General features: G+C 44.7%; 1 protein-coding gene across 1 annotated transcript; it reads left to right on the top strand.

Annotated features, from left to right (window-relative positions):
* The first annotated feature begins 58,618 nt into the window (after positions 1-58,618).
* Positions 58,619-97,653, top strand: LOC140728145 (dermatan-sulfate epimerase-like protein). The gene is made up of 3 exons (XM_073046387.1): positions 58,619-59,891; positions 64,309-64,757; positions 89,710-97,653. The coding sequence occupies exons 1-3, from the start codon at positions 59,382-59,384 to the stop codon at positions 92,288-92,290; spliced, it is 3,540 nt and encodes a 1,179-aa protein (XP_072902488.1). The 5' UTR covers positions 58,619-59,381; the 3' UTR covers positions 92,291-97,653.
* Positions 97,654-144,179: the final 46,526 nt, after the last annotated feature.

Consider the following 144,179-nt stretch of genomic DNA (forward strand, 5'->3'; position numbering starts at 1 on the left):
TTAGATGCATATCATATTTTTACTGAGTTAAGTATTGTATATAATTAGTTTTGCTACAATAAGTGTATGGGACATTGGAAAAATGTTGAATTTCCCCATGGGGATGAATAAAGTATCTATCTATCTATCTATCTATCTATCTATCTATCTATCTATCTATCTATCTATCTATCTATCTATCTATCTATCTATCTATCATGATAGGAGAAGATGGGGGAGGGGGAGGGATGAAGCTAAGAGCTGGGAAGTTGATTGGCAAAAGGGATATAAGACTGGAGAAGGGGGAGTATCATAGGACTGAGGGCCTTGGAAGAAAGAAAGGAGGAGGGGAGCACCAGAGGAAGATGGAGACCAGGCAAGGAGTTATTGTGAGAGGGAAAGAGAGAGAAAAAAATTAAAAATTAAAAACTAAAAATTAGGGATGGGGTAAGAAGGGGAGGAGGGGCATTAACGGAAGTTAGAGAAATCAATGTTCATGCCATTAGGTTGGAGGCTACCCAGCCGGTATATAAGGTGTTGTTCCTCCAACCCGAGTGTGGCTTCATCTTGACAGTAGAGGAGGCCATGGATTGACATATCAGAATGGGAATGGGACGTGGTATTAAAATGTGTTGCCACTGGGAAATCCTGCTTCCTCTGGCAGACAGAGCATTGGTGTTCAGTGAAACAGTCTCCCAGTCTGCCTTCTTACCCCATCTCTAATTTTTAATTTTTAATTAATTTTTTTTCTCTTTTCCTCTCACAGTAACTCCTTTCCTGTTTTCCACCTTCCTCTGGTGCTCCCCTCTCCCTGTTTTTCTTCCAAGGCCTTCTGTCCTATGATACTCACCCTTCTCCAGCTTTGTATCCCTTTTGCCAATCAACATTCCAGCTCTTAGCTTCATCCCTCCCCCCTCCTGTCTTCTCCTATCATTTCAGGTTCCCCCCCTCCCCCTCCCATTTTCAAATTTCTTACTATCCCTTTTTTCCTTTAGTCCTGACGAAGAGTCTCGGCCCAAAATGTCGACAGTGCTTCTTCCTATAGATGTTGCCTGGCCTGCTGTGTTCCACTAGCATTTTGTGTGTATTGCAACTGTAAAACATCCTTTGGTCTTCAGGCATCCATTAATACTTCAATTCGCTCAGCACACTTGTGCAATCTTTGTGCATCAATAGGATTACCACATTGTGATGCCTGGTTTAAGGAATTCACACTTGTTGCATCATGCTCTGAGCCTATAATCTTTAAACTTTTTAGCACTGTCTTGAAATTTTGGAGATGTTCCTTATCATCCTTACTGGCAACAATGATGCCATCCAGATACACTGAATGCCTGGACAGCCTTATAGCACCTGGTCCATAGCTTTCCACCAGAGTGCAGGTGTAGATGCTTCTCCAAAAATAATAATAATAAAGCCCTTTCTGAGTGTTATGGTGAGAAACACTTCAGACTCTCCTTCCATCTCTATCTGTGGGTCCACTTTGCTGAACTGTTTGCTGAACATCACCCAGTACCTTTCTTAATTCACTTTCAGTTGACTCTATAGCAGGGGATGTGGAATGCAAATTCTGAATGGATCTCCAAACGAATTGCTGTTGTCTCAGCCACTCATGCCCCCACAATACTGGCCTCTTGTTTTTTAGAACACACAAGCTTGTTGGTTGCTGTATTTCACTGTAACAAATGTCATTCCCACAGGAGATATCTTCTCTCCAGTATAAGTTCTTAATTGGATAGCTGGTGGCTTCAGTTCAGTATATATTTGAAATGCCATTCAAACTCATTTTATGGAATAACTGAAACAGCTGAGCCTATGTCCAATTCTATTTTAATTAATTTTCTGTTTACTTCTGGTGTAACCTGTCTCAGGTTAGCTTTCACACAGTAAATCTCAATGGTACTCAGCCCTGTGTCACTCACATCTTTATCAGTTTTTACATCAATGGCATGCAGATTAGTGCTCTTTCTGAAACTGCAACTTGACTTTTATCTTTACCTCTTCCCTTTGTAGTCCATTTATTTTTATCTGCCCAACATGATCTTTGTATGTGTCCTACTCTGTTGCATTTTCTGCAAGCTTCTGCCTTAAAACTGCATTGCTCAGGTGCATGTGAGCTGCTGCCACAATGTAACACAATTTGTTTGGAAAGGTTGGTTCTGCAATCAACAATGTTTTAAATGGTCTGAACGTTCCTGCTTTAGGTTCACAATTCAGCAAAGCTCAGTCTGGCTGGTTTGATTGCAACAGTTAAATTTCTAAGCAAACTGCATTCACCTATTGCACTCAACAAAATCGGCACATCCATTTTATTTGTTTGCAGATACTGCTCACTTCACCCAGTATACATCAACCAGTTATCTTTTGTGCAATTGAACATGTCTATCTTTCTGATGCAGCCAAATATTTCTGCATTTAAAAAATAAAGATTATTATCACCTGATGATAATGAACCTATGAATTTTGTCTGTTTTCTGCCTTTCTTATAACTTGACTGCCTCTTCTCTTCTGAGGAACACATACTTTAATTTTTTTAAACTTGATCATCTCTCTTCCCCTTTCCCCCGCAAACTGCTGCTCTTCAACAGGTAGGTAGTCATCTTGAATTAATTTTTTGGAGATTTATTCATTGCCACTGTTATGTTTTATGACTCCAAAAATTAATCAAAAGAAAAACACTGAGCCAGTCTTGTTTTGTGTTTTTTTACTTCTAGAGAGACGCACACTTATGATGTGGTGGCTAATGATGCACACACATGATGTTGTGGCATAAAGATGTATGCCGTTTACTTACTTTTACAAATAACACTTAATGAACTATTTAAACAGCAAAGAATGCTTTATTTACAACATTACTCAAATATTAAATACACAACAGGTCTGAGGACAATAATCTTATTTTATTCACTCATGCAATGCAGGAGATAATTGCAAAGCCAACAATTTATTTTTCTTGTAGCTTTAAGAGCAGTTGAGAGTCAACCATAGTGTTGCATACCTACAGTCACATACAGGCCAATCAGAGTAAGGATGGCACATTTCCATTCATGAAGGGCTTGAAGGAATAAGAAGATTTATTTACAATAGTCCAATTGTTTCATGGTCATCATTCTGGCCATTAATTTTTTATTAATTCAGATTATTTTTTACCCTGAGGGATTTAATAAGAATTCAGATAATGTCTGACCTTAAATTTCTCACTGCCATGGAAACAGATATAACCTGAATGCTTTTAAAAACCTTATATTTCAGAAGTATTTTCAAGCTCCTCTGTAGAATGAATAGAATAAAGGCGTTGGAGGCAAGGCCGGTATTTGTTGCCCATCTAGAGTGCTCTTGACAAAGTGCTTTGCTTCTTTAGCAACAGAGTGATGAACTACTTGGAGGCACGAGGGACTTCAGGTGCTGGAATCTGGAACAAAAAGAAGTCATCAGAATCAGAAGAAAAGAATAACAATGAGAGATGCTGGAGGAACTCAGCAGATGAGGCAGTGCCTGTCAAGGGAATTGGAAAGTCGACATTTCAGGTCAAGGCCCTTCATCTGGACTGAAAGAGTAGAGGGGGAGATAGCCATTATAAAGAGGAGTATACAAGTAAATTGGTTTATTATTTTTATAGGTACTGAGTAGTGAAATTTTTAGTTTTGTTGCCATCCATACAAATCATTTTATCAAATCAGTACATTGGAAAAGCAATAATAGAATACAGAATTAATTGTTACAGTTACAGAGAAAATGCAGCACAGGCAGACTTGGATGTTTTCTATGATGCACCGATATAAATTGGTGAGGGACGGGGGGGAGGGGCGTGCTGGCAAGCAATAAATTGATCAAGGTGAAGAGAGGTTGACTGACAGGTGAGTCAGGTGGGGAGGGAAGGGTGAAGTTCGTGACCGAGGGTGTGAAGTGATAGGTGATGACAACAATGGACTGAAGATGATGGAATCTGATAAGAAAGTGAAGAGGAATGAAATAGAAAGAAAGGTATGTGTGAGAGGACTTGGGCAGATCAGAATTCAACTTCAAAGTTGAATTTGTCGTCATATGCACAAGTACATGTATGCACTGATGCAGTAATTTACTTACCACATACAATACTAGCATCACCATCACAGGCACATATCATCATATAAGCAGCATTCATATGAGAAAATAAACATAAATTAGACACAATTTTTACAAGAAAGAACACAAAAAGGAGGGTCATAGATTACTGATTGTAGAGTAGGTTTATATAGGCCAGTAGAAGATCGTACGTTGAGGAACTACTGTGCTATGATCTATGTTCTATATAAACAATCGCATTCATTTTTAGTGTTCAGAAGGACGTGGTGTTGCTATACTGAGATAATGATTAGGGCTTGGCCAGTTGTTTCAAGAACTAAATGGTTGGAGGGAAGTCGCTGTTCTTGAACCTATTCAAATGGGACTTACACTGCCATAATTGTATACTCTTCCATTAGGTCTTTTCTCGGCCTCCTTTGTTCCAAGGAAAACAAACCCAGTGTATCCAGTTTTACCATCCCGGACAACATCCCAGCGAAAATCATCTGTCCACTCTCCAAAAAATGGAGATTTAGTTACTTATATATCTACACTTCTTACTGACTCTGGAAAGCAGCCAACATAATTAAGGACATGCCCCACCAGAGGCATTTTCCCTTCTATCTCTTTTCATTAACAGAAGATACAAAACAAGCATCATGATGCTCAAGGACAGCTTCCATCTCACTGTTATAAGACACTTGAATAGACCTCTTGTACAATCAAGATAAAATCTTGAATTTCCAGACTACCTCATTGTGGCCCTAACACTTTACTGCATGTGTCTGCCTGCACTGCACTTTCTCTGTAACTAATACTGCATTATGTATTGTTACGTATCCCGTAACTGGATCACTTACCAGCAAAGATAGAGAGGTCCGCTGAAGTCTGATGGTACCATTTTTAAACGTTTTTATTTATAAAGGGGCACAAAAGGAAGGTTAATACAAACATTTTGATAACATACGTCGTCAATACTCAATCTAAAGTGCAGGTATAGTAATGATCAATCAGAAATAAGCTCTATCATTGTCTAGGGGATAATATCTTGTCCATTTGGAAATAGAACAGTCATTCAAAAGTCGGCAGGCTTCAGCCTTTTGGGAACCACTGGGTTTCCCGTGTTGGAGGGAGAGAGAGAGATTGGTGAGAAAAGGAACACTTGCCCGGGTCCTTACGAAGCAAAGCCGTGGAATCAGGGGAGCAGGCTTTCCTGTTGTTAGTTAAAAGCGATTTTCCGTGATTCCAGCCACAGACTCCCGATTCGGAATCTAACGCACGTGGCTTCCTTCAAAATGGCTTCCCGCTACGACGGGATCGCTATCGTGTCTCCTTGGTGCATCTGGAGGGGTCGTCCCCCCCAGACCCTCCTTTATACTTCCTCACGGGATCGCAGGTGTCAATCTCTCTCTCAACCAGCCCACTTTGCCCGAGGGCTTTACACGTGGTCTTCATGAGACAATAGTCAAGGTCGCTTTATTCTGCATCCCGGTGGAACGTGGTCTTCAGCACGTCTCTCTCTCTCTCCCATTTCCTGTGTCTATTCAGCACGTCTCTCTCTCTCCCATTTCCTGTGTCTATTCAGCACGTCTCTCTCTCTCCCATTTCCTGTGTCTATTCAGCACGTCTCTCTCTCTCTTGGGTCATTGACCCCCCCCCCCCCCCTTCACTAGGGCTCTTGCGATTCTCACAAAGGAGGGGGCTGGTATCATAACAGTATTCTGTAATTATGTTTCGCTTTGACTTATGCTGATGCACCAATAGTACGGATTGATATATCTGGACGACTTACAAAACAAAACTTTTCATGTATGGTGGGTGAATGATAAGTTCATGGCCTAAGGTAGAACGAGTCAATTTTAGAAAACCTAGCACATTTATTTTTCCTGCATTTACACACTTAGTCCAGCAGTCATGGAGCATACGGAACCCTTCTTTGTACAAGCATCTTGGATCTACAGAAGTGGTCCACAGCATGGGGTGGTTGATAAGTTCGTGGCCTAAGGTAGAAGGAGATGAGTTATTAACTTCAAACTTTCTACATTTTCACTCAAAGGGTTGAACTGCACATGCATTTAACGAGAGCTGTAATACTCATTTCCTTCCAATTTAGGCCACAAACTTATCAATCACCCCTGCTGTGGACCACCTGGAGGTCCAGGACGCTCTCGTTACATGCACGTTCGGTTCAACTCTTTGAGTGATAATACAGAGAGTTTGAAGTTAATAACTCATCTCCTTCTACCTTAGGCCACAAACCTATCAATCACCCCTCATATCTCTGAACATACATGTGAAAATAATAAACTTATTTAACATTAGACTACACAGTAAATTTGGGAATTTCCTGTTACTCTGGAGATTGATAGTTTTGTTGTCAATCTTGGTAAATAAACATAATTTAACACGCAGATGCTTATCTGATGTGACTTCCGTTCTGTGCTTTACCACATATACTGGGTGTTTTACTACTGCACTGTTCGGTAAGGTAAGTGCGATATAATGTGGAAAGGGAGAAAATAAAAAAAATAGGATCAGAATAACTTCTGAGCCTTCTATGTTGTACTGCGGTATGTGCGGTTGGGAGACTGTAGGTCTGACACGGTGGTCAGCAGCACAGGAGCGCCGCAGGGGACCGTGCTCTCTCCGGTCCTGTTCACCCTGTACACATCAGACTTCCAATATAACTCGGAGTCCTGCCATGTGCAGAAGTACGCTGATGACACGGCCATAGTGGGGTGTGTCAGGAATGGACAGGAGGAGGAGTATAGGAAACTGATACAGGACTTTGTGATATGGTGCAACTCAAACTACCTGCGTCTCAATATCACCAAGATCAAGGAGATGGTGGTGGACTTTAGGAGATCTAGGCCTCATATGGAGCCAGTGATCATTAATGGAGAATGTGTGGAGCAGGTTAAGACCTACAAGTATCTGGGAGTACAGTTAGACGAGAAGCTAGACTGGACTGCCAACACAGATGCCTTGTGCAGGAAGGCACAGAGTCGACTGTACTTCCTTAGAAGGTTGGCGTCATTCAATGTCTGTAGTGAGATGCTGAAGATGTTCTATAGGTCAGTTGTGGAGAGCGCCCTCTTCTTTGTGGTGGCGTGTTGGGGAGGAAGCATTAAGAAGAGGGACGCCTCACGTCTTAATAAGCTGGTAAGGAAGGCGGGCTCTGTCGTGGGCAAAGTACTGGAGAGTTTAACATCGGTAGCTGAGCGAAGGGCACTGAGTAGGCTACGGTCAATTATGGAAAACTCTGAACATCCTCTACATAGCACCATCCAGAGACAGAGAAGCAGTTTCAGCGACAAGTTACTATCGATGCAATGCTCCTCAGACAGGATGAAGAGGTCAATACTCCCCAATGCCATTAGGCTTTACAATTCAACCGCCAGGACTTAAGAACTTTTTAAAAGCTATTATTAATGCTTTTTGAAATAGTGATTTAGATGCATATCATATTTTTACTGAGTTAAGTATTGTATGTAATTAGTTTTGCTACAACAAGTGTATGGGACATTGGAAAAAAAAGTTGAATTTCCCCATGGGGATGAATAAAGTATCTATCTATATATCTATCTATCTATCTATCTATTAACCAAATGATTTCAGATCAATAGCAATTAAAAAAGCATTTATACCTTCAGGCACTGAAGGGTATCTTCTCTTAGGTGTTTAGTGCTCTGTTTGACTATGGGATGTAATTTTCTGCCAAGTTCATCAATTAGGCAATAATTGAGCAGGTCAAAACAATTACAAATTTAATGATGTTTATGGACCTTGTCCTCAGTGCCTTTAAAAATTATGGTAAATCCACACGAAACTGAATGCCTACCCATAATGTGGAAGATCAGAGAGGCGTTTTCCAGCTCTTGAAGGATGGATATTGGTTGTCAATATATCAGAACAAAGCCGTGCATCAGGACTGAGTGTGGAGAGAGTTGGCCAGTATAAAGAGAACGGGGGAGTGGTGCTCTTCAATCATAATGAAGAGATCACTTCTGTTGTCATCTGTCCTCCCTCTTCCCTCTCAGTTCTGATGCAGGGTTTTCACCTAAAGAGTTGACAGCTCCTCTGTCCAATAGATGCTGCTTGATCCATTGTGTTCCTCCAACAGATTGTTGTTCCACCCATTACTGGAATCAGAACACCAGTTTTCAGAGGCATATCTCAGCAATAACTCCACAAACTCTGTACCAGTTGTCACTTTCGCTAGGCAACAATAAAACATAAAAAGTTGCTGTTGGGCTACGTTTGTAAGAAAACATTTGCAAATCTAATTGGCTGACTTTCAAAGAGCTAACCCAATCACAGAGATCTAAATCATTAAATATATTCATGGAGTTAAATATTATTATTAGGCAATGAGGATCAACGGATGTGGGGAAAAGCTGGAAGAGGGGGTTGAATTTTGATGATCAGCCAGGGTCATGATGACTGGGTAGGGCTAGGCTTGAAGGGCTGAATGGCCTAGTCCTGCTCTTATTATCTCTGACTGAAGAGTGAAACACTGTTGATCCTGGAATCAGAATCAAGTTTAATATCACCAGTGTATGTCATGCAATTTATTAACATAGCAGCAATAGTACACTCCAGTATCTGATAAGTACAGAAAAAAAACTGAATTACAGTAAGTATATATATGTATACTAAACAGTTAAATTAAATAAATAGTGCAAAAATAGAAATAAAAAGTAGTGAGGTAGGGTTCAATGTCCATTCAGAAATCGTATGGTAGAGGGGAAGAAGCTGTTCTTGAATCACTGATTGTGTGCCTTCAGGCTTCTGTACCTCCTTCCAGATGGCAATAATGAGAAGAGGGCATGTCCTGGGTGATGGGGGTGTCAATGATGGACGCCGCATTCCTGAGGCACCGCTTCTTGAAGATGTCTTGGATACTATGGAGGCTAGTACCCATGACGGAGCTAACTAATTTACAACCTTCTTCAAATTACTTCAATCTTGTGCAGTTGCACCCACTTCCCCCCCGCCCACATACCAGCCAGAGATGTAGCTAGTCAGAATGTTCTCCACAGTATGCCTATAGAAGTTTTCGAGTGTTTTAGATGACAATCCAAATCTGCTCAGACTCCTAATGAAATATAGCCACAGTCTTGCCTTATTTGTAGCTGTATCAATATCCTGTGACTAGGTTAGAACCTCAGAGATCTTGAAATCTGAAGTACAAAAAGAAACTATGAAGTTTCCTGTCCATTGGGTCTTAGAGTGATCAAGTTCAGAAGCAGGACATAACCTCTCCTCACTACTACCATCAAGGAGGAGGTACAGGAGCCCAAGGATGCACACTGACCAGTTTAACAACAGCTTCTTCCTCACCATCATTAAATTTCTGAATGGTCTATGTTCCAGGAACAATTCCTTCCCATATTGCTCTATTATTGCAAAATTTTTAATGTATTCTTATTGTAACTTATTTCAATTTTTAATGAATTACACTGCACAGCTGCTGCAAAACAAATTTCACAACATACATATGTCAGTGACAATAAACCTGATTCTAATTCTGAAAGAGACCATTTAATCCACCGAATGTGCCAGCCATCATTCACCTGTTTAAACTAGCCCTACATCAATCCCAATGTTTATTTCTACTTAATTCTCTTCAACTCTCTCCAGATTCAACCACTGAGGAAATTTATAACAGTCAATTAATCCAACAACACCCATGTTAATGTGACATGGGGAAAAAACTGGAGCAACTGAAGGAAGCCCCATGTGGACACAGGAATGTTCAAGCTCCATATGGAGAGCACCTGCTATCGGCATCGAACCAGAATGTCTGGCTCTGTGAAGGTGGGGCTCTTCTGGGCACTGTAGAGCCACCCATGCATTGTTACTGTATGGTTAATGATTCAAATGGTCTCAGAGGAGAGGAGGAACATGAGTTGTTATTTTAAGTGTGTGAGGTCTGTTCAAGAACTCTAAAATGTCATTGTTTGTCCTTTCTCCTTTGAGTTGACCATTGGCTTGTTGTCCACAATAACTCTTGGTTGAAACTTGGTTGTTGGGTGAAACCTGGAGGGGGAGAGATGAAGTAAAGATCTGGGAGGCTGATTGGTGAAAGAGACAGAAGACCATGGAAGAAAAGGGGGAGGAGCACTAGAGGGAGGTGATGGGCCGGTAAGGAGATAAGCTGAGAGAAGAAAAAGGGGATGGGACATGGTGAGTGTTCGCTGAGTGACCAACAGTGAGTGACCTGCCCTAAAGAGGCACAACAAGCCCCTTCCAGAGGTGCTATCTCTCCTTGGACACCCCATAAAAGGCCAGCATACGCCAGATGAATCTTTCCGCCAATAACTATTAGGAACTAATGCACAGTTAAAGCACTGAAGTAACATTGATAGTGTTATAATTTGTTCTGTATTACACTTAAATACATAACTTTTTACTTAGTTAAATAGTAGATTTTTTAATATACCTTTTTAACTCGTTCCAGGAATCTTCAGTTAATTGGGCAGCTACAAATTGGGCCAAAATGTACTGGTCCTGACATGACCCAACTAACCAGAATCCACTGTTTTGATGTTTATACAACAGTTCCAGTCTACATTAATTTATAAAATTTACTATCTTAAATATGACATTTATAACATCACTGGGTTATGCAGCACAGAAACAGGCCCTTAGGCTCAACTCATCCATGCCCATCAAGACGTCTATCTAAGCTAGTTGCATGCATTTGGTCCATAATGTCTCCTGGTCTTCTCTATCTAAGTTGCTATCTATTTATTTTGTATCCCACAGCCACCATCACAGCAAAGTATAAATGCAACAATTCTACCACTTCATGTGACCTTTTGAGTACAATCTCACTCAGTCTACAGATGCTGTGTGGGCTTCTTAAGGTAGTTCAGATGTTTCATCCGTATTAATCATAAATCAAAAGATTGCATTCCTCTGACATTTTGATTAAGCCTCATTTGGCACATTTGTTATTCACCATTCATTAATTTCATGACCTAACAATAATGTAATTCCACACCAACATCAAGGGCACTGTGAGTAGCTTAGTGAGAGCTCTTTCACTAAGCACTGAGAGCTGTGTGTCTGGCACTCATTCTCTCCAAGGACAAGGACAGTCTTATTACTGTGACCCAGATTCTGTGACAGCAGTGACAGAAACTACTACTTTTCTCTGTCATCACTCTGTGGATCTGGCAGCAACTTTTAGACTTCTGTACACTATTATTTAAAAGTTCATATCATGCTGCTAATGCTAAAATCATATCCTAAACAGGAGCATGAGGCTATTTGGCCTCTTCTGGCTGCTCTGCCATTCAGGGATGTCTTGACTCATCCTGGCTCCATTTACCTGCACTAACACCATTATCTGTTCAAAGCCTAAATGTCTGAAATTCTGCTGGCCTCTGTTTTGAATATACTCCTTGGCTGAGCTTGCATAGTTCTCTTGGGTAGAAAGTTCCAAAAACCCACTGCTTCTTGGGTGAATAAGTCTCATCTCTGTTCTTATGTGGCCACCCCCTAATTTTGCAATGGTGACCACTGGTTTGGCATTGGAATTGGAATCTGGTTTTCTCTGCAGCTGTTGGACTTCATTGTTTTAGCTTGTTCTGCATCAATGACCTGATCTGTATGAATGAGATCATCAGCAAGACAAGCTTTTCAGCGTATCTTGATACATGTGACACTAACAAACCTATAACAATACCATTGATTCCATAGCCAGTGGAAACATTGTCCCTGTATCTTCTCTGTCTGGAAGTTTCTAAGATAAGTCACACAAGAGACTGCAGAAGCTGGAATTGAAAAAAAAAACAAGATGGCGGGACTCTGGAGGTCAGTTATCATCTCTGAATGGAGATGCACAGTTGATGTTTCAGTAGCAACACAAACAAAATGCCGGAGGAACTCAGCACGTCACGCAGCATCTATCAAGGGAAATGAACAGTTGACATTTCAGGCTGAGATCCTTCATCAGGATGAAAGAATGTCACTCCTGCTGGAGGGTCTCAAAAAATTAACTGTTTATTTCCCTCCACCGATGTTGCCTGACCGACAGAATTCCTCAAGCTCCTTTGGGTGCTGTTCCAGAGTTCCAGTGTCTGTAGTCTCTCTTGACTCAATGTTTCAGGTTGAGATTTGAGACCCTTCCTTTGGACTGGCCTTTCAAAGTTCACACTGTGCACTCTTGTTGTGGAAAGACAGTGAGGAAGGCTTGCACAGCAACAACAGGCTCAATGGGGATCTTTGCTTAGTATGGTCAATCTTCCTATGTTATTAATGATTCGGAGGTTAGCAGTGAAATGTTACACCCTCCAGTATTGTATCTAATATCAGAGAGCATGCATTAAAGGTGAGAAGGGGGAAGTTCAAGGAAGGTGTCAGGGTCACATTTCTTACACAGCGTATGGTGTGTGCCTGGAACGCACTGTCAGGGCTGGTAGTAGAGGTAAATGCCACAGAGGCATTTGAGAAACTCTTCGATGAGCACATGACTGTGCAGAGAATGGAGGGTAACAGATATTGTGGTCGCAGAGTGATTAGTTAGGCTTTTAATTACCTATTTAATTAGTTTGTCACAAAATTGTGGGCCAAAGGGCCTGTTTATGTGCTGCTTTGTTCCATGTTCTACATTCAAACATGTGCAAGCACAAAGCATTGTCTGTGTATGACAGCGTATTGACCAAAGCTGAAGTCGTTCTGGTGGGAGGATGGGGTGTAGATCCACCACAGATAAGTGTGAGGTTTTGTCCCAATGAACCATTCAGTACTCAGAACTGCAGCCATAAATCAAGTCCCCAGGAGCCAGAAGATGTCTGCCGCCCCATAGCAGCTTGAAAATCTCTTCCATCAACCTCTCATACTCTCAGCCATTTGCATGGCCTGAACATAAATGTTCCTGACAAGGGGAGGATCTGCAGACCAATCTTTCTCCTTTGGTCCAGTAATTAGAGCCAGAGAGTCAAGGATTCATGCAGCTTGGAAAAAGGCCCTTCAGCCCAACTCATCCATGCCTGCTAAGATGGATTTCCTGTTGGAATACAGGAAGGGGACAGAGAGCTTAGTGACATGGTGTCATGACAATAACCTTTCTCTCAATGTCAACAAAACTGAAGAGCTGGTCATTGATTTCAGAAAGAGGGGTCGGTGCACATGTTCCTGTCTGCATCAATGGTGTTGAGGTTAATATGTTTGAGAGCTTCAAGTTCCTAGGTATGAACATCACCAATAGCCTGTTCTGGTGCACCATGTTGATGTTATGGCCAAGAAAGCTCATCAATTGCTTTACTTCCTTAAGAGTCTAAAGAAATTTGGGTATCCTCGAGGATGTGTTCAATTTTAGAAAGAGTTAACTGGAAAGAGTACAGAGATGATTTATGAGGACATTGCCACGATTGAATGGACTGAATTATGTAAAGAGGTTAAGAAATTTGGGACTTGTCCATTAGATGTAGGAGAATGAAGATTGATCTTATAGGGTCATGAGGAGCATACAGTAGATAGGCTGAATGTGCATTTTCTTTTACCATAGGGTTGAGGAATCAAGTACTTCTCACATACATTGAAGGTAAGAGGACAAGGTTTAATAAGGAACTGAGGGGCAACTTTTCCCACCCAGAAAGGAGTCAGTATATGGAATTAGATGGCAGAAGAAGCAAAAGGGACAGGTACACGTATAGGAAACCTTTAGAGAGATCTGAGTTAAAGGCAGACAAACGCAACTAGCTTAGACATTCATCTTGGTTGGCATGGACCACTTGGGCTGAATGGCCTGTTTCCATATTGTGACTGAACTTTAAACTATGCCCTCTTGTTGTTGATTCCCCAACCCCACGAAACCTTGGCCGAATCTAAGGTAGTGACAAATCAGCATACAGGAGGGAGATTGAAAATCTGGTTAGTGGTGTCATAACAACATCCTCTCACTTAATGTCAGCAAGACCAAGGAACTGAATGTTGACTTCAGGAAAAGGAAACCAGAGGTCGTCTTCATTGGAAGATCAGAAGTAGAGAGGGTTAGCAACTTTAAATTCCTAGGTGTTATTATTTCAGAGGACCTGTCCTGGGCTCAGTACGTAAATGCAATTATGAGGAAAGCACTCGACACCTCTACTTTCTGACGAGTTTGCAAAGATTCGACATGACATCAAAACTTTGACAAACTTCTATAGATGTGTAGTGGAGAGTATACATTCTGGTTGCATCACAGCCTGGTATGGAAACAGCAATACTCTTGAATGGAAACTTCTACAAAAAGTAGTGGATACTGCACGGTCCTCCACGGGTAAAGCCCTCCCAACCATGAAGCACATCTACATGAAATGCTGTTGCAGCAAAGCAGCATCCATTATCAGAGACCCCCACCACCCAGGACATACTTTCCTCACTGCAGCCATCAGAAAAAAGGTACAAGACCCTTAGGACTCACACCACTAGGTTTAAGAATAGTTATTACCTCTCAACTATCAGACTCTTGAACAAAGGGGATAGCTTCACTCAACTTCACTTGTCCCATCATTGAAATGTTCTCTCTGTTAGAGTGTTTTTGGGGTTAGGATGTAAAGCCAATATTGACTTCACTGTCCAACCTTCATGTCTGAATATGCATTGATGATTAAATCTAAAATGCAATTTTAACAATAGGTAGGCAATGCTGATTTAAGTTTGTTATTTGAGTGTATTTGGGTGCCTGTAGAATGGGTGTGAAGGAGGGAGGTGTGAAAGTGGTGTGTAGTTTAAAGAGGGCATCGTATTTGTTTGAATTCTCCTGAATTTTCTTTGATCTTTAGCATATAAAACATCAGGTAGTGTTGGGCCAGCCAGACCTTTGCATTGAAATGGTCTCAATATGATGCCTGCTGTGGTGGGTCGTGATGAAGAATTAGGTTCAGGGGCATTGCCTGGGGGTTGCTCAGCTCAGCTGGTGGAACTGCTGGCCCTGATAGAGGCACTGCACTACAGTAAAGGCAGACAAGCAAACATATATATAGACAGCCGGTATGCCTTCAGGGTGTGCATGATTATCTGATGACATGGGAACTGCGTGGATTTGTAACTTCACCGGGTGCAGGTATTCAGCACAGGTGCCTATTACAACAACTGCTGGAAGAGTGAGTTTGCCAGCAGAGGAGACCGTAACTAAAGTAAAAGCTCTCCGGAAAGGGGAGAGTGAGGAGCAGAAAGGAAATGAGTGGACAGCCATCACTGTGAAGAAGGCAGCAGAGGCACAAGAGGCAATTAAAATTGAAAGTCTGTACAGGAAGAAACAACGGAAAGTCAGTTTAGTAGAATTATATGAAGGGGTGGAGGCAGAAGAGATGGGGGAAGGGAGCAAATGAGAGACCAGCTAGGAGCTGGACCCACGGGGAGGAAGGAGACGTGGTGGCCCCACCATGTATTAGGCAGATTCTACTGAAGTTGTATCATGGGGTGATGCATCAGGGAAGGCAAAGCGTGATCATGATCGTCTGGCAGGACTGGTGGTGGCCAGGGATGGGTGGAGATGTTGAGAAATTCTGTCCCCATGTATCATTTGTGCTCAGCATAAGCCTGGTAAGGGCATAAAGCTACAGCTGGCAAACCAGCCATGACTGAGGGGACCCTGGGAAAACGTTCAGATGGACTTCACGGGGCCCCTGCCCAAAAGCAGGGGGAGAAGCTATTGTCTAGTAATTATGGATCACTTCACCCAGTGTGTAGTGGCTTTCCCAACAAGGGACTGTACCACCAGCACCACTGGACGGATTCTAGTTCAGGGAACCCCAGTCCAGGTGGACTCGGATCAGGAACACATTTCACAGGGAGAGTGATGAAGGAAATGTGCTGACTGTTAGGGATTCGACAATGTTTCCATGTACCTTACTACCCTCAGAGCTCAGGATGAACCAAACAATCGAGAATACCTCGACCCAAGCTGTAGCTGAGAGGGGAAAGACATGGGTTGATGTATTTCTTGGAATCCTGATGAGATTGCAAGCAACCCCAAACTGCACTCTGGATCTCAGCCCATTATTGAAGGGGCGAGCAATGTGACCCCCTTATGGGGTAATTATGGGTTGTGGTGAACCTGGGACTTACAGGGATAGAATGACACAGAGTGTGAGAGACTTTGTAACCAACATAAAGTGCTGAAGGACCGAGCAAAACAACAGCAGCACATTGGAGATCAGAGAGAGCCAGAGGGAAAGGAGATAGTCCTCCCACAGCCTGGTGACCAGGTCATGGTGAGGGTGACACCTGAAAGGGCCACAGATGGTACTTTTAACCGGTGACACTTGTGTCCGTATGCAGACTCGGTGAGGAAGCCAGCGGAAACACTGGAATAGGGCTAAACTGTATGACTCACCTTCTTGTTGCCCCCACAGAGAGAGCGGGGGATCAAGTGTACCCAGTAACCGTGTTATTACAGAGAATCTAAGAGATGAACACCAACCAGCCACACCAGACCTGACCACAGTTGATAGAAAAACACCCACAGCAAAAGCGAAGGCAGAGGACACTGAGATCATGACAGAAACCTATGCTAAAGTGTGATGGTAATGGTACTCTGTAATGAAGGCTGGTTGCTGAAGGTGGGTGATTAGTTGAACAGCAAAGAGTAGAAAAGGTATTGGGGAAATAGATGGGGAGGAATTTAAGTTAAAGCAGACAGCAGGTTCCACAACTTCAATGGCAAGGTAGACTGAGAAAGATTGCACAGGGTATCAGAAGGCAGGCACCCCCATGTGGAATGAATACAAATGAGCTGGGCCCATCCAGCAGTCGGGCCAGTGATCGACTGGGACAGTTTGCAAGGGGGTGCCACCTGGGGAAAGGTGCTTGCAGTCGGTCAAGTAGAGACTACCCAACCCCTTCCCATACATTGATGAGAGGGCATGTGAGCCTGAAACATTTACCGTGCTGCTACTGTTGGAAAGAGAGAACTTCAGCAACCAGAGAATGAAGTGGTGAAGACAATGAATGTGATCAAACTGCAATCGGCCAGCAGGGGAAGAGCCAACAGGCATTTGAATGAAGCTGCATTTCTAAAGACTGTTGTTCAAATTTCTGGACAAACTCTCTGATTAGCATTTTGTAGATAGCAGTTAGGGATGATTATTTTTATTAACAAAATATACATTATTCAACAATAAAATTATGTATAATAAACCATTCAATGATTCTCAATCCTTTACAGATGTTTCCACTATATTCTATACATTTCCACACTTTTTGCCACTCATGTGGCACTCTGTTATTTCATCTTTACACACCCTTGTTGAGGGGTTATACTCCCCACCACCCGACCCCTCCCACTCCAGCAGGAGAAGAACCCTAAACCGTGGTCCTTCTCCACCGGGCTCTTGCGGTGGATGCAGCAAGTTTGAGTGCGTCCCTCAGCACGTACTCCTGCAGCCGAGAATGTGCCAGTCTGCAACATTCCCCCCACGGACATCTCTATGTGCTGGTAGACCATCAAGTTTCGGGTCGACCGAAGAGAGCTAGGGATAATAGGGTAGATGTAGATGCACATAGAATAATTGTGAGGGTTCCGAAGCAGGGCATTTCTGCTGCTCTATTTGAGTAGATCCTTCTTAAGGTTGCCCTTTCCTGGCAGAAGTTTATTCTCTCGATGAAGACAATGAGGAGGGACAGTTAGGGCATTTTTGTGGTTAGGACATAAAGCGAATATTGACTTGCATGACCAACCTTCACATATGAATGTGGATTGAAGATTAAATCTAAAATGCAACACTGAACAAGGGGTAGGCAATGCTGATTTAAGTTCATTAGTGTGTATTTGGGTGTCTGTAGTATGGGTGTGAAGGAGGGAGGTGTGAAAGGGGTGTGTAGTTCAAAGAGGACATTGTATGTATGGATTTGTTTGAATTGTCCTGAATTTTCTCTGATCTTTAGCATATAAAATGTTGATAGTGTTGGGCCAGCCAGACTTTTCCACTGAAGGGGTCTCAATATGGTGCCTACTGTATCTTGATTTGTCAAATTAAGAGGCTGCTTCTTATCTACCAATACTTTTCTCTGGTGACATTATTCATGCAACAACACCCACAACCAATAGATTCACTTTCAAGGACATTTTATCTCACGATCTTGATATTTACTGCTTACTTATTTATATTATCATTTCTTCTTTTTGCATTTGCACAGTTGTCTTCTGCCCTCTGGTTGAACACCCTAGTTGGGCGGTCGTTCATTGATTCTGAAATAGTTACTATTCTATAGGTTAGTTGAGTATGCCCATCAGAAAATTAATCTCAGGGTTGTATATGGTGACATATCTGTACTTTGATAATAAAATTTACTTTGAACTTTGAAAAAGGCCCAGTGCATTCATTCCACCTAAACCCCAGATGATTTTATACACCCCTACAGGGTCACCTCTCAGCCTCCTAGTTTGCGCACATTGAAAAGACTGTTGCAGAATGCAGTGAAAATGTCTGAGATTACAGTTTCAGGGCAACAATGCAGCTGCCAGTCTGCACGGTGAATGGATCTTCTGTTAATGGCATGCACACCAACGCATCACAGGTCAAATATCTGAGAGATACAAATTATTCAAGAATTTTTCATAGTCCCTGTTATTTTATTAAGTACACGAAGACAGGTTTTCAAGACTACACGCCAGTAGTTTCATAGTTACAATCACTGAAATTATCTTCATTTTAGTTTCAGATTGATATATTTATCGGGATATTAACTCTCCAGTCGTAGTAAATGGGATCTGAATTCCTATGTCTGATACAGAAACTTTGGCTGCTGGCCTAATGATTTATCCAGCAGACTATCATGCCCATTTTATTAAACACAAAGTACACTGCAGATGCTGTGGTCAAAGCAACACATACAGCACGCTGGAGGAACTCAGCAGGTCGGACAGCATCCGTGGAAATGAGCAGTCAATGTTTCGGGCCACTGAAGAGGGAGGGGGCAGGGACCTTATAAAGAAGGTGGGGGGAGGGTGGGAAGAAGACTGGTGGGTGTCAGGTTAAAAACCAATCAAAGGAAAGATCAAGAGGTGGGGGTGGGTAAGCAGGGAGGGGATAGGCAGGAAAGGTGAAGAAGGAATGTAAGGGGAAAGCACTATGGGTAGTAGAAGAAGGCAGAATCATGAGAGAGGTGATAGGCAGCTGGAAGAGGAGGCAGAGTGAAACTGGGATGGGGGAAGGGAGAGGGAGGGAATTACCGGAAGTTGGAGAATTCAATATTCATGCCAAGGGGCTGGGGACTACCCAGACGGTATATGAGGTGCTGCTCCTCCAACCTGAGTTTGGCCTCATCATGGAGGTACCCGGGATCCTCGCTGGGCCCGAACTGGGAGGCCTGGAACCAGAGCTGGAATCCCTGTGGTATGAGATGGTGGCGGAGACACGTTCCCAAAAACGAGACGTGGCTGTGGTACCATATCTGGGTCAGAACATGATCGAAAAGTCGGAGAGAGGCAGAGACACAGAGGGCGAGCAGTGAGAAAGGGTCTCACTGAACTCATGTCGAAGAGGAGATTTAAATTTCTTCAGGGTAGGCATACCTCGAAGAGACTTTGCAGCGGAGTAACAAATAGTAAACACAAAGTACACAAATGCCCATCTCATTTTCTGGCTTTAAAAGGGAAGAGGGGTGGTTGGGACAGGCTAAGGCTGTAAAATACAACAGAAATGCTCCAAGCTACAAAGTTCCTACATAATGCATGCAGGCAACTCCATCAAAAACATTTGTTTTAACAGGAAACAGATCTCAAATGCCTAATCATTCCAGTGCAGTAATTTCTCAGCTTGCGGTCAGTCTCAACCCAACTACGGTTAACATTCCAGGGATGGTGACAGAAGTCCTGACACAAGGTTTTTACCCGAAACACCTGCACTCCTTTCCTCTCACAGGTGCTGCTGACCTGCTGAGTTCCTCTAGTAGATTACTGTAGATTACTGTAGTTGTTGCCTTCATGTCACCATTTAGATTTAGGCAACTTATTTTTATGATTAACTTAGCAAGAAACTTTATATAAAAGTTTTTAAAAATGCAAACATGGGGACATCTGCAAATGTTGGAAATTCAAGCAACACACACAAAATGCTGGTGGAACGCAGCAGGCCAGGCAGCATCTATAGGAAGAAGTACAGTCGATGTTTTGGGCCGAGACCCTTTGTCAGGATAAAAGTTTTCATCAACCTACACAATCCAATGGCAATAATTTATTCTCAATTTCTTACAGGACCTTGTGCTGTTCCTTTAAATGAATTGAGAATATGTTGTTGCAAGTAGACTTGTAGGTGAAATATTGAATCTAGAGGAGTTGCCTGCATCAAAAAATGAAATGTTTTGTGCAGACTTTATCAAAGACTGGATTGGGGCCATGTTTTCCACTTCCATTTAAGTGAAAATTATCATGTTAGGTATTGAGAAAAAGCGAAGTACCCCCGCTACCTACAGTATGTACATATGTTAAAACGACAATATAACAAAGAGCGTGCATTATGCTCTGGTTCAAACTGTCTCTAGTGAATTCAACAGAACTGAATATTGAATGAGTTCCCTTTACTACATTCTCTAATTAGGCATCAGGAACAGCTATCCCACTGGTCCCACACCCAACATTGTCTCTGCAGTCCTCATTTAATCCCTTTTCCCTCTGCAAAACTGATTGTTCTACCACCCTCATGTTTTTCCCTCATTTTGGTCTTTCTGGTCTTTCAGTTGAAAATTTTTTAATCATTACTCTCTCTGAAATAGAAAACAGAAATTGATTTCAATCTGTCAGGTTATACTTTGAAGGGTTTCATTCATATTTCAAGTCAAGTCAAATTGCTTTTATTGTCATTTCAACCATAACTGCTATGTACAGTACATAGTAAAAATGAGACAACGTTTTTCAGGACCATGGCGTTACATGACACAGTACAAAAACTAGACTGAACTATGTAAAAGTAGTTCTATGTAAAACTTCTAAAAGGATAACATCAGTTTCAAAATGTCTCCTTGTACTTATGGATAGGGGAATCAAGGGATATGGGGACAAGGCAGGAACCGGGTATTGATAGTAGATGATCAGCCATGATCTCAAAATGGCGGTGCAGGCTCAAAGGGCCAAATGGTCTACTTCTGCACCAATTGTCTATTGTCTGTTGTCTACTTGTTCAGGCGAAATGTGTTTTATTTTGATGCTGCTGTAACAGCTAATAAACAAGTTCAAATTTCAAAGTTCAAGATAAGTTTTTTATCAAAGTACCATTAGACAAGAATTAGGCCATTCAGCCCATTGATTCTGCTCCACCATTCCATCATGGTTGATCCTGGATCCCATTCAACCCCATACATCTGCCTTCTCACCATATCCTTTGATGCCCTGACTGATCAGTAAATGAACAACTTTTGCCTTAAGTATATCCATGGACTTGGCCTCCACCGCAGTCTGTGGCAGAGCATTCCACAGATTGACTGCTCACTGAATAAAAGAATTCCTCAGTAGGTACTCTGTATGTCGCCATGAGTAGTGTGAATGCCCGCACCCTGAGTAGGCATTCACAGTAGAACATAACAGATTTGATGAAAAACTACACACAGAGAATGACAAACACCAAAGTAAAAGATGACAAACTGTGCAAATACAAAAAAAACCAAGAAGTCAGGATTGAACCTGGGTGTCTGGCACTGTGAGGCAGTGGTTCCTCCAGCTGTACCACCGTACTGCCCACTGAAGCATTCAACTTCAACTGTCAGACCAAATTATACATTCACACCTTTAGACTGGGTTTTAAATTCACCAGCTTTAGAGTGTATGGCGAGCACCAGCACTGAACCATGGTTGGCACCTTCCAAATAGTCAATTTATCAAGCTCTTTGGGGAAATAGCATTACCATTTTCTTTCCAGAGGCACAGATGATTTTTAAGCACGCTTGTTTGCAAATTCCAAAGACAGCAAACCAGCATACTGGGAATCTGAAATAAGAGAGAATGGTGAAACTACTCAGCAGGCCAGGCAGCACCTGTGGAGAAACATCTCAAATCATTGACAGTTCATCAAAATGACTAGAGAAAGGTCACCAGCCTGAATGACCTGTTGAGTATTTCCCTCTCCGTGCCATTGCCTGACCGGCTGATAATCTTCAGCATTCATGCTTGTTTTCGTTTGCATAACTCATTGTCTTTGCTGTGCCTAATCTGATTGCTGGCCAGACCTGAACAGAACATCAATGAAGATGGTAAATTAATTAAGAAGCATTTTTGTTACTTTAAGATATTTCTACAAAGTCTACTCTTGGCTGGTGCTGGGCATGTGGTCAAAACACTAATTTGCCCCATGAATGTTTGGCTGTATCTGACGTAGGGAGCCTAGCAACATGGCACCATGACAACAACCTTACCCTGAATGTCTGCGAGACAAAACAGCTGGTCATTGATTTCAGAAAGGGGGTCGGTACATATGCTCCTGTTTACATCAACAACACTGAGCTCCATAGGGTTGAACATCACACATAGCCACTCTTGGTCCAGCCATGTAGGAGCAAAGGCCAAGAAAGATCATCAGGACTGCTACTCCTTAGGGGGCTAACTAAATTTGGCAAGTCACCCATTTTTGTCAGTGGACTACTGGAAGCGTCCTATTCAGATGTATCAATAGCTTGATGTGGCAAATGCACTGCCCTGCATTCTGACATTGCTTCTCTTTGTAGTACCTCAATACAATGATGATATGAATGGAAGGCATGCAAAACAACATTTTTTCATGTACCATGGTACATGTGAAAATAAACTGATTTAAGTTACCCATTTATAAACAAAGCACGATGAAGGAGGACACTGACTTTAGTAAAAAACTGCAGAGTGGTCAGTGTCATTTGTGACGTGAGTGGCTTCAATTTTCCTGCAAGGCTCAGTATTGTTCTTTGATTTGTATTTCACATTGACAGCTTGAATCCTTTGGCAATGGTCCTCAACTGTTAGATATCTGTGAACGTAACTTTAAACCGTGATAGCAAAAAGCTATCTAAAAGTGATTTTCAAAGTCAGGAAGCGTTCTGATAGAATTAAGAGGGATAACCTGCTAGTTTCCAAAGGGATAAAAATGCAAGATATTTCAAAGAAGGACCAGAGAGGTGATGAGGAGAATAACCAGAGAATCTGAAAACTGTTCTCCTTAGTATGTTCTGTGCATCCAATAGCATTTTAGTAATCTTGCAATAAGAATCAACTGACTCCATTATGCTTTTCCTTATTTATCTTACCACTAATTATTTATTGTGTATTGGTAACATAGAGCAACACAGCACAGAAACAGGCCCTTCTACCCAACTTGTCTATGCCAACCGAAATGCCCAATGGGAACGATTCCGAAGATCAAAGCCTGAAGGTCGATCAGAAGTCCGGAAGTCAAGGCCCAACGAAGTCACTTAGAGCCCCGGGTCTGTGAATCTCTCTAGTTCCATAGGAGTAACAGTGCTTGCTTTGCCGTTGCTGTTTTGTCAGGTGTTGTGCTCTGTGTTCTGCTGAGCATGGTGGGCATGCCAGCTTGGCACTGGAATATGTGGGAACACCCAGCACCTCAGGAAGGTCACCTCTCTCCTCGGTTGTAAGAAATAAAGTCCTAACCTGCCCAACATTTCCCCATAACTCAGGTCATTGAGTGCTGGCAATATTGTAAATCTTATTTGCACACTTTCCAAATTATTAACATCTTTCCTATAACAGGGTGACCACAACTGTATACAATATTCCCGGTGTGGACTTACCTACACTTAGTCAGTGTCCCATCAAGTGCCTATGTAGTTTTCTTTCCCAAGCCTTGACCAATTCTATCTCTACTATAATGTGATATCCATGAATAAAAAAGGTTTGTTGCATTTCCCTTGTAATTTGCTCTGCAAAATGTTAAATATATCCCTTTTCTGTGGAAAGGGACAGCATTAAACCTGTCCAAATAATAATAATCCTGCATACTATTATCAAGTCTCTTGTTAGCTCCAATCAGAACAATGAAAACTGAGGTATTGTGTTAAAATAATCCGCAGAAAACAAGACAAAAAGAAACTGGGTTTAATTGTAACTACCAAATATATTGAACACCTCATTTCCTGGTCCCCTTTTCAGAGCCTACTTAAAATCCACCAGTGATGAAGTATCCTGCAGAGATCACTCAGAATCTATTGCTGTCAGCTTTCGCCTCGGAGAGAGGACTCAAAGAAATGAAAGCTTCTGATGCAAAGTCAAGAAAGAAGAAACAAGGCAACAGATAGATAAAATGTAAATGATTTTTCCTTACATAGACAGGGATATATTTGCCTTGCACGCTGACTCACAGACTCCTGGCATAAAAGAAATGCCGATTAAAGCTGTTTCCAGCAGTATCTTCGGCTGCACATTACAGGTACCCACCAGGCTCTGTGCAAATAAAACCTCTCACCACGCCCCCCCAACCCCGACATCTCCATGTGACCACATTCCAGGTACCCACCACGCTCTGTGTAAATAAAACCCCTCACCACTCCCCCTACAGACATCTACATCTGACCACATTCCAGGTACCCACCATACTCTATGTAAATAAAACCTCTCACCACTCCCCCCCACCCTCGACATCTCCATAAAACCACATTCCTGGTACCCACCATGCTCTGAGTAAACAAACCCTCTCACCACTCCCCCACCGACATGTCCATATCACCACATTCCAGGCACAGACCACGTTCTGTGTAAATAAAACCTCTCACCACTCCCCACCCCCAACATCTCCATATGTCCACATTCCAGGTACACACCACGCTCTGTGTAAATATAACCTCTCACCACTCTCCCCCACCCCCAACATCTCCATATGTCCACATTCCAGGTACCCACCACGTTCTGCGTAAATAAAACCTCTCACCACTCCCCCTACAGACATCTCCATATGACCACATACCAGGTTCCCACCACGCTCAGTGTAAATAAAACCTCTCACCACTCCCCCCCCCCCGACTTCTCCATATGACCACATTCCAGGTACCCACCACGTTCTGCGTAAATAAAACCTCTCACCACTCCCCCTACAGACATCTCCATATGACCACATACCAGGTACCCACCACGCTCTGTGTAAATAAAACCACTCACCACTCCCTGCCACCCTCGACATCTCCATATGACCACATTCCAGATACCAATCACGCTCTGTGTAAATAAACCATCTCATCACTCCCCCCACCGACATCGCCATATGACCACATTCTAGTTACCCACCACGCTCTGTGTAAATAAAACCTCTCACCACTCCCTGCCACCCTCGACATCTCCATATGACCACATTCCAGGTACTGACCACGCTCTGTGTAAATAAAACACCTCCACCCAGCCCCCTACATCTCCATATGACCAATTTCCAGGTACCCACCACACTCTGTGTAAATAAACCCTGTCACCACCCTCCCCCCGACATGTCCATATGACCACATTCCAGGTACCCACCACGCTCTGTGTAAATAAAACCTCTCACCACTCCCCCCCCCCCCACCCTGTCGTCTCCATATGACCACATTCCAGGTACCCACCACGCTCGGTGTAAATAAAACCTCTCCCCCTAACCCCCCGACATCTCAATATGACCAATTTCCAGGTACCCACCACGCTCTGTGTAAATAAAACCTCTCCCCCCATCCCCCCGACATCTCAATATGACCAATTTCCAGGTACCCACCACGCTCTGTGTAAATAAAACCTCTCCCCCCATCCCCCTCGACATCTCCATATGACCACATTCCAGGTACCCACAACGTTCTATGTAAATAAAGCCTCTCACCACTCCCCCCCACCCTCGACATCTCCATATGACCACATTCCATGTACCCACCACGCTCAGTGTAAATAAAACACCTCCACCCACCCCTCCTACATCTCCATATGACCAATTTCCAGGTACCCACCACGCTCTGTGTAAATAAACCATCTCATCACTCCCACCCCCCCCCCCCCGACATCTCTATATGACCATATTCCATTTACCGACCACGCTCTGGGTAATAAAACTTCTCCCCCAACCCCCCCTCGACATCTCCATATGACCACATTCCAGGTACCCACCATGCTCTGTGTAAATAAACCCTGTCACCACTCCCCCCCCACCCAGTCATCTCCATATGACCACATTCCAGATACCAATCACGCTCTGTGTAAATAAACCATCTCATCAACCCCCCCGACAACTCCATATGACCACATTCTAGTTACCCACCACGCTCTGTGTAAATAAAACCTCTCACCACTCCCCCCCCCTCGACATCTCCATATGACCACATTCCAGGTACCCACCACGCTCTGTGTAAATAAAACCTCTCACCACTCCCCCCCCACCCAGTCATCTCCATATGACCACATTCCAGATACCAATCACGCTCTGTGTAAATAAACCATCTCATCACTCCCCACCCCCGACATCGCCATATGACCACATTCTAGTTACCCACCACGCTCTGTGTAAATAAAACCTCTCACCATTCTCCCCCTTGACATCTCCATATGACCACATTCCTGGAACGCACCACGCTCTGTGTAAATAAAACCTCTCCCCTCCACCCCCCCGACATCTCCAGATGATCACATTCCAGGTACACACCACGCTCTATGTAAATAAAACCCCTCACCACTCCCCACCACCCTCGACATCTCCAGATGATCACATTCCAGGTACCCACCACGCTCTATGTAAATAAAACCCCTCACCACTCACCGCCACCCTCGACATCTCCATATGACCACATATCTGGTACCCACCACGCTCTGTGTAAATAAAGCCTCTCACCACTCCCCCCCACCCTCGACATCTCCATATAACCACATTCCAGGTACCCACCACACTCTGTGTAAATAAAACCTCTCCACTCCCCCCGACCCCGACATCTCCATATGACCACATTCCAGATACCAATCACGCTCTGTGTAATTAAAACCTCTCACCGCACCCCCCGACATCTCCATATGACCACATTCCAGGTACCCACAACGTTCTATGTAAATAAAGCCTCTCACCACTCCCCCCCACCCTCGACATCTCCATATGACCACATTCCAGGTACCCACCATGCTCTGTGTAAATAAACCCTGTCACCACCCTCCCCCCGACATGTCCATATGACCACATTCCAGGTACCCACCACGCTCTATGTAAATAAAGCCTCTCACCACTCCCCCCCACCCTCGACATCTCCATATGACCACATTCCAGGTACCCACCAAGCTCTGTGTAAATAAACCCTGTCACCACCCTCCCCCCGACATCTCCATATGACCACATTCCAGGTACCCACCACGCTCTGTGCAAATAAAACCTCTCCCCCCCACCCCCCCGACATCTCCATATGACCACATTCCAGGTACCCACCACGCTCTGTGTAAATAAAACCTCTCACCGGCTCCCGACATCTCCATATGATCAATTTCCAGGTACCCACCACGCTTTGTGTAAATATAACCTCTCACCACTCTCCCCTACCCTCGACATCTCCATATGACCACGTTCCGTGTACCCACCACGCTCTGTGTAAATAAAACCTCTCACCGCACCCCCCAACATCTCCATATGACCACATTCCAGGTACCCACCACGCTTTATGTAAATAAAACCCCTCACCACTCCCCGCCACCCTCGACATCTCCATATGATCACATTCCAGGTACACACCATGTTATGTGTAAATAAAACCTCTCACCACTCCCGCTGACCCCGACATCTCCATATGACCACATTCCAGGTACCCACCATGCTCTGTGTAAATAAACCCTGTCACCACCCTCCCCCCGACATGTCCATATGACCACATTCCAGGTACCAACACGCTCTGTGTAAATAAAATGTCTCACCACACCCCCCCCACACAGTCGTTTCCATATGACCACATTCCAGATACCAATCACGCTCTGTGTAAATAAACCATCTCATCACTCCCCTCCCGACATCGCCATATGACCACATTCTAGTTACCCACCACGCTCTGTGTAAATAAAACCTCTCACCACTCCCCCCCCCACCCAGTCATCTCCATATGACCACATTCCAGATACCAATCACGCTCTGTGTAAATAAACCATCTCATCACTCCCCCCCCCCCGACATCGCCATATGACCACATTCTAGTTACCCACCACGCTCTGTGTAAATAAAACCTCTCACCATTCTCCCCCTTGACATCTCCATATGACCACATTCCAGGTACCCACCACGCTCTGTGTAAATAAAACCTCTCAACACACCCCCCCCCACCCTCGACATCTCCATATGACCACATATCTGGTACCCACCACGCTCTGTGTAAATAAAGCCTCTCACCACTCCCCCCTACCCTCGACATCTCCATATGACCACATTCCAGGTACCCACCACGCTCTGTGCAAATAAAACCTCTCCCCCCCACCCCCCCGACATCTCCATATGACCACATTCCAGGTACCCACCACGCTCTGTGTAAATAAAACCTCTCACCGGCTCCCGACATCTCCATATGATCAATTTCCAGGTACCCACCACGCTTTGTGTAAATATAACCTCTCACCACTCTCCCCTACCCTCGACATCTCCATATGACCACGTTCCGTGTACCCACCACGCTCTGTGTAAATAAAACCCCTCACCACTCCCGCTGACCCCGACATCTCCATATGACCACATTCCAGGTACCCACCACGCTCTGTGTAAATAAAATGTCTCACCACACCCCCCCCACACAGTCGTTTCCATATGACCACATTCCAGATACCAATCACGCTCTGTGTAAATAAACCATCTCATCACTCCCCCCCCCCCGACATCGCCATATGACCACATTCTAGTTACCCACCACGCTCTGTGTAAATAAAACCTCTCACCATTCTCCCCCTTGACATCTCCATATGACCACATTCCAGGTACCCACCACGCTCTGTGTAAATAAAACCTCTCACCGGCTCCCGACATCTCCATATGATCAATTTCCAGGTACCCACCACGCTTTGTGTAAATATAACCTCTCACCACTCTCCCCTACCCTCGACATCTCCATATGACCACGTTCCGTGTACCCACCACGCTCTGTGTAAATAAAACCCCTCACCACTCCCGCTGACCCCCGACATCTCCATATGACCACATTCCAGGTACCCACCACGCTCTGTGTAAATAAAATGTCTCACCACACCCCCCCCACACAGTCGTTTCCATATGACCACATTCCAGATACCAATCACGCTCTGTGTAAATAAACCATCTCATCACTCCCCCCCCCCCCGACATCGCCATATGACCACATTCTAGTTACCCACCACGCTCTGTGTAAATAAAACCTCTCACCATTCTCCCCCTTGACATCTCCATATGACCACATTCCAGGTACCCACCACGCTCTGTGTAAATAAAACCTCTCACCACACCCCCCCCCCCACCCTCGACATCTCCATATGACCACATTCCCCGTACCAACCACGCTCTTTGTAAATAAAACCTCACACCACACCACTCCCCCACCTCGACATCTCCATATGACCACATTCCAGGTACCCACCACGCTCTGTGTAAATAAAACCTCTCACCACTCGCCCCCCCCCCACCCTCGACATCTCCATATGACCACATTCCAGGTACCAACCACGCTGTTTGTAAATAAAACCTCACACCACTCCAGCCCCTCGACATCTCCATATGACCACATTCCAGATAACAATCACGCTCTGTGTAAATAATCCATCTCATCAACCCCCCCGACAACTCCATATGACCACATTCTAGTTACCCACCACGCTCTGTGTAAATAAAACCTCTCACCACTCCCCCCCCTCGACATCTCCATATGACCACATTCCAGATAACAATCACGCTCTGTGTAAATAATCCATCTCATCAACCCCCCCGACAACTCCATATGACCACATTCCAGGTACCCACCATGCTCTGTGTAAATAAAACCTCTCCTCCCACCCCCCCGACATCTCCAATTGACCAATTTCAAGGTACCCAACACGCTCTGTGTAAATAAAACCTCTCACCACTCCCCCCCACCCTCGACATCTCCATATGACCACATTCCAGGTACCCACCACGCTCTGTGTAAATATAACCTCTCACCACTCTCCCCTACCCACGACATCTCCATATGACCACATTCCATGTACTGACCACGCTCTGTGTAAATAAAACCCCTCCACCCAGCCCCCTACATATCCATATGACCAATTTCCAGGTACCCACCACGCTCTGTGTAAATAAAACCTGTCACCACCCTCCCCCCGACATGTCCATATGACCACATTCCTGGTACCCACCCCGCTCTGTGTAAATAAAACCTCTCACCGGCCCCCGACATCTCCATATGACCACATTCCAGGTACCCACCACGCTCTGTGTAAATATAACCTCTCACCACTCTCCCCTACCCTCGACATCTCCATATGACCACGTTTCATGTACCCACCACGCTCGGTGTATATAAAACCCCTCCACCCACCCCTCCTACATCTCCATATGACCAATTTCAAGGTACCCACCACGCTCTGTGTAAATAAACCCAGTCACCACCCTCCCCCGGACATGCCCATATGGCCACATTCCAGGTACCCACCACGCTCTGTGTAAATAAAACCACTCACCACTCCCTGCCACCCTCGACATCTCCATATGACCACATTCCAGGAACCCACCAAGCTCTGTGTAAATAAAACCTCTCACCACTCCCCCCCTCGACATCTCGATATGACAACATTCCAGTTACGCACCACGCTCTGTGTAAATAAAACCTCTCAGCACTCTCCCCCATCCTCGACATCTCCATATGACCACATTCCAGATACCAATCACGCTCTGTGAAAATAAACCATCTCATCACTCCCCCCCCGACATCGCCATATGACCACATTCTAGTTACCCACCACGCTCTGTGTAAATAAAACCTCTCACCATTCTCCCCCTTGACATCTCCATATGACCACATTCCTGGAACGCACCACGCTCTGTGTAAATAAAACCTCTCAACACACCACCCCCCCCCACCCTCGACATCTCCATATGACCACATTCCCCGTACCAACCACGCTCTTTGTAAATAAAACCTCACACCACTCCACCCCGTCGACATCTCCATATGAGCACAATCCAGGTACCCACCACGCTCCGTGTAAATAAAACCTCTCACCACTCTACCCTACCCTTGACATCTCCATATGACCACATTCCAGGTACCCACCACGCTCTGTGCAAATAAAACCTCTCCCCCCCACCCCCCCCGACATCTCCATATGACCACATTCCAGGTACCCACCACGCTCTGTGTAAATAAAACCTCTCACCGGCTCCCGACATCTCCATATGACCATATTCCAGGTACCCACAACGCTTTAAATAAAACCTCTCACCACTCTACCCTACCCTTGATATCTCCATATGACCACATTCCAGGTACCCACCACGCTCTGTGTAAATATAACCTCTCACCACTCTCCCCTACCCACGACATCTCCATATGACCACATTCCATGTACTGACCACGCTCTGTGTAAATAAAACCCCTCCACCCAGCCCCCTACATATCCATATGACCAATTTCCAGGTACCCACCACGCTCTGTGTAAATAAAACCTGTCACCACCCTCCCCCCGACATGTCCATATGACCACATTCCTGGTACCCACCCCGCTCTGTGTAAATAAAACCTCTCACCGGCCCCCGACATCTCCATATGACCACATTCCAGGTACCCACCACGCTCTGTGTAAATATAACCTCTCACCACTCTCCCCTACCCTCGACATCTCCATATGACCACGTTTCATGTACCCACCACGCTCGGTGTATATAAAACCCCTCCACCCACCCCTCCTACATCTCCATATGACCAATTTCAAGGTACCCACCACGCTCTGTGTAAATAAACCCAGTCACCACCCTCCCCCGGACATGCCCATATGGCCACATTCCAGGTACCCACCACGCTCTGTGTAAATAAAACCACTCACCACTCCCTGCCACCCTCGACATCTCCATATGACCACATTCCAGGAACCCACCAAGCTCTGTGTAAATAAAACCTCTCACCACTCCCCCCCTCGACATCTCGATATGACAACATTCCAGTTACGCACCACGCTCTGTGTAAATAAAACCTCTCAGCACTCTCCCCCATCCTCGACATCTCCATATGACCACATTCCAGATACCAATCACGCTCTGTGAAAATAAACCATCTCATCACTCCCCCCCCGACATCGCCATATGACCACATTCTAGTTACCCACCACGCTCTGTGTAAATAAAACCTCTCACCATTCTCCCCCTTGACATCTCCATATGACCACATTCCTGGAACGCACCACGCTCTGTGTAAATAAAACCTCTCAACACACCACCCCCCCCCACCCTCGACATCTCCATATGACCACATTCCCCGTACCAACCACGCTCTTTGTAAATAAAACCTCACACCACTCCACCCCGTCGACATCTCCATATGAGCACAATCCAGGTACCCACCACGCTCCGTGTAAATAAAACCTCTCACCACTCTACCCTACCCTTGACATCTCCATATGACCACATTCCAGGTACCCACCACGCTCTGTGCAAATAAAACCTCTCCCCCCCACCCCCCCCGACATCTCCATATGACCACATTCCAGGTACCCACCACGCTCTGTGTAAATAAAACCTCTCACCGGCTCCCGACATCTCCATATGACCATATTCCAGGTACCCACAACGCTTTAAATAAAACCTCTCACCACTCTACCCTACCCTTGATATCTCCATATGACCACATTCGAGGTACCCACCACGCTCTGTGCAAATAAAACCTCTCCCCCCCACCACCCCCGACATCTCCATATGACAAATTTCAAGGTACCCATCACGCTCTGTGTAAATAAACCCTCTCACCGGCCCCCGACATCTCCATATGACCACGTTTCATGTACCCACCACGCTCTGTGTAAATAAACCCCTCCACCCACCCCTCCTACATCTCCATATGACCAATTTCCAGTTACCCACCACGCTCTGTGTAAATAAACCCTGTCACCACCCTCCCCCCGACATCCACATATGACCACATTCCAGATACCCACCAAGCTCTGTGTAAATAAAACCTCTCACCACTCCAACCCCGACATCCCCATATGACCACATTCCGGGTACCCACAACACTCTAAATAAAACCTCTCCATCCACCCCCGCGACATCTCCATATGACCACATTCCGGGTACCCACAACGCTCTAAATAAAACCTCTCACCACTCTACCCTACCCTTGACATCTCCATATGACCACATTCCAGGTACCCACCAAGCTCTGTGTAAATAAACCCTCTCACCACCCTCCCCCCGACATCTCCATATGCCCACATCTAGGTACACACCATGTTCTGTGTAAATAAAACCTCTCACCACTCCCCCTCACCCTTGACATCTCCATATGACCACATTCAAGGTACTCACCACGTTCTGTGTAAATAAAACCTCTCACCACTCCCCCCCTCAACATCTCGATATGACAACATTCCAGTTACCCACAATGCTCTGTGTAAATAAAACCTCGCAGCACTCTCCCCCACCCTCGACATCTCCATATGACCACATTCCAGGTACCCACCATGCTCTGTGTAAATAAAACCTCTTACCACTCCCCCCGACCCCGACATCTCCATATGACCACATTCCAGGTACCCATAACGCTCTCTGTAAATATAACCTCTCACCACTCTCTGCTAGCCTCGACATCTCCATATGACCACATTCCAGGTACCCAACACGCTCTGTGTAAATAAAACCTCTACCCCCACTCCCCCGACATCTCCATATGACCAATTTCAAGGTACCCACCAAGCTCTGTGTAAATATAACCACTCACCACTCTCCCCTACCCTCAACATCTCCATATGACCACATTCCATGTATCCACAACGCTCTGTGTAAATAAAACACCTCCACCCACCCCTCCTACATCTCCATATGACCAATTTCCAGGTACCCACCACGCTCTGTGCAAATAAACCCTGTCACCACCCTCCCCCCGACATCCCCATATGACCACATTCCTGGTACCCACCACGCTCTGTGTAAATAAAACCTCTCACCGGCCCCCGACATCTCCATATGACCACGTTTCATGTACCCACCACGCTCTGTGTAAATAAAACCCCTCCACCCACCCCTCCTACATCTCCATATGACCAATTTCCAGTTACCCACCACGCTCTGTGTAAATAAACCCTGTCACCACCCTCCCCCCGACATCCCCATATGACCACATTCCAGGTACCCACCACGCTCTGTGTAAATAAAACCTCTCACCACTCTACCCTACCCTTGACATCTCCATATGACCACATTCTAGGTACCCACAATGCTCTAAATAAAACCTCTCACCACACCCCCCGTGACATCTCCATATGACCACATTCCAGGTACCCCACAACGCTCTAAATAAAACCTCTCCATCCACCCCCCGCGACATCTCCATATGACCACATTCCGGGTACCCACAACGCTCTAAATAAAACCCTCTCCATCCACCCCCGCGACATCTCCATATGACCACATTCCGGGTACCCACAACGCTCTAAATAAAACCTCTCCACCCATCCCCGCGACATCTCCATATGACCACATTCCGGGTACCCACAACGCTCTAAATAAAACCTCTCCACCCATCCCCGCGACATCTCCATATGACCACATTCCGGGTACCCACAACACTCTAAATAAAACCTCTCCATCCACCCCCCGCGACATCTCCATATGACCACATTCCGGGTACCCACAACGCTCTAAATAAAACCTCTCACCACTCTACCCTACCCTTGACATCTCCATATGACCACATTCGAGGTACCCCACCACGCTCTGTGCAAATAAAACCTCTCCCCCCCACCACCCCCGACATCTCCATATGACAAATTTCAGGTACCCACCACGCTCTGTGTAAATAAACCCTCTCACCGGCCCCCGACATCCCCATATGACCACATTCCGGGTACCCCCACAACACTCTAAATAAAACCTCTCCATCCACCCCCGCGACATCTCCATATGACCACATTCCGGGTACCCACAACGCTCTAAATAAAACCTCTCACCACTCTACCCTACCCTTGACATCTCCATATGACCACATTCCAGGTACCCACCAAGCTCTGTGTAAATAAACCCCTCTCACCACCCTCCCCCCGACATCTCCATATGCCCACATCTAGGTACACACCATGTCTGTGTAAATAAAACCTCTCACCACTCCCCTCACCCTTGACATCTCCATATGACCACATTCAAGGTACTCACCACGTTCTGTGTAAATAAAACCTCTCACCACTCCCCCCTCAACATCTCGATATGACAACATTCCAGTTACCCACAACGCTCTGTGTAAATAAAACCTCGCAGCACTCCTCCCCCACCCTCGACATCTCCATATGACCACATTCCAGGTACCCACCATGCTCTGTGTAAATAAAACCTCTTACCACTCCCCCCGACCCCGACATCTCCATATGACCACATTCCAGGTACCCATAACGCTCTCTGTAAATATAACCTCTCACCACTCTCTGCTAGCCTCGACATCTCCATATGACCACATTCCAGGTACTCCCCACCTTCTGTGTAAATAAAACCTCTCCCCCCCACCCCCCAGAAATCTCCATATGACCAATTTCAAGGTACCCACCAAGCTCTGTGTAAATATAACCACTCACCACCCTCCCCCTACCCTCAACATCTCCATATGACCACATTCCATGTATCCACAACGCTCTGTGTAAATAAAACACCTCCACCCACCCCTCCTACATCTCCATATGGACCAATTTCCAGGTACCCACCACGCTCTGTGCAAATAAACCCTGTCACCACCCTCCCCCCGACATCCCCATATGACCACATTCCTGGTACCCACCACGCTCTGTGTAAATAAAACCTCTCACCGGCCCCCGACATCTCCATATGACCACGTTTCATGTACCCACCACGCTCTGTGTAAATAAAACCACTCACCACTCCCTGCCACCCCTCGACATCTCCATATGACCACATTCCAGGAACCCACCAAGCTCTGTGTAAATAAAACCTCTCACCACTCCCCCCCTCGACATCTCGATATGACAACATTCCAGTTACGCACCACGCTCTGTGTAAATAAAACCTCTCAGCACTCTCCCCCATCCTCGACATCTCCATATGACCACATTGATACCAATCACGCTCTGTGAAAATAAACCATCTCATCACTCCCCCCCCGACATCGCCATATGACCACATTCTAGTTACCCACCACGCTCTGTGTAAATAAAACCTCTCACCATTCTCCCCCTTGACATCTCCATATGACCACATTCCTGGAACGCACCACGCTCTGTGTAAATAAAACCTCTCAACACACCACCCCCCCCACCCTCGACATCTCCATATGACCACATTCCCCGTACCAACCACGCTCTTTGTAAATAAAACCTCACACCACTCCACCCCGTCGACATCTCCATATGAGCACAATCCAGGTACCCACCACGCTCCGTGTAAATAAAACCTCTCACCACTCTACCCTACCCTTGACATCTCCATATGACCACATTCCAGGTACCCACCACGCTCTGTGCAAATAAAACCTCTCCCCCCCACCCCCCCCGACATCTCCATATGACCACATTCCAGGTACCCACCACGCTCTGTGTAAATAAAACCTCTCACCGGCTCCCGACATCTCCATATGACCATATTCCAGGTACCCACAACGCTTTAAATAAAACCTCTCACCACTCTACCCTACCCTTGATATCTCCATATGACCACATTCCAGGTACCCACCACGCTCTGTGTAAATATAACCTCTCACCACTCTCCCCTACCCACGACATCTCCATATGACCACATTCCATGTACTGACCACGCTCTGTGTAAATAAAACCCCTCCACCCAGCCCCCTACATATCCATATGACCAATTTCCAGGTACCCACCACGCTCTGTGTAAATAAAACCTGTCACCACCCTCCCCCCGACATGTCCATATGACCACATTCCTGGTACCCACCCCGCTCTGTGTAAATAAAACCTCTCACCGGCCCCCGACATCTCCATATGACCACATTCCAGGTACCCACCACGCTCTGTGTAAATATAACCTCTCACCACTCTCCCCTACCCTCGACATCTCCATATGACCACGTTTCATGTACCCACCACGCTCGGTGTATATAAAACCCCTCCACCCACCCCTCCTACATCTCCATATGACCAATTTCAAGGTACCCACCACGCTCTGTGTAAATAAACCCAGTCACCACCCTCCCCCGGACATGCCCATATGGCCACATTCCAGGTACCCACCACGCTCTGTGTAAATAAAACCACTCACCACTCCCTGCCACCCTCGACATCTCCATATGACCACATTCCAGGAACCCACCAAGCTCTGTGTAAATAAAACCTCTCACCACTCCCCCCCTCGACATCTCGATATGACAACATTCCAGTTACGCACCACGCTCTGTGTAAATAAAACCTCTCAGCACTCTCCCCCATCCTCGACATCTCCATATGACCACATTCCAGATACCAATCACGCTCTGTGAAAATAAACCATCTCATCACTCCCCCCCCGACATCGCCATATGACCACATTCTAGTTACCCACCACGCTCTGTGTAAATAAAACCTCTCACCATTCTCCCCCTTGACATCTCCATATGACCACATTCCTGGAACGCACCACGCTCTGTGTAAATAAAACCTCTCAACACACCACCCCCCCCACCCTCGACATCTCCATATGACCACATTCCCCGTACCAACCACGCTCTTTGTAAATAAAACCTCACACCACTCCACCCCGTCGACATCTCCATATGAGCACAATCCAGGTACCCACCACGCTCCGTGTAAATAAAACCTCTCACCACTCTACCCTACCCTTGACATCTCCATATGACCACATTCCAGGTACCCACCACGCTCTGTGCAAATAAAACCTCTCCCCCCCACCCCCCCCGACATCTCCATATGACCACATTCCAGGTACCCACCACGCTCTGTGTAAATAAAACCTCTCACCGGCTCCCGACATCTCCATATGACCATATTCCAGGTACCCACAACGCTTTAAATAAAACCTCTCACCACTCTACCCTACCCTTGATATCTCCATATGACCACATTCCAGGTACCCACCACGCTCTGTGTAAATATAACCTCTCACCACTCTCCCCTACCCACGACATCTCCATATGACCACATTCCATGTACTGACCACGCTCTGTGTAAATAAAACCCCTCCACCCAGCCCCCTACATATCCATATGACCAATTTCCAGGTACCCACCACGCTCTGTGTAAATAAAACCTGTCACCACCCTCCCCCCGACATGTCCATATGACCACATTCCTGGTACCCACCCCGCTCTGTGTAAATAAAACCTCTCACCGGCCCCCGACATCTCCATATGACCACATTCCAGGTACCCACCACGCTCTGTGTAAATATAACCTCTCACCACTCTCCCCTACCCTCGACATCTCCATATGACCACGTTTCATGTACCCACCACGCTCGGTGTATATAAAACCCCTCCACCCACCCCTCCTACATCTCCATATGACCAATTTCAAGGTACCCACCACGCTCTGTGTAAATAAACCCAGTCACCACCCTCCCCCGGACATGCCCATATGGCCACATTCCAGGTACCCACCACGCTCTGTGTAAATAAAACCACTCACCACTCCCTGCCACCCTCGACATCTCCATATGACCACATTCCAGGAACCCACCAAGCTCTGTGTAAATAAAACCTCTCACCACTCCCCCCCTCGACATCTCGATATGACAACATTCCAGTTACGCACCACGCTCTGTGTAAATAAAACCTCTCAGCACTCTCCCCCATCCTCGACATCTCCATATGACCACATTCCAGATACCAATCACGCTCTGTGAAAATAAACCATCTCATCACTCCCCCCCCGACATCGCCATATGACCACATTCTAGTTACCCACCACGCTCTGTGTAAATAAAACCTCTCACCATTCTCCCCCTTGACATCTCCATATGACCACATTCCTGGAACGCACCACGCTCTGTGTAAATAAAACCTCTCAACACACCACCCCCCCCACCCTCGACATCTCCATATGACCACATTCCCCGTACCAACCACGCTCTTTGTAAATAAAACCTCACACCACTCCACCCCGTCGACATCTCCATATGAGCACAATCCAGGTACCCACCACGCTCCGTGTAAATAAAACCTCTCACCACTCTACCCTACCCTTGACATCTCCATATGACCACATTCCAGGTACCCACCACGCTCTGTGCAAATAAAACCTCTCCCCCCCACCCCCCCCGACATCTCCATATGACCACATTCCAGGTACCCACCACGCTCTGTGTAAATAAAACCTCTCACCGGCTCCCGACATCTCCATATGACCATATTCCAGGTACCCACAACGCTTTAAATAAAACCTCTCACCACTCTACCCTACCCTTGATATCTCCATATGACCACATTCGAGGTACCCACCACGCTCTGTGCAAATAAAACCTCTCCCCCCCACCACCCCCGACATCTCCATATGACAAATTTCAAGGTACCCATCACGCTCTGTGTAAATAAACCCTCTCACCGGCCCCCGACATCTCCATATGACCACGTTTCATGTACCCACCACGCTCTGTGTAAATAAACCCCTCCACCCACCCCTCCTACATCTCCATATGACCAATTTCCAGTTACCCACCACGCTCTGTGTAAATAAACCCTGTCACCACCCTCCCCCCGACATCCCCATATGACCACATTCCAGATACCCACCAAGCTCTGTGTAAATAAAACCTCTCACCACTCCAACCCCGACATCCCCATATGACCACATTCCGGGTACCCACAACACTCTAAATAAAACCTCTCCATCCACCCCCGCGACATCTCCATATGACCACATTCCGGGTACCCACAACGCTCTAAATAAAACCTCTCACCACTCTACCCTACCCTTGACATCTCCATATGACCACATTCCAGGTACCCACCAAGCTCTGTGTAAATAAACCCTCTCACCACCCTCCCCCCGACATCTCCATATGCCCACATCTAGGTACACACCATGTTCTGTGTAAATAAAACCTCTCACCACTCCCCCTCACCCTTGACATCTCCATATGACCACATTCAAGGTACTCACCACGTTCTGTGTAAATAAAACCTCTCACCACTCCCCCCCTCAACATCTCGATATGACAACATTCCAGTTACCCACAATGCTCTGTGTAAATAAAACCTCGCAGCACTCTCCCCCACCCTCGACATCTCCATATGACCACATTCCAGGTACCCACCATGCTCTGTGTAAATAAAACCTCTTACCACTCCCCCCGACCCCGACATCTCCATATGACCACATTCCAGGTACCCATAACGCTCTCTGTAAATATAACCTCTCACCACTCTCTGCTAGCCTCGACATCTCCATATGACCACATTCCAGGTACCCAACACGCTCTGTGTAAATAAAACCTCTACCCCCACTCCCCCGACATCTCCATATGACCAATTTCAAGGTACCCACCAAGCTCTGTGTAAATATAACCACTCACCACTCTCCCCTACCCTCAACATCTCCATATGACCACATTCCATGTATCCACAACGCTCTGTGTAAATAAAACACCTCCACCCACCCCTCCTACATCTCCATATGACCAATTTCCAGGTACCCACCACGCTCTGTGCAAATAAACCCTGTCACCACCCTCCCCCCGACATCCCCATATGACCACATTCCTGGTACCCACCACGCTCTGTGTAAATAAAACCTCTCACCGGCCCCCGACATCTCCATATGACCACGTTTCATGTACCCACCACGCTCTGTGTAAATAAAACCCCTCCACCCACCCCTCCTACATCTCCATATGACCAATTTCCAGTTACCCACCACGCTCTGTGTAAATAAACCCTGTCACCACCCTCCCCCCGACATCCCCATATGACCACATTCCAGGTACCCACCACGCTCTGTGTAAATAAAACCTCTCACCACTCTACCCTACCCTTGACATCTCCATATGACCACATTCTAGGTACCCACAATGCTCTAAATAAAACCTCTCACCACACCCCCGTGACATCTCCATATGACCACATTCCAGGTACCCACAACGCTCTAAATAAAACCTCTCCATCCACCCCCGCGACATCTCCATATGACCACATTCCGGGTACCCACAACGCTCTAAATAAAACCTCTCCATCCACCCCCGCGACATCTCCATATGACCACATTCCGGGTACCCACAACGCTCTAAATAAAACCTCTCCACCCATCCCCGCGACATCTCCATATGACCACATTCCGGGTACCCACAACGCTCTAAATAAAACCTCTCCACCCATCCCCGCGACATCTCCATATGACCACATTCCGGGTACCCACAACACTCTAAATAAAACCTCTCCATCCACCCCCGCGACATCTCCATATGACCACATTCCGGGTACCCACAACGCTCTAAATAAAACCTCTCACCACTCTACCCTACCCTTGACATCTCCATATGACCACATTCGAGGTACCCACCACGCTCTGTGCAAATAAAACCTCTCCCCCCCACCACCCCCGACATCTCCATATGACAAATTTCAAGGTACCCACCACGCTCTGTGTAAATAAACCCTCTCACCGGCCCCCGACATCTCCATATGACCACGTTTCATGTACCCACCACGCTCTGTGTAAATAAAACCCCTCCACCCACCCCTCCTACATCTCCATATGACCAATTTCCAGTTACCCACCACGCTCTGTGTAAATAAACCCTGTCACCACCCTCCCCCCGACATCTCCATATGCCCACATCTAGGTACACACCACGTTCTGTGTAAATAAAACCTCTCACCACTCCCCCCCTCAACATCTCGATATGACAACATTCCAGTTACCCACCACGCTCTGTGTAAATAAAACCTCTCACCGGCTCCCGACATCTCCATATGACCATATTCCAGGTACCCACAACGCTTTAAATAAAACCTCTCACCACTCTACCCTACCCTTGATATCTCCATATGACCACATTCCAGGTACCCACCACGCTCTGTGTAAATATAACCTCTCACCACTCTCCCCTACCCACGACATCTCCATATGACCACATTCCATGTACTGACCACGCTCTGTGTAAATAAAACCCCTCCACCCAGCCCCCTACATATCCATATGACCAATTTCCAGGTACCCACCACGCTCTGTGTAAATAAAACCTGTCACCACCCTCCCCCCGACATGTCCATATGACCACATTCCTGGTACCCACCCCGCTCTGTGTAAATAAAACCTCTCACCGGCCCCCGACATCTCCATATGACCACATTCCAGGTACCCACCACGCTCTGTGTAAATATAACCTCTCACCACTCTCCCCTACCCTCGACATCTCCATATGACCACGTTTCATGTACCCACCACGCTCGGTGTATATAAAACCCCTCCACCCACCCCTCCTACATCTCCATATGACCAATTTCAAGGTACCCACCACGCTCTGTGTAAATAAACCCAGTCACCACCCTCCCCCGGACATGCCCATATGGCCACATTCCAGGTACCCACCACGCTCTGTGTAAATAAAACCACTCACCACTCCCTGCCACCCTCGACATCTCCATATGACCACATTCCAGGAACCCACCAAGCTCTGTGTAAATAAAACCTCTCACCACTCCCCCCCTCGACATCTCGATATGACAACATTCCAGTTACGCACCACGCTCTGTGTAAATAAAACCTCTCAGCACTCTCCCCCATCCTCGACATCTCCATATGACCACATTCCAGATACCAATCACGCTCTGTGAAAATAAACCATCTCATCACTCCCCCCCCGACATCGCCATATGACCACATTCTAGTTACCCACCACGCTCTGTGTAAATAAAACCTCTCACCATTCTCCCCCTTGACATCTCCATATGACCACATTCCTGGAACGCACCACGCTCTGTGTAAATAAAACCTCTCAACACACCACCCCCCCCCACCCTCGACATCTCCATATGACCACATTCCCCGTACCAACCACGCTCTTTGTAAATAAAACCTCACACCACTCCACCCCGTCGACATCTCCATATGAGCACAATCCAGGTACCCACCACGCTCCGTGTAAATAAAACCTCTCACCACTCTACCCTACCCTTGACATCTCCATATGACCACATTCGAGGTACCCACCACGCTCTGTGCAAATAAAACCTCTCCCCCCCACCACCCCCGACATCTCCATATGACAAATTTCAAGGTACCCACCACGCTCTGTGTAAATAAACCCTCTCACCGGCCCCCGACATCTCCATATGACCACGTTTCATGTACCCACCACGCTCTGTGTAAATAAAACCCCTCCACCCACCCCTCCTACATCTCCATATGACCAATTTCCAGTTACCCACCACGCTCTGTGTAAATAAACCCTGTCACCACCCTCCCCCCGACATCTCCATATGCCCACATCTAGGTACACACCACGTTCTGTGTAAATAAAACCTCTCACCACTCCCCCCCTCAACATCTCGATATGACAACATTCCAGTTACCCACCACGCTCTGTGTAAATAAAACCTCTCACCGGCTCCCGACATCTCCATATGACCATATTCCAGGTACCCACAACGCTTTAAATAAAACCTCTCACCACTCTACCCTACCCTTGATATCTCCATATGACCACATTCCAGGTACCCACCACGCTCTGTGTAAATATAACCTCTCACCACTCTCCCCTACCCACGACATCTCCATATGACCACATTCCATGTACTGACCACGCTCTGTGTAAATAAAACCCCTCCACCCAGCCCCCTACATATCCATATGACCAATTTCCAGGTACCCACCACGCTCTGTGTAAATAAAACCTGTCACCACCCTCCCCCCGACATGTCCATATGACCACATTCCTGGTACCCACCCCGCTCTGTGTAAATAAAACCTCTCACCGGCCCCCGACATCTCCATATGACCACATTCCAGGTACCCACCACGCTCTGTGTAAATATAACCTCTCACCACTCTCCCCTACCCTCGACATCTCCATATGACCACGTTTCATGTACCCACCACGCTCGGTGTATATAAAACCCCTCCACCCACCCCTCCTACATCTCCATATGACCAATTTCAAGGTACCCACCACGCTCTGTGTAAATAAACCCAGTCACCACCCTCCCCCGGACATGCCCATATGGCCACATTCCAGGTACCCACCACGCTCTGTGTAAATAAAACCACTCACCACTCCCTGCCACCCTCGACATCTCCATATGACCACATTCCAGGAACCCACCAAGCTCTGTGTAAATAAAACCTCTCACCACTCCCCCCCTCGACATCTCGATATGACAACATTCCAGTTACGCACCACGCTCTGTGTAAATAAAACCTCTCAGCACTCTCCCCCATCCTCGACATCTCCATATGACCACATTCCAGATACCAATCACGCTCTGTGAAAATAAACCATCTCATCACTCCCCCCCCGACATCGCCATATGACCACATTCTAGTTACCCACCACGCTCTGTGTAAATAAAACCTCTCACCATTCTCCCCCTTGACATCTCCATATGACCACATTCCTGGAACGCACCACGCTCTGTGTAAATAAAACCTCTCAACACACCACCCCCCCCCACCCTCGACATCTCCATATGACCACATTCCCCGTACCAACCACGCTCTTTGTAAATAAAACCTCACACCACTCCACCCCGTCGACATCTCCATATGAGCACAATCCAGGTACCCACCACGCTCCGTGTAAATAAAACCTCTCACCACTCTACCCTACCCTTGACATCTCCATATGACCACATTCCAGGTACCCACCACGCTCTGTGCAAATAAAACCTCTCCCCCCCACCCCCCCCGACATCTCCATATGACCACATTCCAGGTACCCACCACGCTCTGTGTAAATAAAACCTCTCACCGGCTCCCGACATCTCCATATGACCATATTCCAGGTACCCACAACGCTTTAAATAAAACCTCTCACCACTCTACCCTACCCTTGATATCTCCATATGACCACATTCGAGGTACCCACCACGCTCTGTGCAAATAAAACCTCTCCCCCCCACCACCCCCGACATCTCCATATGACAAATTTCAAGGTACCCATCACGCTCTGTGTAAATAAACCCTCTCACCGGCCCCCGACATCTCCATATGACCACGTTTCATGTACCCACCACGCTCTGTGTAAATAAACCCCTCCACCCACCCCTCCTACATCTCCATATGACCAATTTCCAGTTACCCACCACGCTCTGTGTAAATAAACCCTGTCACCACCCTCCCCCCGACATCCCCATATGACCACATTCCAGATACCCACCAAGCTCTGTGTAAATAAAACCTCTCACCACTCCAACCCCGACATCCCCATATGACCACATTCCGGGTACCCACAACACTCTAAATAAAACCTCTCCATCCACCCCCGCGACATCTCCATATGACCACATTCCGGGTACCCACAACGCTCTAAATAAAACCTCTCACCACTCTACCCTACCCTTGACATCTCCATATGACCACATTCCAGGTACCCACCAAGCTCTGTGTAAATAAACCCTCTCACCACCCTCCCCCCGACATCTCCATATGCCCACATCTAGGTACACACCATGTTCTGTGTAAATAAAACCTCTCACCACTCCCCCTCACCCTTGACATCTCCATATGACCACATTCAAGGTACTCACCACGTTCTGTGTAAATAAAACCTCTCACCACTCCCCCCCTCAACATCTCGATATGACAACATTCCAGTTACCCACAACGCTCTGTGTAAATAAAACCTCGCAGCACTCTCCCCCACCCTCGACATCTCCATATGACCACATTCCAGGTACCCACCATGCTCTGTGTAAATAAAACCTCTTACCACTCCCCCCGACCCCGACATCTCCATATGACCACATTCCAGGTACCCATAACGCTCTCTGTAAATATAACCTCTCACCACTCTCTGCTAGCCTCGACATCTCCATATGACCACATTCCAGGTACCCAACACGCTCTGTGTAAATAAAACCTCTACCCCCACTCCCCCGACATCTCCATATGACCAATTTCAAGGTACCCACCAAGCTCTGTGTAAATATAACCACTCACCACTCTCCCCTACCCTCAACATCTCCATATGACCACATTCCATGTATCCACAACGCTCTGTGTAAATAAAACACCTCCACCCACCCCTCCTACATCTCCATATGACCAATTTCCAGGTACCCACCACGCTCTGTGCAAATAAACCCTGTCACCACCCTCCCCCCGACATCCCCATATGACCACATTCCTGGTACCCACCACGCTCTGTGTAAATAAAACCTCTCACCGGCCCCCGACATCTCCATATGACCACGTTTCATGTACCCACCACGCTCTGTGTAAATAAAACCCCTCCACCCACCCCTCCTACATCTCCATATGACCAATTTCCAGTTACCCACCACGCTCTGTGTAAATAAACCCTGTCACCACCCTCCCCCCGACATCCCCATATGACCACATTCCAGGTACCCACCACGCTCTGTGTAAATAAAACCTCTCACCACTCTACCCTACCCTTGACATCTCCATATGACCACATTCTAGGTACCCACAATGCTCTAAATAAAACCTCTCACCACACCCCCGTGACATCTCCATATGACCACATTCCAGGTACCCACAACGCTCTAAATAAAACCTCTCCATCCACCCCCGCGACATCTCCATATGACCACATTCCGGGTACCCACAACGCTCTAAATAAAACCTCTCCATCCACCCCCGCGACATCTCCATATGACCACATTCCGGGTACCCACAACGCTCTAAATAAAACCTCTCCACCCATCCCCGCGACATCTCCATATGACCACATTCCGGGTACCCACAACGCTCTAAATAAAACCTCTCCACCCATCCCCCCGACATCTCCATATGACCACATTCCGGGTACCCACAACGCTCTAAATAAAACCTCTCCACCCATCCCCGCGACATCTCCATATGACCACATTCCGGGTACCCACAACGCTCTAAATAAAACCTCTCCACCCATCCCCGCGACATCTCCATATGACCACATTCCGGGTACCCACAACACTCTAAATAAAACCTCTCCATCCACCCCCGCGACATCTCCATATGACCACATTCCGGGTACCCACAACGCTCTAAATAAAACCTCTCACCACTCTACCCTACCCTTGACATCTCCATATGACCACATTCGAGGTACCCACCACGCTCTGTGCAAATAAAACCTCTCCCCCCCACCACCCCCGACATCTCCATATGACAAATTTCAAGGTACCCACCACGCTCTGTGTAAATAAACCCTCTCACCGGCCCCCGACATCTCCATATGACCACGTTTCATGTACCCACCACGCTCTGTGTAAATAAAACCCCTCCACCCACCCCTCCTACATCTCCATATGACCAATTTCCAGTTACCCACCACGCTCTGTGTAAATAAACCCTGTCACCACCCTCCCCCCGACATCTCCATATGCCCACATCTAGGTACACACCACGTTCTGTGTAAATAAAACCTCTCACCACTCCCCCCCTCAACATCTCGATATGACAACATTCCAGTTACCCACAACGCTCTGTGTAAATAAAAGCTCTCAGCACTCACCCCCACCCTCGACATCTCCATATGACCACATTCCAGGTACCCACCATGCTCTGTGTAAATAAACCCTGTCACCACCCTCCCCCCGACATCCCCATATGACCACATTCCAGGTACCCACCAAGCTCTGTGTAAATAAAACCACTCACCACTCCCTGCCACCCTCGACATCTCCATATGCCCACATCTAGGTACACACCACGTTCTGTGTAAATAAAACCTCTCACCACTCCCCCCCTCAACATCTCGATATGACAACATTCCAGTTACCCACAACGCTCTGTGTAAATAAAAGCTCTCAGCACTCACCCCCACCCTCGACATCTCCATATGACCACATTCCAGGTACCCACCATGCTCTGTGTAAATAAACCCTGTCACCACCCTCCCCCCGACATCCCCATATGACCACATTCCAGGTATCCACCAAGCTCTGTGTAAATAAAACCACTCACCACTCCCTGCCACCCTCGACATCTCCATATGCCCACATCTAGGTACACACCACGTTCTGTGTAAATAAAACCTCTCACCACTCCCCCCCTCAACATCTCGATATGACAACATTCCAGTTACCCACAACGCTCTGTGTAAATAAAAGCTCTCAGCACTCACCCCCACCCTCGACATCTCCATATGACCACATTCCAGGTACCCACCATGCTCTGTGTAAATAAAACCTCTTACCACTCCCCCCGACCCCGACATCTCCATATGACCACATTCCAGGTACCCATAACGCTCTCTGTAAATAAAACCTCTCACCACTCCCACTCACCCTTGACATCTCCATATGACCACATTCCAGGTACTCCCCACCTTCTGTGTAAATAAAACCTCTCCCCCCACCCCCCAGAAATCTCCATATGACCAATTTCAAGGTACCCACCACGCTCTGTGTAAATAAAACCTCTCACCGCCCCCCCCCCTGACATCTCAATATGACCACATTCCAGGTGTCCACCACGCTCTGTGTAAATAAAACCTCTCACCACTCCCCCTCACCCTTGACATCTCCATATGACCACATTCCGGGTACCCACAACGCTCTAAATAAAACTTCTCCATCCACCCCCGCGACATCTCCATATGACCACATTCCGGGTACCCACAACGCTCTAAATAAAACCTCTCCACCCATCCCCGCGACATCTCCATATGACCAATCTCAAGGTACCCACCACGCTCTGTGTAAATAAACCCTGTCACCACACTCCCCCCGACATGTCCATATGACCACATTCCTGGTACCCACCACGTTCTGTGTAAATAAAACCTCTCACCACTCCCCCCCCCACCCAGTCATCTTCATATGACCACATTCCAGATACCAATCACGCTCTGTGTAAATAAACCATCTCATCACTCCCCTCCCGACATCGCCATATGACCACATTCTAGTTACCCACCACGCTCTGTGTAAATAAAACCTCTCACCACACCCCCCCCCCCACCCTCGACATCTCCATATGACCACATTTCAGGTACCCACCAAGCTCTGTGTAAATAAAACCTCTCACCACTCCCACCCCGACATCTCCATATGCCCACATTCCAGGTACCCACCACGCTCTGTGTAAATAAAACCTCTCAGCACTCTCCCCCATCCTCGACATCTCCATATGACCACATTCCAGGTACCCATAACGCTCTCTGTAAATAAAACCTCTCACCACTCCCACTCACCCTTGACATCTCCATATGACCACATTCCAGGTACTCCCCACCTTCTGTGTAAATAAAACCTCTCCCCCCACCCCCCAGAAATCTCCATATGACCAATTTCAAGGTACCCACCACGCTCTGTGTAAATAAAACCTCTCACCGCCCCCCCCCCCTGACATCTCAATATGACCACATTCCAGGTGTCCACCACGCTCTGTGTAAATAAAACCTCTCACCACTCCCCCTCACCCTTGACATCTCCATATGACCACATTCCGGGTACCCACAACGCTCTAAATAAAACTTCTCCATCCACCCCCGCGACATCTCCATATGACCACATTCCGGGTACCCACAACGCTCTAAATAAAACCTCTCCACCCATCCCCGCGACATCTCCATATGACCAATCTCAAGGTACCCACCACGCTCTGTGTAAATAAACCCTGTCACCACACTCCCCCCGACATGTCCATATGACCACATTCCTGGTACCCACCACGTTCTGTGTAAATAAACCCTGTCACCACACTCCCCCCGACATGTCCATATGACCACATTCCTGGTACCCACCACGTTCTGTGTAAATAAAACCTCTCACCACTCCCCCCCCCACCCAGTCATCTCCATATGACCACATTCCAGATACCAATCACGCTCTGTGTAAATAAACCATCTCATCACTCCCCTCCCGACATCGCCATATGACCATATTCTAGTTACCCACCACGCTCTGTGTAAATAAAACCTCTCACCACACCCCCCCCCCCCCACCCTCGACATCTCCATATGACCACATTTCAGGTACCCACCAAGCTCTGTGTAAATAAAACCTCTCACCACTCCCACCCCGACATCTCCATATGCCCACATTCCAGGTACCCACCACGCTCCGTGTAAATAAAACCTCTCACCACTCTCCCCCTCGTCATCTCGATATGACAACATTCCAGTTACCCACCACGCTCTGTGTAAATAAAACCTCTCAGCACTCTCCCCCACCCCCGACATCTCCATATGACCAATTTCAAGGTACCCACCACGCTCTGTGTAAATAAACCCTCTCACCACTCCCCCCCACCCTCAACATCTCCATATGACCACATTCCAGGTACCCACCACGCTCTGTGTAAATATAACCTCTCACCACTCTCCCCTACCCTCGACATCTCCATGACCACATTCCATGTACCCACCACGCTCTGTGTAAATAAAACCCCTCCACCCAGCCCCCTACATCTCCATATGACCAATTTCCAGGTACCCACCACGCTCTGTGTAAATAAACCCTGTCACCACCCTCCCCCCGACATCTCCATATGACCACATTCCTGGTACCCACCACGCTCTGTGTAAATAAAACCTCTCCCCACTCCCCCCCCACACCCAGTCGGTTCGATATGACCACATTCCAGGTACCCACCACGCTCTGTGTAAATAAAACCTCTCCCCCCACCCCCCCGACATCTCCATATGACCACATTCCAGGTACACACCATGTTCTGTGTAAATAAAACCTCTCACCACTCCCCCTGACCCCGACATCTCCATATGACCACATTCCTGGTACCCACCATGCTCTATGTAAATAATACCTCTCACCACTCCCCCCTACCCTCGACATCTCCATATGACCACATTCCAGGTACCCACCACGCTCTATGTAAATAAAACCCCTCACCACTCCCCGCCACCCTCGACATCTCCATATGACCACATTCCAGGTACCCACCACGCACTGTGTAAATAAAACCTCTCACCACTCCCCCCCACCCTCGACATCTCCATATGACTATAAGACATAGGAGCAGTATTTAGGCCACTTGGCCCATCGAGTCTACTCCACCATTTGATCATGGCTCATTTATTTTCCCCTCAACTCCATTCTCCTGCCTTCCCACTGTAACCTTTGACACCCTTAATAACCAAAAACCTTTCAACCTTCACTTATTCGTTCCCTCTCCCCCACTTTCTGCTTTCTGCAGGGATTGCGCCCGACGTGGCTCCCTTGTCCATTCACCCCTCCCCACTGATCTCCCTCCTGGCACTTTTCCTTGCAAGCAGGACAAGTGCTACACCTGCTCCGTCACTACCATTCAGGGCCTCAAACAGTCCTTCCTGGTGAGGTGACTCTTCACTTGTGAGTCTGTTGGGGTCATTTACTGCATCCGGTGCTCCCGGTGACCTCCTATATATTGGTGAGACCCAATAGAGACTGGGCGACCCATTCATCAAACACCCATTCCTTTATGTCTATCCATAACCTCCTCCACTGTTGTGATGAGGCCACAGTCAGGTTGGAGGAACAATACCTTATATTCTGTTTGGGTAGCCTCCAACCTGATGGCAAGAACATTGATTTCTCAAACTTCTGGTGATGCCCTCTCCCCACCCCCCACTATTCCCCATCCCCTTTTCCCTCTCTCACCTTATCTCCTTGCTCGTCCATTGCCTCCCTCTGGTGCTCCTCCCCTTTTTCTTTCTTCCATGGCCTTTCTGCCCTCTTCTATCAGATTACCCCTTCTCCAGCCCCGTATCTTTTTCACAGTGTTAGCACGTGGCCAAGTGGTTAAGGCTTTGGGCTAGTGATCTGACGGTCATTAGTTTGAGCCTCAGCCGAGGTAGCGTATGTGTCTTTGAGCAAGGCACTTAACCACACACTGCTCCTGCACGTTTATAGCCCAGTGGCGGCAGTTGGTGCAGTATGGACAAGTCAACTTCCCAGCTTTTTACTTCATCCCTCCCCTTTCAGGTTTCACCTATCACCTTGTGTTTCTCTCTCCCCTCCCCACCTTTTAAATCTACTCCTCAGCTTTTTTCTCCAGTCCTGCTGAAGGGTCTGGGCCAAAAATGTCGACTGTACTCTTTTCCAAAGATGCTGCCCGGCCTGCTGAATTCCTCCAGCATTTTGCGTGTGTTGCTTTAAATATACCTAATGACTTGGCCCTCTACAGCTGTTTGTGGCAATATATTCCATTAATTTACCACTCACCCTCTGGCTAAAGAAATTCTTTCTGATCTTTGTTTCAAAAAGGTGTCCTTATATTCTGAGGCTGTGTCCTCTAGTCCTAGACTCTCCCACTATTGGAAACATCATTTCCACATCTACCTTACCCAGGCCTTTCTCCTTCGAACTTAACTCAGTTACATTAAATGCATGCCCTCTCATAAACTTTTATCAGGTCTCCCCTCTGCCTCTGCCACTTTTATCCAGGCACCATTCTGATAAACTTCTTCTGTTGTCTCTTCAAAGCTTCCACATCCTTCCTGTAATGTGGTGACCAGAAATGAATGTAATAGTCCAGATACAGGCTTAACTAGAGATTGGTAAAGCTGCAATATAACTTACTCATTATTGAACTCAATGACTGAACTAATAAAGTTCATTTTCTTTACCACCCTAGCGACTTGTGCAGCCACTTCCAGGGAGCTATAGAGCTGGACCCCAAGATCCCCATATTTACACCCACTCCACCACCTGCAGATTCTCCTCCAAATCACACACCATCCCAGCTTAGAAACATGGTACTGTTCCTTCCAGGCCAAAACCCTGGAATTCCTGACTTAATAATACTCTGAAGGCTCTTACACAGGACAGCTCATCATCACGTATCTGGAGAAGTGATGGTGGGCAGTAAGAGTTGGCCTTACTAGTGGTGAGTCTATATAAGGTCTACAGGTTATATGAAGGATATAGAGGTGTCAGCTTGGTTCTCTGGATAAGAAAGATCGTGGGATTATCTGCTAAAGCTGTTCAAAATTGTACAAGGGTCTGATTGAGTTTACACCCATGTTTACTTGCAGGCAGGACCAGAAATGAACATTGTAAGTATAATGTATACAGAACCAACACTAATCAACCCACATGATGCAGGAGGAACTCAGTGGGCAAGCAGTATCTCTGGAGGAAATTGGACAGTCAATGTTTTGACTTGTGATTCTTTATTTGCTTCTCCATAATCTAGGACTTGTGACCCCGCCAGTTGATCCAATTGTTTGTACAGGTGAAATGTCCTCAGCAGGGAAGTGGTGGGGATGTGATATTCATTTTGAGCAGAGAGAGTAAGTAATTACCCAAGTGAGAAAGGACAGAAAGTATTTGATTAAAGGGCTGAAAGCACTGGATTTCTGTGGGTCAGGACTCAGTGACGAACCTGTTGCCATGCTGTATGCACGTTGCAAGCTGTACATCAATAACCTGATGAAGGTCACTCAGCAGCAGGTCCTCACTGGTGCAGTAACAACCCAAATGTACTCTGGGAACTCAGGTGATTCTGGCTACCTCAACTTATCAAAAGGCTTTTGGGAAAACACTCCATACTAAAGGCCAACAGTTGAACTCAAGAGCTATGGGGAATTCCAGAAGGAGGTCCTGGCAGTGGATAAGAATCTGCCCAACAGAGGGTATGAGGTAGGCAGGGAGCAACAAGATGTGAGTCTATTTTGTTAAATTTAGAGACACTGCACAGTAACAGGCCCATCTGGCCTAACGAGCCTGTGCCGCACTATTACATCTGTGTGACCAATTAACCTACTAACCCACATGTCTTTGGAAAGTGGGAGGAAACCGGAGCACCTGGAGGAAACCCACATGATCACAGGGAGAATGTACAAACTCCTTACAGACAGAAGGAATTGAAACTTATTCGCCTGTGCTGTAATACTGTTACGCTATTGTGTCTAGTTAAGAGGAGCCGTGTCAAAGTGGGGGGGGGGGGAAGGAGTAAACCACAGAAGTACACTGTATGGTCAGGTTCCATGCATCAAACTATTTGTCAAAACAGGAGCAGGCTGCAAACATCTATGTAATGTGGTTATGTTGGGTTGTTTCACTTTGAATCACTCACTAACGGATGTAACAAATGATCCAGCAGAATCTGTGCTGGAGAGGAAGACCTGGAACTAATACAAACAGTCATTTATTTTCACCCTTGTGCCCTTACTCAGCAAGATTTCTGATTGATTCCTAACAAACCCACCCACCCACCCAAAAACATCTTCCGTTCACAATACAGATTCAGACTTTTAGATGAATGATTGATTAGGTCGTCCCTCTGAGGGAACAAATTCCAAAGTAAATTTTTAAAACAGTCAGGAAGGGGAAGCAAATGTTGAGCTGTTTTCTGAAAAACAAAACGTCTCCTTTTAATTAAGTTAATAAATGCCTAAGGCCGTCTTAAATGTGGATACAATCAGGAATGCCCAACATGTTTTTTGTTATTTTTAATGAGATATTTGGTGAAAAGGAATGCAACTTGTTTATCTTAATATTAAGAACATGAAGGCATTGCCCACATTATTTGATTTCACATGCCTTGGAGCCACTCACTTTGAATTTCGTACTCCTGGTTTGTGATCCCTCTGCAGATGTCTTCTCTGTGCCCTCACCCAGTCCTGTGACTGTGAGATGCTTTAGTCCTTCCAATTCTGCCTTGGTTTTAATCTCTGCACGAACCACTCCTCACACCTCTCTGTGGTTTATGAGTCTACAGCCTGGAGCCCTCCACTCTGCACCATTTTGGATAAACTTTTACTGAAGGACTATAGTGGTTCATCACTGCCTTTACACCACATACATTAATAAATAATACAGAAACTAGGAAAGGGAACAACAAACAATCTGTTAGAGGAACTCTGTGATAAGGGGGAAAGGAATTGTCAACGTATTGGGTCGAAACCCTGAATGGCAGTCGGAGCAAGAGGAGACCATTCGGCCCCTCGAGGCTGTCTTGCCATTCCATGCAATCATGGCTGATCTGTCCCAGGCCTCATCCCCTCTCTGTTGTCTATTTAATATTTCAGTAATATTGTAAATATAATGCTTAATTAAGCTTTCTTTATTGCTTGTTGCTCATCATTACAGGTTATATGTAAAAGTATGTGAATGGCATACATCATTACGTCACCGTGTGTACCTTACTAAAAGTAAAAATGAAGCAGACATGTTTGTCGCCAATCCCTTGAGGTTCTTTCGATTAATTTCTAGAGTTACAAAACAACACTTTCCTGTGCCAATCTCCTGTAGCCCTCCAGTCCCTAATCACAGAACAAAGAACAGTACAGCACAGGACAGGCACTTCCAGACGTCCACGACGCCAGTCTAACTAATCCTGTCTGCGTCCCTTCATTCCACGCATGTTCATGTGTCTGTCTAAATGCCTCTGCAGCACCGTTATCATATTGCTTCCATCATCTCTCCTGGCAGCATGTTCCAGGCACCTACTACTCTTTTTATAGAAGACGTGCCTCATAAATCTCCTTTATACTCTCTCCCATCATTCTCTAGTATTCGTCACTCCCACCCTGTGGTAAAGATTCTATCATCGTTCAGGCTGCCAACATGTGCAATAAACAGACAAGTGGCCCAGTTTAATCCTTCCACCATTGCCACGTGTACCTTCCGATCCCAAACCGTGGGAATCCTACTCCAGACCTGTTTTCTCACAGAGATATGACACAGAAACGTGCCCTGCTGCTCAGCACCCAACATCAACCCATCAGTAACACTCATCCTACATCAATTATTCTCCCCTCATTCCCACTAACTAGCCCCAGATGCTCCCACTCTCCTTCACAGAGGCCATTACCCTACTGAACGACACGTCCTTGGGATGTGGGAGGAAAAGGAGACAAATACAGTGAAAGAGAAGAACAGTACATGAGCCTCAAGACCCATATTTGACATTTCAGGAACAACTCTTACCCCTCCACTCACCTCAATAGCCAGCAAATGCTTTGAGGGGCTGGTCGAGGACTACATCTGCAGCTTGCTACCACCCACACTGGGCCCCTACAATTCGCCTACTGACACAACCGATCGACAGATGACACAATAGCCACTCCTTACACATCTGGAGAAGGATGCTCATGTGAGAATGCTGTTCTTGGACTGCAGTTCAGCATTCAACACCATAATTCCCTCTAAGCTCGACAAGAAGCTCAGAGACCTCGGCCGTCACCCTGCCCTGTGTAGCCGAATTCTGAACTTCCTGTCAGATCGCCAGCAGGTGGCAAGAGTGGGCTCCCTCACCTCTGCCCCTCTGACCCTCAACACAGGTGCCACTCAGGGCTGTGTCCAAGGCCCAGTCCTTTACTCTCTGTATAATCATTACTGTGTCACTACCCACAGCTCCAACCCACTAATTAAATTTGCTGACGACGCTACACTGATTGGCCTAATCTCAAGTAATAATGAGGTGGCCTACAGGGAAGAAGTCATCACCCTGACATAGTGTCAAGAAAACAACCTCTCCCTCAATGTCACAAAAACAAAGGAGCTGGTTATGGATACAGGAGGAATGGAGACAGGCTAGACCCTATTGACATCAATGGATCTGGGGTTGAGAGGGTAAACCGCTTCAAGTTCCTCGGTATCCACATCACTGAGGATCTCACTTGGTCTGTACACACTGGCTGTGTGGCGGAAAAGGCACAACAGCGCCTCCTTCACCTCAGACGGAGGAAGAAGTTTAGCGTGAGTCTCCAGATCCTATGAACTTTCTATAGGGGCACAACTGAGAGCATCCTGACTGGCTGTATCACTGCCTGGTATGGGAACTGTACTTCCCTCAATCTCAGGGCTCTGCAGAGAGTGACCCAGCGCATCTGTGGATGTGATTTTCCCAGGACATTTACAGCGACAGGTGCCGAAAAAGGTCCCAAGGTCCCAAAGGTCCCAAGTCACCCCAACCACAAATTGTTCCAGCTGCTACCATCAGGGGAACTACCGCAGCATAAAAGCCCGGACCGACAGGTCTTCCACCAGGTCTTCAGACCGATTAATTCACGCTGACACAATTGTATTTTTAAGCTAAATTGGCTGTTCTGTTGGAATATCTTACTGTACATACTATTTATTACAAATTGCTCTAAACTGCACGTTGCACATTTAGACGGAGACGTAATGTTACGGTTACGTAAAATAAAGTCAATTCAATTGACCACCAGCTTTCTGAATAGCCCACCAACCTTCCTTATTCCTCTCGTTTTATGTATTTGTTCTTGCTACTTGTAGTAATTTACCACTGCTACAAAACAGAGTTCTCCACATACAGTACTGTGCAAATATCTCGGATGCCTAAGACTTTTGCAGAGTACTGTAGTAATTTTATGTATTGCACTGTACTGCTGCCACAAAAAAAAAACGAATTTCATGACATATGTGAGTACTGATAAGCCTGGTTCTGCTATGGGTCTCTGTTGTGGACTGACAGTGGGAAGATTGTAGGGAGAGGGGAATCATAGTTAGGAAAAGGGGAAGGGAGAAGGGAGGGAGTGGGAAGCACCAGACATTCTGTAATGATCGATAAGCAGATTATTTGATATCAAAAATACCTTTCTTGATGTCTCAGGGCTGGTTGTGTCTGCACCGCGCCACCGTCCCACCACCCCACCCCAACGCCGGCACTCTTTCTCTGCCACCTGTCCCACACCCCTCTCACAGCGCCCCAGCCTCATCATTTCCAACGACCTTTGCTCCCGCCTGATTTACAAACTCGCTCTCCGCTCCACGTTGACAAATACAGTAGTGTGCAAAAGTGTTTGGCACCCTATATCTGCCGACAACTTTTGCGTAGTACTGCACGACAGTGATAATATATTGTTTGAACTTACAACAACTGGACGGGTGTCAGAGGTCTAATCGGATGTCATTGACCCGGTTTCTGAACATGCAGCGAGAGCGCCCTCCTCTGGTTTGCCCTCCCGACCGCACCATTCAAGTTTGCAATGAGTTTCTAACCCACTTAAATTGTTGGACTGATCTTGGATTTCCTGAAATGCATTTTAAAATAAAGAGGAGATTGAAGGCCATTGGAGAAATAATTTCACACACACGCGTGCGCACTTTAACCAGTGTGACAAAAAGTTTGGCTTGGTGGAAAAGTTCCGGGGGCGGGAGAACCGTGGACAGGAACACCATGACAGGATCTCCTGCTGTCTGGGATATCCTCCAGCCACGGTCCCCAGAGAGCCGGCTCGGAATATTTCGAGCTGCCAAGACATCCTTGTTCGTGGGCCGTGCCGATGTTAAAGGCCGCGTGGTGGGATGAGGTGGAAATCAAATCTTGCTCTCGCTTAAAATGTACACCACACAGATCTTGCGCCCCGCTCCACCAACACAGAGACATGTCCAGTCTGCATTTAAATACTCTCAGAACTTAGTGTTACCAGCACTCAAATTACATATCCAGCCTGCGTTTAAACACTCCCATATTTAAGACTGTTACCAGCGGCGTGCCCTCCCAAACCCATCACAGACTAGCTCCTAGAACAGAGATCCTAGTGCTAACGATACACTCGCGACCTCCAGCCACGGACACCGTTTCTAGCCGCAGAGGTAAATACTTATTTCAGCACAAAATGCCATTTCCCAGCATAGCGAGAGACAGAGATAACTAGCTGGTTAGATAGATAAAGAGAGAAACCTTTCTGGCTATAAAAGTAGATCCATATGTCGCTCCCCACTCTCCACAAACTTAGCATTTGCAGCACAGGGCAGAGAGACGGGGGCTGACAAACAACGCGGCACTCCGCCTGACTGAACCCAAGGGAGAGGAGACAGGCAGAAAGGGAGACGAATTGGAGACAAGACGGAAGGGGGAAGAAAGGAACAGAGGGAAGCGGGCTGAAAGAAGGAGAGAGGCAACAGATAGAACGCGCTTGAGAGAGTGAGAGGCAGAGGGAGAGAGAGAGAAGAGAGAGAGAGATAGAGAGAAGACGTAGAAGGGGAGAAGGAGGCTGGGTGTAGAACAGAAGCTGGGAGGAAACACTGAGGGGGGTGGGTGGGTGGTTGGCCGGGGGAGGAGGCAGAGATAGATGGGAGGAGAGAGCGAAGGACACACAGCTGGAGGAAGGAGGGACAGAGTGGAGGGAGAGCCAGGCAGAGAGGTTGAGAGAAAAAGAGCGGAGGAAGTGGAGAGGGAAGAAGGGGGAAAGAGAGAGGGTTAAGAAACAAGAAGCATAGGGTCCCAGGATCTGCTGCCAAAGTTTACGCGTAGTACCGGTGCTCCGGCCGGGAGCCCCTCTCCCCGGGACATGGCTCAAGCGACCCTCTTCCTGCTCCTGGCCGCCGCTCTCAGCCTGGCCGGGGCGGCGAGCGAACAGCGGAGCGGAGACGGCCAGCCGTCCACCCACCCTCTGTTGTACTTCGAGGCGCGGGACGTGCGGAGCCTACGGCAGAAGGCGCGGGGCAGCCACTCTTCCATCAGCCGCGCTGTTCGGGCAGCCGTGAAGACTATGCTGGCCAAGCCCAGCCTGTACCTGCCTCCGCCAGACCACGCCAGCTTCTCAGCCAAGTGGAACGAGGTGTACGGCAACAACTTGGGAGTCCTCTCCCTCTACTGCCTGCTCTTCCCCGAGGACGCCGCCGCGCTAGAATTTGCTCTGACCTACCTGGACCGAATGGCCTCTTACCCCAGCTGGCAGGTGCGGACCGCCCCTAACGATGAGGTGCCGGTGGCCCACTCCCTGAGCGGGTTTGCAACTGCTCTGGACTTCCTCTACTCCGTCCTGGATGAAGACAGGAGACAGAACTACCTGCAGAAGGTAAGTCACACTTGGGATTCTCTGTGGACAATCGGGGGCTGAATGCCTTCTGCCCCGTCTGCATCCAAGATGGAGGATCATGAGGCAGAGATAGGGTAGACTGTCAGAATCACCCCCAGGGCGGAAGTATCAAATACCGGAGGGCAAGAGGGCATGCCTTTAAGGTGGGGGGAAGGAGATTAAATCAGAATCAGATATCTTATCACTAGTTTATTTGAGGTGAAGTGTGGTGACGTTGGTAGCAGTACAGAGGCACTAAAATTACTATAAATTCTAAAGATAAATGAGGAGTGAAAAAGGGAATAGGCAAGTACTGTTCATAGGTTCATTGACCACTCTCAAATCTGATGGTGCAGGGGAAGAAGCTGTTTCTGAATTGTTAGTATGGGTTTCTAAACTTTCTGGCAGTGTTAAGTAGAGGGCGTGATCTGGATAGAGAGTCACACAGTACGGAAACCAGCATTTGACCTATCTGGTTCATGCCGATCAAAATGCCTGCTTAAGCCAGTCCTATATGTTCATGTTTGGCTCTTATCCATATAGACTTTTATTATCCAAGTACCTGTCCAAGTACCGCTTAAATGTTAATGCATCTGCCACAACCATTTCCTCTGGCAGCTTCTTCCATTTACAGATCACCTCCAGATAAAAATGCTGCCCCTCACCTTCCTATTAAACCTTTCCCCTCTCACCTTAAACTTGGGCCATCTGATGTGCCGGGCAAGATGGTATCGTTTACTATTGTCACACGTACCGTGAAAAACTTTTGATTTGCATGTCACCCAGGATAAATAATTCCGGACATAAGAAATCAGAATGTCCTGATATAGGGTGTTGACTGAAACATTGACTGTTTAGTCATTTCCATGGATGCTGCTGGAACTGCTGAGTTTCTCCACCATTTTATGTGTGTTGCTGGGGATTTCCAGCATTGCAGAATCGTGTAGAAAGTAGGGTTAGGGTTACAGAGAAAGTGCAGTGCAGTAAAGGTAGACAAGTAGAATGCAAGAGCCATTACTAGTTAGACCAGGAGATCAATAGCTTGTCATGTATCATGTGAGAAGCCAGTTTATAACAGAGGGATAGAAGCTGTTCTTGAGTTTGGAGATACATGCTTTCGGGCTTTTGTATCTTTTACCCAATAGCAGGGTAATGACCAGGGTGGGAGTGTTCTTTGATTATGCTGGTTGCTTTCTTGAGGTAGAGGGAACTGTAGACAGAATCAGTGGAGAGGAGATTGGTTTCCATGAGGCCTGACAGAGCTTTTATTAAAAAATGAAAGACATCAATAGGGTAGACAATCAGAATCTTTTCCCCCAGTTTAGGAATGTCAAATACCAGAAGACAGGCATTTGACGTGAGAGGAGGAAAGATTAAAGTGGTACCACGGGTAGCCAGGCTGGTGAAGAAGGTGTTTGGTACAATAACTTCCATCAGCACATCAGTAGGAAAGGCTGAGAGGGATATGGGTCAGACGTGGGCAAGTGGGAGTAGCGTAGGCTGGCATGAACTTTCCTTGCTGTGTGACTCTGCGAGATGTGCAGGGCAGGTTTTCTGCACATGGGTGCCTGGGATGCATTGCCAGGGCTGGTGATGGATGAAGATATGAGAGTGGTATCCAAAAGTCTCTTTGATAGGTACATGAATATATAGGGAACAGAGTGATATAGATCATAGGTACATGAATATATAGGGAATAGAGTGATATAGATCATAGGTACATGAATATATAGGGAATAGAGTGATATAGATCATAGGTACATGAATATATAGGGAATAGAGTGATATAGATCATAGGTACATGAATATATAGGGAATAGAGAGATATGGATCATGTGCCCAAGCAGATGGCTTTAGTTTAATTTAGCATTAACTTTACTGCAGACATCATTGACTGAAGGAAATGTCCCTGTTTTATGTTTAGCAACACACATAAAATGCTGGAGGAACACAGCAGGTCGGGCAGCATTATGGAAATGAATAAACAGTTGATGTTTTGGGCTGAGACCCTTCATTAGGACTGGAAAGAATAAGAAGCTGGGGGGAAGGCAAGCTGAAAGGTGATCAGTGAAGGCAGGGCTGGAGGAGGGGGAATGAAGTAAGAAGCAGGGAGGTGATAAGTGGAAAAGGCAAATGGCTGGAGAAGAAAGAATCTGATAGGAGAGGAGAGTGGTTCATGGAAGAAAGAGAAGGGGAAGGGCATCAGAAAGAGGTGATAGGCAGGTGAGGAGATGTAAGAGGCCAGAGTGGGGAAATGAAGAAGGGGGAGGGGAAGAAATCAATGTTCATGCCATCAGGTTGGAGGCAACCTAGACGGAGTACTGTATGAGATGTTACTCCTCCAACCTCTTCATTGCTGAAGAGGAGGCCATGGACCGATATTTCGGATTGAGAATAGGGATTGGATTTGAAGTGGCTGTCCACCGAGAAATTGCTATTTTGGTGGATGGAGTGACGGTGCTCATCAAAGTAGTCCCCAATCTACGTCAGGTCTTACCAATGTAAAGGAGGCCGTATCAGGAGTACTACATACATTAGACAACCCCCAACAGATTCACATGTAAAGTGTTGTCTCACCTGAGAGGACTGTTTGACCTAAATGGAGATGAGCGAGGAGGTGAATGGGCACGTCTGCTGCTGATAGGGATAAGTGCCATGAGGGAGATTGGTGGGGAGGGATGAATGGACAAGGAAATCATGGAGGGAGTAATCTGGGCAGAAGGTGAAGATGTGTCTGGTGGTAGGGTCCCATTGAACATGGTGGAAATTGTGGAGAATTGTGTGTTGGATGTGGAGGCCCATGGGGTGATAGGTGAAGTCAAGAGGAACTCTAACCCTGTTAAGGTGGAGGAAGATGTGGTGAGCACGGATGTTTGGAAAATGGAGGCATTGCTGGGCAGGGCAGCCCCAACGGGGCTGTCCACTGTATTTGGTGCTCCCAGCGCAGTCTCCTCCACATTGGTGAGACCTGACGTAGATTGGCAGACTGCTTTGTGGAGCACCTCAGCTCCATCTGCCAAATGTGGTATTTCCTGATGGACAACTATTTCAATTCATATCCGCATTTCCCTTCCAACATGTCAGTCCGTGGCCTCCCTTTCTGCCACGATGAGGCTGCACTCAGGAGCAACACCTCACATTCCATCTAGGTAGTCTCCAACATGATGGTGTTAATATTTATGTATCCAACTTCTGGTAACTTTTTTTCCGTTCCCCTACCTGCTCCTTCATTTTCCCACTCTCACTTCTTACCTCTTCCCCTCACCTGCCTATCACTTTCCCCTGGTGCCCCTCCTCCTTCCTTTATTCCCATGATCCACTCTCCTTTCCTATCAGATTCCTCCTCCTCCTCCAACAAAGGTAAGAAAAGAGAGGAGTTCCTAATGAAAGAATGTAGGGAGTTAAGTAGAAAGCTGGAGAGCACGAGGAGCAAAATGACTTGGATCCTTGTACAGGATTCCCTGAAGTTTAACTTACAGGTTGAGTCAGTGGTTAGAGGAAGGCAAATGCAGTGATGGCATTCCTTTCAAGAGGACTAGAATATCAAAGCAAGGATGTAATGCTGAGGCTTTATAAGGCATTGAACAGACTGCACTGAGTATTGGGAACATATTGGGCCCCTTGTCAAAGAATTGTTGTGCTGGCATAGGAGAGGGTCCAGAGGAGATTCACGAGAATGAGGGGAATGGAATTGTTAATATATGAGGAATGTTTAGTGGCTCTGGGCCTGTGTTCGCTGGAGTTTAGAAGAATGAAGGGGGATCTCACTGAAACCTATCAGATATTGAAAGATCTGAATAGGATGGGTGTGGGGAGGATGTTTCCTATAGTCTATGGACCCCTTGCTTAATGGTATTGGTCCATGATATAAAAAGGTTGGGAGTATAGTGGATGAGTCTAAGACCTGAGCTCAAAGCCTCAGGTTAGAGGGACGTTAATTATAAACAGAGATGAGGAGGAATTGCTACAGGTGGCTGTGGAGGCTATGTCATTGAGTATGTCTAAACTGGTGGTTGATAGCTTCTTGATTAGACAGTGCATCAAAGCTCACTGGGAGAATGCAGGAGAATGGGATTGAGAGGGATAATAAATCAACCATGATGGAATGGTGGAACAGAACTCAATGGACCGAATGGCCTAATTAGGCTCCTATGTTTTATATCCCCCACCCTCCTGGCTTCACCTATCACCTTCAAGTTTGTCCTCCTGCCCCTCCCCCCCCCCCACTGTTTTCCCCTTTCTTTTCCAGTCCTGGGGAAGTGTCTCAGCCCAAAACATTGATAATTTATTTATTTCCATAAATGCATCCTGACCTGCTGAGTTCGTACAGCATTTTGTGTTTGTTGTTCTAAACTTCCAGCATTTGCAGTGTCTTGTGTGTTTTATGATTTCCTGTTCCATGTTTGTTTGTTTCAAGGTCACCAACGTCACCATGGAGCTCTATGAGTTCTCCAAGTACCGGGCATGGGGTAAACACTTCCTCCACAACCATCAGGCCACCAATGTTCTAGCCCTGCTGACTGGAGCCTTGGTGCTCACCCCCCACCAGCCGCAGGCGGCCTTGCTCTGCAAGCAGTTCGCTATCGACATTATGGAGAAGACTCTGTTCCTCCTGAGCCATGTGGTAGATGGGTCTCTGGACGAAGGGGTGGCTTACGGCAGCTACACTTCCAAATCCATCACACAGTACATCTTCCTGGCCCTGCGGCACTTCAACCTGAACCACACCGGCAACCCCTGGCTGAAGCAACATTTCTGGTTTTACTATGCCACGTTGCTACCCGGCTTCCAGCGGAGTGTTGGCATTGCCGACTCTAACTACAACTGGTTCTATGGGCCAGAGAGCCAGCTTGTTTTCCTGGACAGGTTTGTGACCTCTGCAATCACTTTTTAAAGCCAAGTCTTAAGTCAGGAGCATGGGTGTGTTGAGGTAACAGGTGCAATAGAACAATATTATGATCCAGCCTTCGTGTCCTGTAACACAGCAGCAAGTGGGTTTAGCAGCAATTCTTGTGACTTCGTGCCGTGCAGGGATTGGGAAGGGGAAGATGATATTGGGAAATAATGGATTTGGCAAGGTCAGCTGGCTGGATGCACGGGGGACTACCGATGCTGAACCATAGAACAACATACAAAGCACTGGAGAAGCTCGGCAAGTCGGGGAGTGTCTGTGGAGGGAAACAAAAAGTCAATGTTTCAGGCTGAGACTCTTCATTGGGTGACCTGGTCACTCATGTGTATTCAGATGAGGAGTCTCAACCTGAAGCATTGACTGTCCATTTCCCTCCACAGATGCTGCTTTACCTGTTGTTCCTCCAGTCTTGCGATGTTGCTTACATGAATGGGTGTTTGGGCAATGGAATGTCCAGCCAACAAAAGGATAAAGCTGGGAAAACAACAGAATAAGGTTGGGCACTGATTAAGTTATTCTCCTTGCCACCTTTCCCTTGTTAGAGTCACATGGTCATAGACTACTACAGCACAAAAACTGACCCCGTGACCCATCTAGTCCATGCCAACCTGATCTTCTGCCTAGTCCCATCTACCTGTATGTGGACCATACATTCCCTTTTAATCCATGTACCTATCCAAACTTCTCTTAAATGTTGGAAATGAACTTGCGTCAGCTGGCAACTCATTCCACATGTGTTCTTCACGTGGAGTGAAGAAAATGCTACTCAGATTCCCCATAAATGTTTCATCTTTGTCCTATATCTATGAACTGTAGTTCTAGTCTCATCCAACCAGAGGGGAAATTTGTTGACATCTTCCCCACAATGGGATTGTACAACATTGATGACACCCAAATTGGTGTTTTGTATCATTTTCCACTTGATTGGACTGTACAGGTAGAAAAGGTTTAGAGGAATGTGGGACAATAATGAACAAATGGGACTAGCTCATGTAGACATCTTGGTTGGCATGGATGAGTTGGGCCAGAAGGTCTGTTTCCATGCTGTATAACCCTATGACTTTATTAATTCGCTTCTTAATCTTATTACCTGTATTGGGTCCTCTCAGAGCCTCTTACTTCCAAGACCCAGGGCAGTGTAGTGATACGACAGGTAGCACTGTTGCTTCTCGGGTACAGGATTCCAGGCGTTCTGGTTCAGTGGTGCTTAAGTGGGATTTTGCGATTCTCCCTGTGAGTGCACGGGTTTGCTCTGGTTGGTGCAGCTTCTTCTCACTTCCCACTGGTGTGCGTGTGGCTAATTGGCCACTGTAATTGCCCCTCAGGGTAGGATAGATGGCAAAGGAATCAAAAAGACCATGTTAGTTTGGCACATGAAAGAGATGACATTGCAGAGCTGCAGCTCAGTAAGTTGATGGGTAGTGGGGCTGATGTTTTTATCCTCCTGTGACACCATGTTCTGGATGGTCTGACTTGCATGTATTGTAACTACAATCAGCTTCTCTGGTCAGAATCAGAATCACATTTATTATCATTAACCTATAAAACTTATTGTGTTCAGCGGCAGTACAGTGTAATACATAAAAAATACTATAAGTTGCAATAAAGAATAAATTTAAAAATAATTACGTTGTGCAAAAATAGAACAAAAATCGAAGTTGGGTTCATGGCCTGTTCAGAAATACGATGGCAGAGGAGGAAAAAGCTGTTCCTAAAATGTTGAGTGTGTGTCTTCAGGCTCCTGTACTTCCTTCCTGCTGATGGTAGGGAGAAGAGGGCTTTCCAGGGTGGTGAGCGTACTTAATAATAGATGCCACCTTTTTGAGATGTCGCCTATTAAAGATGTTCTTGGTGGGGAGGCTAGTGGACATGATGAAGCTGGCTGAATTTGCGACCCTCTGCAGCTTTTTCTGGTCCTCTGCACTGCTACATCCGTAACAGGCGGTGATGAAACTAGTCAGAATACTCTCCATGGTACATCTATAGAAATTTTGTAGAGTTTCTGGTAACATACCAAATCTCCTCAAACTCTTAATGAAAAATAACCACTGGTGTGCTTTTTTCATAATTGCATCAATATGTTTGGCCCATAGTAAATCTTCAGATTTGTTGAATCCCAAGAACTTGAAGCTGCTCACCCTTTCCATTGCTTATCCCTCAATGAGGACCGGTATGTATTCTCTCTACTTCCCCTTCCAGAGGTCCATAATCCTTGGTCTTACTGATGTTGAATTCAAGTTTGTTGTTGCAACATCACTCAATCAGCTAATTTACTGTATTTCACTCCTGTACACTTCAGTACCATCAGAAATCCACACAGCTAAAATCCCTGGATATTTTTGGGTTGATTTCTTCTATATCTTCTCCAGAGCCTTCAGTCTTTGCTAAAACATTTCAGCCAGAACTGCACAAAATGCCCCATTTGTGGCCAAACCAGTGATTTACAAAGGTTCTTCATGACTTCCTTGCTTCTGTATTCTGTGTCTATTTATAAAGTCCAGAATCCATCACTTTCATAATGACTGACTCTTTTTGTTTTTCCTCTTGTTTGGAAACAAAGGTCACAGTCTCAGAATAAGGAGAAGGCTATGTGTGGCTGAGAGAGGAAGTATCTCTTTACCTTAAATGTTCCGTAGACACATTGGCTCTGATTTCATTGTTCTTGTAGAACCATTGAGCATGGAAGTAGGCCCTATTAGACTGCTTTTAAAGCTCTTGTTTTATATTGTTGCAACCAAAATACTTTGCTTTTCGCTGCATTAGATTTCATATTACTCCGCTATTTAAGAAGAGTGGGAGGCAACAGAAAAGAAACTATAGACCTGGTAGCCTGACATCAGTGGTTGGGAAATTGTTGGAATCGATTGTTAGGGATGAGATTACAGAGTACCTGGAGGCACATGACAAGATAAGCCAAAGCCAGCATGGTTTGCTGAAAGGAAAATCCTGCCTGACAAACTTACTGGAATTCTTTGAGGAAATTACAAGCAGGGCAGACAAAGGAGATACAGTAGATGTGGGTTACTTGGATTTTCAGAAGGGCTTTGACAAGGTACCACACAGGAGGCTGCTTAGCAAGATAAGAGCCCATGGAATTACAGGAAAGTTACTAGCGTGGGTGGAGCGTTAGCTGGTTGGCAGAAAACAGAGAGTGGGAATAAAGAGATCCTGTTCTAGCTGGCTGCCAGTTACCAGTGGAGTTCCACAGGGGTCGGTGTTGGAATCGCTGCTTTTTACGATGTATGTCAATGATTTGGACTATGGTATTAATGAATTTGTGGCTAAATTTGCTGATGATACAAAGATAGGTAGAGGAACGGGTAGTGTTGTGGAAACAGAGAGCCTGCAGAGAGATTTAGATAGTTTAGGGGAAGTGGCAAATGAAATACAATGTCGGAAATTGTATGGTCATGCACTTTGGTGGAAGAGATAAATGGGTAGACTATTATTTAGCTGGGAGGAGAATTCAAAATGCAGAGATGCAAAGGGACTTGGGAGTCCTTGTGCAAGACACCCTTAAGGTTAACCTCCAGAATGAGTCAGTGGTGAAGAAGGTGAATGAAATGTTGGCATTCATTTCTAGAGGTATAGAATATAAGAGCAGAGATGTGATGTTGAGGCTCTATAAGGTACTCGTGAGATCACACTTGGGGTATTGTGTACAGTTTTGGGTTCCTTATTTTAGAAAGGTTATACTGACATTGGAGAGAGTTCAGAGAAGATTCACGAGAACGATTCCAGGAATGAAAGGGTTACTGTATGAAGAACATATGGCAGCTCTTCGGCTGTATTCCCTGGAGTTCAGGAGAATGGGTGGGGGGGGGGGATCTCTTAGAAACATTCCGAATGTTAAAAGGCCTGAACAAATTAGATATGGCAAAGTTATTTCCCATGGTAGGGGACTCTAGGACAAAAGGACATGACTTCAGGATTGAAGGACGTCCTTTTAGAACCAAGATGCAGAAAAGATTACTTTAGTCAGAGGGTGGTAAATCTGTGGAATCTGTTGTCACGAATGGCTGTGTAGGCCAAGTCATTGGGTGTAGTTAAGGCAGAGATAGATAGGTTCTTCATTAGATAGGGCATCAAAGCGTCTAGGGTGAAAGCAGTGGAATGATGATGATAATGGAAGAATTGGATCAGCCCATGATTGAATGGCGGAGCAGACTCGATGGGCCAAATAGCCTACTTCTGCTGCTATATCTTATGGTCTTCATTTGCCCCCTGGCTTCCCATTCTAGCAGCCTGCCCAAATCTCCCCAAACAGCAAAAATTGCTGGAGGAGCTCAGCGTGTCAGGCAGCATCTGTAGAGAGTAAAGTGCATTTGACACTTTGGTTCTGGATGAATTGCCTTGGCCCAAAACTTTGACTGTCCATTTCCCTCTACAGATGCTGTCTGAACTTCAGAGTTTGCTTTTTCCTCTGGATTCCAGCATCTGCATTGCCTTGTGTCTCTAACTCTCCTTAAAATCCATTGGTAACCTCTTCATATTTCAATATAGTATGAAGCTTTGTTTCATTAAAGTTGACATCAAGACATCTCCAATCAAGTAACATAAATTCGGGACATCCTTCAGGTTACCTCACGATCTGTGCTGCATGCACCAAATACTGGCATAAAGATCACATTTATATTGCATTTTCAGTCAGGCTTTGAACTGGTTTCAAAGTTTATTGTTAGAGAGGCTTTACTAGTAATACTGTCGAGTAAAATGGACTTATAAAATATTGACATATACAAGAGCACCTGGACACTTATTGAGTAAATATTCTGTCCTTCATAAAATTATGAAAATGTAACAGCTTCAAGCAGTACTGTATTAGTTTATCACCAATCTGGGTCTGATTGTAGAAATTAAAACTTGTATTCACTTTATGTTGCTTCATTGGAATACAATCTTGATACCACTGTTGTACTTTATTGCACAGTGAGATCTCAAAGGCACCACTGGAATGAAGGACCAGAAATTTATTCTTTGGTAGCAAAAGAACCAAAAGTAACCTGAGGATTTTTTTTTATTATGGAGCAAGGGGTTAGTGTCTGCAATGCTGTGATGGAGTGCAGGGAGTCCATTCAATTTTACTGTACCAAAGGAAGCTGGAAAAGGTAGTTGACAGGATGGAAACCTTGGGGCTGTGGCGAATGGACATGTAAATGGGAATACATAGTTTCTCTAATATGGAGCCAGGATGAATCTGCTGGGCTGAACTGCCTCTTTCTGGGATGTGGTATATATGCTAGGAGCATGGTATAGAAATGTTAGCTTGCTGAAAACTGCTTCAAAAATTTAGCTCCAATCTTTCTGTGTTTTTAGATGCATGACAGAGCACTATTTTCTATTCTGTTTCCGAGATAACGGTTGTGAGACAATTTCCAAACAAAGAATATGAGAGAGAATGAGGCCAAATAGCATCTATGATAGTATCTTTCCTGTAATACCATGGGCTTTTATATTGTTAAGCAGCGTCATGTGTAGCACCTTGTCAAGGCCTTCTGAAAATCCAAATAAACAACATCCGCTGACTCTCCTTTGTCTTTCCTGCTTGTTATTTCCTCAAAGAATTCCAACAGATTTGTCAAATAAGATTTCCCCTTAAAGAAATCATGTTGACTTTGTTCTACTTTATCATGTGCCTCCAAGTACTCTGAAACCTCCTCCATAATAACGGACTCCAACATCTTTCCAAACACTGACGTCAGACTGACTGGCCTATATTTTCCTTTCTTCTGCCTCCCTCCCTTCTTGAAGGATGAATCAGAATAAGAATCAGGTTTAATATCACCAGCATATGTCGTGAAATTTGTTAACTTTGACTGAAGTGACATTTGCAATTTCCAGTCCTCAGGAACCATTCCAGAATGCAGTGATTCTTGAAAGGTTATTACTAATGCCTCCACAAACTACTCAGCCACCTCTATCAGAACCCTAGGGTGTAGTCCATCTGGTTCAAGTGACTTATCAACATTCAGACCTTTCAGCTTCCCAAGCACCTTAAAAATGACAGCTACACTTACTACTGCACCTTGGCAGTCCTAAATATCTGCATACTCCTGGTGTTTTCCACAGTGAGACTAATGCAAAATATTTTAAAAGTTCATCAGCCATTCCTTTGTCCCAGGTGCTACCTCTCCAGCAATATTTTCCATCCCTTTTACTCTTTATAAACTGTATCTGGAAAAAAAAACTTTTGGTATTTTGGTGAGACTGGATGGGGCATCTTGTAGTTTGGAGCAGTTGGGCCAAAAGGGCTGCTCCAAGCTGCATAACTACAAGGAACCCTGCCATTAAACTTGTACTCGCCTTCAAGTTTGAGTTAGTGCATTTAATGAAAAGTGAATATTGCTGATACTTTAAGGAAAGAAATTGTTGAAGGCAGGGAAGCAAAGTGCTGGGTGGATCACAAAGAGTGTATCTGTCCATCTACCAAAAATAATCATAAGGGTTTTTCTATGTGAGAAAACAGTTCCAAGAAAGAGAGTGCTGGAGAGCAAATTGGACTGAAGAGATAGACAGGAAATGGAAAGATGTGTGGTACCTGATATTGCCAAGTGAAGGCTGGCTGTGGGGGAGAATTGAGTTATGTAACACTGTGCAGAAAGCTGGAGAAGATGGGAGTTGGAAGGTACGGAGCTGAGTAGATGAGGCACTTAAGGGGTAATGTACTGATGAAAGTTTACATTTCTGTAATGAGGTTCATGTCTAATAGTGTTCGATCCAATGAAGTTTCATGTGCTCTCGATATCTAATAGAGAGCTCGATCCAATGAAGTTCGAAGTGTAGCTGCTGTAGTAATGTAGGAAAATCAGCAGCCAATTTGCAGTCACAACACATTTGCACAAAAATCTATCTGTACATATGAACACACCACACAGGTATACAAGCACAAACATGTTCCTTCTTTACCTCTCCCCAGCTCTAAATCCTGTCTCTCCCTTCAGCCTCCCCTTTCCTAATGCCAGGAAAGCTTGTTTCAGTGATATTGATTGAGGGTTAAAATTAGCCAGAACGCCTCTGTCCCGTGAAAGAGATTGACTGGTCAAGTGGCGTCATGACAACAACCTCACACTCAATGTCAGCAACACCAAGGAAGTGATTGTACCCTCCAGGAAGGGGAAGTCAGGTGAACAACACCTGAGGATCCTCATTCCTCAAAGAGTGGGTAGTCTCAAATTACTGGGGTTATTGTCTCAGAGGATCTATCCCGGGCCCACCATATTGATGCAATCACTGCAGAAGTTTCTGCAGACGTACTGTGGAGAGCATTCTGACTGGTTGCTTCACTGTGTGCCAGGGAGACACCAAAGCACAGGACTGTAAGAGATTTGAGAGTGTTGTAGACCCAGCCAGCTCCATTATGGGCACAAGCCTTCTTTCCATTGAGAAAATCTTCAAAAGGCAGTGCCTCAAGAAGGTAATCATTAAAGACCCTCACCATCTTGGAAATGCCCATTTCTCATTACCTTCAGTGAGGATGTACAGCAGGGTTTCCCCAACCTTTTTTTTAATGCCACAAGCCACTATCATTAACTGGGGGGGTGGGGTTGTCCTCAGAACCACTAATGTACAGGAACTGAAGACCCACACTTTACATTTTGGGAACAACACCTTTCCCTCCGCTATCAGGTTGCTTAACCTTTTATGAACCCCTGAACATTACCTCAGTATTCCTCTTTTGCACTATTTATTTTTATTGTAACTTAGAGTGATGTGTTATGCCTGTATTGTACTGATGTCACAAAATATCAACCTTCATGACTTACGTCAGTGACAATAAATCTGATTCTGATCTTCAGCATATTGCTGTGGGATCCTTAACATTTGCCGGATAGTAAGACTGCAGCAGTTTCTAAACCTGGTGTGTGTATTCCAGGACCGACTCCATATTCGAATATCTGACCTTAGCCCTTCTCAGAAGCATGCACCTTTCAAATCAGCCAGTGTACAACAAGCAAGTTCGCTGAGCTCTACATTCAGCTTGAATGTTGAATGTTGCATAGAATTACACAATTATAGCACCGTTATTTGGTCCATAACTCTGATCCATACCAGCTTGAAGAGCTGTCAAACTCTTCAACTCTGTGTAAAGATTATCAGATTCTAGCACAAGTAGCCTTTGTGTCCTGACATACTACCTTGTCGTATCTGCTTCCACCTTCGCTTTGCCCTTCAACCCCCATCCCATGCATCTTGCTCTACTTTTCTTTCCCCATCTCCATCTATCATATATCAACCTCAGACCCCAGCTCCTCCCCTTCCCTATTTGACTTGACCTGCCCATTATCCTTCATTTCTTTGAGGGGCCTCTGTCTCACCACTGTCCCTCTCCACTGTCTGCTGAGTATCTTCCCTCCCACTCTCAGTCCTGATGCAGAGTTTTGACCCAAAATGTCAATAATTTCCTCCTCCCCACGACCTGCAGAGTTCTGCCAGCAGATGGGTGTTGCTTTGAAATATTACATCTGTTACAAATGACTGGGACTTGAGCACCCATCCTGGTGGGACACACCAGCTCCGGTCTGTCATCCTGAGAAAGACCACATCATTCCTAGTTTTCAGCTTAGCTGGTAACCAATTCTCAGCCCACGCTGGATTTTTACATGTGCCCTAAACCTGTTCGAAGTTCAAAGTACATGCATATTGTATATGTTATTATCCTACCTAGAGATTCATTTTCCTGCAGGCATTCACAGGGAAGAATTACAATTGACTATAAAGAAAAACCTATACATAAACAAAGACCGACCGACATTCAATGTGCAAAAGATGACAAACTGCAAAGAAAAATAATATTGAGAACATGAGTTGTTCTTGAAAGTGAGTGTATGTTGTAGAGTCAGTTCAGAGTATTGACGAATGTGGTTATCCACACTGGTTCAGAAGCCCGATGGTTATTAGGTAATAACTGTTCCTGAAGCTTGTGGTGTGGGACTTAGAGCTTCTGAACCTCCTGCCCACTGGTAGTAGTGAGAAGAGAGCATGGCCTGGAAGGTGGGGTCTTCAATGATGAATGCTGCTACCGTTTTGCAGTGCTCCATGTACATGTACTCAGTGGTGTGGAAGGCTTTGCCTGTGATGGACTGGGCTGTGTTCTTCACTTTCTGTTCCTGTGCCTTGGTGTTTCCATACCAGGCTGTGATGCAATCAGAATATTCTCCACTGTGCATCTATAGAAGAAATTTTTTGGCAAAAGTTTTTGCACAGTGGAGTATATCCTATCCGCTTGCATCACACCGATGCCCAGAAAGGATGTTGAAGTTTCTGGTAACGTGCTGAATCTATGTACACTTCTACAAAATAGTGAGGTGCTGTTGTGCTGCCTTTGTGATGACATTTCTGTGCTTTCTTCTGGCATATTGGACCCTTTTCAGTTTGCTTATCACTCAACTTGATCCACTGATGGTGCAATAGCCCCTGCCCTCCACTCTGTTCAGTCCCACCGGGAAAATGAGGTCCCCTATGCCAGTCTGTTGTTTATAGACTTCAGTTCGGTGTTCAACACCATACCCCAGAAACTGGTGGGAAAACTGTCCTTGCTGGGTCTCAACACCTCCCTCTGCAACTGGACACTGGACTTCTTAACAGTAAGGTCACAGTCACTCTGTGTGGGCAGCAGCATCTCTAGTTCCATTATGCTAAGCACTGGGGCTCCCCAGAGCCTGCTGATGCATGACTGTCTGGCAGCATCTAGCTCAAACCGTGTCACCAGGTTAGCGGATAATACAGCAGTGGTTGGCCTTGTCAAGAACAATAATGAGAGGGAGTGGAGCAACTGGTGGATTGGTGTCAGAAAAACAGCCTAATCCTGAAGGGAAATCATTGTGGACTTCAGGAATATGTGGAGGAACCATTCCTCTCTGTGAATACATGGCTCTTCTGTAGAAAGAGTTGTGTACCAAGTTCCTGGGAGTTCACATCATGGATGACATCACCTGGTCTCTTAATATCGCCTCCCTGAACAAGAGGGCACAGCAGCACCTCCATGTCCTAAGAAGACTGTGGCACCCCCTCCCCCTCTATCTTAACTACATTTTACAGGAGAACCATTGAGAGCGTCCTGACGAGTTTCATCTCCATCTTGTATGGAAGCAGTCGAGCATCGAATCAGAAGCCCCTACAAAGGACTGTGAGAACAGCTGAGGGGATCCCACCCATCCATCCAGCATGCTCTTTAACTTTCTACCATCAGGCAAGAGACTACAATGCATTAAAAACAAGAACGGTCAGGTTGAAACAGTTTCTTCCTTCAGGCCATTAGGCTTCTGAACTTCCAGCCGCGTCATATTCGAAGTGTCACTGGTTAATCTGTTCCAGTACAATATTTAATATGAACACATTTTATTTTGTTATTTATGTGTGATTGATCTGTAGATTTTATCTTTACCTTTATGAGTGTGTTATGTGTACTACAGTACTTTACACCCTGGTTCAGAGAAACGACTCTTTTTTAATACATTATATACATGTATATAGTTGAATGACAATAAATTTGACTTAACATTTTCCTCTGCTGGAGAAGTAGCCTACTAATACAAAATACCCCCACCCCCACCTGCACACTGTCTAGATAACTCCCCAAGGAAATCAAGCATTTTCCACTTTTTGTGGCCCTTTCGTTTAGTCCACTGAGTTCCTCCAAATTATTGTTTGTTGCCCCAGATTCCATCATCTGCAGTCTCTTATGTCTCCTAGGAATCAGTGGAATTTGGAAATATTGTCAATTAGGACTGAGACTCAAACAGAGTTGCTGGTGATTAATATTATCGGTTAAAGTAGCTGCCCTAAAATGTATACCCAGGAATACACGGGAGATATGCCATGTAGAAAGTGAGAATTGATTTCATTAGCTTGTGCAGAATTCTTCTTCCTGGTGCCTGGAATCAGGGTCATTGCTTCAAAGTAAGTGGTTTATCCTGCAGAACCAAGGTGAGGGGTTGGTTTTCACCCAGAGGGTAGTGAGCCTTTGGAGTCCCCTCCCCAGCTGTGTTGTGGACTCAGTTGTTGAGTACGCTGAGCTTTACAGATTCTTAGATAGGGAATCAGAGGATGCGGGCTTGGGCAGGAAAACAGTGCTGAGGTATAAGATCTCTATAGAACAGTCCAGCCCTTCAGCTGACGGTGCCTTTCTCGAACATGATGCTGAATTAAACTATATCTTTTCTGCTTGCACTTGGTCCTTTTCTCTCCACCCCTGAATATTAATGTGTTTATCTAACAGCCTCTTGAATGGCACTATTGTATCTCCTTTCACCACCACACTCAGCAGCCCATTCCCAGCACCCACCACTCTCTGTGGAAGAACATCCTGACCTATGCATATCCTTTGAACTTTCCCACCCATCTTAAATGCATGTCCTGTAATACTTAATATTTCTATCCTGCAGGGAATGATACCAGCTGTCTACCTTGTAATCTTAACAGATCTCCCTGCGCCTTCCACATTTTAGATAAAACAACCCATGCTTGTCCAACCTTTTCTTATAGCACATGCCCTCTAGTTCAGGAAGCAACCTGGTGAAATTCTTCTGCACCCTTTTCAAAGCTTTCATATCCTTGTTGTAATGAGCTGACCAGCATTGCACACACTACTCCAAGTGCAGCCTAACCAAGTTTTATATACCTACAACATGACTTCCTGATCTTTGGCATTGGCTGAAGCGATACAAGAGGTCAAATGGCCAACTCTAGCCTCTATTTCTTATGCTTGTATGTTGAAATTTTGTGATGAGGAACAACATATGAGTCATGCCTCTGATTAAAGTTTTAAAAAGTACTTAATATGTACAAAATGAATCATCAATTAACTAAACTCTCCATTTAGTCCTAACATATTCTGCCCTACTCTTTGCTTTGAATTTCTTTTATGCACATTAGTTTGTATGACAAGAGAGTGCCCTGTGTCTGTTTGGAACATAAAGAGCACTGGTCTGTCAGAGGAGCTGTCCTTCTTATGTGAGATTAAACCTCCATGCCGCTGCCCACTGGCTGTGCTGAAGATTTCATCCTGGCATTGTGGTCTGTGGTTATTCTTCAACCCAGGTTATTAAAAGCAAATTATCTGTTCATGATTATGGGCCTTGCTGTGCACAGATAGGCAGCTGCATTTCCTTTAGTACAAGAGTAAATACATTATTTCATTTATTTTTCAGAAGTGATACAGCACGGGTACAGGCCCCTCTAACCCAGTGAGTCCCTCAGTTACACCAATGTGACCAATTAACCTAACCCATATGTCTTTGGAATGTGGGAGGCAACCAGAGCAGCCTGAGAAAGTCCTTGCAGTCTTAGGTGGAATGTGTAAACTCTTTATAGACCGTGGTGAAATTGAACCCAGGTCGCCGGCTCAGTAATAGCATTACCCTACTGTGCTGCCCCAAAATACTGACAAAGTACACTTCAGCAAATACTTATTTGGCTGCAAAACATTTTGGAATACCCTGAGATCAGGAATGGCACTCCACACTTAAAATAATAAAAAATTAGAGAGTCCCTGATCAAGACAAGAGATGCTTAGTTACTGGATACATTGCATTGCTAATAAATTTAATATTTGCATTTGGGTGTAATAATCTTGTAGGAATATAAAGGTAATCAAAATAAAATGATGTATTTACTTTACCATGAAACTGGAAGAGAAGTAATGAAAGGCATTTTGAGCGAAGTGGTCCAATTTTAAGAGGAGAGCAAGAGCGGAAAGACCTGAAGATTCATGGACAGGAATCACACACGACGTGTGGATGGGTTGTAAGGCTATTAAAGAAAAGGATCATTAGTGTTACCAATGGGCACTTTTATAATCCAGTGGATAGGCTTCATCTGAAGCATTCCTCTCTAGGCATTGCCAGAGCTTTTGAATCAGATTCAGAATCAGGTTTAATATGTTGTGCATATTGGCATATGTTGTGAAATTTGTTAACTCTGTGGCAGCAGTACAAACTTGGGTGAATTAATTATTGAATTAAGTTCTCCAAAACATGCGCACCAACAAGAAGCTCAACATCATGGTAATCGGTTTGATTGGCACCATCCAATTGCTGCACACCCGATGCAGCAGTCTGTACCATCCATGCAGCGCGTGGCAGAAACTCGCCCAGATACCTGGGACAGCACCTTCCAAACCCACAACCTCTGCTAGCTAGAAGGTCAAAACAGCAACTTAAATTCATCTCCATAGATGCTACCTGTCTTGCTGAGTTCTTTCAGCATTTTGAGTGTATTCCTTAAACGTTCTGGCTGAGGTAATTTTATTTCATGCTGTGATAATGTGAGCATAACATCAGTCACATTTCATCTCACAAGCATCTTCCAAAATACTCAGTTGGTAATTGTTGGTTTAATTTGAAATGCTCATATATTTTAATGTTTTAAGTTGGTTGCCAGCTCTGGAACTCCCTCCATATACACTGCTGTCCTTTTCCTTCTCCCTTTCCTCTGATATAGTATACTTTAAACTCTGAAGTGCTGAAGAAGGATCTTGTCCCAAAACGTTCACTGTTTATTCATTTCCACAGATGCTGCCTGCCCTGCTGAATTCCTCTTGCATTTTGTATGTTACTTTAAATGTTGCCATTTTGAGTAAGGTTTTAATCACTTGCTGTCTCATGCAGCTGACTGGCAGATCTTCCCTGTCAACACACTCAAGACTGTCCCTGGACAACATAAAAGGACAATGTAAATGCCTGCTGTAAAATGAGGTACCATTGTGCCATTAAGGTCCTTGTATTCAATGTACAACTTTTCCAAAGTTACTTTCCCAAAGATATAAGTTAATTGTTAAAACGAGTCTGTATCAATGCAATCAAAATGTCATAGAAAACCAAATGTAGTTCAGATCAGAGTGTGGTTTGTGCCACCCCTGGGTCGTCCTGAGAATAGAAGAACATCCAACTGAGAAGTAAGTCAAGGCATAAAGTTTGCTGAGTCAGCTCTGCTGTTCAATGAGATTATTTTTGATCTTTTACCCTGAATCCACTTTTCTTTCTGATCCAATGTCCCTCAATAATCTGATGTCCAAAACTCTCTCAATTATTTGACATCCATAGACCATTGTGCAACAGAATTCCAAACATTTGCAATCCCATTGATAGAACAATGCTCCTCTACACAGCTCTCTTCCTTCTCACTTTAGTTTAGTTTTGATTTGCCATTCTTTCTCTTGCCCTCTTTTTTTTCTATCTCATTCTCCTTCTTGTCTGCTCCATTGTCTCATTCCTGTTCTTGTGCACTCTCTTGCTTGCATTCTCTCCCCATATTTCTCGCTCCCTCTCTCTCCCCCTCTCTCTCCCCCTCTCCTCCCCTCCCCTCTCCTCCCCTCTCCTCCCCTCTCCTCCCCTCTCCTCCCCTCCCCTCTCCTCCCCTCCCCCTCTCCTCCCCTCCCCTCTCCTCCCCTCTCCTCCCCTCCCCTCTCCTCCCCTCCCCTCCTCCTCCCCTTCTCCTCCTCCTCCCCCTTTTCCTCCTCCCCTTTCTCCTCCTCCTCCCCTCCTCCCCTCCTCCTTCTCCCCTCCTCCTCCCACTCTGTCTACCTCCCTCTTTCCCCCCTTGTACAAGTGATCTGTCCACCATCTGAGCAGTCTGAATACACAGTGCATATTAATTGTCAATAAAGGCTTCTAATAATCACATTTCAATTAATTTTAGAAATTTCAAATATTTTGTGTTTGGTGCCTGGAGGAAATGATTGCAGCCTTTTGCCAGTACACCTTGGTAATTGCACCACCAACCTCAGAGGCATTCCTGATCCTTGGATGTGTTAGTCAGCACAATTATATCGAGATCGTCTGCATGTACTACTGTGAATATAAAACATCAATATTGACAGTTTGTTTTATAGATTTATGCGATGGAATTCTAACTCACTGATTAAGATGAACTATTTGGATACTCTGCTGCTCAGTAGAATGAGCTTAAGCAGTTAGAACATTTAGCAGTGATATGCAACTTCAAATGATCAGTGTCAGCTAGAAGCCAATGGGCTTCTGAAAATATAATGGGCTTTTGAAACTGCTTATGTTATAATTGTGAGCACTTTTGGGCCATATCTAAGAAAGGATGATCTGGCATTGGAGATGGTCAGAGGAGATTTATGAAGATGATTCTGGGAATTAATGGGTTAACATGTGAGGAGCGTTTGATGGCTCTGGGCCTGTACTTGCTGGAGTTTAGAAGAATGAGGAGGGATGTCTTTGAAACCTATTGAATATTGGAAGGCCTAGGTAGAGAGGAGAGAATGTTTCCAATAGTGGGAGAGTCCAGGATCAGAGGGCACTGCCTCATAACACTAAGATGTCCTTTTAGAACAGAGTTGAGGAGGAACTTCTTTTGCCAGAGGGTAGTGAATCTCTGGAATTCATTGCTACAGATGGCTGTGGAGGCAATTTATTTTAAGCAGAGATTGATAGGTTCTTGATTAGTAAGGACCTCAAAGATTACAGGGAGAAGACAGAAGAACGTGGTTGAAGAGAAATCAAATAGTTGTGAGTGAATGGTGGATCAGACTCGATGTAACCTAATTCTACTCCTATGCCTTATGTCTTATTCTGTCTGTCACCCACACACTTAACTCATTTGGTCTTCTATGTCTTGCCCCCACTGTTCCTATCTGCCCACTACCTTCCCTTGCTTGGTTCCACTCACTATGTTCCATTGCTGGAGACACGAGAGACTCCAGGCTTTGGAATCTGGAGCAACACAGAAAATGCTGGTGGAACTCAGAGTGTCAGGCAGCATCTATGGAGGGGAATAGACAGACAATGTTTTAGTTGGAGATCTTTCATCTGGACTCATCCTTTGTTGTCAGATTCCATAATCTGCAGTCCTCTGCTGTCTCTACTTACCACCCTCCAGCCTCTGTTGCTTTCTCCACCCTTCCCTCCCCTATCCAGCTCCATCAATTCCTTCTCATCTGGATCCACCTATTGGATGTTAGTCCCTGTCCCCATCCTGTTTGTATATTGGCTTTCTTCCCTTTACATTCTCAGTCCAAATGAAGGTCTCAATCCAAAATGTTGACTGTTTATTTCTCTTCATAGGTAATGCTTAACCCCCTGAATTCTTCCAACCTCTTTTTGACCCAGATCTCAGCATGATTCTCCTGACTGAGGAGTTTAGAACCAGGTGTCAAGTCTCAGAATAAGGAGTGGACATTTCAGATGGAGGTGAGGAGAAATTTGTTCAGGCAAGGAAGAGTGAATCGTTGGAAATTCACCTCAGATGCTGTGGCATCTCAGTAAGTGGTTTGTTGAAAACCGAACCCAGTGGACTTCTGCACATTTTGGAATTGAGGCATATGGAGCTGGTGGAGGAAAATGAAGATGAGGAAGAAGATCTGTAGGATCTGGATGAATGGTGAAGAAGGTTCAGGAAGCTAGATGTCCGTCTTCAGTTGCTTATAGTATCTTCTCAATATAAGAAAGAACTTGCCTATGTGCCTAGGGGCATCCTAAATTACTTAATAGCTGATCACTTTGCAAGTGTTTTCATGTATGAAAGGTGATAGCCAATTTCCATAAAACTCCCTCAGTAATAATAACTTTGTTACTTGTAGCAATGACACTTAGTAATAAATATTTGTTAGTACTACCATGTGTCTCTTTCAACTGAGCCATGAGATTCTTCATATTTCCCTGGGAGGCTTCTGTTGATTATGTCGTATGAAAGACAGGATGTTGAATGACGTGACACCCAGCCAGTACAGAACCCAAGTGATGTCGTGGTTACTTGAAATGACCAGGAGACGCAGACAATTCTTCGAGAAGTTTAAATCTTTATTTGCAAACAAAGGCTGAGGCAATCAATGAACTTGTCACTGTAAGCCCACCGAGCTCCGGTGTACAGCATTCTTTATAGTAATTTCTTATCTCAGTTACATTTCGGTTTTATCAGCATACCCAATCAATTTTTAGTTGCATATCATCTATACATTAACTAATCAATCGCTCTTGCCTAGCTCTCGGTGCGCCACCATTATTTCTCTCCAGTTCGCATTGGGGCCCCATTCCTGGCCAAGGTTATTTTTTCAGACAACCTCCCTCACATTACATTTCCTGCTCGCACCATCCTGTCCGCCACCGTTATCTCTTACTAAACAAAGGCTCAGTATCATACATGGAGTACATTTCAGCTAATAGTGCTGCTAGCTAAACAGGTGTTCTGTAATTGCCACAGTATGCAGCTAAGAGAATACAAGGTATCTAGTAAAACAATACATAGCAAAATGTGTCTAGTAAAATAATACATAGTAATATTCAGTACATAGGAGCGATTACATAGTGTAGTAAATAGCTAGTACATAGTGGTTATATTTCAGGTATATATAGTGATTATGTCAGGTATATTTCTCAATATAATCCCCCCTTTGAGACCCACAGGGTCTCACACAGAAAGAGAACACTCAGAGGCTGTGCACCAAAACCAAAATAAAGTCCAGTATTTTAATCCCAAATCTGGGTCAACTACAATTTCCGTACTCGGAGCTCAAAATGATCTCTCTCTGTTACCCTAGGCTGCTGAGCCAAAAACCTGTCCCTCCGTAGCTGAGACAGGAAAAAAGACTCAGACACCTTTACAGACTAGTGTCCACATCATTAACACCCTCCAGTCCATTTGATGCGTTATGCAGACTGTAGCAGTACATCATCGGTTTTTCTCCTTGTCTGGGGTCAGATTCAACAATTTCCAGGAGCATCGGAAATCGTTTTGCTGTCGCACGCGCTATCAAAGTCTTGAGACATGGAAGAAAACAGCACAGAATAAGTGCACAACTTATCAATGCAACACCAGCAGCTATTGCCATTTTGGTCAGCCACACACCCCATCCCTCTAGTCTGCTTTCTAACCAGTCTGCCCATAACTCCTCTGCCCCACTCCTTGGGACTTCCAGTCCTGTCTGGGCTGTTGCTTAAATATACTCTGTCCCTGATAGGGCATCTGTGGAAATGCTCCTTCGAAGACATTCAATATTGACATGGGGTTTTCTGGCCCTTGACTGACAGAATGACCGGTTCCTCCATCTAGTGGTGCTTCATTCATTTTAATGGCGGTACTCACACTGGTGGTGGCTGGCAGCATGTTTTTCCTTTTTTCTTTTTCCTTCTTTTTCAGTTCTTCGAGCTGCATTTGCAATAGCTTTCGCTGCACCTCTTCTTGCTGCTCAGCCAGCTTTCGTTTGTCTCTCCGATATTTCTCCACCGCGTGGGCTACATGATCGCTGAATGCTTGTGGGGTCAGCGACGACAGCCCAACCACTTCCTCCAATTTAGACTTGACTTCCGGAGGCATTGCGTCCAGAATGCTTTGTCGGAACAGTGAGTCAGAAACAAGCTATTTTCCACCTCTTGCTCAGTCTCCAGTCTCCACCTTTTCAACTGGTTTTCTACATAGCTGCTGGGTTTTCAGTGTCTCCCAGTGGTTCCCCCTTTAAGGCTTTGGGGTCCACTCTGGGTGGATAAAGCTTCCTGAGGGCCTGCCATACCCTCTGCCTCACTGGATCAAAATTGGCCCCATCAGTCTGTGGACTGTCCACATTCTGTAAGCCAGCCATCTCCATCAGTTCTTTTAGCTTGGAAGTTCCCATCAACCTTATCAGCAGTGCCTTCAAATCTCCCATAGCCAACAATCATCCCGTTGTTTTCTCCTCGAAAGCTCTAATCCACTTTCCTGCCCCCTCATGCAGACTAGGTAGAGTATTTTTCAGCCCTTCCAGGTCCTGGGATCCCCAAGGGACATACTGTACTTGTCCTGATCCTTTTACCAGCAGTGGCAGCATTTCCTTCTCCCTGTTCCATGTAATCAAGCTTCCTTCCTCACCTGATTCCTCATCTATTGCTGGCCCTATTTCTACTGGCTGCCACTCATATCTCCTTGGGGTATACCTTCTCCCTTGCTCTTCTTTCCTCTAGTCCCCTCTTCCATCTCCAATATCTGCCTCTCCGTCCTCTCTCGTGCTTCCTCCAAACTCTCGTCTCCTACCTTCCTCCAACTTCCTCTCAACTCACTCTGTTCTAGCCATCTAGATGATTCCTGTTCTCTTCTAGTCTGTCTGTCTCTACAGTATAACCGATACTCCTCATAATCCCTCTTCTCTCTCAGCTGCTGTAGCCTTTCCACTTCTCTTTCCATCTCCCTTCTTTCCTGTTCCATCCTTATCTTTTCTCCCTCTATCTCGTTCCTCAGCACCTCTCTCACTCTCTCATATAAGGCTTTGTAAGCAATATCAACAATAACCCACCACCATCGGACTGGTCAAGTGAAGTAGTGAGAGGGGGGAAGGGGTGAGAGGGAACAAGGAAATCTGTAACTGACTTTGTAAGCAATAATCTCACCTCTACTTACTGGGAATTTCTTGCACAGTATGTCTACTGCTGTTATTCTCTTCTTCTCTTAGGTATTATTTCTTTTAAAAAATCTCACAGTTCAAATACCTCCCCGATCCTATCTCCACACCTAGCCCTACAGTTTATTCAACAGTTTATTCTACAGTTCAAGCAATTTATCAAATTCTTTTTACCTTCTATTCCGTTCTGTCCGAGCAGCCCTCAACCTAGGGCAGTACTCACAGAAGTTTGTCTTCACTCTCCCTGCCCGTTCAGCCCTTCGTTTCATACGAAGCAGTATCCACAGGGACTTACCAACACCACATGGAATTTTCTTTACTCAACTTCTTATTACCTTATTTGTACTTACCCCCATTGCAGTGTTCTCAATCAATCTTCTGAGCCTCCTGTCAAACCCCCAATTCTGCCAGATTCTTTGGATCGGAGAGACCCTTTGGCAGTTGCTACACACCTGAGTCCCCGAGACCCCCAAAACCAACAGAATTTTAGTCCAAATTGTCGCAAAAAGTGCTTATCTTTTTTCTGGGTGCATCCGTAATTCTGTTAGCTCTGTGAGGGCTCTCGAGGGACTGGGAAGCGGCCTCAACCCGCCGAATCGTTTTCGCGGGTCTCTTTCTGATCCTGTTCGTGACGCCAATTTTGTCGTGGTTACTTGAAATGACCAGGAGACGCAGACAATTCTTCGAGAAGTTTAAATCTTTATTTGCAAACAAAGGCTGAGGCAATCAATGAACTTGTCACCGAAAGCCCACCGAGCTCCTGTGTACAGCATTCTTTATAGTAATTTCTTATCTCAGTTACATTTCGGTTTTATCAGCATACCCAATCAATTTTTAGTTGCATATCATCTATATATTAACTAATCAATCGCTCTTGCCTAGCTCTCAGTGCGTCACCATTATGTTTCACCCATTCGCATTGGGGCCTTATTCCTGGCCAAGGTTATTTTTCCAGACAACCTCCCTCACATTACGTTCCTGCTCGCACCATCCTGTCCGCCACCGTTATCTCTTACTAAACAAAGGCTGAGTGTAATACATGGGATACATCGCAGCTAATAGTGCTGCTAGCTAAACAGGTGTTCTTTAACTGCCACAGTATGTAGTTAAGAGAATACAAGGTATCTAGTAAAACAATACATAGCAAAATGTGTCTAGTAAAATAATACATAGTAATATTCAGTACATAGGAGTGATTACATAGTGTAGTAAATAGCTAGTACATAGTGGTTATATTTCAGGTATATATAGTGATTATGTCAGGTATATTTCTCAATAGTGACAGCTTAGATTTTGTGTTGAATTCTTTGGAGGGGAATTTGAATTTACAACCACTGCACCACCCCTCTCTCCCCTGCTTCAATATCTGTCCTCTGGTCCCTAGTGGCATGATTGGGTAATGATGCTCAGTGCTGGGAAGGCACACACATCATAGGATTCATTTTCGGTCAAGGCACGTCAGTTTTGAGACCACACGATTACAAAATCTCATTGTGTGTTTAACTCAAGCTACATGTGAAAGCAGAGCCCCTCACCACTTAATCTGCACAATGGGCCTTCCTCAGCAGTTTGTTATTAAAGAGAGAGTGTAGCTGAACTGGAAGTCATTGTGCAGGTATTGTTGAGTATGTGCTATTTGAAGTCGTCAGTCAGATTCCTGATATTTGAGAGCAGACTGATTGACTTTCCTGCAGACGGTCTCCTGCAGCACTCCAGTTTGTGTTGTACATGTTTGGACATCTGATCCAAAAATCTCGGTACATTGGCATACTCCACATGCCGAAAGCTGAAAAGCAGAATCCTAAACTTCGGGATGAATGATGCAGTTAGTTTTATATTTTTTTTAAAAAATGTGCCTCCTTGTATTTGTCTATTCAATGCTTTAAAGATCCACAATGTTAATTTAAAAGGTTCCATTCTTAAAGGCCTGCCTGCTTAAACCCTCAATCCCTTGAATAGAAAACAATCATTATGTGTTATCTACAGTGTTACCACAGTACATTAATTAATAGGAAGAATACTTAATAGTGCATTATTTACAGTTAGACCATAATGGTGCATTGCCCACAAAAAGACCAGCAAGAGTATGCTAACTGTAGCAAAAAATCACTTGAGTACATTACCTATAGTACAGAAAGAGTATAGTGACTATAGGAACATACAGTAAAAGTGCATTAACAAAGCACAGTAAGAGTACTGTAGTTAATGTACTATTATTGTATGTTACAATAGTCACTATACTCTTGCAGTACGAAAGTACTCTGTAGTTAATGCACTATTAGTGTGACCATAGTAAGAATACAGTAATGGTGTATTAAATATGGTTGAAATACTGTAAAAATGTATTCAAAGTCATTAAACCTTCCCAGTCCACGAAGCTCTATTGCACAGTATTGTGTACTATAAATGTGCTTGCAAACTCCTGTAAAAGAAACTAAAGGTTTTGCCTTTGCTAAAGAAATGATGTGTTTGAGAAACTGGGGTGGGGGGAGGGCGAGAAAGTACTGCTGTAAAACAACCCTCAAACAAATCACCATGACTGTTTTAATGAACAATGGACAGTAAGGCCATTTGTTTGATGCCTTTTTAATGTGTTTGCATTATCCGTGCTTTTGCATTATCCATGGAAGTACTGTCTTCTATTACCCTGGATAATCGATAGGCCAGTGTAATAGGAATGTACTTGCAACAGTGTTCCAGCCAATTAAGATGAAAAGGTTGATAGAATAGATCTTTAATCTTGTCCTCCTTTTCTTATTGATCCTATGCTTAATTTAACAAAGCCGCATTGATGTTCATTAAGGGCAATTAACATTGAGCCCAAGAAAGCTGTAAACTAATCAGAATGCACAATGTAGTGAAACTCCTTGAGTTAAACCATAGTGATTAGACATATGTTTTGTCCTTTGATCTTAATCTATAGTAAGTAACAGCCAAGTACTGAAATCTTTGTATCTAAGGGTAAAAAGTTATCACAGAAGCAATTGCCTCTGCACTTAATGCATAACTCAACCTTCCTAATATTTTCTCACTAATATGATGATTGAATAAACTGCTTCTCACAGAAATAGGCTGTTTGGTCCTTGCCAACATCAAGTACCCATTTCCACTCCTCCCATACTCTTCCAGAAAATTATGTAACTGTACAGGGCCCTTCGCTGTGTATAATCTACCTTGGTTTGGGTATTTGATCCTCCACAATGTTCTGCATGGGAATTTAAACTGGAGGTGGCAGTGTTTTTTTACAAGGGTGAGTTGCGAGCACGGCACGGATGGAGAGTGTGCTCGGGAGCGGTCGACACTGGATCGAACTCAGGAGCCTCAGTTCTTGAGCCCGGCACTGATCTCACTGCGCCACCAGCCGACCGGTTCAATTGGTTAAACTTACCAACTGGGTGGTTCCCTTAGGTTAGAAAATGCAGGGATGGGTCCTTTACATTTAGTCTAGAAAGGGGCTACATTGCATAACCAGTTTAAAGAAATGCCCATCAGATTTATTATCACTGACTTAGATGACATGAAATTTGTTATTATTTTGCAGCTAGCAGTACAGTGCAGAGACATAAAATTACTATAAATTGCAAAAAATAATTAGTGCAAAATAAAGAATAATGCAGTAGTGTTCATGGACTGTTTGGAAATTTACTGGCAGAGGAAAAGAAACTGTTTCTGAATTGCTGAGGGTCTTCAGTCTTCTGTGCCATCTCTTCCATGGTAGTACTGAGCAGAGAGCATATCCCGGATTGTTAGGGTCCTTAGTGATGGATATGTCTCTTTAAGGTATCCTCGATGTAACCAGTCAGAATGGTCTCAATTTTATCTGAGTCTTTGTGACATTCCATATATCCTCAAACCCCTAATAAAGCAGAGCTGCTTCATTGTGATTGCAGCAATGTATTGATCCCAGCATATTCCTTGGAGATATTGATGCCCCAGGAACCTGAAGCTGTTTACCCTTTCAACCGCTGAACCCTCAATGTGTGTTCTCCTGACTTCCCTTTCCTGAGGTCTATAATCAGTTCCTTGGTCTTGCTAATACAGAGAGTGAGGTTGTTATTGTGACAACAGCCAATAAATCTCACGCCTGTGTGCCTCCTCATCAGCATTTGAGATTCAACCGACAACAGTAGAGTCAATATTGAATTCCACCTATGCTCTTGTTTTTAAACATAATGCACAATCCTTTGATTTCTCAGGTGAAACAGTTTCTTAGTTAATTTATATTCTTGTTAATTGTCTAACTCTCCAGGAAGAGTGTACATTGTTTAATGAGGCATGAAGCCAGAGTTTTAAATATGGCAAAAAGCCAGTTGTAGTTATCCCTTCCTCCGTCGTGTCATTAAGAAGCTGTGTGTTCTCCTGCCTCTGAAGATAGAATGATTTATCGAGCTGCAGAGTATCACCGCTGAGTTTTCTCTATTACTCAGTTCCTAACTTTAATGGTATTGAAATGATGTGTTGGAACTTGGAACTCGTCCAGAGATGAGAAATAAACATTAAGCTTATCCACAAGCTGCTGCCTGTGTCCTGACTTGTCCCAAGTGCAAATAGTCAGGCTACTCAGGAGAATATCTTCATCGAGAATGGATTCATACTGCACGGGGACAGACCCTTTGGTCCATCATGCCCATTCTGTCCGGCAGGACAGAATTATATAAACACCATTATGGTCTTCTGTGCCTTGGTGATTCTGAATTCACATCAGGTTTACTAACAGTGACATACATGACATGAAGCTTATTGTTTTGCAACAACAGTACAGTGCAAAGATGTCAAATTACTATAAATTTAAAAGAAGCAGTGTGAAAGCAAGTGAATAATGGACCATTCAGAAATCTGATGGTGAGGACAGGAAGCTGTTCCTCTACTGTTTTCTGGCTCCTTTAACTCCTCCCCAATGGTAGTGATGAGAAGAGGGTATGCCCTGCATGCGGAGGGTCCTTACTGATGGGTGCCACTTTTTTGAGGCACTACCTCTTGAAGATGTCCTCAATGGTGAGTCTACATCCCTCTGCAGCCTCTTGAGATCCTGTGCTTTGGAGCTTCTAGACCCCTTCATAGCTTTGAGGTGCAGAGGGATCTTGCAGCCCAGGTGATATTTTACTGAAAGTGGGTACGCAAGTGGATAAGGTGGCAAAGAAGGTATTTGGTGGACTCAGGAGAAATGTAAAGTGACCAGCGTGTTACGCCAGGTAGGAGAGAGGAACAGGGATGGAATTGAGAGACATAGGCAGGTGGATAACAGAAAGGGAGAGGCCAAGTTGTCTGAGATTGGGTTGGGGCATGTGTTTTGTGGAGAGGAGACAACTGCTGGAAGGAGATGAGCAGCAATACAAAGTTTTCTCTCTCTCTCTCTCTCTCTCGTTAACTCTCTGTCTCCCTTGTTAACTCTCTCTCGTTAACTCTGTCTGCCATCTCTTGTGTTGCAGGTTTCAATGCTGGGCCACTCTGGGGATAAGGGTTGTCTCACCTGTTCAGGGGACTGACTGGATGGGACAGCTGGGAACGTCACTTGTCCTCCTCCCCCTTCTGTGGTTGCAATTAAATGTCTGCCTCTTTTCTCCGCTCCGCTGCAGGTACGTGCTCAGGGACGGCAGTGGTAACTGGCTGGCCAGGCAGATCCGCAGGCACCGACCGAAGGACGGGCCGATGGAGGCATCCAGCGCACACCGCTGGTGCACCCTGCACACGGAGTTCATCTGGTACGACCCCGGGCTCACCCCCCGGCCACCAGCCGTTCATGGCAGCCCGAGGCTGCACGTTTTCCCCAACTGGGGGGTGGTCACCTACGGTGGGGGACTGGAACAGGAACCGGGCCACACCTTTGTCTCCTTCAAGTCAGGCAAGTTGGGTGGGCGGGCCGTCTACGAGCTGGTGCACGGTGCCGACAGCTGGGGTGCCAGCAGGGGCCGGCCGTACTCGTGGATCGACGGCTGGAAGAGCTTCAACCCGGGCCACGAGCACCCGGACCAGAACTCCTTCACCTTTGCACCCGGTGGCCGTCCCTTCGTATCCGAGGCACTCTACGGCCCCAAGCACAGCTACCTCAACAACGTGCTGGTGTTTGGGCCCTCGCCCAGCAGCCACTGCAACTGGCCCTGGGAGGGCCAGCTGGGTGAGTGCGGCCAGTGGCTGGACTGGACGGCGGGCGAGTCCGGCGGCTCGGCCGGCGAGGTGGTCACCGCCTCGCATCACGGCAGCATGCTCTTCACAAGCGGCGAGGCGGCGCTGGCCTACTCATCAGCCATGGGGCTGCGCAGCGTCTACAGAGCGCTGGTGCTTCTCAACGCCGAGACGCTGCTGGTGGTGGATCACCTGGAGCGTCGGCCGGGCTCCCCGCTACGCCACGCCAGTGCCTTCTTCCACAACCTCGACCTCGACTTCCGCTACGTGCCGTGGCGGTCCGAGGAGGGTCTCCACGGCGCCCTGCTCGATGTCTGGGACGCCCAGTACAAGGTGGTGTGGTTCAGCGCCGCCGGTGACAGCCCCGAGCCCCGGATCCAGGAGGCCGAGCAGGCGGCCGAGTTCAAAAAGCGCTGGACCCAGTTCATCAATGTGACGTTCGCCCTGCGGGGGCCTGTCACCCGCATGGCGTTCCTGTTCCACGGCCCCTCCGTCCGGGTCGGCGACTGCCGCTTCCTGGAGGACGCCAGCGCCGGCCTGAAGGTGGCTCTCACTATCAATGGCACGCCCGTGGTGGTGTGGCTGGCCACCCGGCACCAAGACCCCAGCTCCCGCTTCTCCTACCTCGGCTTCGGCGGCTATGCCAAGGTGGAAGAGCCGCACCAGGTCACCCGCTTTGGCCTTGACACTGTCTCAGTGACGGCCCAGGCCCCACCCCTGTCCCATTCCCTCCCGGGCCCCACGGCTAAAGTGGTGGCGGTGGCAGCAGCGGCAGCTGCTATGCCCTGCCTGGCCTTGGGCCTAGCGGCCGTCCGCTCTCGCCTCTCGCTCTCTTTTGGCCGCCTGCTGCGGCTAGCCATGCTGGCAGCGATCAGCCTGTGGCTGACGGAGCTGGCTGCCCTGTGGGCCGCTTGCCGCCTTCCCCTCTGCAGTGGCGGAGGGGGAGAGGGGGAGCCGGTGCCCGCTTCCCCCTCCCTGCAGTGGGACCAGGCGCTGGGAAAGATGTCGCCACTGGTGATCACCTCCCTCCCCGGCTCTGGTGCTGAGATCCTGCGGCACCTCTTCTCTGACGCTGCCGATTTCCTCTATGTCCGGCTGCCTACTGAGCAGGCCGGCCTGACTGAGGCCGAGTTCGGCCTCGACCCATTCACTGATGCTTGCGAGTGGACAGCCACCGAAGCCCGGCAGGGTCGCTATCGGCTCGTCCAGGGCTGGCTCCAGTCCCTGGTGCACAGCACCAAGCTGCACCTGCAGAACCTGGTGCTCCACCCTGGGGCCAGGGGGACCCCGCAGAGGAAACAGAAGCAGAGGAGGAGGTTCTCCCCGGGTGGCGAGGCCACGGAGGGGAATACAGAGTATCTGGGGCGGCTGCAGAGACACCTGGACGCCCACCCCAATGCCCGTGTGGTGCTCAGTCTGAGCAGCGGCGCCTGGACCCTCAAGATGCCCTTCGTGCATGGTGTTTTGGGGGCCCCGACACGGGTGATGCTGGTAGTGAGGGATCCTCGAGCCTGGGTCCAATCCTTGATCTCCCATGCCCAGCCCGGGCTCTCCTTGCTGGGGGATGTGCCTGGGCGCCTGGCTGCCCTCTTTGGGGAGGGGGCGGGTGAGGGGTGTGGCTCTGCGGCCTTCGAGTACAAATCCCTCCAGCGGCAGTTTGCTGACCCGACCAAGAGCGCAGTGGCCCTCCTGGCTCACCTCTGGCTTGCCAGCATCAAGGCGGCGATGAGGATCAACGAGAAGCTACCGTCTGAGAACTACCAGCTGCTGAAGTTTGAAGATGTTGTCACACTTCCTCGAGAGACAGCCGAGAGGGTTTATGCCTTCCTGGGCTTCCCTTTGCCTCCTGCCGTACTCAACAGGATACTGTTTGCCACCTCTACAAACCTGCTCCACCTTCCATTCGAGAGCGACCTTGCGTCTGGCAACCTCCACGCCTGGAGGGAAACCATGTCCCTGCAGGATATCAGGACTATCGAGGACATCTGCTGGTCAGTGATGAGTCAGCTGGGCTATTCGAGGTTTACCAGTTGAAAGTTGAACTGTCTGGAGATGCAACTACGATCCAGGCAGATTGAACAAAGAATAAATTGCATGGTGGAGTCCCAGGAGCTCTTATGAGGTGTCACTTGAAGAGCTTGTGCAAGAGATGGAGGTTGAATCCTGAGAGGGACATTTAAAACTGGAGAGAGATGGTTCACTTCCAACTCCAGAGCCCATGTGGTGCTCGGTCTAAGCAGTGGTGGTTGGGCGCTCGAGTTTCCTTTCAGACGGTGAGTTCTGTGAGGCTGGTGGATGCAGTGAAGGGACTCACACACAAAGTTCTATTCATGTCAGTTCAACAGTAAGCTTGGTCATGCAGAAACATTTCCCAGCATTCAGCCACAGGCCTCAAGATTAAACTCTCAAATGTTTCAGATTGGGCCAGTCAGAGAGATTGCAGTCTGCCACTGCAGAAATCATTGCTAGGAGGATCATACAGAGATGCATTGGCGATGAAAGGAGGTTGGCTTTCCGTGGGACCTTGGTGGAGGGGGTGCTGAATACTTGGTAAGCACTAGTAGCGAGGAGATCATTCATGAGTGTGGATTTGTCAGACTCTCTCAGGGAAATCCCAGCCGTTGTCTGCACATGTAGAATGGTGAGGTTCTGACCCAGAACTCACACCATCTTGTGATTCAGTCCGAAGAGCCACTGCCTCACAGCCCCAGTGATCCAGCTTCTAATGTGACTTCCAACATTCTCTGTGTGGAATTTGCATATTCTCTCTGTGACCCTGTAGGTTTCCCCCAAGTACACCTGTTTTTTCCTGTATCCCAAAAATATGCAGGTTGATAGGTGATTTGGCCACTGGATGGAAATTGCAGCTCATGTGCAGCTGAGTGGTAGAATCTTGGGAGAAGCTAATGAGAAAGTGGGGAGAATAAAAAATTGGGATTGGCATGGGACTACTTTGGGGAGAGTTGATGGAACTATGGAGACAACAGGTTACAGGGAATGTTAGTGGAGAACGGGATTGCTTTGTTAGCTGGTATAGACAGAGCTGGCTGATGTAGCATCCTTCTGTGTGTTGTAAGGAAATAATATGGCAATGAAACATGGAGATCTGAGACTCATACTGCAGTTGATGGGTTCCTTGTGTTAACTCCATAACTTGAATTCCAACTTCCCTTTGGAAATGTACTTGGGAATGCTTGGATTTGAGAAGGTTATTGGTAAATTATAAAGATTACCGGGTGCAAAGGAGCAAACTTTTGGGTCATTTTAGATGCCATTGTCCAAGGTGTGTTGGGAAAGCTGCCGGTTTGAGTGGGCAGCAGATAGAAAAGACATCGGGTTGGGTAAATTCCACATTTGAACTATGTGCCCACTCTCCCTCATCATTATCTTAACATTAACAATACCAAGCACAGGTACTGTACAGATCACTACTCTCTCATACTCTGTCTGCCTATCACCCCTCCTCACCTGAATCCACCTATTGCCTGCCAGCTCCTGCTCCACCCCTTTCCCCATCTCTTGTTAATCTTCCCTCTATCTTTCTGTCCAGATGAAGGGTCTCGACCCGAAACATCAATTATCTGTTTCCCTCCACAGGTACTGCCTGACCTGTTGAGTTCCTCCAGCAGTTTATCTTTAGCATGGATAAGGGAGCTAGTACAGACAGAAAAGGCCAAATGGCTTCCATCCATACTGAAATGTGTTTCTGTCTGGTAAATATGGACATATCAGTGACAGCAAACCCCTTCGTGGAGACACAAGGGGGGAAAGGCATAATTTGATTATGAAGACAATTGGAAGGTCTGGCCATATTTTCTCTATGTGTAAAGAGTAGGAGAGGCCAGTGGCCTCCTTGCTTAGTGTTTGATTTTCTGTTGAAGTAATATATTTGGAAAGTTTGAGTGAAGAACTGGGCAATTTTCCAGCAGCCCGTCCTTCTGTGAAGCACTCCTCCAGCTGTTTGACTTTCCATTACAGGAGTCTGGAGTGATTGGTGGACTGTCCAAAATGAATGTTTTACAACCCAAGTATTATTGTATGGCAAAGAATGGCCAGTTCCCTACATGGACCAAAGAGCCTGTTCTATTGTTTTGTTATAAACCAAGAATAGATCTCACAGTCCCTGGACAACAATTATTCTGCAGATTATCAATAATTATTATCACTTTACTGTTTGTGAATGTTTGCTGTGCATAGATCAAGTCATACTGTACAGAAACAGGCCCTTGGCCAATACATCCATGCTGACCTTTGCATCTGTGCCAGTACCATTTACCTGCATTAGGTCCATTACCTCTATACATTATAAACACAAAGAAGTCTGCAAATGCTGGAAATCCAAAGCAACACACTCAAATTGTTGAAGGAACTCAGCAGGTCAGGCAGCATCAGTGGAAAAGAGTTAACAGTCAAGGAAGGAGAATGACGTCAGAATAAAAAGGTGAGGTGAATGAAGGATAGCTAGATGGTGGGTAGAAAAGAAAAGGGGCTGGAGAGGAAGGAATCTAACTGAGGAGAGTGACTGTTCACATTGACTGTTTATAATGTATAGAGGGTATGGACCTTATGCAGGTAAATGGTACTGGCACAGATGCAAAGGTCAGCATGGATGTATTGGCCAAAGGGCCTGTTTCTGTACAGTATGACTTGATCTATGTAGGAGAAAGGAAAAGAGAAAGGTATCCAGGAAGAAGTGATAGGCAGGTGAGAAGAACTAAGAGGACAGAGTGTGGAATAGAAAAAGAGGGGACTTCTGCTTTTGGTGGATGGAGCGGAGGTGCTCAACGAAGCAGTCCCCTAGTTTTTGATGAGTCTCACCAATGTAGAGGAGCACCAGACACACTGGACAACCACTATATATTCATAAGTGAAGTGTTGCCTCACTTGGAAGGACTACTTGGGGTCCTGAATGGAGGTGAAGGAGTGAGTGAATGGGCTGTTGTAGCACTTTGGCTGCTTGCAGGGTTAAGTGCCAGGAAGGAGATTAGTGGGGAGGGAGCAATGGACAAGGGAATCATGGAGGGAACAAGCTCTGTGGACAGTGGAGTGGGGAGGTAAAGATATGCTTGGTGGTAGGATCCCTTTGGATGTGGCAGAATTTACAGAGGATGATGTGTTGGATGCGGAGGCTCATAGGGTGGTAGGTATGAACAAGAGGAAATTTTATTGTTAAAGTTGGAGGAAAATGAGCTGAGTGCAGATGTTTGGAAAATGGAGGAGATGTGGTTGAAGGCAGCATCTATGCTAGAGGAAGGGAAACCCCATTCTTTGAAGAAAGAGGACACCTCTGATGTCCTGGAAAGTAAAGTCAGATCCTATGAACAGATACGGTGGTAATGGAAGAACTAAGAAAAGGGAATAGCATTTTTACAGGAGACACAGCAGGAGGAGGTATAGTCATGATAATTGTGGGAATTGGTAGGTTTATAAAAGATATTAGTTGGCAGTTTGTCTCTAGAGATGGAGAGAGAGATTGAGAAAGGGGAAGGAGGTGTCAGAAATGGATCAGGTGAATTTAAGAGCAGGGTGGTATTTGGAGGCAAAGTTAATGAAATTCATGAGCTTAGCATAAGTGCATGAAGCATCACCAATGCAGTTGTCACTGTAGCTGAGGAAGAGCTGGGGAGCATTACTATGGAAGGCTTGGAACATGGACTAGCCAACAAACGGGTAAGGATAGCTGGGGCCCATGCAGTGCCCATGGCTACCCCTCGAGTTTGGAGAGAGTGGGAGTATACCTTGGCTGTCATCTTTACTGTATCACAGTGGTGATTCCATCTCATTTGCTGCAAAGCCCTTTGGGATAACTTGACTTTGTAAAAGGTGCTAGGGAAATGCAAGAGTTTACTTTTGGAGCTCACTGCTGTGGTTTCTGCCAACTGGGACAAATCCATTGTGAAATCTGCTTATTGTTTCTCTGTTCTCTTTCAGATAGTACCCTGTCTGATTAAGTATGGATGATACTTTAAATACCCTTCTGGGCCTTGGCCTTCGATTCTTTCACTCTTTGGTTAGTGGATGCATAGGGAGGTTGCTCTCATGACTAAGTTATTCCATGATCACTGCTAAATAAATTGGGGAAATGTTCTAAAATACCCTTCCTTTTTGTAATGAGTGTGATATAAACTGGAGCTCGCTGTGAAGCTGGTAGAAAGAGAATTAGTGCCTGGTTTATTTTGAATCACGTGTTCAGATTCAGCTTGGGAAAGTGGGATGCTGTCTCAGTATTTTATAAATAAAACTTGGTTGAATAGTCCATGTGCCTCGGTTCTAGTACTTCAGAATAAATAAATGTGTTCAAAGGAAATGAGGAGGTAAAACCCTTCATTCAAATTTACAAGGGATATACATAGGATGAATGCAGGCATTAATCTCCTCAGGTTGGGTGAGACTAGAGGTCATAGGTTTAGGGAGAAAGGTGAAATATTTAAGTGGAATTGAGGAGAAACTTGCTCACTCTGAGGGTGTGGAATGAGCAACCAGCAGAAACGTATACAGGTTCAATTGTAACATTTAAGAGAATTTTGGTTAGGGACATGGATAGGAGGGATATGGTCCATTGCAGGCAGGTGAGACTAGACAGAAGAGCAAGTCAGCATGCACTAGATGGGTGAAGGCCAGTTTCTGTGCTGAAAACTCTATGGCCATGACTCTAAAGCCCACATCAATAGTAGTGAGAAGAAATATCCAATTCAGACAGGAGAGTGATTGTTTGGTGCCAAGGATTAACCAGTTAACCATGGGTTTCAGAGCAAAGTTGGATGAACTTCTAGGCCTTTGATGGGATTCTTTAAATGGTGTGATGGCCATATGATTTCTCTCCAAATCCTGCATGCTGTAATAAATAATCACATTTTGCAATGGTTGTGATTGATAAACCGTCAGATTTGAGGGTTTAGACTTTTTTTTTTAAGATTACACCAGCAGTGTTCCTAAATTATTGGGAAATGTTACAGTGTGATTAATGTGACATTGCAAACAGCACTTGCTAGCCATTGAATTTACAAAGTATGTGGCAGATTGGAATTGTGGAAATGTGAATTTAAAAGCTGCCTGATTACAGATACTGGCGAGGCTGACATGTGTAGCCAGAGAGTGGTTAATAATTGATGCCTCTATGAGAGGAAGCCTGCATTTCTTATCTAAATAGCTCTCGTGGAGTTGGGATGAAGATGGTGCATATTGCATAAAGAATGTTTCTGTGGAGGAAATAGGACTGAACAATGTGGCTCTTGCTTCTCTATACATGATAGATTTCAAGCATCCTTGCACTAATGTGTTGGACACTGTGATCTGGTTCGATTTTCTTGTTCATGTTCTGATTCATTACGATGTACAGAGCCTTTTTCTCTCCACACCTTGAGGATTATATTAAAGAATATTAATAAAAATAACAATCGTTTGAACCTTTTTGGTATTGCTTATTGAGTACAAAATAACATCCTTCCATGGATGACCTGTTGGAATGTGTGATACAATTATCTTCTTTTTCAGATGGAGGCAGAAGATCCTCCACAAGCGAAGGGATTATTTGTTATGGGCCATCTAGAAATACAACACAGAAAATTGCTCTTCTGTTCACTGAGTCTGTGCTAGCTGTCAACTGCTCATGTAGAAATCAGGCACGCATTAACACTCATCCACATTTTGATCTCCCCACATTCCCATTAGTGAATAGTCTACTTTATCCTACCAACCTGTAAATTATTTGCTAATGTGTACATGCACGGTAAAATCTAGAGGGGTTGATGGGAATGTGGGGAGAACAAAATGGGATAAGTGTAAATGCGTGCCTGATTTATTTTCTCTCTCAACCCCATTTTCTTGCCTTCTCCCAGTAACCTTTCATGCCTTTATTAACTATCAATCCTCAAGAGAAATATAACCAATGACTTGGTCTCCACATCCATATGTGGCAATAGATTTTACAGATTCCCCAATCCCTGTCTAATGAAATTCTTCTTCATCTCTGTTCTAAAGGATGTCCTTTTTTGAGGCTGTTCTCTCTGGTCCTGGACTGTCCCTCTACAGGAAACATTCTCTCCACATCCACTCAATCTAGGCCTTTCAACATCTGATAGGTCTCAGTGAGCTCACCCCTCATTCTTCTAAACTCCAGCGAGTACAGACCCAGAGCTAACAAAAGCTCCTCATGTGTTAATCACTTCAATCCCAGAATCATTATCGTGAACCTCCTCCGGACCTTCTCCAATATTTTCTTAGATAAAGGGACAAAAGCTGCTCACAATACGCCAAGTGTGGTCTGACCATGCCTTATAAATTCTCATCATTTCATCCCCGTTTTTATAAGACCATAAGATACAGGATCAGAATTAGGCCATTCAGCCCATTGAGTCTGCCCTGCCATTCCATTATGGCTGACCCCAGATCCCACTCAACCCCATACACCTGTCTTCTCGCCAGAACCTTTGGTGCCCTGACCAAAAAAGAAAGTCTCAACTTCCACTTTGAATATACCCACAGACTTGGCCTCCACCAGTCTGTGTTAGAGCATTTCACAGATTCACCACTCCTTGGCTAAAAAAAATCCTTCTTACCTCTGTTCTAAAATGTCGTCCCTGAATTTTGAGTCTGTGCCCTTAATTTCTAGGTACTGGATACTCCCACCACAGGAAACACCCTCTCCACATACACTTTACCTAATCCATACAGCATTCAATAGGAGAATTATACATTCAACTCACAGACCTCCGTTGATACCCCTGCCCCCCCACTTACCCCATCCCTGTCTATAATTTTAGTCTGGTTCTCTTTCTCTCTCCTTTTTCCCCCTCACTATAATCTCCCCCCAGCCCTACTTTTCTTTCTCTTTTATTTCCCATAATTCTCCACCTTCCCCCTAGCCCATTTCCCTCCAGCCTATCACTTCCTAGCTCTCTACTTTATCCCTCCCCCCACTTCTTATCCCCCCTCGACCATCCCATGTTACTTCACTCCTAATGAAGGGTTTCGGCCCGAAACGTCGTCACTATCTCCTCCTATAGATGCTGTCTGGCCTGCTGAGTTCTGCCAGCATTTTGTGTTTTTATTAGCTTTTTTACCATTGACTCAACCTGTAAATTAAACTTCTGGGAGTTTTGCATGAGGACACCTAAGTCTCTTTGCAGCTCTAATGTTTGAATTTTCTCCCCATTTAGATAATGGTCAGCAGTATTGTTCCTTTTACCAAAATGCATCATCATAAATTTCCCAACACTGTATTCCATCTGCCACATTTTTGCCCATTCTTCCGATTTGTCTAAGTCCTGCTGCAATCGCATTGCTTCCTCAGCACTATCTAACCACCCCCACCTATCTTTATATCATCCTCAAACTTCGCCACAAAGTCATCAATGCTATTATCTAAATTATTGACAAACAATGAAAAAGTAGCAGCCCCAATACTGACCCATGAAGAACACCACTCATCACTGCAGCCAACCAGAAAAGGTCCCCTTTATTCCCATTTGCTGCCTCCTGCCTGTCAGCCATTCCTCTATCTATGCCAGTATCTTTCCTGTAACGCCGTAGGATTTAATCTTGTTAAGCAGCCCGATTTTCCCAATCCCATTGCATACTGAAGTCCCCCATTACAGTTGTGGCACTACCCTTACCCTTTTCCAGCTTCCTTTGCAATCTCAGCCCAACATCTTGGCTACTACTTGGAAGCCTATGTATAACTCACATACTGCTTTTTTTCCTACTCGTGCAGTTTCCTATCTCCACCCTCAAAGCTTCAACATTCTTTCGAAACATGTTACCTCTTTGGAAAGATGTAATTCCATCTCTTACCAACAGAGCCACACCACTGCCTATGCTTTCCTGCCTGTCCTTTGGATACAAAGATTATCCTTTGATGTTAAGCTCCCAACTATGACCTTCTATCAGCTACAACTCAGTGATGCCCACAACATCATATGGACCAATCTCTATATTCTAGTCCTCTTGAAATGAATGTTAACATTGTATTTTAATTCCTTACCAGTGAATCTGCCTGCAAGTTCACCTTTAGGGAATCCTGCCCGAGGACTCCCAAGTTCCTTTTCATTCCAAACTCCAGCTATTGGAACATTGATTTCTGGTTGTAACTTTCATAGACCATGCACAGATATACTTTGCTTCCCTCTGTGCTTATCCCTGTCAGCTTCAAGTCCAGGTGAATATCAGTCCGAGTTGTTACCTGTTGAACTTCACCTCTTGCAGAGCATTTACAGAGCTTTCCTTGTAAACACCTCCATTAATTGGTTTCTCAGGGCCCATGAAAACTTGCAGTTGGCAGTGGTTCAACAGAGGCTGCAAAGTGGTGAGGGAATATTATTCTACAAATATCCACCAGCATCTCACACTGCGATATAGTCAGAGAGTAATACAGTAAGCAAGGAACTGAATCGCAGGGTAGTATATGGTGACACATAAATATACTTTAATAATAAATTTACTTGGAACTTTAAACCAGGCTCTTCTGCCTAATACATTCAAGGTACTTGCAGAGCTAGCCCCAATTCCCTGTATTTGATCCACATTCCTCTGAACTTCCTGTGTAAATGTCATTAAATGTTGTGATTGTATCTGTCTCTACTGCTTCGTCTGGCAGTTCCTTCTAAGTATCTACCACTCCCTGTATGGAGAAATTTGTCCCTCAGGTCTCTTTTAAATCCTTCCCCTCTCACTTTAAGCCTATCCCCTCTAGTTTTATTTATTTATTTAGTGATTAGGCCCTTCTGGCCCTTCAAGCACCAACCCAGCAACCAGGGACAACCACGATTAACCCTAACCTATTCATGGGACAATTTACAATGACCAATTATCCTACCCATTACATCTTTGTACTGTAGGAGGAAACTAGAACACCCAGGGAAAATGTACACATTCCATAGGGAGGACATACAAAGACTCCTTCCAGAGGATGCTGGGATTGAACTCCAAAACCTGATGTCCCAGGCTGTAATAGCATCACGCTAATTGCTATGCTACAATGGCGCCCTAGAAAACTGTGATTTCCATCTTATCTATACCTCATGATTTTATATGAATTACCACTTCAGGAAAGGTAATTCCAATAATCCCAGTCTATACAGACACTCTTTATAATATAAGCCCTCCAATCCTAGCAAGACGCATGTGAATCTTTTCTGCACACATTCCAGCTTATTTTCATCCTAACTATATTCTGGCAGCCAGGCCTGCACACAATACTCCAAGTGTGGTCTTAACAATATTTTGTAAGGGTAAAATGGCATTCCTACTCTTGAACCGAATGCCTTGACTGGTGTACTTTTGTACTCACCACTCTGTCTCACTATTGCTCTGAGATGGGCATAGGTTGTGGAGCTTTCTTCATCAGAGGGAAATTGTCTTCAATATCTTTTAGGTGGACTGGCCGAGATCCTTTTTATGTGTTTTTTATATTGGCATCCTGGAATTTGATAGAAAATTCTAAGAACTTTCAATAGGGGCATGATTGAGAGCATCCTGACTGGTATGGGAACTGTACCTCCCTTAATCCCAGGATTCTGCAGAGAGCACATCTGTAGTTGTGAACTTCCCATGATTCATGGCATTTACAAAGCCAGGTGTGTGAAAAGGGCCAAAGGATCATTGGAGACCCGTGTCACCCCAACCACATACTGTTCCAACTGCTCCCATTCAGGAAACGGTACTGTAGCATAAAAGCCAGGACCAACATTCTCTGGGACAGCTTCTTCCACCAGGCCATCAGACTGCTGAATTCATGCTGCTGTATTTCTATGTTATATTGACTATCCTGTTGTACATAATACAAAATATTTATTATAAATTACTATAATTGCACATTCAGTCAGAGACATAATGTAAAGATTTTTACTCCTCATGTATATGAAGGATGAAAGTAATAAAGTTAATTTAATTCAGTTCATGGTTGGTATGGGCACGCTGGGTCTAATCCTGCTCCGTACTGTTGGTAAGCAAATGGATGGAACATTTCTGGGGGCAGACAGGAATGAAGGGTTTGGGTTACAATCAGTTGAGCTGTGGATGGAGGAAAACAGGCACGATGGGTTGGTTGTCCCTTTTGTATCCAATATTCTGAAGATCTATGCAGTCTCCCTTGAGAGGGAAAATGCTGCCATCCTCACTTGGAATAACCCTACCTTCTGTTGGAACAGAATGCACCGGCTGTCGGGATGGCCAATGGACTTGTCCCAAATATGCCCCGAGGTGAGATCCTTGAACATATGTTGTAAGGTTTCTCCAACGGACCCTCTCTGCAGGGCTCTCTGAAGGTTTCAATCTGTATATTCTTTTATGTGTTTTTTTTAAATCTTGTCTTGCAACACATGCCCAGATATGTTGCCTTTCTATGCCAAGGAGTGATAAGGTAAAAATGCCAAAAAGTACATTGTGAAGAGCAATGATTAATTTTCACCTAAACATAGACCCCATGTTCTGGCTGGCAAGGGCCTGTAGCTCCCCCATTAGGAAACCTTGATGAAGCTGCAGATGTGGCGAACATTTAATAACAATTGTTGCACTATCTATATTCTCTAGTTGCATTCTTCTTATGTTGGGGCCAAACACAATATATTGCATCGTACATTGTAAGTAATTTGAAAATAAATTTGATCTTTATGCTTTGGTTAAGAATCCAGCATATTGGTGAAGGACTGTGAAACATTGTCCTCAAATTCAGCAGTCCACATAAATCCCCCCATCTTACCTCTGCTTCCTGATTGTAAAAGCCTTGCTGCTAACAACAGTTTACTGCGGAGGCATGTGAGATTGCAAATGTTGACACCTGGAACAGGAATCTAGCTGCTGAAGGAACTCAGCAGGTCAGGTAGCATCTATGGAAATGAATAAACAATCAACATTTCAGGCTGGGGCCTTTCATCAGGATTGGAAATTATGGGGGGAAGGTGACAGAATAAGAAGGTGCGGGAGGAGAAGGAGGTCAAGCCAGAAGATGATAGGTGAGAACATGGGGGGTAAGAAACTGGGAGGTGATAAGTGGAAATCTGATAGGAGAGGAGAGTGGATCATGGGAGAAAAGGACAGAGGAGCAGCACCAGGGGGAGGTGATTAGCAGGTGAGCAGAAGACGTAAAAGGCCAGAGTTGGGGAGTGATGAAAAGGAAAGGGAGAGGGAAAATTACCGGACGTTGGAGAAATTGATGTTCATGCCATCAGGTTGGAGGTTATGTACATAAAATATGCAGTGTTGCTGGGAATGGCCTCATTCTGGTAGAGGAGGAGGCCATACACTGACATAGATTCATAGAGAACTACAGCACAGAAACAGCCCCTTTGGCCCATCTAGTCCATGCTGAAACTACTCCCATCGACCTGTACTGAGACCATAGCTCTCAATATCCTACTATTGACCTGTCCAAACCTCTCTTAAATCTTGAAATCAAGCTTGCATGGACCACTTTTGCTGGCAGCTCATACCACACTCTCATGACCCTTTGAGTGAAGAAGTTTCCCCTCATCTTCCCCTTAAGCTTTTCACCTTTCACCCTTAAGCCGTGAGCTCTGGTTGTAGTCCCACTCAACCTCAGTGGAAAAAGCCTGCTTGCATTTACCCTATCTATACCCCTCATAATTTAGTATACCTCTATCAAATCTCCCTTCAGTCTTCTATGTTCTAAAGAATGCAGTCCATACTTATTCAATCTTTCCTTAAGACTCAGGTCCTCCAGACCCAGCAACATCCTTGTAAATTTTCTCTGTACTCTTTCAACCTTGTTTACATTTTCCCTGTAGATAGGTGACCAAAACTGCACACAATACTCCAAATTAGGCCTCACCAACATCTTATACAAATTCAACATAACATCCCATCTTTTGTACTCAACACATTGATTTATGAAGGCCAATGTACCAAAAGCTTTCTTTACAACCCTATCTACCATTAACACCACTTCCAACAAATTATTGATCTATACTCCCAGATCCCTTTGTTCTCCCTCAATTCTCCATGCCCTGCTGTTTACCGTGTTAAGTCCTACCCTGATTGGTCCTACTGAAGTGCAAAACTTCACACTTGTCTGCATTAAATTCCATCTGCCATTTTTCAGCCCATTTTTCCAGCTGATGCAGATCCCTCTGCAAGCCCTGATAACCTTCCTGACTATCCACTATCCTTCCAGCTTGGTGTCATCCGCAAATTCGGTGATCCAGTTAACCACATTATCATCCATGTCGTTGGTATAGATAACAAACTACAATAGACCCAGCCTGATCCCTGTGGCACTACACTAGTCATAGGCCTCCAGGCAGAGAGGCAACCCTTTACTACCATTCTCTGGCTTCTCCCACAAAACCAATGTCTAATCCAATTTACCATCTCATCCTGAATGCTAACCATCTGAACCTTCTTGACATTTTGGAATGGAAATGGGAATAATAATTAAAATGTTAGGCCACTAGGAAATCCTGTTGTTGTTTTTTTGCAAATGGAGTGGTGGTGCTCAGGAGACTGTTTGAGGATCTTAAACCAAAGCCATCCAATTCTTGATTTCCTAATCCTGGGGAAAAGACTGTGTGCATTTACCTGATCTAAATGTCTCAAGTAAGGATGGCAAATTCCCTTCCTTCAGAAACTCCATTCAATCAGTGAACCAGAGGCTCCTGATTTATTAAATTACTTGATTTTAAATTCCTCAATCTTTGTGGTGGGTTTTAAAATTGGTTCACTGCACAAAAAGTTGAGTTTTAGATTCAGTCGCTAAACTCTACCCTATGAAGTTAAAGTGAAGTGTATTTTTTTTCCTGTGGGAATGTACTGCTTTGGCTCACTTTTATACAAATGCTTTAATGTCAAAATAACTGGCACAGACTGCTTTCAAACTATTTAGCCTTAACATTCTTATCTGCAAGATTTCAGGCATGGCTGTAGCTCATTTATTTTATTTAGGCTATTGAGGATATCAGTAGAGTGGGAATACCTGTGGAGCTGGTCCAATCCATTGATGCAATCAGGAAGAAGGCATGCCAGCGGAGTTTGAGGATATTTATTATGTCACCGAAGACTTACAAATTTCTATAGATGTAAGGTGGAGATCACTTTGGCTGCTTGCATCTAATACATAGGATCACAAGAGGCCGCAGAGGATTGTAGATTCAGCCAGCTCCATCACTGACAGAAGCCTCCTCAGCATCAGGGACATCTTCAGGAAGCAGTGCCTCAAAAAGACAGCATCCATCACCAAGGAGGACATGCCCCTGCTCATTACCCATCGGGCACAGGAGGCAGGTGGAAGACCCACACTCAATGATTCAGAAACAGCTTCTTTCCCTCTATTATTAAATTTGTGACTGGTCCATGAACTTATGAATACTACTTTCTAATTCCTTCTTTTTGCACTTTTATTTTCTTTTGTAATTAATAATAAATGTTTGTCATTGCTCTGTACTGCTGCTGCAAAACAACAAATTTCACATCATTTAAGTCAGCAATAATAAACTTGATTCAAATCTAGATTGCTTTTTTAATGGAGTTGATGGGTGACTGGATGCTTTTCTATGATGCTATCTTGTTTCTACCATTGGCTCAAAGCATCACATTCCCATATGGGAATATCTTGGGACAGAAGTCTGCTGGTGGTTGTGACATAGTGCCAGTATCTTCAATGGTCAGCCTCTTCTCCAAGACCGATGCTTGTGGTTGGATAATTTCTACCACTAATCAAACCAACTGGCCATATTCTCTAAGGGTCCAGGTTGAATTCAAACACAGTATTGTTAACATAGTTAATAAGTTTATTATGATTCAAAACTGATGATATAGCAGACAGTGAAGAGGTTTTCTATGGTTTTAGTGGGATCTAGATCAACTTGGGATGTTGATAGGATTATAGTTCATAGTTCATTGAAAATTAAGATACAGGTAGACAAGATGGTGAAGAAGATATTAGGTACATTTGCCTTTATCAATCAGGGCACTGGGTACAGGATTTGGGATATCATGTTGTTGCAGCCCCTCTCAGTAACGTAAAACACTTATGTTCTTAGTATATCAGTTCTGAGGAGGGATCATTAATCTGAAATATTGAATCAGTTTCTCCCTCAAAAGAAGGTACCTGACCTGTTGAGTATTTCTGATACTTATTAATTTTGCTTTGAATATCTGACTTGTGCAGCTTTTGTGCTTAAATGTCTAATTTCTCATTTATCTTTATCATTTGAAACATAACCATATGATTTTAAAGATTTCTTCATGCTTTAATTTGTATCTACACCTGGAACTATTCTCCCCTTTTCTCTTATTTGGTAATAGAAAAAGTAAACTTCAATTGCCCTTCAGTTAGTATTGTGGGTACATGTTATTAAACCAAGTCCAATTTCAACATTCTTGATATCAATGAACTAAATATTGGAAGTGGACTGCATTGAACAGTCACTGCTATTTAAGAATATTTCAAAGAATGAGGGTCTTCAGCTCTTAAGTTTAAGTTGGAGAAGCTGTTCTCCTTGTAACAAAGAAGGCTGAGAGATTTGTTAAAGTCCGGCAAGTTCATGATTGTTTAATTAAGATGTGTATAGGTAAGATCCTTCGATTGGCACATGGCTCAAGGATCAGAAGGGACAGACTTAGAACATAGAACAGGAAACAGCACTGTGTAGGAACAGGCTCTTCAGCTCACAGTTAAAGGCCTTGATGGAGTGGATGTGCAGAGGATGCTTCCAATATTGGGATAGTGTTGGACTAGAGGGCACAACCTCAGACTAAAAGGATATCCCATTAGAACAGAGATGAAGAGGAATTTCTTTGGCCAGATGGTGGTGAATCTATTTGATTCATTGCTACAGATAGTTCATTTGGGTATAGTAAAGCAGAGGTTGATAGGTTCTTCATTGCATGTCATCTTGGATGATGTATTGTGTGCAGTTTTGGTCCCCTAGTCTGAGGAAAGACATTCTTGCCATAGAGGGAGTACAGAGAAGGTTCACCAGATTGATTCCGGGGATGGCAGGACATTCATATGAAGAAAGACTGGATGGACTAGGCTTATACTCACTGGAATTTAGAAGATTGAGGGGGGGATCTTATTGAAACGTATAAAATTCTAAAGGGATTGGACAGGCTAGATGCAGGAAGATTGTTTCCGATGTTGGGGAAGTCCAGAACGAGGGGTCACAATTTAAGGATAAAGGGGAAGCCTTTTAGGACCGAGATGAGGAAAAACTTCTTCACACAGAGAGTGGTGAATCTGTGGAATTCTCTGCCACAGGAAACAGTTGAGGCCGGTTCATTGGCTATATTTAAGAGGAAGTTAGATATGGCCCTTGTGGCTAAAGGGATCAGGGGGTATGGAGAGAAAGCAGGTACAGGGTTCTGAGTTGGATGATCAGCCATGATCATACTGAATGGCGGTTCAGGCTCGAAGGGCCGAATGTAATGTAATGCCTACTCCTGCACCTATTTTCTATGTTTCTGTGTCTCCCATCCACTCCATAATGTACTGGTTAGGCACAAGAGTACATTCAGCCAGAGACTCATTCCACTGAGATGCAACACTGAGCGTCATAGGAAGTCATTCCTGCCTGTGGCCATCAAACTTTACAACTCCTCCCTCGGAGTGTCAGACACCCTGAGCCAATAGGCTGGTCCCGGACTTATTTCCACTTGGCATAATTTACTTATTATTATTTAATTATTTATGGTTTTACATTGCTATATTTCTGCACTATTCTTGGTTGGTGCGACTGTAACAAAACCCAATTTCCCTCGGAATCAATAAAGTATGTCTGTCTGTCTGTCATTCATAAGAGCATCAAAGGCTATGGAGAGAAGGCAGGAGAATGGGGTTGAGAGGGTTTACATCAAACAGCCTCTTAAATGCCACTGTTGTCATTAAAATGAATATAGATGCAAGAGGGATATGAGGAAGATTGGTTTTTGTCATAAGACCAGACCAGAAGACATAGGAACAGAAGTAGGCGATTTAGCATTATATTGAGGTAGTGTCAATGAACTTGAATTTACTGTCAATAAGGGTTAATTCTGGGATTCGCTATCAATAGGGATGTTGGAAACAGGTTAACCAGTGCTGTCCAAAGTAACTGGGGAAGAATAAATTGCAGCACTGAGGGAAGGAGGTGGGGAATGAGACCAACTGGTTTATTCTAACTGAGATGGTGCAGAATTAATGGGCTGAATGGCTTCATTCTCTACTGCAACAATTGTATGATTTAATATTCCTCATTTTGAATTGTCAATTAAGAATGAATCTTATACAGCAGTGAAGGAGAGTGGTTGGCCCATAATGCCTGCTCCGGCTCTCTGAACAAACTACAACCTATCCTTGCTCCCTGACCAGTTGCACAGTCCAGCAGATGTTTGCACTTCGGAATATTTTGAATTCCTTTTTTTAAAGTACAACTGAATCTGGTTCCATCACTATTGGTGAAATGCTCTGTGGAATGCTCTGCCCCAGAAGGCAGTGGAGGCCAAGTCTCTGGATGCTTTCAAGAGAGAGTTAGATAGAGCTCTTATAGATAGCGGGGTCATGGGATATGGTGAGAGGGCAGGAACGGGGTACTGATTGTTTATGATCAGCCATGATCACAGTGAATGGCAGTGCTGGCTAGAAGGGCCGAATGGCCTACTCCTGCACCTACTGTCTATTGTCTATTATCTATTGTCTATAAAAGCAACACTTTGATGGATTATAAATAATATCAGAGGACTCAATCAATGTTCACATGTTCAGAGATAATGAAATGCACATGATAAATGAGTACACAAGCAAGAGAAGGTCTGCAGATGCTGGAAATCCAAGCATCTCTTTTTTCCATTGATGCTGCCTGGCCTGCTGATTTCCTCCAGCGTTTTGTGTGTGTTGATGAATAAATACTCCCTCTTTACTGAGGTTACATAATCTTTTCCGCCCTGTCCTTTCCTTGAAGAGCATAGATATGTCCATGAAAAGCCTAATGGAAAAGGCCTATGTCATATTGTAACAAGAGGTCCCCCACTGTCAAATTGCACTGTTGGGCCCTGTGACATTTATCAGTCTCTTTCCTGCAGAGATTTTCCTTATCTTCCATCAGCCTTGACATTCATCCTGAGCTTCAAATGCTGTAGCATAAAGCATCACTTTGGTTGTTGTTGGTCTTTAATCTGGATAGAATTTACTTAATTGATGGACATTAAGAGAGAGCTGTACACCAATTGGAACTTACTACTTCTATTTCTGAATAAGAGGAAAGGTTAGAGTAGGTTCTGATATAGGTACAAATCAAAACATTAAAGAAATAATGAAGAACAGAATGAACCAACTAAAAGGTAAGCAACCACAAAGATTTTACTTGCATTCATGATAAGTTAACTAATGCGTTGTGGCTTAGGTCATATTGTAATACAATTATGTGGATCCAAAGACAAAAACAAGTTTATTGTCATGTGTACATGTACAAATGTACACAGGTGCAATGAAAAACTTACTTGTAGCAGCATCACAGACACATAGGATCATGTACGCAGCATTCACAATAAAAAAACATAAATTAATCACAAATTATGCCTATTTTTACGGGAAAAAACACAATTAGAGCAAACAGAAAGTTGTGAGCAAAGTCAGTTTTAATCCACCAGCTAATTGTATCCTAAGCTTCCCTTCTAGCATCCTCACTTGCAACAAGTTCCATCCACACAATTGTTCTTGCTGGCCTGTTTTGGCTCCCGAAGCGAAATTGAAACTCTTGGAAATACTCAACTGATAAGGCAGCATCTACAGAGAATGAAAAGCAGAGGTTGTTTCAGTTCAACTGCTTTTCATCAGACTTGGCAGATGAAATCTCTGCCTTTGGCCTCTGATCCTTTCGAGATTCTTTTTCCATTGTGTTCGTAACTTCCTCCAATTCAGTTGAAATGTCATTTCAACTGTTGCCTGACCTGAAGAAATTTCTATCATGTTTTAAATTTATTTCAGACCTACAGCTTGTGCAGTATTTTACATTGGATCTGTATCTTTGAGCCTTAAGATTCAGATTCAGATTCAGTTTATTGTCACTTAGAAACCACAAATGCAATGCAGTTAAAAAATGAGACAACGTTCCTCCAGAATGATATTACAAAAGCATATGACAAAACAGACTACACCAGAAAATCCACATAACATTTGGCAATCCCCAATCCAGAGTCTGGAGAGGCTGCTGCGTATTAATATCGCGCTACCGTCTTAGCGTGTTCCCCAGAAAGGAGCTCCAAATCCAACAGACAAAACAAGACCAAAAACTAAAGCTACAAGACCTGCTCAAAACCACGTAGTTATAACATATAGTTACAACAGTGCAAATAATAGCATAATTGATAAAAAAACAGACCATTGGCACAGTAAAAATAGTCCAAAGATGATAAAGGACTGTAAGTTCAAAAGAAATCACTACACAGTTTCCACAAGTCCCCAGGGTCCGGACAGACTCACGCCGGCAGCAGAAGGGAATACCCCCGCTTTGGATTTCCATGCGCCGGCCGACTCAGCCTCGCAGATGCAGCACACAGTGAAAGCGACCTGACCGCAGCGGACTCCGAGTCCGTCGAACCTCTGAGCCGACGACCATCCCCTCCGGCACAGTTTCTCCGAGCACCATTCTCTGCCGAGAGTATTAAGACGGCCCCGCCAATGGCCATCGGCAACGCGACCCCGAGGACTGGGGGCCTGTTCTTCCCAGTAGAGACCCGGACCTCACAGCAGCAGCAGCAACGAAGAAGGTCTTCCTGGAATTTCCCGATGTTCCTCCATGCTCCCATGTCCATTTTCAATCGATTATGATTGCGCACGGCACCCCACTTCACAAATAACAGATAATCAGCTCCGGACTGGCTGCTGCAAGCTGTGTCGCGCTGCCATCTTGGAATAAAATTTGTAAATAAAAATAAAAAGAAGCCTTTAAGAGAATGGACATCTGAAACAAAGACAGAAAATCCAGGAAACATTCAGCAGGTCAGGCGGCATTTGTGGAGGGGAAAAAGTCAATATTTCAGGCCTCTGACTACTTTAAATAGAGTGGGGCTGGTCACACATTTATTCCTCATTCAGCATCACTAAAACAGGTGGCCTGATCATTTTTGGAATCACAGAGAGCTTACTGCAGGTAAGGAGATGAAGTAGCCCATTAAGTCTGTGTGAACTCAGTGTTAAGAATAATCTGGCTTCTCTCTTACTGCTATGCTGTTGGCGGGAGCTGGGAGAAAATAGGAGAGAAGATGGTGGAGAATAACAGATTCCCTTATCTGAAGGATGTCATATAAATTGATGGGGTTTTAAACACAAACAAAAGAAAATCTGCAGATGGTAAAAATCCGACCAACGTATACAAAATGCTGGAGGAACTCAGCAGCATCTATGGAAACAGTTGACGTTTCAGGCTGAAACCCTTCGGCAGCACTGGTTTCAAACAGCAACTTGGTAATTTTATAGTCACAATTATTAATATTATTTATTAGTCCCTTGTTTAGTTAATAATGAGTTATGATTCACAAGCTCTCACAGTGGGTTTTGAATTCATGTCTTTTGACTTATGGCCCAGGTCATGCATATTAACCACGGTGCTGCCATGGTTGCTGGGCTAAGGTCCTTGTGATGTCCATAAGAGTCTGTTACTCATATTAGCTACTAATGGAGTCATACAGTAATACAGCATGGAAACGGGTCCCTCAGCACAACTTGTCCATGCCGATCAGGATGTGTTCCTAAGCCTGTTTGTTGTGTTTGTATTTGATGCATATTTGTCTAAACCCTTCCTATCTATGTATCTGCCCCAAGTGCCTTTTAAATTATGTTACTATACCTGCTTCTAAATCTCTGAGCCGTCAATATTTAGCTGGTGTTGGAAGTCACTTTACCATACTGGTTTGGACTTTATGGCAATTATCCACACAGATTTTATTTCCCTTCCCTTTCCAAGTACACATCATGCTGAAAAGAACAGTTAAGCAGCTCATTTCCTTCTGTTGTGCTTACGTTGCAATGCTGTGCTCTGTTGTTTCCACCACGGGGTCCTTCAGTTTTTCCGTAAATTCAGAGGGGTTATGTGACACCAGCCTTTGCCTGATAAGTTTTCCACTTGCTGTAGGCTGTGAGGAATTCCAAGTGCCCTGAAGTGTGTGCACATCTGTTCATAATGTGTCAACTGTGCACATTATTGAACTGGCTGGGTCTCAGATATGCCAGGGCTGATTATAAGCAGATTGCTTGCACTGTCTGAAGAAATAAGTAACATTGCCGTTGACAGGTGACAAGAGAAGAAAATTGTTCACATTGCTTCAAGTGATGATAAGAACTCTCTTGGAGCACTATCTAAACTTTTAATGATAGTTCATTTGAACTGGTGAGTTGAAATAAAGGGACGGAGGAGAGCATTCTGCCATTCAGGAGAGATTCATCACCCCATTTCCTTTCCTTCATGCCCTTTCCCCTTACTGAACACAGAACATAGAACAGTACAGCACAGTAATAGGCTCTTCAGCTCATAACTGTGGCAAGCATGATGCCGAATTAAACTAAAGCCTTTCTCCTGCACATGATCCACATCCCTCTATCCCTGAATATTCGTATCTAAAAGCCTCTTGAATGCCACTATCATAGCTGATTTCATTACCAGCCCTGGCAGTCGATTCCAGGCGTCTACCACTCTGTGTAAAAAAATTGCACCACACATCTCCTTTACATTTTCCCCTTCTCGCCTTAAAGCTTTGTCTTCCTTTATTTGAATTTTTTTACCCCAGGGAAAATATTCTGGTTGTCTATGCTTCTCATAATTTTATAAAACTCTCTCAAGTTTCTCCCCAGCCTCCGATGCTTCAGAGAAGGCAATCCAAATTCTACAACCTCTTTTGATAGCTCATACCTTCTAATCCAGGCAGAATCCCACTGAATCTCTTCTGCACCCTCTCCAAAGTCTCCATGTCCTTCTATTATTGGAATGGCCAGTACTGCACACCAAGTGTGACCTAATCAAAATTTTATGTAACTGCATTTCAACTTCCTTACTCTTATACTCTATACCACATATGCACTGAAGGTGTGACATATGCTTTCTTTACCACTCCGACTACTTGCAATGCCACTTTGATGTCTTTAAATATTTATTTATTTATTAGAGATGCAGCATGATAACAGGCCCTTCCAGCCTAATGAGCCTGCGCTATTCAATTACACCCATGTGATCAATAACTTACTAATACTTACATCTTTGAAACATGGGAGGAAACTGGAGCAACTGGAAGCAGCCCATGTGGTCACTGGCAGATTGTTCAAACACCTTGCAGACAATGGTGGAAATGAACCTGGGTCACTTGGCATTGTATGTAAATACAGCATCTTTTATTAACAGAAACCCATTATCATCAGCTTTAAAATTAACAATTGACCTGATACCACTTGATGTTTGTAGGAGGAAGCTCCAAATTTGAAGATGCTACATGTAAAAGTGTTTCCTAACAGTACTCATAATCAACTTTTCCTTAGCTTTAGACACTGACACCAATTGGCAGAAATTGCTCCCCCCATCCCTCTCCTTTCTCAAAAGTACCCTCAATCAAATCTTCATTTAATCTTCCAAATTCGAGGGAATACACTCCCAGTTTCCATAATCTCTCCGTAATTTGGAGCCCAAGTTTCATACAGGTAGAAAATGCTCACTCTTCCCACCTCCCAACAAGCCCTTCTAAGGTATGGTGCCCTGAATTGCGCATATGCTCCAGGTGTGATCAGAATCAGGCCAGGTATCAGCAAGTTCTGTCCTCTTTCTTTCCATTCCTGATGGAGGGTCTCGACCTGAGATGCAGACAGTTCATTTCCCTCCACAGATTCTGCCTGCCTAGTGGAATTTCTCCAGCATTTGATGTGTAACCTGTACTGTTTCTTGACTTCAATCCATTGTATCCCAGTCCTTTAATATTCCAGAAATAGCTTTTAACAATTTTAAGTTCTTACCTATGAAAACATTTGCATACATAATGTATGGAGACATACAGATGGGTTCTAATTTTAGACCCTTACAACTTCAAGCTTTCCACCACAAGGGAAATCTTCCTCCCTTTAGGTCCATTGTGGATGCTTTCACATATGGCATTGAAATCTATTGCCACATGTTTCCTTCTGGCTTAATCTATTCATGTCTGTAATGTTATGTTGCTGTCTCCAATACTTAGTTTAGCATGTGGGCTGAGAGAAAGTGGACTGCCAACTATTAACTGCAACTTTTTTCTCCCAGGAGAGAGTTGGCCCCATAGATACAGCTTTGGTGCTTTAATTCTTGACGCATAGGAGGATGACCTAAGTGAGGGTAGGACTGATCAGGGATAAAAATGGAAACATATGCCTGGAGTTGGAGGAGGCTGGGGAGGTCCTAAATGAATATTTTGCTTCAGGGCAGAGTAGAATAGGCCAATATGCTGGCCCAAGTTGACATTAAGAAAGAAGATGTGCTAGAACTTTAAAAAAAAAACTAAGATAGATAAGCCCCCAGCACCCAACAGAATATAATCCAGGCTACTATGGGAAGCAAAAGAAGAGATTGCTGTGCCTTTGGCAATGGTCTTTGATCCTCACTGGCCACAGGAGTAGAGTCAGACGATTGCGGGGTGGCAAATTTTATTCCTTCATTCAAGAACGGTAATAGGGATAACCCTGGAATCATAGACCAGTGAGTCTTACATCAGTGGTGGACAAACTATTGGAGAGAGGATATACAAGCATTTGGAGAAACATAGTCTGATTAGGGATAGTCAATGTGGCTTTGTGACACGCAGGTCATGTCTTAGGAGCCTGATTGAAATATTTGAGGAAATAATTAATCATATTGATGAAGGCAGAGCAGTGGATGTGGTGTATATGGATTTTAGTAAGGCATTTGACAAGGTTTTCCTGTGGTAGGAAAGTCAGGAGGCATGGGATCCAAGGAAACCTGGCTGCATGGATTCAGAATTGGCTTGCTCACAGAAAGCAGAGGAAGGGATTAGATGTGGCATATTTTACCTGAGGGTCAGTGGCCAGAGGTGTTCCATGGGAATCTGTTCTGGGGCTCCTGCTGTTCGTAATTTTTATTAATGACTTAGATGAGGAAGTGGAAGGCTGGGTTAGTAAGTATGCAGATTACACAAAGATTGGAGTTGTTGTGAATAGTGTGGAAGATTGTCATAGGTTACAATGGAGCATTGATAGGATGCAGAGCTTGGCTGGGAAGTGTCGGATGGAGTTCAGTCCAGAAAAGTGTGAAGTGATTCACTTTGGAAGGTTGGACTTGAAAGAGGAACACATGGCTAATTGCAGGATTCTTAACCACGTGGAGGAAAAAGAGGATCTCAGGTTCACATCCATGGATCCCTCAACACTGCAGTGCAAGTTGTTAGGGTAGTTATGAAGGCACCTAGTGTGATGGGTGTAATTAGCTGGGGAACTAATGTTGCAGCTCTATAAAACTCTGGTGAGACCACACTTGGAATATGGTGTGCAGTTATGGTCAGCTCATTATAGAAAGGTTGTGAAAGCTTTCGAGAAGGTGCAAAGGAGATTTACCAGGATGCTGTCTGGATTGGAGAGTATATTTTATGAGGAGAGTTTCAATGGACTAGAGCTTTTTTCTTTGGAGAGAAGAAGGCTGAGAGGTGACTTGATAGAGGTGTACTGGATGGGAAGAGGCACAGATCAGTACCTTTTTTTTCCCAGGGAGGAAATGGCTAAAATGAGGGGGCATAAATTTAAAATGTTCAGAAGAAAATACAGGGGGGATGTCAGAGGTAGGTTTTTATAGAAAGAGTGATGGGTGCATAGAACACACTGCCAGGAATGGTGGTAGAGGCAAATACATTTGGGACATTTGAGAGTCTCATTTAGTAGATGGATACATAGATGAAAAAGGGTTAGATTGATCTTAGAGTAAGTTAAAGAGTTGGCACAATGTCTTAGACCAATGAACTGTGCTGTACTATTCAATTTTCTATGTTCTAACTACACTAATCCATTTGGCCATCACGTGGTACATATTCCTCCTTTCTCTGCATATTCATGTGCCCACCTAAGAGCTTCTTAAATGCCTCTGTCTTATCTACCTCCACCACAACTCCTGCCAGCACCCACTATGTGGTCCTCCGTTGTTCAGGGTTGATCATGGATATTGTGACCTACCTGCCTACGTGACATGCAAGACAGTACAAAAGCCAATGCAATATGATATGGAGAGCAAGTTGTTGCCCATGCAGTTGATGAATCCAAAGGAGCAACAGAGACAGTTTGGCACCAGTGGCATTACAGGAGTTGCCAGTCAGCGTTGAACTCAATGTAAGACTGCCTTAGGGACTCCAGCTTCAGATTTTTCCTTGGGGTTTACTGGGAAGCCATCCCTATGAGTGAGCATAGCCACCAGGCAGTGGAGGTTTAAGATCAGAGCTTTCCTTTACCTAGATAAGCAGCCAATGTAATCTGACGAGCCCCATCTGCCTGAAGGACTGGTTTTAAGGCCCCAATATTTGCCTTAGCCCTTACTCCTGTCAGTAGAAATGGTTTTGCTGGGCTTAATAACTAAGCCACATGTGAGGGCCAGGACTTGGTTGTCAGAGGCTATCTGAGATGCTCTCCATTGGGAACATTTAATGGGGAGTGGGAACTCTAAACCTTCCCCAGCTATGAAATCATAAGGAGCCCACAGTGAAAGCTTTGCATGGAAAAGAATCTGCTACATCGCGCCCGCTGGTAGATGGAATGGGTAAGGCCCAGGTGGGCATGGGTCAAGGATCTCCATGGTGGTCATGCAGCTCTGCGGGTACGAAGGGCTTTGGGGTGGTTTTGACACCCACCACTCCCTCTGTAAAACCTTACCAACTCACCTTCTTTGACCTGCCCCTCCCCCCTCAACTTAATGCATGCCCTCTTATTCATCATTTCCTACCCTAGGAAAAAGATATCAACTGTCTACTTTATCTATGCCCTTAAATTATTTTGTCATAAGTCTTCATTATCAGCTTTAAACACTTCAAAGAAAATAACTTCAGTTTGTTCAACCTCTCCTTATGCCCTGTAATTCAGGCAGCATCCTGGAATATCCACCTGTTTTGCACTCTCTCCAGAACCTCCACATCCTTCCCATAATGAGGCCACCAGCGCTGGATGCAATACTCCAGATGCAGCCTAACTGAAGTTTTATAAAGCTGCAAAGTAACTTTCTAATTCATGAACTCAATGCCCCTACTAATGAAGGCAAGTGCCTTCTTTACCACCTAGCAACTTCCAGTCTAGACTGTGGTCTTTAATGGAGGCATTCAGAGTTTTGACTGTCGTGCAATGTAGAAAGTAATCGAATTCTTTCTTTCCTCACATTCCGCTGCATGACCATTCTTGACCTCAGAGCCCAGAGGTATCTGACACCCCAGAATTAGCAACAGGAGTAGTGAGAATTGTCAAAGTGAACATACATGAATGTGAACTACTGTGAAAGGGTCTCTCAATGTCTTCCCATCCTCCCAGTATCCTCCGGAAGCATCTGAATCCTAATTTTGCCCCAGAGCAGCATAGCTGGAGAGCTGCAGATTTCCCTGTGTGCTAAAAAGTTTCCAAGTTGCGAGTCTTGGTGCCATAATCCATCACTTCTACAGAAACCCAAACAAAAGATTAATTCACATAAACTTTATTTGGCTTTTATAATGTGTTGGCATTTCCATCTGCTCTTCTGACAACTGGCTCGCTGATGAATCATGGTGGTTTGGACCTTCTTACAGCTGTTTCTCGGTACAATTAAAAATTTCTGTACATTGCAAGGAGTCACTCCAAACTTGTGACGGGACTTGGTTTGATTACCTACAGAGAGGCTCCAGTTTCCCTCTTTAATCCTGAGGCCAGCCAGTTGTTCATGCTTCACATAAGAATAAATGAAAATAGCAAAGCGGAGCAGGACTGGGCTACCCAGACCCTGGAAGTGCTCCACCATTCAATAGGATCATGACTGATCTGGTTTTGGCCTCAGTTCACTTTACTGCATGTTCCCAGAATCTCTTTATCCCCATAGACCAAACATCAGTCTCAGCATTAAACATATTTAATGACTACACAGTTCTGAAGGAAATGACTTTTGAGAGAGGTTGATAACAGGAAGTTGCTGCCACAGGAGGTGGTGGAGTCAGGAAAGACTTCTGTTTCCAGGACCTGAGGGTTTAGGTTATTGAGTGTAGGAGTAACATTGCAGTTCTGCAAGATATTGGTGAGGCTACACTTGAGGTACTGTGTACAGTTTTGGTTACCCTGTTATAGGAAGGATGTCATTAAGTTGGAAAGAGTGAAACTATTTTCAAGGATGTTGCCAGGATTCAAAGGACTGAGTTATTAAGAGAATTGGGCAAGTCAAATGAAGGCAAAGGGGGTAAGCTTAGATGGATATCTTGGTTGGCACAGATGTGTTGGGCCAAATGGCTTGTTTTCATTCTGTGTGACTCTCTGACTCCATGACAATGCTGTTTAAGAGACATTTGGAACATAAAGAGGCAAGGCATAGAAGTGTACAGTCCTTACGTGAGCAAATGGGACTAGTGTAGGTGTGCAAGAAGGTCAGTGCAGACATGATGGGTGAATGTACCCTCTGTGACTTAGGGACTCTCAGTATTAGTGAACCCCAGAGATTCGTGACTCAGATAGAAGAGATTCTGCTCCACTCCATCTTACATGTGTAATCACAGCTCTCGATTCCCACACTGAAAGAAGTGTTCTTGGTCAATGCCTCAACATATCATACTGTATACATTTTGATTAGATCACCTCTCCTTCTTCTAAACACTAATGTTAAATCACTTATATTTCACCTTTCCCCTTGATATAGAAGGAGGCTATTTGGTCCATTGAGTTTAAGTCACCTCTTGGAACACTTTCATCAGCTCCATTATTCCACTTACTACCATGGAACCTATTCTTTCTCAGAGGCCCTTTATCTGTCCATAATTAAGTTGTAATCAGCTGCTTCCCTCCTCAGCCTCCCCTCGAATAAATAATAGGAGCAATTTACAATAGTCAGTTAGCCCACGGTATGGCATATCCTTTAAGCATAGGAGGGATCTGAAACATCCAATGGAAACCTATGCAAAACCTACTCTGTAATGCCCTGAAAGGGAAGCCCAAGGCAAGTTTATTTTAAAATAGATATATAAAAAATATAGTGAATATTTTCTAAGCTCCATCTGATGCAGGAATATCCTTAAGGAAGGGGACAGCGTTTGTTTGCAGCACTCCGGGTATGACATCATCTAAACCTTGAGCAGCCAGAACATAGCATCATCAACCCCCAGTACAACACATTTACCCATTGGTCTCTATATGCTGACTTGCTCTGCCCCCTTGTTAAGCAAAGTCATAATTTTAAAATTCTCACCTTTGCTTTCAAATCCTTTTAGGGTTTAGTGCCTCCTATCTGTACACTCTTCCCTGTACTACAATACTGTGAGATCTCTGTTCTCCTCCAATCCTGTCCTCTTGACCATTTCTAAAGTTAACCACAGAATCTCTGGTGGCTGTGTTTTTACCTCCAAAGGCCCTATGTACTCTAGAATTCCCTCTCCAAACCTGACAGATTCCCTACCTCTCTTGCAACACTCTATAAGACTTATCCCTGGATTGTAGTATAGTATTATTGGTAAGACTCTTGGCAGTGTGGAGGATCAGAGAGATCTTGGGGACTGAGGTCATAAGACACTCAAAGCTGCTATGCACGTTGACCCTGTGGTTAAGAAGGCATACGGTGCTTTGGTCTTCATCAATAGTGGGATTGAGTTTAGGGAGCCGAGAGGTAATGTTGCAGCTATATAGGACCCTGGTCAGACCCCACTTGGAGTACTGTGCTCAGATCTGGTCACCTCACTTCAGGAAGGACGTGGAAACCATAGAAAGGGTACAGAGGTGATTTACAAGGATGTTGCCTAGATTGGGGAGCATGCCTTATGAGAATAGGTTGAGTGAACTCAGCCTTTTCTCCTTGGAGCAATGGAGGATGAGAGGTGACCTGATAGAAGTGTTTAAGATGATAAGAGGCATTGATCGTGTGGATAGTCAGAGGCTTTTACCCAGGGCTGAAATGGCTAGCATGGGAGGCCACGGTTTTAAGGTGCTTAGAAGTAAGCTCAGAGGAGATGTCAGGGGTAAGTTTTTTATGCAGAGAGTGAAGAGTGCGTGGAATGGGCTGCTGGCAACGGTGGTGGAGGTGGATACGATAGGGTCTTTTAAGAGACTCCTGGATAAGTACATGGAGCTTAGAAAAATAGTGGGCAATGGGTAACCCTAGGTAATTTCTAAGGTAAGGACATGTTCGGCACAGCTTTGTGGGCCGAAGGGCCTGTATTGTGCTATACTTTTTCTATATTTCTATGTTTCTTCAGGCTTCCATTTTTTTCTCCTGAATCTCCTTGTGTGATTCAATATTTTATTCAATAACTTATGATGCACATTGAGACATTTTTACTAAACAAGAGCTTGTACGTAAGTGAAGGCTGTTGATGATTGAGCTTTAGTGCCTTCCAGCACACATAATGGGTGTAGAAATGGCCAAAACTTGCTTTTTGAAGTAAAGGCTATTTTGCAGCTGTTTTACTTTCTCAGGCCAGTTTATTCTGCAGAATATAATCAATCCAGTTTAGATTATTTAGACTATTAGAGAGAATACTTCCATTCCTGTAAATAGGGTTATTTTAAGTTACTTCAAAAGAGACATGAGGAGATTGTTAAAGGGCTGCTGTTTAAAGTCTAGAATGAATGGGTAGGAGTAGTATTGGAGTAAATTCAATTGTAATGTTCAAAAGGGAGCTGGATAAATATCTGAATGGAAGGAAGTTGCATGAAATGTGGAGAATGTGGGGAATAGGACTAGCTGGCCAGTGCCTACACAGGATTAGCACTGGGTCATTGGTCCAAATAGCCTCCTTCCTTAGTATCACCATTCTATGATTCAATGCTGCATATATTCTGACGGATCTTTCTGCCCACCGTGATAACAGAAAGAAATGTTTCTAATCTGGGCATCAAGAGATAACGTAATCACTGAACTGGGCATGTGGCAGGAGAATAAGTTACCACCTGCTCTCCTATTCTGTATTTTCATGCTTGGAGTGTAGACCAGAAAAAGACCTTCCTAATCCCCAAGTGATACTAATTCCCAACAAAAACCCATCTCCAAATTTGAACGAGCCAGTGTTTGGATGAGTTAAACGTCGGGCTAGATGGATTGAAAAGGCAGATTGTCAAGACCAGAGGTGAGGATCGGGCCTGTTCGGCTCGCTAGTCTGCAATGTTTATTCCGGCTGAGGCTGTGACCAATCTTGAATCTCTCAGCCTTTGCCTTAAATGTACATAAACACTTGGCCTCCACAGCTGCCTGTGGCAAAGAATTCCACAGATTCAGCACTCTCTAGTTAAAGAAATTCCTCCTAAAAGAACGCCCCTCTATTTGGAGGCTGAGTCCTCTGGTCTTGACTGTCCCAGTATAGGAGACATCCTCTCCACATCCACGCTATCAAGTCCTTTCATCATTTGATAGGTTTCAATGAGGTCACCCCTCATTCTTCTGAATTCTATTGAACACAGACCCAAAGCCATCAAATGCTCTTCATAAGACAAGCCATTCAATCCTAGAAACATTTTCATAAACCTTCTTAGACCCGTCTACTGTTTTAGCACATCCTTTCTAAGATAAGAGGCGCAAAACTACTCACAGTACTCCAAGTGAAGTCTCACCAGTGTGTTATAACATCTCAACATTATATCATTGTTTTTATATTCTAGTCCTCTTGAAATGAGTGCTAACATCACATTTGCTTTCCTCACTACAAACTCAACCTACAAATTAGCCTTTAGGGAATCCTCCACTAGGATTCCCAAGTCCCTTTGTGCCTCAGTTTTCTGTATTTCCTTTCCATTTAGAAAATAGTCAACCCTTTCGTTTCTTCTACCAATGTGCATGACCATACACTTCCCGGCACTGTATTCCATCTGCCACTTATTTGCCCATTCTCCTAATCTGTCTAAGTCCTTCTGTAGCCTCTCTACTTCATCAAAGCTACCTGCTCCTCCACATATCTTCATATTGTATGCAAACTTTGCAACAAAGCTGCAATTCCATCATCCAAAACATTGACATATAATGTCCCAACACAGATCCCTGTGGAACAAAACCATTGTGCTGCATCAATGGCTTTTGGAACTGTCTAGTGAAGGAAGCCATTGGAATAAAACTAGAGGAAAATCAATTTTAACAAAGATAAAGTTCTCACTCTCAGTAAGAGGGGAAATTCAATTGTAAACAAGGTGGGACAGTGGAAACCTGATTAAAAGAGGACTAACCAATCAGGAAGGACAGATGATGGAGGTATAAATACCACTGGACTAGACAGTCCTCCCTGATGAAGATGGCAGAGTTGGTCATAGGTACATCAGTTAAAATTGATACCTGTACTGGCTGGAAGCCCGAGAAGTGTTTATTTGTCATATATGCCAGGAAAGCACAAGATCCTTTTTGGTATCCTCTTTAATATTATTGGCTAGCTTACTTTTGTATTCCATCTTTACCTTCTCTTGGTTTTAAAAGCTTCCCAATCCTCTAACTTCCCACTAATTTTTCTCTATTTGGCTTTTATGGTTGGCTTAGACTTCTCTTGTTAGCTACAGTTGTGTCATCTTGCCTTTAGAATACTTATTCCTTTTTTGGGATGTATCTGTCCTGTGCCTTCCAGAAATTCCAGTCATTGCTGCTCTGCCACCATCCCTACCAGTGTTCTTTTCCAATCAATGCTGGCCAACCCCTCTCTCATGCCTCTTTAATTCCCTTTACTACACTGTAATACTGATGCCTCTGACTTTAGCTTCGCCTTTTCAAATTTCAGGGTGAATTTGATCTTATTATGATCACTTTCCCTGAAGGATTATTTTACCTTGAAATCTTTAATCAATTCTGGTTCATTGCACAACACTCAATCCAAAATAGCTGTCCCCTTCGTGGGCTCAACCAGGTGCAGCTCTAAAAATCCATCTCATAGGCACTCTAGAAATTCCACCTCCTGTAATCCAGCACCAAGCTGATTTTCCCAATCTATCTGCATATTGAAATCTCCCATGAATATTGTAACATTGCCCTTTTGGCATGCAATTTCTATCTCCAATTGTAATTTGTAGACCACATCCTTACTATCGTTTGCGGGGTCTATATCCAACTCCCATCAGGGCCTTTTTACCTTTGCAGTTCCTTAGCTCTATCCACAACGATTCAACACCTTCCAACCCTATGTCACCTCTTTCTAATGACAGATAGACCTCAATATGTGCGGTTGGGAGACTGTAGGTCTGACACGGTGGTCAGCAGCACAGGAGTGCCGCAGGGAACCGTACTCTCTCCGGTCCTGTTCACCCTGTACACATCAGACTTCCAATATAACTCGGAGTCCTGCCATGTGCAGAAGTTCGCTGATGACACGGCCATAGTGGGGTGTGTCAGGAATGGACAGGAGGAGGAGTATAGGAAACTGATACAGGACTTTGTGATATGGTGCAACTCAAACTACCTGCGTCTCAATATCACCAAGACCAAGGAGATGGTGGTGGACTTTAGGAGATCTAGGCCTCATATGGAGCCAGTGATCATTAATGGAGAATGTGTGGAGCAGGTTAAGACCTACAAGTATCTGGGAGTACAGTTAGACGAGAAGCTAGACTGGACTGCCAACACAGATGCCTTGTGCAGGAAGGCACAGAGTCGACTGTACTTCCTTAGAAGGTTGGCGTCATTCAATGTCTGTAGTGAGATGCTGAAGATGTTCTATAGGTCAGTTGTGGAGAGCGCCCTCTTCTTTGTGGTGGCGTGTTGGGGAGGAAGCATTAAGAAGAGGGACGCCTCACGTCTTAATAAGCTGGTAAGGAAGGTGGGCTCTGTCGTGGGCAAAGTACTGGAGAGTTTAACATCGGTAGCTGAGCGAAGGGCGCTGAGTAGGCTACGGTCAATTATGGAAAACTCTGAACATCCTCTACATAGCACCATCCAGAGACAGAGAAGCAGTTTCAGCGACAGGTTACTATCGATGCAATGCTCCTCAGACAGGATGAAGAGGTCAATACTCCCCAATGCCATTAGGCTTTACAATTCAACCGCCAGGACTTAAGAACTTTTTAAAAGCTATTATTAATGCTGTTTGAGATAGTGATTTAGATGCATATCATATTTTTTACTGAGTTAAGTATTGTATGTAATTAGTTTTGCTACAACAAGTGTATGGGACATTGGAAAAAAGTTGAATTTCCCCATGGGGATGAATAAAGTATCTATCTATCTATCTATCTATCTAATGATTTGATTTCATTTTTTATTAGCAGAGCAAAACCAAGCTCTCTGTCTTCCTGCCTGTCCTTTCCCTACAATGTGTATCTCTGGACATCAAACTTCCAGCTATAATCTTCTTTTAGCCATGATTCAGTGATTCCTGCAATATCATACCTGCCAATCTGCTCCAAGTGCTACAAGTTCTTCTGCCTTATTCTGTATACTGCGCACATTCAAATATAACACCTTCAGTCCTGTAATTACCCATTTCGATTTTGTCCACCTGTTACATTGCAATTCATCTTGTTGACTGCAATTTTGTCCCATCAACAGCCTCTCCTCACTACACATTGCCCCTATTTGTAAACCAGCTTTCACATCTTCAGCACTATCATCTGCCTTTCCTATGATACTTCTTACATAGAAGTATCGGCAGCTCAGGACACTAGTCGCACCATGCTCAACCTTTTGATTCCTTACCTTGTCTGAGGTCTTACCAACATCTGCCTCCATAATCTCTCCACTAACTGGCTGGCACTCTGGTTTCCATCCCCCTGCAACTCTCGTTTCAACCCTACAGTGCAACATTAATAAACCTTCTCGCTCAGATGTTAGTTCTCCAGTTCAGGTGCAAACTGTCCCTTCTGTATAGGTTCCACCTTCTTTGGAAGAGAGCCCGATGATCCAAAAATCTTTTGCCCTCCCTCCTACACTGACTCCTTAGCCATGTATTAATCTGTATATTTTTCCTAACTCTTGTTTTATTAGCATGTGGCATGGGTAGCAATTCTGAGATCCCAACCCTGGAGGTCCTTCCCTTTAACTGAGTATCTAACTCCCTGAACTCCCTGTGCAGAACCTCAACCCTCTTCTTCCCATGTTACTGGTACCACGACTTCTGGCTGTTTACCCTCCCACTTAAGACTGCTGAGGACGCAGTATCCCAGACACTGGCACCTACAAGGCAACATACCATCTGGGAATCTCGTTCTTGCCCACTGAACCTCCTGTCCATTCTCCTAATTAACAAACCCCTTATTACCACAGCGGGCCTCTTCACCCCCTTTCCCTTCTGTTTCACAGAGCCAGACTCAATGCCAGAGACCTGACCATTGTGACTTTCCTGTGTTAAGACAACCCACCCCCCCCCCCACCCACAACCAGTATCCAAATTTATATACCTGATGTTGAGGGGGATTACCCACAGGAGTACTTTGCACTGGCCCCTTAACACCTTTCCCCTTCCTGACTGTCACCCACTCTCCTGTGTCCTGCTCCTTGGGTGTAACTACCTCTCTATATGTCCTATCTTTCAACCCCTCAGGCTCCTGAATGATCCAGAATTTATTCAGTTCCAGCTCCAACTCCTTAACGTGGTTTGTTAGAAGCTACAGCAGGATGCACTTCTTGCAGTTGTAGTCATCAGGGATACAGGAAGTCTCCCTGACTTCCCACATCCCACATGAGGAGCTTTCAACTATCCTGCCTGGCATCTCTACTGTCCTACCTGAGCAGATATCAATAAGGGAAGGGGGGAAAAAAACAACTTAACGTAGAGCTTTTCTTTCCTTTGCTTTCTCTGACTGAAGCCTTGAAGAGCTAAAGCCTTAAGATCGCTACTCTGCTTCTGTCCACTCAGATGATGGCGGCTATGACAATGGCTGCCCCGTCTTCCTTTAATTTCCTCTTGCTCATCAATTCCAAATACTGACTGTTTGCTAATCAAAGCTCTTTATCGCTGCCTGTAAGGAAACATATCTCAATGTTGTATAATGTATACATACTTAGAACTTTTGTACTTTGAAGTGTTTCTTGTGTGTTAGAAGATAGCAAACTTTGCTCTGAAGCAGATTCAGGTCCTGCTCTGGAAATATGAGCTTAATCCAGTACATTGCTGAGGAGACAGTTTGTTTCAGTAGAGTAAGAACTTGTCTGAACTTTGTTATTGCTAAACTCCAAAGGCAATCATTTAATGAAGAGCAGGCATATGTTCTCTGATGTCCTTGCAACATTGATTCTTCCTTGTGGGCGTGGTGAAATAAAGCATTGTTCCAGTGATGTGTATCTGAATCCCAGCATGGCATACTGAAGAATTCATGCATTTTATTAATTAAAACCTGGAATAGGAAACTAATACTCACAGTAGGATTCTGGTTACCGGGATGCTGCCTGAAATAGAGGCCGTGTGGTATAAGAAAAGGTTGGAAATTCTAGGTGTGCTGAAGGCTGAGGGGAGAGCTGTTGAAAATTTATAAGATTATGAGAGTGGACAGCTGGTATATTTCTCCCAGGGTAGAAATGTCTTACACTAGTGGGCAGGTATTTAAGGTGAGAGGAGCAAGTCCAAAAGAGGTAAGTTACTTACACAGAGAGTGGTGGTACCCGGAGTGTGGTGGTAGAGGCAGAAGTAACAGAGGTGTTTAATGTGTAGAGAAAGGACGTGGACATGGAGTAGGCTAAAGTTTAGTTGGCCTTTAATTGCTTGTTTAATTAGTTTGACACAACATTGTGGCTGCGCCTGTGCTGTACTATTCCATGTCCTTTGTTCCAGTTGGGTTCACAGACCAGGCTATATCCGGAACTAAACAACAAACTACTGGAGGAACTCAATGGTTCAGACAACATCTGTGGAGGGAAATTGACTTCCAACATTTTGGACAAAACTGAAATATTCTTCAGGAGATCTTCATTCATCATCTGCCTGTGCATGAATCTGGACCATAACATGACTGCCTCCACACTCTAGGATTAATTAGGGTTGTGCAATAAATGTTGACATTGCCATCTCTCACACATATAAATAAAGGAAATCTAGCAACAAATAACCAAATTCTTGTTGCTGTTTTTGGGAACATAGAGGCATAGGGTTACATAGAATGAAAATATGCCCTATTAAAGTTTATCTGAGCCAGTCTCATTTGCCGACCTTTGGCCCAAATCCCTTTAGGCCTTTTGTAAACATGAACTGTTTCTTTTTTCTCCATTACTATGCCGACTGCACATCAAAGTATTTTGTTGCCTGTAAATGCTTTACATTGTCCCTGCGGTCAATGTGAGCTCTAACTCCTGCTGACTCCCAACCACTCACCACCTCCTGCTTGCCGCACCCCACCCCCCTATCCTACTTGAATCTTGAGGTATGTGCTGAGGCTGGTTTCCGTGATGTGCTGAGCTGTGTCCACAATTACACTGCCATCTGGTTTACTGCTGTTGTTTTGAAAAGGATTTACCCAGATTCACAACAATTTAGTTAATTGTTGGATCGTCTTTTAGAATGAATCAGTACCAACTTACGGTGGAATATTTTAGAGATAGAAGGGAGACTGTGGATGCTGGAAGTCTGGAGGAATTCAGTGGGTCAGCCAATCTGTTAAATGTTCTAGTTTTACCCACTTCTACCACTTCCTCTGGCATTTCATTCCACATACCCACCATCGTCCGTGCAAAAAGATTGCCCCTTATAAATCTTCCCCTCTCACTTTAAATATACCCCCTCTAGTTTTAGACTCCACTGGCCTGGCAAAGTTTGTGACTATCTATGTCCCTCATGATTTTATAGGCCTCTCTAAAGTCATCCTTCAGCCTCTTTCATTTTAGGAAAATCAGTCCCAGCCTATCCTAGTAACTCAAGCCCCCATTTGAGGCAGTCCCTTGCAAGCTTACTCACTGTGTGGTGACCAGAACTATGCATAATACTCCACATGCAGTCTAGCCAGTGGTACAAAACTACAATATGAGTTCCCAACTCTTGTACTCAGGAAAAATCAGTTCGGAGATATCTGAGTAAGCAAGGTTCGTGTGGTGGGGATGGGGGAGGGGAGCGTCCTTTGATTAGGCCAGGGTTAGCTGGAAGGGCCTTTCCACTTTGTATCTCTAAATAAAATTCTAAAAAATATAAGTATTTATTCTGTGTTTGAGGACAAATCAGTTGTGATCATATTGACTGTTAGATCAGGCCTGTGAGGTTGAGTGGCTTTCTCCTGTTCCTCTTCTCTTATATTCTGATGTACTTGCGAAGGGACATATCCCATTTGTCTTCTTCATCACCTTATCTACTTGTGCTGCAGATTAGACTCTTAGACCAGTACAGCAAAGAAGCAGGCCCTTCTGCCCACGATACCTGTGCTGAACACAATACTAATACTGTTAAATCCACTGTGCCTGGACATGATACATATCCCTCCATTTTTTGTATGTTTATGAGTCTAACAGTTTCTTAAACACTACTATTGCATCTGCTTCCATAATCGCCCCAATTACCTGTTCCAGGAACCTACCACTTGCCCCACATATCTCTTAAACTTCCCTGTCCTACCTTAAATGGATGCCCTCTAGTACTTGACATTTCTATCCTGGGAGATAAATTCTGACAGTGAACCATATCTGTCTTGCATAACTTTATAAACATATATCAACTTGCCCTTCAGCCTCACACACTCCAGAGAAAACAAACCAGGTTTGTCCGACCTCTCCTTTTAGTACATGCCTTCTAATTCAGGCAGCATTCTGGTGAGCCTCTTCTTCATCTTCACTTCTTCCAAAGCGTTTACATCCTTTCTGCAATGGGGTGATCAGAACTGCACACAATGCTACAAGTGCAGGCTAAAGAATTTTTTGTATGAGTTTGTCACACTTATACTTGATGCAAGCATGAAGGCAAACATGCAACAAGCCTAACTTATTACTATGAGCCAAAATCCCAAGTTTATGTTCAAGCTACTCTGTCAAGATCATTGAAAACCATAACCTCTATCACCAAGAAGTACAAGGACAGAAAGCAGAAAGGAACTCTGCTATCAGCAGTTCCTCTCCCGGTCACATACCATCCTGCATTGGACTTACATTACCAGTCTTAATCATCTCCTGATCTAAATCCTGGAACTCCCTCTTTAGCAGCTCAGTGGGAGTACCTTCACCAGATTCATCCTTGAAATTTAGGAAACTGACTGTTAGCCTTTTCCAAGTATATGAAATCATGAGGGGCATAGAAAGGGTTAATGCACACAGTCCTCGACCCAGTATTGGGTATTCAAGAACTAGAGAACACAGGTTTAGGTCAGAGTGGAGAGATTTATCAGGAGCCTGAGGGGCAAAATTTTCACACATAGGATGGTACATGGTATGTATATGGGATGAGCTGGCAGAGGAAGTGCAGGTAGAGGCAGGTACAATAGCAACATTTAAAAGACATTTGGACTGCTACGTGGATAGGAAATATTTAGAAGGCTTTGGGTCAAAGGTGAGAAAAATGGATGCAGAGATAGCAGAGGAACTGAATGTGTATTTTGCATCAGTCTTCACAGTGGAAGACATCTGCAGTATACCGGACATTCAGGAGTGTCAGGGAAGTGAAGTATGTGCAGTGAAAATTATGACAGGGAAGGTGCTCAGGAAGCTTAATGGTCTGAGGGTGGATAAATCCCCTAGACCTAAGGGAATGAACCCTTGGGTTCTGATGAAAGTAGCTGGAGAGATTGTGGAGGCGTTAACAATGATCTTTCAAGAATTGATAGATTCTGGCATTGTACTGGATGACTGGAAAATTATCACTCTGCTATTTAAGAAGGGTGGGAGGCTGCAGAAAGGAAACTATTGACTTGTTAACCTGACATCAGTGGGTGGGAAGTTGTTGGAATCGATTGTTATGGAATACCTGGAGGCACATGACAAGATAATACCATCATTCCCACAATCCTGATTGAGAAGTTACAGAACCTGGAACTCTGTACTTCCCTCTGCAATTGGATCCTCAACTTCCTAACTGGAAGACCACAGTCTGTGCGGATTGGTGATAGCATCTCCTCCTCGCTGATGATAAACACTGGCGCACAACAGGGGTGTGTGTTTAGCCCACTGCTCTACTCTCTGTATACACATGACTGTATCACTAGGCATAGCTCAAATACCATCTATAAGTTTGCTGACGATACAACCATTGTTGGTAGAATCTCAGGTGGTGATGAAAGGGCGTACAAGAGTGAGATATGCCAACTAGTGGAATGATGCCACAGCAACAACCTGGCACTCAATGTCAGTAAGATGAAAGAGCTGATTTTGGACTTCAGGAAGGGTAAGACGAAGGAACACATAGAATCCTCATAGACGGTTCAGAAGTGGAGAGAGTGAGCAGTTTCATGTTCCTGGGTGTCAAGATCTTTGAGGATATAACCTAGTCCCAACATATTGATGTAGTTATAAAGAAGGCAAGACAGCGGCTATACATTATTAGAAGTTTGAAGTGATTTGGTGTGTCAACAAATACACTCAAAAACTTCTATAGATGTACCATGGAGAGCATTCTGACAGGCTGCATCACTGTCTGGTATGGAGGAGCTACTGCACAGCTCCAATAGAAGCTGCAGAAAGTTGTAAATCTAGTCAGCTCCATCCTGGGTACTAGCCTGCAAAGTAACCAGGACATCTTCAAGGGGTGGTGTTTCAGTTATCAAGAACCTCCAGCAGCCAGGCCATGCCCTTTTCTCACTGTTACCATCAGGTAGGAGGTACAGAAGCCTGAAGGCACACACTCAGCAATTCAGGGACAGCTTCTTCCCTTCTGTCATCTGATTTCTAAATGGACATTGAACCCATGAATCTTTGGACACTACCTCACTTTTTAAAATATACTGTATTTCTGTTTTTGCACACTTTTTGATCTATTCAATATATATATATATATATACTGTAATTGTTTTACATGTTTGTTTATTATTATTATTTTTCTCTCTCTGCTAGATTATGTATTGCATTGAACTGCTGCTGCTAAGTTAACAAATTTCACGTCACATGCCGGTGATAATAAAACTGATTCTGATTCTGATAGGCCAAAGCCAACATGGCTTCTTGATCCTACCTGACTAACCTACTGCAATTTTTTCAGGGAATTACAAGCCGGGAAGTCAAAGGAGATGCAGTAGATGTGGTGTACTTGGATTTTCAGAAGGCCTTTGACAAAGTGCCGCACATGAGGCTGCTTAGCAAGATAAAAGCCCATGGAATTACAGGGGAGTTACTAGCATGAGTGGAGCATCAGCTGATCGGCAGAAAACATAGGGTGGGAATAAAGGGATCCTATTCTGGCTGGTTGCCGGTTACCAGTGGAGTTCCACAGGGGTGAATGTTGGGATCGCTGCTTTTTCCGATATATGTCAATGATTTGGACTATGGGATGAATGGATTTGTGGCTAAATTTGTCAATGATACAAAGATAGGTGGAGGAGCAGGTAGTGTTGAGGAAACAGAGAGCCTGCAGAGAGACTTAGATAGTTTAGGGGAATGGGCAAAGAAAATGCAAATGAAATACAATGCTTGAAAGTATATGGTCATACACTTTGGTGGAAGAAATAAACAGGCAGACTATTATTTAGAGGGGGAGAGAATTCAAAATGTAGAGATGCAAAGGGACTTGGGAGTCCTTGTGCAGGATACCCTAAAGATTAACCTCCAGGTTGAGTCAGTGATGAAGAAGACGAATACAATGTTGACATTCATTTCTAGCGTATAGAATATAAGAGCAGGGATGTGATGTTGAGGCTCTATAAAGCACTCGTAGGACCACACTTGGAGTGCAGTTTTGGGCTCCATGTTTTAGAAGGGATATACTAACATTTGAGGGGATTGAGAGAAGATTCACGAGAATGATTCCAGGAATGAAAGGGTTACTGTATGAGGAACGTCTGGCAGCTCTTGGGTTGTATTCCCTGGAGTTCAGGGGAATGAGGGGGAATATCATAGAAACATTCCAAATGTTAAAAGGCCTGAACAGATAAGATATGGCAAAGTTATTTTCCATGATGGGGAGTCCAGGACAAGAGGGCACAACTTCAGGATTGAAAGATGTCCATTTAGAACAGAGATGTGGAGAAATTACTTTAGTCAGAGGGAGGTAAATCTGTGGGATTTGTTGCCATAAGCAGCTGTGGAGGCCAAGCCATTGGATGCATTTAAGACAGAGAAGATAGGTTCTTGATTAGCCAGGGCATCAAAGGGTATGGGGAGAAGGCAGGGGAGTGGAGATGACTGGAAGAATTGGATCAGCCCATGATTGAATGACAGAGAAGACTTGATGGGCCAAATGGCCCATTTCTGCTCCTATATCTTATAGTCTTATAGTTAAATAGTGCGGAACTGACTATGCAGCCACTTGCAGGGACTCTGCCTTTGTCATGTATGGTTTTTCATGGATTCTATTGCATTTTTTAATTTTCTTGTGGATGTCTCCAAGAAAAATAGTCCTAAGGTTGTATATGGTATACATACTTTGATAATAAATTTACTGTGAACTTTGAAATTTGAGGATCACGTTCAAAATGCTTAACACCACCTTCTCAAGGCAGGGTGGTTGCATGAGCAAGGCCAAGATGATAAAATGAATAATTTTGGTGAATTCTTTTTGGACCAATATGCATCTCCAAAACAAAATACTTCATCGTTATTGCACTGCATTTTTTTTTTTGCTTACCACATTTGCTGTATTAGAAGAGACATGCGTTTTAGGGAATTCCATTGTTGCCTGTAAACAAGATGATGTGCTTATCCAAAACCAACACAGAGTTCAGTGAACTTAAACTCCCACTTGGGAATTTGTTTTATTTTACTTATCCATTAGAGAAACAGAATTGTTCCAGTTTCCATTTAAATGTTGCGACCTTTTGAGTTAATGGAAAACCCAGGCTACATGGTGCTGAGCAGACATCTGTTGCTGCTGGTTCAACATAGACTGCTGCTGAAGTGGAAGGAATAGAAAACAGACACAAAGTAGGGAAAGGTTACAACGCTGGATGCAGGAATGTCAAATTTTGAGGAGGACCCTTTCAGGGTGTTGGAAGTCTGTACTAAAGGCAATAAACTGAAGCAGTAAGAGCCCATTTGCCCCTGTTCCTGCGCTACCTCTCGATAAGATTATGGAATTTTTTTTATTTCAGTGTCTTTTTCCTGCACTAACCCCGTGTTCCTTGATTTCATTGATATTCAAAAATCTACTTCCAATGCTGCTTAGTGTGGATAATTCCAAAAATACACTACCTCAAAATTGAAGAAATGTCTTCTTATCTCTGTTATGAAATGCCAACCAATTATTTTGAAAATGGTAATTAGTATTTGATTTATTATTGTCACGTGTGCTGAGATACAGTGCAATACCTTGTCTTACATGCCATCCATACAGATAATTTCAAGATATAAGTACAGCAAGGTAGTACAAGGGGAAAGACGATAATAGAATACAGATTATGGTGTTACAAGGGCAGTGCAGGACGATGATCCAAAGGTGTTCCGTAGGGATCTGTTCTGGGGTCCCTCCTCTTTGTGATTTTTATAAATAACCTGGATGAGGAAGCAGAAGGGTGGGTTAGTAGGGTTGATAATGACACAAAGGTTGGAGGTGTTGTGGATAGTGTGGAGGGCTGTCAGAGGTTACAGTGGGACATTGATAGGATGCAAAACTGGGCTGAGAAGTGGCAGATGGAGTTCAACCCAGATAAGTATGAAGTGGTTCATTTTGGTAGGTCAAATTTGAAGACAGAAACTAATATTAATGACAAGACACTTGGCAGTGTGCAGGATCAGAGAGATCTTGGGGTCCATGCCCATAGGTTGCTGTGCAGGTTGACAGTGTTGTTAAGAAGGCATATGGTGTGTTGGCAATCATCAACCATGGGATTGAGTTCAAGAGTTGTGAAGTAATGTTACAGCTATATAAGACCTTGGCCAGACCCCACTTGGAGTCCAGTGTTCAGTGCTGGCCACCTCACTACAGGAAGGATGTGGATATTATTGAGAGAGTGCATAGGAGACTTACAAAGATGTTGCCTTGGTTGAAGAATGTGTCTTATGAGAATAAGTTGAGAGAACTTGGCCTTTTCTCCTTGGAGTGATGGAGGATGAGAGGTGCCCTGATAGAGCTGTATAAGGTAATGAGAAGCATTGATTTTGTGGATAGTCAGAGGCATTTTCCCAGGGCTGAAATGGCATAGTTTTAAGGTGTTTGGAAGTAGGTACGGGGGGATGTCAGAGGTAAGTTTTTCACACAAAGAATGGTGGGTGCATGGAATGCACTGGTGGTGATGGTGGTGCAGGTGGATATAATAGGGTCTTTTAAGAGACTGTTAGATAGGTCCATAGAGCTTAGAAAAATAGAGGTCTATGTGGTAGGATAGTTCTAGTCAGCTTCTAAAGTAGGTTACATGGTTAGCACTACATTGTGAGCTGAAGGGCCTGTAATGTGCTGTAGATTTCCATGTTCTATGTTCTATGCAGGCAGACAATGAGATGCAAAAGCCATGATGAGGTAGATTGTGAGGTTAAGAGTTTATCTTTATCATACAAGCAGTTTATTCAAGAATCTTATAACAACAGAATCAAATCTGTCCTTGAGCCAACTGGTTCATGTTTGCAATCTTGTCTGTCTGCTGCATGATGGGAGAGGGAAAAGGGGAGAATGACTGGGGTGGGACAGGTCTTTAACTATATTGCCTGTTTTCCCGAGGTTTAAGAGTTTGTTTCTGAGTTGGCCAGGGCTCTGTTAGCACCATTCAAGACAAAGGAAGGTCAAAGGTTCAGACTCCACTCCACAGACTTGCGGAGAAATGCGTAGTTGATATGATGGAATTGTGGAGCAGAATTGATGGGTCGATTGGCCCAATTCTGCCCCTATACCTTATGATCTCATGGCCTTTATACTGCTAAAGTGTCACATGGATTGGGAGCAGGATTTAAATCATATCAAACTAATGAAAGTAACTAACAGGTATGTAAGCACTGACTCTGGTTCTGCTAGCTGCCAAGACTACCAGACATGTTTTAACTATACACGTCATGAGACCATACTTGAAGCATGGTGTGTGGTTCTGGTCACCCAGTTATGAGAAGGATTATCAATAAGATGGCAAGGGAACAGTAAAGGTTCACAAGGATATTACTGCAGTTGGAGGGCTTGGGTTATAAGCAGAGACTGAGTAGGCTGGATTTTTTCTTTCCTCGAGTGGAAAGAAGCTGAAGAGAGAGCATAAAGGTTTGTAAACTCATGAAGGGCGTTAGGGGATCTGAGGGGTAACTTTTTATAGAGAGGACAGTAGATATGTGGAACAAGCTGCTACAGGAGCTGATAGTGGTGGGTACCATCACAATGTTTAAAAGACATTTACATAGGAACATGCATAGGAAAGGTTTATAGAGGGATATGAATCAAATATGGACTAATGGAACTAGCTCATTCAGCACCTTAATCAGCATAAAGCAAATTAGATGAAGGACCTGTTTTCATAATATGTAACTCTGTGACTCAGTTTTGAATGTTTCTGACATTCAGAAGTATCTAAGATCTCTTGAAACTAATAACTTCTCAACAATTAGACCAAACTTCAAAATCCCAAAGCAATCTTAAGTAAGCAACAAAAAATCCTTCAAATTTTCCATGGGGAGTTAAGTGCATGTACTGGAGGAATGCTAATACTTCCTGGCCGGATCTGCATTAATGATCAAATCAACCAAGAGTCAGGCAATAAATTTAAGATTGTCACCAGCAAATTCAATGGGGGATTTAAGAGAAATTTATTTGCCCAGAACACATAGAGAGTATAGAACTCACACCCACTGAGAGTTTTTGAGAGATCCTAAAAGGAAAAGCTGATACATATTGGAGCTAGGAATAGAGGGAACACAAATAGAGTGCACTTCAAAAAGAGACAAGAGAAGGATGAATTTGAGGATCAACTGAGCATGGATTAGTTGGACAGAATGGCCAATTTCTCATGCGGAGATTGCTTTCTCCATCTGTTGATAATTAACACTAACTTCATTCTTGGAATCTTCTCAGATTATTCTAAAGGGAGAGTAGATGTTGCAATTAAATAACCAAAACCTTGTGGTCAAGATTCAACTCATCTTGGTCAGCTCCCTCCATGGGAATTCACAGTTTGGATATAGCTCAGTTTTGGGGGGCTACTCGCTTTCATTGATGTAGATCTACGCAAGTGGAGTTGTGAGAGAGGAGGGTTAAAATAAAATGACGGAAGTGCCGAACCAAATTCAAAACTAAGAAAGTTGTCAAAGTTTCTGAATTATTTGGAACGCATAGAAATATGCAAACATAAACATATTAACAACATTTAAAAATGTTCACAATAAAAACAAAATTGAAACAAAGATATAGAATCATAGAACAGTACAGCATAGTACAGGTCCTTTGGCCCATGATGTTGTACTATATAAACATTTAAATTTAACAAAAAACATGCAGATGCTGGAAGTATGAAATAAAAGCAGAAAATGCTGGAAAAACTCAGCTGATTAGGCAACATCTGTGGGGGGAGATGTAAGTCAACATTTCAAATCTTCATCAAAGCATTGTGATTCTAAAAATGAACCTGGAAATTATATGTTGGTGAGCTTGACATCAGTAGTGGGAAAATTATTGCAAACTATTCTAAGGGACCAGATAAATGAATATTTTGATATACATGGACTGTTTGGGAGTAGCCGGCATGGCCTCATGCATGGTTGGTTTGTGTCTAATAAATCTTACAGAGTTTTTCGAAAAGTTACTGGGAAAGTTGATGAAGGCAAGGCAGTGGATGTTGTCTATGTAGACTTTAGTAAGGCATTTGACAAAGTCCTGCATGAAAGGTTGGTCAAGGAGGTACAGTTACTCGGCATTCAAGATGAAGTAATAAATTGGAGTAGACATTGGCCATATGGAAGAAGCCAGAGAGTGGTGGTAGATGGTTGCCTCTCTGACTGGAGGCCTGTGACTAGTGGAATGCCATAGGGATTGGAGTAGTGCCCATTGTTTGTCATCTATTTTAATGATCTAGATGATAATGTGGTTAACTAGATCAGCTAATTTGCAGATGACACCAAGATTAGGGGTGTAGTGAACAGCAAGGAAGACTATCAGAGCTTGTAGTGGCGTCTGGACCAGCTGGAAAAATGGGCTAAAAAATGACAGATGGAAATTAATGCAGCTCAATGTGAGTTGTTGTACTTCAGTAGGACCAACAGTGAATAGTAGGGCACTGAGGTGTGCAGTAGAACAAAGGGATTTGGGAATACAGATTCATAATTTGTTATAAGTGGTGTTACGGGTAGATAGCATCGTAAAGAAAGCTTTTGGTACATTGGCCTTCATAAATTAATGTATTGAGTACAGAAAATGGGATGTTATGTCGAAGTAGTATAAGATGTTGGTAAGGCCTAATTTGGAGTATTGTGTGCAGTTTTGGTCACCTACCTTACAGGAAAAATGTAAACAAGTTTGAAAGAGTACAGAGAAAATTTACAAGGTCTGGAGGACCTGAATTTTAAGAAAAGGTTGAATAGGTAAGGACTGCATTCTTTAAAACATAGAAGACTGAAAAGAGATTTGACAGAGGTATACAAAATTATGAGGGGTATAGACAGGATAAATGCAAGCAGGCTTTTTCCACTGAGGTTGCATGGGACTACACCTGGAGGTCATGGGTTAAGTGTGAAAGGTGAAAGTGGTGCATGCAAGCTCAATTTCAAAGTTTAAGAGAAGTACATTGATAAGTACATTGATGGCAGGGAATGGAGGGCTATGGTCTGGGTGTAGATCGATGGGAGTAGGAAGGTTAAATGGTTCAACATAAGCTAGATGGGTTGAAGGGCCTTTTTCTGTGCTGTGCTTTTTTATGACTCTATGACTCTATTCAAATGTATTTTAAGAAGGAAAATAACACAAGTTAATAGTCTCTCACCATTGTTCCTCACAGCCATTTGCCTCCATTGAAATAAATAGGAAATTGACCCTGTGTCAGACTAACATCAATAAAAAGGCCTATGTGGAGTTTCCAGTGTATACAGTGTGTTGACTGTAACTTGGAATTGGTTAATTATTGTCATGCATACTGAGGTACAGTGAAAAACTTTTAAAGTCATAGTCATAGAACACTACAACACAGAAACAGGACCTTTGGCCCATCTAGTCTGTGCTGAACTATTAATCTGCCTAGTCCCAACAACCTGCAACAGGACCATAGCCCTCCATACTCATCCCATCTATTTACCCATCCAAATTCTGTTAAATGTTGAAATGAAACCAACAACCACCACTTGCACTGGCAGCTCATTCCACACTCTCACAGCCCCCTGGGTGATGAAGCTCTCCATTATGTTTCCCTTAAACATTTCACCTTTCACCGTTAATCCATGGCTTCTAGTTCTGGTCTCAGCGGAAACAGCCTGCTTGCATTTAACCTATTTATACCTTTCAATTTTGCTGTTGTTGTTCCTTATCATGCCTTGAGGTGCAAAAGGTGGCAATTTTGCCCTATTTTTTAGCATTTTGTCTGTCTTTTTTATGTCCAAGTTGCTAACTCAACACTCAACCCAACACAAGTGGAAAGTGTGCAAGTAGCTGGCCAGATTTGAACCCGGAATCACCCACTTTGAGTTCCAATGCAAATGCCACTCCACCATCAGCTGGCTTCATTATTTTGTATATCTCTATAAAATCTCCCCTCATTCTTGTATACTCTAGGGAATAAAGATCTAACCTATTCAACTTTGTCCTATAACTTAGGTCTTCAAGTTCTGGCAGCATCCTTGTAAATTTTGTTTGCATCTTTTCAATCTTAAGGCTGATTTATACTTATGCGTCGCATCTACACCGTATCTATGCTGTACCCCGTAGGGCGACAAGCACCTCCCCAAAAAAGTGACTCACGTGTCGTGGCGATGCAGACTGCAACAACTGTGATTGGTCTGATTGGTAGCATCGCATTTCCTCCTATGCATTTCCGGTTGCTTCTTCTCCGCCATGTCTGTACACCGATGCGAAATAGATGAACCAAATCATCAAATCTACCTGCCGACATGCGAAAATGTTTGAAATGCATTTTCTCGTCCATGTCTCTCATGAAGAAACTCAGCACAGTGACATAGAAACCCCACTGCCAATTAGCGTCTTGGCGCACACCAACACATGCTCGTTACTGCGAAAAGCCAACGCAGAAGTGAAAATCAGGGCTATAGCATAGGCTACGGCATAGCCTGCACACACAAGTATAAATCAGCCTTTATTGATATCTTTCCTGAGGTTCAGTAGATGACCAGAAATGCACACAATACTCCAGATTATGCCTCATCAATGTTTTATACAATGTCATCATAACATCCCAACTCATGCACTCAGCACTTTGATTTAAGAAGGGCTATGTGCCAAAAGCCTTCTTTATGATCTTATTAACCTGTAACATCACTTTCAATGAATTATGGATCTGTATTGCCAGATTCCTCTGTTCTACCACATTCCTTAGTGCCCTATCGCTCACCATATACTGTAAGTCATACTCCGGAAACACCTTGCACTTTTCTGCATTAAATTGCATCTGCCATTTTTCAATCCATTTTTCCTGCCGGTTCAGATCCTGCTGCAATCTTTTACCACCTTCCTCACTGTCCACTGTGCTCCCAATCTTGGTGTCATCTCCAAATCTGCTGATCCAATTAACCACATTATCATCCAGATATAGATGAACAACAACAATGGACCCAGCACCAATCCTTGTCGTTCACCACTAATCATAGGCCTCCTCTCAAAAGGCAAATATCTACTATCACTCTTTGGCTTCTCTCGCAAAGACAATGTCTAATCCAATTTACTACATCATCTTTAATATCAGATGACTGAGCTTTCTTGACCAACCTCCCATGCTGGACCTTATCAAAGGCATTGCTAAAGTCTATGTAGACAACATCCATTGCTTTGCCTTCATCAATTTTCCAGATAACTTCCTTGAAAAATTCTGTAAGATTTGTTAGACATGACCTACCATGCACAGAACCATGCTGACTATCCCTAATCAGTCTGTGTCTATCGAAATACTTATATATCCAGTCCCTTGGGATACCTTCCAATTGCTCACCCACTACTGATATCTTATTTCTTATCTTTTTCTTAGAACACTTTTTAAGCAATGATATAACATTTGTTAACTTCCAAACCTTAGATACCTCTCCCACGGCTAAAGACATTTAAAATACCACTGCTAGGGCTCTTGCAATTTCGACATTAGCCTCTCAAAAGGTGCAAAGGAACACCATGTCAGGCCCTGGGATTTATCCATCCTAATTTTCCTCAAGACAGCAAACATCTCCTCCTCTGTGATCTGTATACAGTCCATAACCTCTGCTGCTTTGCCTCATTTATATAGACTCTGTGCATCTCCCAAGTAAATATAGACTCAAATAATCTATCTAAGGTCTCCCCCATCTCTTTCGAGAGGATCTTCAGGGGGATCAATTTTGATCCATGCTATCCTTTTGTTCTTGATTATCTGTATCTGTAGAAACCCTTGGGATTCTCCTTCAGCTTGTCTGCTGGAGCTACCTCATGGCTTTCTTTAACCCTCCTGATTTCCTCCTTAGGTATTTTCTTGGATTCCTATACTCGGCACTTGTTCCTTTCTGACTATACCTGCTATGCACCTCCTTCTTCTTAACCAGGGCCTTAATATTTCTTGAAAACCAAGATTCCCTAAACTGTTATCCTTGCCTTTTATTCTGACAGGAACATACAAAAAATTGTACTCTCAAAATTTCATTTTTGAAGGCTTCCCACTTACCAAATACATCTTTGCCAGAAAACAACCCGTTCCAATCCACACATGCCAGATCCTTTCTGATGCCATAAAAAATTGGTCCCTCTCCAATTTAGATTCTCAACCTGAGAATCAGGCCTATCCTTCTCCAAAATTTTCTTGAAGCTGATGATATTATGATCATAAGATCCAAAGTGTTCTCCTACACAAATTTCTGTCATCTGCCCTATCTCATTCCCTAACAGGAGATCCAGTACTGCACTCTTTCTAGTTGGGACTGATTAAAGAAACTTTCCTGAACTCATTTGACAAACTTTTCCATCTAGCTTTTACAGTATGGGTGTTCCAGTCATAATGTGGAAAGTTAAAATCCCCCACTATCACAACCTTATGTTGTTTACAACTGACTGTGATCACTCTACAAATTTGCTCCTCTAAATTCCACTGACTATAGTGTGGTGTATAATATAATCTCACTAACATGGTCATTCCTTTCTTATTCTTCAATTGTATCCATCTCTATAGCCTCAATGGACAAGCTCGCCAGTCTCTCCTGCTGTGACAATTTCCTTGATTTGTAATGCCAGCCCAACCCCTTTCACCCTCACCCTCACAACCACAGACTTGGCAGTGCAGTAGATATGGCAATTATGCTTGTGAATTTGCACGTGTCATCTAATTATTATTTAATCGTGATAGTATTTAACTCCATACTTATCATCGTAGTGCTTGTCGAGACTTGGACAGAGCACAGCAACGCTTCGCTTTTGTTTGCATCGGCCTTGCCTGAGAAATTGGACTGTCGAGTCAACTGACTCTGAAGACTTGCGGTATTTGTTTAATAATTAGATGTCCTTTACAACCACAGTGTAGGCTTTGTTTCCTGTTTGAGAGTTTTCGATAACGGCCCTGTTTGGCCTAATGTTTATTGTTTTATTCCCTTGAACACGGTTTGCATTAAAGATTTGTGAACTATCGACCTGCTTCAGTGTCTCTCACTCTGCATTTGGGCCATATCCAAACCATGGTGACAGTAAGTCTCAAACATACACAAAAATGGACCCAGCAGAGAGCGAGTAGCTGATCTTGGCTGTGAGATTCATTGGTCAGGTAGGAGACAAGCCACAGGCAATGGAATCTGTTCTCAGTGAAGTTACGGAGGCAATGTGGCAGATAATATTGTGCCGACAAGCCCAGTTTCTCTTGGACAAACAAGTATCGTCCCTAGCTGCAACTGTTCAACAGTTCACCCCAGACTATCAGACTAAGGTGTCTGCGATTTCCGCACTCACAGCCACCATCCATGAACTTACTGTGAACAGCCAGCATCAGCTGACAGCCATAATGCTCCCACCAATGCAATTCAGCAGCCTCAGGCCATCTCAGTCCCACTCCCAGCATCTCGCAGGTCTTCATTTTCTGCTGCCCCAACAATCTCTGCTAATAATGCTCCCACTCCTGGACTAGAGCTGACTTCTGCATTCAGACCCCCACAGACACACGTGTCTGTGCAAGAACCGAGTATTTCACCTCCAGGCAGATATTCTGGTGATCCCGATGGTTGCAGGAATTTTATTACCCAGTGCAAGCTGACATTCCAAGCCCAGCCTGGTCATTTTGGTGACGATGCGTGAAAACTGGCGTACATGGTCAATCTTCCTGATGGGCCTCTACTCAGCCTGTTCAACGCTTTATGGGAGCAAAGATACCCCGCAGCCTAGTCATTTCGATTTTTCATTGTGGAGTTAAGGAGTGCTTTTGATCTTCCAGTATGGGGTCAGGAGGCTGCCCACCGACTCTTGGACCTGCGCCAAGGCAGAGGAACAGTGAGAGCCTATGCAGTTAAATTCTGTACCCTTGCAGTAGAGACAGGTTGGAATGAGAGATCTCTTATCACTGCCTTCCAGTGTGGACTGAACGCAGGGGTCTGGCATGAGATCGCCATCTGGGACGAGCTGGATAGTCTGGATGACCTGATTAATTTGGCTATTCGAGTTGACGACCGGGTGACTAAGTGGGGTGCAGGGAAAGAATGTTTCAAACTTCCTATGCGCCGCCAGATCACTGTCTTTCCTCACCCTCTCCCTCTCCCCCACCTGATCACCGTCTTTCCTCACCCTCACCCCCTCCCTCATCACCCAGCACCCAGCCCATGGAGGAGCCTATGCAAGTGGGGAGCATGCACCTATCTCAGGAGGAACAAGAGCAGCACCGGAGGACAGATTCCTGCCTCTATTGCGGTGATCCAGGACACTTCTAGGCGACATTTTCCAAGCGTCCAGTAAAAGAGAATACCCATCAGCAGGGAGGGGAATCCTGACGGGTCAGTTCTCTCTTCAGTCAGCTTCCCCCAATTCTGTAATGCTCGCAGCTTCCTTGTCGTGGAGGTCTCAGACCCATGAATTTAAGGTGTTTAGCGACTCTGGAGCAGCCCAGAATCTCATGGACATCTCTCTCACTCAAAGATGGGGAGTTCCAACTCAGGAATTAAGAGAAAAGATCAACCTCAAGGTGCTGGACAGTCGACCTCTGGGAACCGGCCAGTTCCACCTTTCCCCTTCAACTGATGCTCGAAGGCAAACATCATGAAGAAATATCTTTCTATCTGGTTAATTCACCTGAACTGCCGCTGGTACTTTGTCTCCCCTGGTTATGCTGACATAACCCATGGATCGATTGGTCTCTGAAGGTTCTCCAAGAGTGGGGACCGGCATGCCTGTCTACCTGTCTGGGTCCAGCTCAAGCTCCATCCCATGAATCCTCCCCTGTGTCAGCTCAGGATGTGGACCTGTCTGGGATTCCGGCTCAGGCTCCATTCCATGAATCCTCCCCTGTGTCAGCTGAGGATGTGGACCTGTCTGGGATTCCGGCTCAAGCTCCATCCCATGAATCCTCCCCTGTGTCAGCTCAGGATGTGGACCTGTCTGGGATTCCGGCTCAGGCTCCATCCCATGAATCCTCCCCTGTGTCAGCTCAGGATGTGGACCTGTCTGGGATTCCGGCTCAGGCTCCATCCCATGAATCCCGTCCTGTGTCAGCTGAGGATGTGGACCTGTCTGGGATTCCGGCTCAGGCTCCATTCCATGAATCCTCCCCTGTGTC

Source organism: Hemitrygon akajei, chromosome 1 (genome assembly GCF_048418815.1).
Source record: "Hemitrygon akajei chromosome 1, sHemAka1.3, whole genome shotgun sequence".
In the NCBI taxonomy this organism is placed as follows: domain Eukaryota; kingdom Metazoa; phylum Chordata; class Chondrichthyes; order Myliobatiformes; family Dasyatidae; genus Hemitrygon; species Hemitrygon akajei.

Excerpts from the sequence above, each read along its gene's own strand:
- LOC140728145 (XM_073046387.1), top strand. The coding sequence starts at position 59,382 with ATGGCTCAAGCGACCCTCTTCCTGCTCCTGGCCGCCGCTCTCAGCCTG. Across the intron at positions 59,892-64,308 it reads GACAGAACTACCTGCAGAAG|GTCACCAACGTCACCATGGA; the intron begins GTAAGTCACACT and ends GTTTGTTTCAAG. Across the intron at positions 64,758-89,709 it reads CAGCTTGTTTTCCTGGACAG|GTACGTGCTCAGGGACGGCA; the intron begins GTTTGTGACCTC and ends GCTCCGCTGCAG.